The sequence below is a fragment of the Heterodontus francisci genome, unplaced genomic scaffold, assembly GCF_036365525.1.
Source record: "Heterodontus francisci isolate sHetFra1 unplaced genomic scaffold, sHetFra1.hap1 HAP1_SCAFFOLD_526, whole genome shotgun sequence".
In the NCBI taxonomy this organism is placed as follows: domain Eukaryota; kingdom Metazoa; phylum Chordata; class Chondrichthyes; order Heterodontiformes; family Heterodontidae; genus Heterodontus; species Heterodontus francisci.
Genome location: NW_027141143.1, coordinates 887,501 through 1,009,757, shown reverse-complemented (window position 1 = coordinate 1,009,757; position 122,257 = coordinate 887,501). Strand labels below are relative to the sequence as shown.

At 46.8% G+C, this 122,257-nt stretch overlaps 3 protein-coding genes, 1 non-coding gene and 2 pseudogenes across 4 annotated transcripts in view; 3 read left to right on the top strand and 3 right to left on the bottom strand.

Annotated features, from left to right (window-relative positions):
- The first annotated feature begins 8,073 nt into the window (after positions 1–8,073).
- LOC137362232 (zinc finger protein 850-like) lies at positions 8,074–54,872 on the top strand (annotated as a pseudogene).
- On the bottom strand, positions 18,769–20,046 carry LOC137362231 (zinc finger protein 436-like). The gene has a single exon (XM_068026668.1). The coding sequence runs from the start codon at positions 19,763–19,765 to the stop codon at positions 18,983–18,985; it is 783 nt and encodes a 260-aa protein (XP_067882769.1). The 5' UTR covers positions 19,766–20,046; the 3' UTR covers positions 18,769–18,982.
- Positions 54,873–79,060: 24,188 nt separating the features above from the next.
- Positions 79,061–79,169, top strand: LOC137362246 (U2 spliceosomal RNA; annotated as a pseudogene).
- Positions 79,170–85,226: 6,057 nt separating this feature from the next.
- On the bottom strand, positions 85,227–85,309 carry trnas-uga (transfer RNA serine (anticodon UGA)). Its single transcript has one exon. It is a non-coding gene; the product is annotated as a tRNA-Ser (tRNA).
- A 3,170-nt stretch (positions 85,310–88,479) lies between these two features.
- Positions 88,480–90,224, top strand: LOC137362236 (gastrula zinc finger protein XlCGF8.2DB-like). Its single transcript, XM_068026673.1, has 2 exons — positions 88,480–88,591; positions 89,710–90,224. Exons 1-2 carry the CDS (start codon positions 88,480–88,482, stop codon positions 90,222–90,224), a joined length of 627 nt encoding a protein of 208 aa, XP_067882774.1.
- Positions 90,225–121,691: 31,467 nt separating this feature from the next.
- Positions 121,692–122,257, bottom strand: part of LOC137362235 (zinc finger protein 239-like) — a 2,929-nt gene continuing 2,363 nt past the window's right edge. Inside the window, exons 3-4 of the mRNA XM_068026672.1 lie at positions 122,087–122,219; positions 121,692–122,038 (exon numbers count right to left, since the gene is read on the bottom strand). Of these exons, the coding sequence (XP_067882773.1) occupies positions 121,692–122,038; positions 122,087–122,219 (480 nt within the window). The remainder of the gene's footprint in view (positions 122,039–122,086; positions 122,220–122,257) is intronic.

Below are 122,257 nucleotides of genomic sequence, written 5' to 3'. Positions count from 1 at the left end.
TCCCCCGCGCTCTCTCTCTCTCCCCGCGCTCTCTCTCTCTCTCCCCCGCGCTCTCTCTCTCTCCCCCGCGCTCTCTCTCTCTCCCCCGCGCTCTCTCTCTCTCCCCCGCGCTCTCTCTCTCTCCCCCGCGCTCTCTCTCTCTCCCCCGCGCTCTCTCTCTCTCCCCCGCGCTCTCTCTCTCTCCCCCGCGCTCTCTCTCTCTCCCCCGCGCTCTCTCTCTCTCCCCCGCGCTCTCTCTCTCTCCCCCGCGCTCTCTCTCTCTCCCCCGCGCTCTCTCTCTCTCCCCCGCGCTCTCTCTCTCTCCCCCGCGCTCTCTCTCTCTCCCCCGCGCTCTCTCTCTCTCCCCCGCGCTCTCTCTCTCTCCCCCGCGCTCTCTCTCTCTCCCCCGCGCTCTCTCTCTCTCCCCCGCGCTCTCTCTCTCTCCCCCGCGCTCTCTCTCTCTCCCCCGCGCTCTCTCTCTCTCCCCCGCGCTCTCTCTCTCTCCCCCGCGCTCTCTCTCTCTCCCCCGCTCTCTCTCTCTCCCCGCGCTCTCTCTCTCTCCCCCGCGCTCTCTCTCTCTCCCCCGCGCTCTCTCTCTCTCCCCCGCGCTCTCTCTCTCTCCCCCGCGCTCTCTCTCTCTCCCCGCGCTCTCTCTCTCTCCCCCGCGCTCTCTCTCTCTCCCCCGCCTCTCTCTCGCTCTCTCTCTCCCCGCGCTCTCTCTCTCTCCCCCGCGCTCTCTCTCTCTCCCCCGCGCTCTCTCTCTCTCCCCGCGCTCTCTCTCTCTCCCCCGCGCTCTCTCTCTCTCCCCCGCGCTCTCTCTCTCTCCCCCGCGCTCTCTCTCTCTCCCCCGCGCTCTCTCTCTCTCCCCCGCGCTCTCTCTCTCTCCCCCGCGCTCTCTCTCTCTCCCCCGCGCTCTCTCTCTCTCCCCCGCGCTCTCTCTCTCTCCCCCGCGCTCTCTCTCTCTCCCCCGCGCTCTCTCTCTCTCCCCCGCGCTCTCTCTCTCTCCCCCGCGCTCTCTCTCTCTCCCCCGCGCTCTCTCTCTCTCCCCGCGCTCTCTCTCTCTCCCCCGCGCTCTCTCTCTCTCCCCCGCGCTCTCTCTCTCTCCCCCGCGCTCTCTCTCTCTCCCCCGCGCTCTCTCTCTCTCCCCCGCGCTCTCTCTCTCTCCCCGCGCTCTCTCTCTCTCCCCGCGCTCTCTCTCTCTCCCCCGCGCTCTCTCTCTCTCCCCCGCGCTCTCTCTCTCTCCCCGCGCTCTCTCTCTCTCCCCCGCGCTCTCTCTCTCTCCCCCGCGCTCTCTCTCTCTCCCCCGCGCTCTCTCTCTCTCCCCCGCGCTCTCTCTCTCTCCCCCGCGCTCTCTCTCTCTCCCCCGCGCTCTCTCTCTCTCCCCCGCGCTCTCTCTCTCTCCCCCGCGCTCTCTCTCTCTCCCCCCGCTCTCTCTCTCTCCCCCCGCTCTCTCTCTCTCCCCCGCTCTCTCTCTCTCCCCCGCTCTCTCTCTCTCCCCCGCTCTCTCTCTCTCCCCCGCTCTCTCTCTCTCCCCCGCTCTCTCTCTCTCCCCCGCTCTCTCTCTCTCCCCCGCTCTCTCTCTCTCCCCCGCTCTCTCTCTCTCCCCCGCTCTCTCTCTCTCCCCCGCTCTCTCTCTCTCCCCCGCTCTCTCTCTCTCCACCGCTCTCTCTCTCTCCCCGCTCTCTCTCTCTCCCCCGCTCTCTCTCTCTCCCCCGCTCTCTCTCTCTCCCCCGCTCTCTCTCTCTCCCCCGCTCTCTCTCTCTCCCCCGCTCTCTCTCTCTCCCCCGCTCTCTCTCTCTCCCCGCTCTCTCTCTCCCCGCTCTCTCTCTCTCCCCCGCTCTCTCTCTCTCCCCCGCTCTCTCTCTCTCCCCCGCTCTCTCTCTCTCCCCCGCTCTCTCTCTCTCCCCGCTCTCTCTCTCTCTCTCCCGCGCTCTCTCTCTCTCTCTCCCGCGCTCTCTCTCTCTCTCTCCCGCGCTCTCTCTCTCTCTCTCCCGCGCTCTCTCTCTCTCTCTCCCGCGCTCTCTCTCTCTCTCCCGCTCGCTCTCTCTCTCTCTCCCGCTCGCTCTCTCTCTCTCTCCCGCTCGCTCTCTCTCTCTCTCTCCCGCTCGCTCTCTCTCTCTCTCTCCCGCTCGCTCTCTCTCTCTCTCTCCCGCTCGCTCTCTCTCTCTCTCCCGCTCGCTCTCTCTCTCTCTCCCTCTCTCTCTCTCCCTCTCTCTCTCTCCCGCTCTCTCTCCCGCTCTCTCTCCCGCTCTCTCTCCCGCTCTCTCTCCCGCTCTCTCTCCCGCTCTCGTGCTCTCTCTCCCCGCTCTCGTGCTCTCTCTCCCCGCTCTCGTGCTCTCTCTCCCCGCTCTCGTGCTCTCTCTCCCCGCTCTCGTGCTCTCTCTCCCCGCTCTCGTGCTCTCTCTCCCCGCTCTCTTGCTCTCTCTCCCCCGCTCTCTTACTCTCTCTCCCCCGCTCTCTTACTCTCTCTCCCCCGCTCTCTTACTCTCTCTCCCCCGCTCTCTTACTCTCTCTCTCACCCGCTCTCTCTCTCACTCTCTCTCACCCGCTCTCTCTCTCACTCTCTCTCCCCCGCTCTCTCTCTCTCCCCCGCTCTCTCTCTCTCCCCCGCTCTCTCTCTCTCCCCCGCTCACTCTCTCTCTCTTTCCCTGCTCACTCTCCCCATCTCTCTCTCTTCCCCCCCCCCCCAGCGTTTTCTCTCTCTCACCCTTGCCGCACTCCCTCTGTTCCGCTCTCGCTCTCTCTCCCCCGCTCTCTCTCTCCCCCGCTCTCTCTCTCCCCCGCTCTCTCTCTCCCCCGCTCTCTCTCTCCCCCGCTCTCTCTCTCTCCCCGCTCTCTCTCTCTCCCCCGCTCTCTCTCTCTCCCCCGCTCTCTCTCTCTCCCCCGCTCTCTCTCTCTCCCCGCTCTCTCTCTCTCCCCCGCTCTCTCTCTCTCCCCCGCTCTCTCTCTTTCCCCGCTCACTCTCTCTCCCTCTCTCTCTCTCTTTCCCCCCCCCCAGCGTTTTCTCTCTCTCACCCTCGCCGCACTTCCTCTGTTCCGCTCTCTCTCTCTCTCCCCCGCTCCCCTGCTCTCGCTCTCTCTCCCGTGTGCTCTCGCTCTCTCTCCCGTGTGCTCTCGTTCTCTCTCTCACTCCCCCGCTCTCTCTCTCTTTCCCCGCTCTCTCTCTCTTTCCCCGCTCTCTCTCTCTTTCCCCGCTCTCTCTCTCTTTCCCCGCTCTCTCTCTCTTTCCCGCTCTCTCTCTCTTTCCCCGCTCTCTCTCCCTCCCCCCGCTCTCTCTCCCTCCCCCCCGCTCTCTCTCCCTCCCCCCGCTCTCTCTCCCTCCCCCCGCTCTCTCTCCCTCCCCCCGCTCTCTCTCCCTCCCCCCGCTCTCTCTCCCTCCCCCGCTCTCTCTCCCTCCCCCCGCTCTCTCTCCCTCCCCCCGCTCTCTCTCCCTCCCCCCGCTCTCTCTCCCTCCCCCCGCTCTCTCTCCCTCCCCCCGCTCTCTCTCCCTCCCCCCGCTCTCTCTCCCTCCCCCCGCTCTCTCTCCCTCCCCCCGCTCTCTCTCCCTCCCCCCGCTCTCTCTCCCTCCCCCGCTCTCTCTCCCTCCCCCCGCTCTCTCTCCCTCCCCCCGCTCTCTCTCCCTCCCCCCGCTCTCTCTCCCTCCCCCCGCTCTCTCTCCCTCCCCCCGCTCTCTCTCCCTCCCCCCGCTCTCTCTCCCTCCCCCCGCTCTCTCTCCCTCCCCCGCTCTCTCTCCCTCCCCCCGCTCTCTCTCCCTCCCCCCGCTCTCTCTCCCTCCCCCCGCTCTCTCTCCCTCCCCCCGCTCTCTCTCCCTCCCCCCGCTCTCTCTCCCTCCCCCCGCTCTCTCTCCCTCCCCCCGCTCTCTCTCCCTCCCCCGCTCTCTCTCCTCCCCCGCTCTCTCTCCCTCCCCCGCTCTCTCTCCCTCCCCCGCTCTCTCTCCCTCCCCCCGCTCTCTCTCCCTCCCCCCGCTCTCTCTCCCTCCCCCGCTCTCTCTCCCTCCCCCCGCTCTCTCTCCCTCCCCCCGCTCTCTCTCCCTCCCCCCGCTCTCTCTCCCTCCCCCCGCTCTCTCTCCCTCCCCCCGCTCTCTCTCCTCCCCCGCTCTCTCTCCCTCCCCCCGCTCTCTCTCCTCCCCCGCTCTCTCTCCCTCCCCCGCTCTCTCTCCCTCCCCCCGCTCTCTCTCCCTCCCCCCGCTCTCTCTCCCTCCCCCTCTCTCTCTCTCCCTCCCCCTCTCTCTCTCTCCCTCCTTCCCCCTCTCTCTCTCCCTCCTTCCCCCTCTCTCTCTCTCTCCCTCCTTCCCCCTCTCTCTCTCTCCCTCCTTCCCCCTCTCTCTCTCTCTCCCTCCTTCCCCCTCTCTCTCTCTCTCCCTCCTTCCCCCTCTCTCTCTCTCTCCCTCCTTCCCCCTCTCTCTCTCTCTCCCTCCTTCCCCCTCTCTCTCTCTCTCCCTCCTTCCCCCTCTCTCTCTCTCTCTCCCTCCTTCCCCCTCTCTCTCTCTCTCCTCCTTCCCCCTCTCTCTCTCTCTCCCTCCTTCCCCCTCTCTCTCTCTCTCCCTCCTTCCCCCTCTCTCTCTCTCTCCCTCCTTCCCCCTCTCTCTCTCTCTCCCTCCTTCCCCTCTCTCTCTCTCTCCCTCCTTCCCCCTCTCTCTCTCTCTCCCTCCTTCCCCCTCTCTCTCTCTCTCCCTCCTTCCCCCCTCTCTCTCTCTCCCTCCTTCCCCCCCTCTCTCTCTCTCCCTCCTTCCCCCTCTCTCTCTCTCTCCCTCCTTCCCCCTCTCTCTCTCTCTCCCTCCTTCCCCCTCTCTCTCTCTCTCCCTCCTTCCCCCTCTCTCTCTCTCTCCCTCCTTCCCCCTCTCTCTCTCTCTCTCCCTCTTTCCTCCTCTCTCTCTCTCTCTCCCTCCTTCCCCCTCTCTCTCTCTCTCCCTCCTTCCCCCCTCTCTCTCTCTCCCTCCTTCCCCCTCTCTCTCTCTCTCCTCCTTCCCCCTCTCTCTCTCTCTCCCTCCTTCCCCCTCTCTCTCTCTCTCCCTCCTTCCCCCTCTCTCTCTCTCTCTCTCCCTCCTTCCCCCTCTCTCTCTCTCTCTCTCCCTCCTTCCCCCTCTCTCTCTCTCTCTCTCTCTCCCTCCTTCCCCCTCTCTCTCTCTCTCTCTCCCTCCTTCCCCCTCTCTCTCTCTCTCTCTCTCCCTCCTTCCCCCTCTCTCTCTCTCTCTCTCTCTCCCTCCTTCCCCCTCTCTCTCTCTCTCTCTCTCTCCCTCCTTCCCCCTCTCTCTCTCTCTCCCTCCTTCCCCCTCTCTCTCTCTCTCTCTCTCTCCCTCCTTCCCCCTCTCTCTCTCTCTCTCTCTCTCCCTCCTTCCCCCTCTCTCTCTCTCTCTCTCTCTCTCCCTCCTTCCCCCTCTCTCTCTCTCTCTCTCTCTCCCTCCTTCCCCCTCTCTCTCTCTCTCTCTCTCTCCCTCCTTCCCCCCCTCTCTCTCTCTCTCTCTCTCTCCCTCCTTCCCCCCTCTCTCTCTCTCTCTCTCTCTCCCTCCTTCCCCCTCTCTCTCTCTCTCTCTCTCTCCCTCCTTCCCCCCTCTCTCTCTCTCTCTCTCTCTCTCTCCTTCCCCCTCTCTCTCTCTCTCTCTCCCTCCTTCCCCCTCTCTCTCTCTCTCTCTCTCTCCCTCCTTCCCCCTCTCTCTCTCTCTCTCTCTCTCCCTCCTTCCCCCTCTCTCTCTCTCTCTCTCTCTCTCCCTCCTTCCCCCTCTCTCTCTCTCTCTCTCTCTCCCTCCTTCCCCCTCTCTCTCTCTCTCTCTCTCTCCCTCCTTCCCCCTCTCTCTCTCTCTCTCTCTCTCCCTCCTTCCCCCTCTCTCTCTCTCTCTCTCTCTCCCTCCTTCCCCCTCTCTCTCTCTCTCTCTCTCTCCCTCCTTCCCCCTCTCTCTCTCTCTCTCTCTCTCCCTCCTTCTCTCTCTCTCTCTCTCTCTCTCTCTCCCTCCTTCCCCCTCTCTCTCTCTCTCTCTCTCTCTCTCCCTCCTTCCCCCTCTCTCTCTCTCTCTCTCTCTCTCTCCCTCCTTCCCCCTCTCTCTCTCTCTCTCTCTCTCTCTCCCTCCTTCCCCCTCTCTCTCTCTCTCTCTCTCTCCCTCCTTCCCCCTCTCTCTCTCTCTCTCTCTCTCTCTCCCTCCTTCCCCCTCTCTCTCTCTCTCTCTCTCTCTCTCCCTCCTTCCCCCTCTCTCTCTCTCTCTCTCTCTCTCCCTCCTTCCCCCTCTCTCTCTCTCTCTCTCTCTCTCTCCCTCCTTCCCCCTCTCTCTCTCTCTCTCTCTCTCTCTCTCTCCCTCCTTCCCCCTCTCTCTCTGCTCCGCTCCCAGGACCCTGGCACCCTGCTCCCAGGGCCCGGTCACCCCGGCAGCCTGCTCCCAGGGCCTGGTTACCACTGCAGCCTGCTCCCAGGGCCTGGTTACCACTGCACCTTGCTGCTGGGCCTGCACCTCCTCAGACGGTGATGAAGAGTCTGAGGCCCAGGCTGAGTACATACGCAGGCAGAGCCAGTGCTTGGCCTGGGTCCTGAGCTCACGGCCGGGAAGGCTGCATTGGATATGGAGTTTGGGCGGGAAGCGCCAGCAGAGAAGCAGCTCAGCCCGGGCACCGCCATCTTACTAAAGGAGCCAAAATATCAGGTGCGGAAGCTCGTCTGTCATCTTGGTAAAGGAGGACATGTGCAGTGACGTGTCTCCGCCATGTTGGTAAAGGAGCTGTAACCATTGTCAGTCACTGAATGTTTTGGCAGGTCCGATGGAAACCATTTGCAGGCTGGATTCTGGCCCATGGGCTGGATGTTCTGGAGTGTCGAACTAGGAGGTGTAGAGTAAAAGTGAGAGCCAGACCTTTCAGGAGTGAAGTTCGGAAACATTTCTACACACAAAAGGTGGTAGAAATTTTAAACTCTCTTCCACAAACAGCAGTTGATGCGAGATCAATGTTAATGTTAAATCTGACATTGATAGATCTTTGTTAACCAAAGGTATTAATGGAAATGGGACAAAGTCGAGTATATAGGGTTAGATCACAGATCAACCATGATCTCATTTCCTGATGGAACAGGCTCGAGGGGCTAAATGGCCAACTCCTAGAATCATAGAAATTTACAGCACAGAAGGAGGCCATTCAACCCTTTGTGCATGTGCTGGCCCTTTGAAAGAGCAGTTGTGCTTAGTCCCACACACCCACTTGTTGTTTGTAAGCCTGTAAGTTCCTCATTCTCAAATACCTGTCAACTCCCTTTTAAAATGACTGATAGAATCAGGTTCAACCACCTTTTTCAGGTGGAGCGTTCCAGATCCTGACAACTGTCTGTTGTTACAGAAACTGCTGAACTCAATGTTGAGTCCGGAAGGTTGCAAAGTCCTCGAGCTCCCATTGAGCTTCATTGGAACAGGGCTTGAGGCAGAGGACAGAGAGGTCAGAGTGGGAGTGGGACGGAGAATTATAATGGGAAGTGACTGGAAACCCAGGAACATGCTTTCAGACTGAATGGAGATGGTTCTCAAAGTGATCACCCTATCTGTGTTTGGTCTTCCCAATGTAGAACAGATCTCATTATGAGCAGTGAATATAATATACAAAATTGCCAAAAGTACAAGTAAATCACTGTTTGGTTTCATCCCACAAAACCCTGAGAATAGCCCAAAGGGAGCTACTTTATTTGAAGAGTAAAAGTTACAAAGTAAAGCAAACCAATTGCTGGAATATTAAACTCCACCCCAGCTAGAAAGAATATTAACACAGCAGATATAAACCCCACTGTCAGAATGAATATGGTTCAGTCCTGGATGTGATTAACAGCAGCAATAATTACAGAATGCAACAGCTGCAGTCACTTGTGAACTCACTGGTGTCTCAGCATTTTGGATATCGATTAAATTCCTTCCCACAGATGGAGCAGGTGAACGGTCTCTCGTTATATTATTATAATATAATACTATCTTTAATATCATCTAATAAGATATTCTTTCTTACAGTTCAGTGGGATGTAAACAGTGACCCCAGCACCTTCAGGAGAGATGGTGCGAAAGCCCCTGTGTGCAGAGTGAGCATCAAATCAATGTGTGGAAATCCTCTCCTAATCCCCTGTAAAAGGAGGTAATAAAAGTCATCACTGTCAGTACAGGATAGAAATTCAGAACAGACAATTCGAGATCCTATGGAACATTTTATTCCTCTTGTTTCCCCAAAGCTGTAAATCGCAGTCCCACACACTCTCCCTCCTCCCTGTGCTGAAATCCAAACCCATGACACCATCTGCACCATTTCTTTCCTCCTCTGCCAGTTTTCTCCCTCCATCTACTGTGGCTGGGTTCAGTTCTCCAGCCCCTGTGTGCAGAGTGAGAATAAAATTCATGAGTCAATGATTTTCTCTCCTGCTCACTGGGACCCTGAAGCCCCGCCCATTCTCTGTTCTGGTCCCACAAATTACCGGATTCATTCAGCTCAATTTCACAACTTGTCTTTGTGTTTTTGTGGGTTCTCTCTCACTCCCTTTTTCCTGTTGTAACTTCATGTTACAGGGTATTAGAAAGGGAGGATTTGCGGAAGGAAACTCAAACATCACCTCAAGATGTGACAGTCACTCGATTCATTAGGATCTGAATATCATCGGCTTTTGATCATGGAAGCAAAAAGTGTGGAGAAACCGTACACGTGTTCTGTGTGTGGACGGGGCTTCAGCCGATCAGCTGGCCTGTCGATACACAAGTGTAGTCAGACTGGGGAGAAGCTGTGGAAATGTGGGGACCGTGAGAAAGAATTAAATTACACGTCTGAGCTGGAAACTCATCAACACAGTCAAACTGAGGAGAGGCCATTCATCTGCACTGAGTGTGGGAAGGGATTCACTCAGTCATCCTCCCTACTCGCACACCAGCGTTTTCATACTGGGGAGAGGCCATTCACCTGCACTGAGTGTGGGAAGGGATTCACTCAGTTCTCAAACCTGCTGACACACCAGCGAATCCACACTGAGGAGAGGCCGTTCACCTGCTCTGATTGTGGGGAGGGTTTCACTTATTCATCCACCCTGCTGATGCACCAGCGAGTTCACACTGGGGAGAGGCCGTTCACCTGCTCTGAGTGTGGGAAGGGATTTACTCAGTCATCAAAGCTGCTGACACACCAGCGAGTTCACACTGGGGAGAGGCCGTTCACCTGTACTGAGTGTGGGAAGGGATTCATTCATCCGCCCTACTGACGCACCAGCGAGTTCATAATGGGGAGAGGCCGTTCACCTGCACTGAGTGTGGGAAGGCATTCATTCATCCGCCCTACTGACGCACCAGCGAGTTCACACTGGGGAGAGGCCATTCACCTGCACTGAGTGTGGGAAGAGATTTACTCAGTCATCCCACCTGGTGACACACCAGTTCAGTCACACTGGGGAGAGGTCATACATCTGCTCTGAGTGTGGGAAGGGATTCACTCAGCCATCCTATCTGCTGAGACACCAGCGAGTTCACAGATAATTACAGGGGTTGGATTCTGCTGTTGCTGCTGTTAATCATATCCAGACTGAACCATGTTCATTCTGACAGTTGGGGTTTATTTCTGATGTCAGTTGCTCCTCTTGGACTGAGCGTCTGCCCCACAGCGTCTCTCATTCATGTGTGAATAGACCATCATGTCTTCAAACCTCATTTTCAATTTAAATCCACTCAGTAAATGTACTGAACAAAAGATGAACAATAAACAGATCTCAGGCCAATCCTGTAACTCTATATTGACAGGAGAAAGTCTGTTCTTTAGCTCAGGAATGAGGCTGTTTAAGCTCTGTGTGTTTCTTAGCACTCGTGGACTGGAGCTGTTGGACAGACAGGCTGTTCACAACTGTTAACATGTCAGATAGTGAAGGAATTACTCTTCAAGTAAACTCACCAATTTATAAGCTCAGACTCCGGTCCCTGCTGTAATTAATACTCAGCATCCATTAGTGTTGATTTACAGTCAATCACTGAATCGTCTGGTTCATCTTTGTTACTTGTTTTGTGAAATACTCTCCCTATTAGTGCTGAACTGCTGGATAACTCTGATTACATTTAAATGTGTTTATACATGTTTATAAAGTGTCTGTGTGTCCAGATTTAACTAAGTTGTGATTTGTAACCAATAAATGATGTTTCGGGTATGACTTGTCATCTGGTATCTTGGTGATTTGTCGAGAAAGATTTAATTCTCTCACTCGGCAGCTCGAGAGGAACCAGACTGAGGTTTAATGAACATAAGAAATAGGAGCTGGAGGAGGCCATTCGGCCCTTTGAGCCTGCTCTGCCATTCACCCAGATCATGGCTGATCATCTACCTCAACTCCACCTTCCCACACTATCCCATATCCCTTAATTACCGTAATACCCAAAAAATCTATCAATCTCTGTCTTAAATATACTCAATGACTGAGCATCCACTGCTCCCTGGGGAAGAGAATTCCAAAGATTAACAACCTTTACCGTAAAGAAATTTCTCCTCATTTCAGTCCTAAATGGCTGATCCCTTATCCTGAGACTGTATCGATTCCCCAGCCAGGTGAAACATTTTCTCAGCATCGACCCGGTCAAGTCCCTTAACAATTGATGTTTCAGTCAGATCACATCTCCTTCTTCTAAACCTCAGGGAATATAGGCCTCGTCTACTCAACCTCTCCTCATAGGAGGAGATGGAGCAGAGTGGGGGTGCTGGACAATAGTGGTTATGTTATTGAACTAGTAATCCAGAGGCCTGGACTAATGATGCTGAGACATGAATTCAAATCCCACCACTGCAATTAAAAAGCGAGGATCAATATTGGTGACCATGAAACTACGGATTGTCCTAAAAACCCACCTGGTTCACTAATTTCCTCCAGTGCATCTTGTAGATGGTACACACTGCTGCCACTGTGTGTCAGTGGTGGAGGGAGTGAATGTTTGTAGATAGGATGCCAATCAAGTGGGTTGCTTTGTCCTGGATGGTGTCGAGCTTCTTGAGTGTTGTTGGAGCTGTACCATCCAGGCAAGTATTCCATCACACTCCTGACTTGTGCCTTATAGATGGTGGACAGGCTTTGGGGAGTCAGGAGATGAGTTACTCACCGCAGGATTCCTAGCCTCTGACCGGCTCTTGTAGCGACAGTATTTATATGGCTACTCCCAGTTCAGTTTCTGGTCAATGGTAGCCCCCAGGATGTTGATAGTGGGGGATTCAGTGATGGTACTGCAATTGAATGTCATGGGGAGATGGTTGGAGTCTTTCTTGTTGGAGATGGTCATTGCCTGGCACTTGTGTGACTTGAATGTTACTTGCCACTTATCAGCCCAAGCCTGGATATTGTCCAGGTCTTGCTGCATTTCTGCAGGGACTGCTTCAGTATCTGAGGAGTCGCAAATGGTGCGGAACATTGTGCAATCATCAGCGAACATCCCCACTTCTGAACTTATGATTGAAGAAAGAATTGTGTGTAATAACCTCTGGTGTGGCACCTTATCAAATGCTTCTTGCTTCTTGAAAATCCAAATAAACTACTGTTTCCTCCTTATTCACCTGACTAGTTACATCCTCAAGAAACTCTTAACAGATTTGTTAAACATGATTTCTTCTTCACAAGTCCATGTTGACTCTGCTGAATCATATTATGATTTTCTAAGTGCCCTGTTACCATTTCCCCAGATAATACATTCCAGCATTTTGCCTACAACTAATGAGGCTAATTGGACAATAGCTCCCCATTTTCTCTCTTTCTACAAGGTTATTACTGAACCCTTTCTCAACTGATTATTTCATAAAAGTGCTGTACTTGAGTCTTAATTTGGCCTTGTGCCATCTCCCAGTGGGCTTGTCCTGTCCTGTCAGTGCTGGGTCAGGCCATTGTCCAGCTCAAACAGCCCAGATAACAGGAGCCAACGAACCTTATTTCAGTCCTCAGGGTGGTTTGTTTCTTGAGGTTCAGATTATCATTAAAATAACAACACACACTGTGTCCACCCATCGTTCTCCCAGACGCACCGTCACCTCACAGTCAGGATCATGTGTCTATGAAGGGGAGATTGTTGTCCTGTCTAGACCACCCTGAATACCCTTGCTTCATATTGGTCAGGAGTAGACGGTCTCGGTATTGTGAGAGGAGCCTCAGGGAATCAGTCCCAGTGATCTTGTAAAACAGAGGAACACATGAGTGGGAGGAGGCCATTCAACTCCTCGAGCCTGTTCCTCTATTCAGTTATATCATGACTGATCCATATCACAACTACCTTTACCAGAGTTGGTTACATATCCCTGTAACCTTACCCAATAGGTAACTCTCAAGTTTTGACATTTTCCTTTTCTCCCCATCCATAGCAGCTTTTTGGGGGGACAGTGTTCCAGATTTCACTATCCTATGTGTGAAGAAGTGCTTCCTGACAGCACCCCTGAATGGCCCAGCTCTAATTTTAATGTTGTGCCATCTTATTCTGCATTCCACCAACAGAGGAAATCATTTTTCTTTATCGACCCCCTTAAAACCTTTAATCTTCTTTAATACCTGAATTACATCACCCCTTAATCTTCATACTCTATGAAATACAAGCCCAGTCTATATGACCTGTCCTCACAATTTAACCCTTTTAGCCCTGATATCATTCTGGTGAATGTGCAGTGTACCTCCTGCACAGCTGATATATCCTTCCTGAGATGTGCTGCCCAGAATTAAACACCTCACTTCAGATGATGTGTAACCAGAGTTGCATATAACTGCAGCATTACTTTCACCCTTCAGATAAAGGCAAACATTCCATTTGACATTTTAATTCCCTTTTCTCCCAGTCCAGTAGTTTTTAGTGATTTCTGTGCATGAAACCCGAAATCTCTCTGTCCCTTCACAGTTCCTAACTTTTAATAATTTAGAAAATATTCTGATTCATCTTCCTTAGATCTAAGTTACCAGAATGGTTCCAGGGATGGGAAATTTTAGTTACAAGGTGAGGTTGTAAAAGCTGGGGTTGTTCTCCTTTGCACAAAGGAGATTGAAGGGAGATTTAATCGAAGTGTAAAAGATTATGACAGGCATGGATAAGTTAGACAAGGAAAACTGTTCCCATTAACTAATGGTACAAGGATTCTTTCATTTGGGCCTCCTTATCTCGAGAGACAATGGATACGCGCCTGGAGGTGGTCAGTGGTTTGTGAAGCAGCGCCTGGAGTGGCTATAAAGGCCAATTCTGGAGTGACAGGCTCTTCCACAGGTGCTGCAGAGAAATTTGTTTGTTGGGGCTGTTGCACAGTTGGCTCTCCCCTTGCGCCTCTGTCTTTTTTCCTGCCAACTACTAAGTCTCTTCGACTCGCCACAATTTAGCCCTGTCTTTATGGCTGCCCGCCACCTCTGGCGAATGCTGGCAACTGACTCCCACGACTTGTGATCAATGTCACACGATTTCATGTCGCGTTTGCAGACGTCTTTATAACGGAGACATGGACGGCCGGTGGGTCTGATACCAGTGGCGAGCTCGCTGTACAATGTGTCTTTGGGGATCCTGCCATCTTCCATGCGGCTCACATGGCCAAGCCATCTCAAGCGCCGCTGACTCAGTAGTGTGTATAAGCTGGGGGTGTTGGCCGCTTCAAGGACTTCTGTGTTGGAGATATAGTCCTGCCACCTGATGCCAAGTATTCTCCGAAGGCAGCGAAGATGGAATGAATTGAGACGTCGCTCTTGGCTGGCATACGTTGTCCAGGCCTCGCTGCCGTAGAGCAAGGTACTGAGGACACAGGCCTGATACACTCGGACTTTTGTGTTCCGTGTCAGTGCGCCATTTTCCCACACTCTCTTGGCCAGTCTGGACATAGCAGTGGAAGCCTTACCCATGCGCTTGTTGATTTCTGCATCTAGAGACAGGTTACTGGTGATAGTTGAGCCTAGGTAGGTGAACTCTTGAACCACTTCCAGAGCGTGGTCGCCAATATTGATGGATGGAGCATTTCTGACATCCTGCCCCATGATGTTCGTTTTCTTGAGGCTGATGGTTAGGCCAAATTCATTGCAGGCAGACGCAAACCTGTCGATGAGACTCTGCAGGCATTCTTCAGTGTGAGATGTTAAAGCAGCATCGTCAGCAAAGAGGAGTTCTCTGATGAGGACTTTCCGTACTTTGGACTTCGCTCTTAGACGGGCAAGGTTGAACAACCTGCCCCCTGATCTTGTGTGGAGGAAAATTCCTTCTTCAGAGGATTTGAACGCATGTGAAAGCAGCAGGGAGAAGAAAATCCCAAAAAGTGTGAGGATTAGTGGACACAGATTGAAAGTTTTGGGCCAGAGATGCAGAGGGAATATAAGGAAGCACTTTTTTACACAGTGGGTAGTAAATGATCTGGAACTCGCTGCCCATGAGGGTGGTGGAAGCAGAGACAATCACTGATTTCAAGAGGAAATTGGATGGTCACTTGAAGGAAATAAACTTGCAGGACTACAGGGGTCAAGCAGGGGAGTAGGACTGAGTGGATTACTGTGTGGAGAACTGTCATGGACTTGATGGGCTGAATGGTCTCCTCTGTTCCATACATGACTCTAATGTTAATGACCTCACACTTCCCCACATTGACCTCCTGCTGTCTCTGTTATCTCCACTCGCTAAATCTATCAATGACACAATGCAATTTTTTGCTCCCTTCCAGAATACTCAATATGTCACCTAACTCAGTATGTGGGTTTGTTCAGGGAAAATCGTGTTCAACTAACTTGCTGGAGTTTTTGAAGACATAACAGAGAGGGTTGGTGGGGGCAATGTTGTTGATGTGGGGTACATGGACTTTCAAAAGGCATTTGATACAGTGCCACACAATTTATATGTATTTATTTATGAGTATTTCCAGCACTTTCTGGTTTTATTTCATCTTCCAGAAGATCTGATTTGCAAAAGTAAATCCTGGGACAGTGAGGTTTAAAAGATCTCCCGAAGGAATCATCAGCTTCTTCACACTGTGACACTGAGTGTACAAAACACCAATCCTGGGCTGAGTGGGTATGGGGACAGTGAACAGAAGAGGGATGGGGAATCAGCAGTGTTTGTGTTTTTACAATGAGGCATAAACAGATGGTGAGACAAAGAGAGAAATAGAGGGTGAGAAAGAGATTGAAATGACAGGTTAAACACAGAGGGAGAGAGACAGGCTCTGGGGCTCTCCAGTGTTTAGTGACTGCCCAGCTCCCAGCCTGTGTCGAAAACCACTCTCCCCACCCCCTTGCCAAAGGCCTGATGTGTAAAGATAAATCCTGGGACAATGATAAGGAATTAACACCTTAATGGCAGTTTTAAAGAGAGTTTCTCAGCTTCTGGACAGACTGGGGCCTGGTCATGTCACTGTCCGCCTGTAGATTAGCTGAAAGATGCAGCAAATGTTCTCAACAATAACCTTGTAGGAATAAGTTCACAGATCATCAAAAAGCAGCTCCCTGGAATGTCTCTGTTCAAAGCAGCCCTGGTACCTGGATTAACATGACAATGGACAAGATCTCAGCACCTAATCGTCCCTCTCACATTTTAAATCTGTTCCCACTTTACAGTCTCTGGGTTTATAGTGGGGGATGTGTAAATGATGCAGAGATCGTCAATGTTAGTGAGTGACAGAGAAAAGGAGCTCTGGGCTATTGATGTGTCTTTTATTTTAAGAAGTCTTTGCTTCGTTCTCATCAATGTTTCATTTCTCTCTCCAGGAGATTTTTAGCAGCTGTAACATGTCAATGCATGGGATAACATCATGCTGACCATTAGGACCAAGCTAATGGTTTATAAGACCTGTGTTCTCAACACCTTGCTGTATGGCTATAAAACATGGGTGATTGACAGCTACCAGGAAAAGTAGCTCAATAATTTCCATCTTTGCTGTCTGTGGCCCATTATGGGTATATCCTGGCAGGACAAAATCACAAATGTGGCAGTCCTCTCAAAGGCAGAGCTCCCAAGTGTGTTGGCACTAATCAAACAGAGGTGGCTTTGGTGGATCAGACAAGTCCACAAGATGGAAGATGGTTTCTTACCCAAGAACCCAGGTAGCAGGGGCCAGGCGACCAGTGGGCGCCCAAAGCTCCGCTTCAAGGAATTTGCAAGTGTGACCAGAAATCCCTAAATGTCGACTATCGCAGTTGGGAGTCACTAGCTGACGAAAGAGGGAAATGGCAACACATCCTGTGGACTGGTGTGCAATACCACGATGACCAGTTGCTGCAGCAGCTTGGCAACAGACGCCAATGTCAAACACAACAACTCACAGCATCACTTGGCAGCTTCATGTGCAGCACTTGTGGCAGAGCCTGTGTCTCAACGGTTGGCTTTTACAGCCATCAGCAAAGGTGAACCAAGAGAAGATAAATCACCTAAATAGATTGTTTGCTGCATGTCCATCATCTTTTACAGGTGAAAGGATGACAGTCCACTGTTTCCCTCACTCTCTCCTTTCTCTATTTCTCTCTCTCTCCCACTTCTCTCATTCAGAGAGAAAGATAGGGAGAAAGAGAGAGACACACAGAGAGAAATCCACAATCAGAAACTAAACAAATGACCTCCTTCTATGCTGTAAATGACTCCATGACTCTAAAATGAGTTAAAATGGCTGCTGTACATTGCATTTAAACATCAAAATACATCTCACTGCCTAAAACACAAACATTATTCAGGAATTATAACAAACAAACGGACAAAGAAGGACCAGAAATAAAGGTACTGAATTGGGGGAAGGCCGATTTCAATATGATAAAACAGGATCTGGCCAAAGTGGACTGGGAGCAGCTCCTTGTGGGAAAGTCTAAATCAGACCAGTGTGAGTCAATAAAAAAGGAAATAGTGAAAGATCAGTGCCAACATGTTCCCAAAAGGTGAAGGGTAGGACCAACAAGTCCAGGGAACCCTAGATGTCAAGGGATATAGAGGATTGGATAATGGGGGAAAAAAGGAGGCTTATGGCAGATTCAGAGGGCTGAAAACAGTGCAGGTGCTTGTGGAGTATAGAAAGTGTAGGGGGTGGGGTACTTAAAAAAGTAATTCGAAGAGTGAAGAGGGGGCATGAAAAATCACTGGTGGCCAAGCTAAAGGAACATCCCATGGCGTTTTATAAGTATATTAAGGTCAAGAGGATAACCAGGGAAAGAGTAGGGCCCATTCGGGACCAAAGTGACAATCTGTGTGTGGAGCCGGAGGATGTAGGTGAGGTTTGAAATGATTACTTTTCATCTGTGTTCACTATGGAGAAGGATGATGTCAGTGTAGAACACAGGGAGGGGGATTAGTGTAGGATTAGTATAAATGGGTGGTTGATGGTCAGCACAGACTCGGTGGACCGAATGGCCTGTTTCAGTGCTGTATCTCTAAACTAAACTAAACATTCTGTTAGGAGCATGTGATACTCCTGATCCAATTTTCTTTTAGACAATTATATACCTTCAAGCACAAAAGAGGCAAATAACCTTATTAACTTTAGCAAATGTGGTGCCTCTATAGATAGAATTGCTTGTTTTTAAATATCATGACTCATGGTAGATTTTATAACATAATTAGTCACATTATAATGATTCGAAACTAAAATAATCTTGTTTGCCATGCAGATCTGATTATAATAATGAAAACGAATGAAAAATGTGATTTTCCTTTTCAAATGGTCCAGATATTATGCAATGTAAAAAGTGTCCCAGATCTTGCTGGTGACAGTGGAGAAGTAATGAGACTAGTGTTGTACCTCCAGGAAGCAATCCCTGCACTCCAGGTCCCAATACCTGGTGGGACATCCTGCCCCATGTGCCCAAAGATCTGCAGGTCATGAATCGGCCTATTCAGTGACCTGAAGACCCATGGCAGAAACTTTGAGTGGATGTCATCCTCAAATCGAGGGACAGCCGACAACAACCTCAACAGTAACAAGTTTGAGGTTCTGTTGCATCATCCCCAAAACAAGCTCAAATGTTTGGTAAAGGCCCTGTGACAATGCAGCAGGTCCAATAGACAGCTGTATATCCCAACAGTGATGAACACTTCTGGCTCCTGTTCTACTGCATCAATTGGTTCAGTGACAGCTGCATTTAACAGCAAGGTGAGCTGAAAATCATAACTATTGTGTTGGCTTGGAGAAAGACAGCATGTACAGAGTACTGTGCCATCAGCCTGAGAAACCCAGTGACCATTTATAGTGACTGCAGAGAGCTCACAGGATAGTTTCACTGTAACCAATGCACAGCACTAGTGGTGCAAGACACTCTTTTCCAGATAATCTTAAGCAATGCCAAAACACACATTGAAGAAAGATGGCCAGAGTTATATTCCTTGTGTTCCATCACTATGGTGTAAAAGACAGCTTCACACTGACTCAAGGTTTACAGTGTGACTGGGTCAGTAGACAGTGAAAATGGAGGTGAACAATGAATGGAATTCAGCCATACACCTGAGCAAACCGATAAGTGGAAATTCCAGATCACTTCAGTTGCTGCAAAGCACAGGACATATTAAGTTTATACAGTTCATGTTCACTGCAGGATATTCACATTCAGTAACCAGTATGTGCAGAGTTTTCAGAAATTATTTCAGACACACACTGCTGTGTAAATGGAAGCAAGTTTCAAATTCCTATTGACAGACCAATGTTTTTGCTGCAGACCAGCGACTTGCCAGCTACTGATCCTGCACCATTAATTTTAAACCATGTCAAATGAGCTGTGTCAGTTCTCAGGTGGTCTCTGCTAAGATATCCCATGAAGGCAAAAATAAACATTGGGAATTGGTCTGTGTATACACACATCTCCTTTTTGTCTATTTACAGAAGACTGACACACTGAAGTTGTGAAGGAGTTTGCAGTTCCACCCACTTGCTTTCCTGTTTGAAATTCATTTCCACCAAGGTGGAAGACTATAAAAAATAAAGGTGACATAAAAAGGTAAAAATAAAATCGCCGAGCAGCTGCAATTTCTTTCAAAGCCGGTCTTTTAGTTCAGGTCAGAAGGGGAGAAGCCAATGGTGGATTTCCGAAACATCAATGTCGGAAATCTGATATTTGATGAAAATTTCTCATCCCCGAGTTACTTGTGAACTCGCTGGTGTCTCAACAGATAGGATGAAGTAGTAAATCCCTTCACACAGTCAGAACAAGTGAATGACCGATCCCTTGTGTGAACTCCCTGGCGTTTCTGAAGGTTGGAGGACTGAGTGAATCCCTTCCCACACTCTGTGCAGGTGAATGGCCGCTCCCCAGTGTGAACTCCCTGGTGTTTCTGAAGGTTGGAGGACTGAGTGAATCCCTTCCAACACTCTGAGCAGGTGAACAGCTTCTTCCCAGTGTGAACTCGCTGGTGTGTCAGAAGGTCAGAGTTAGTAGTGAATCCTTTGCCACATTCTGTGCAGTTGAATGGTTTCTCCGCTGTGTGAATTCGCTGGTGTTTCAGCAGATCAGAAGAAGTAGCGAATCCCTTCCCACACTCTGTGCAGGTGAATGGCCTCTCCCCAGTGTGAACTCGCTGGTGTGCCAGTAGCTGGGATGACTGAGTGAATCCCTTCCCACACTCAAAGCAAGTGAATGGCCTCTCCCCAGTGTGAACTCGCTGGTTTCTCAGAATGCTGGATGAAGTACTGAATCCCATCCCACACTCTATGCAGGTGAATGGCCTCTCCCCAGTGCGAACGCGCTGGTGTGTCAACAGCATGGGTAACTGAGTGAATCCCTTCCCACATTCCGTGCAGGTGAACGGCCTCTCCCCAGTGTGAATGCGCTGGTGTACAGTGAGAGTGTGGAATCGTCTGAACCCAGTCCCGCAGTGAGAGCACCTGAACGGTTTCCTGTCAGTGTGAACACATTGATGGGACATCAGTTCAGTAGAACATTTATAGCAATTCCCACAGAATGGACATTTAAAAGTCTCTCCCCAGTGTGAACTCGCTGATGTGTCAGCAGGTAGGATGCTTGAGTGAATCCCTGCTCACACTCGGTGCAGGTGAACAGCCTCTCCAGAGTGTGACTGCGTGGATGAGCTTCCAGCTCAACTAAATAATTGAATCCCTTTCCACAATCCCCATATTTACATGGTTTCTTCCCAGTGTGACTGCACTTGTGTTTCAACAGGTCCGATAATCGGCTGAAACCTCGTCCACACACAGAACATGTGTACAGTTTCTTCCCAGTGTGACTGCACTTGTGTTTCAACAGGTCCGATAATCGGCTGAAACCTCGTCCACACACAGAACATGTGTACAGTTTCTTCCCAGTGTGACTGCACTTGTGTTTCAACAGGTCCGATAATCAGCTAAAACCTCGTCCACACACAGAACATGTGTACAGTTTCTTCCCAGTGTGACTGCACTTGTGTTTCAACAGGTCCGATAATCAGCTAAAACCTCGTCCACACACAGAACATGTGTACAGTTTCTTCCCAGTGTGACTGCACTTGTGTTTCAGCAGGTCCGATAATCGGCTGAAATCTCGTCCACACACAGAACATGTGTTCAGTTTCTTCCCAGTGTGACTGCACTTGTGCTTCAACAGGTCCGATAATCAGCTGAAACCTCGTCCACACACAGAACATGTGTTCAGTTTCTCTCCACTCTGATCGCTGCTTTTTCTTTCCACGTTCAAAATCTGGTGATATTCAGGTTACGATAAATTGGGTGACTCCTCCAGATCCTGATCTGATGTTTTTTTGCATTTCACGACTGCAATTCCTCTCCTTCCAAAACCCTGTGAAATGGATTTTAAAAAGAAAAAAAAAAGTGTGAGAGAACCCACAAAAACACAAAGGCAGGTTGGGAAATGGAGCTGAATGAATCTGGAACATTTTGGGGACGGTACGAGGAAAAAGTGACCATGAAAGCTGCTGTTTTGACGTACAACCCCAACTGGTTCACTAATGTCCTTCAGGGAAAGGAACCCCTGCCACCCAGTCTGGACCTACACAAGACTCGGCTCTCTATGGGAGGAGAGAGAGAGAGAGAGGTGGGAGGGAGAGGGAGAGGAGAGGGATTTTATATATCTACAACTCAACCAGAACTTTGACAGAACCTCCCAAACCCTCAACTTCCATTATCTAGACGGACCAGCAGAGCAGGTGTATGTGAACACCAAGTTCCCCTCCAAGTCACACACCATCCTGACTTGTCTGACATCCAGTACTGGAAGAACAGAAATTTCATCCAATTAAATATTGGGAAGTCTGAAGCTATTGTCTTCAGTTTCTGCTACAAACTCCACTCCCTAGCCACCAACTCAATCCCTTTCCCTGGCAACTGTCAGAGGCTAAACCAGACCATTCATAATTTTGGTGTCATATTTGACTCCGAGATGAGCCTCCGACTGCATATCAGCACCATCACTCAGACCACCTATTTCCACCTCAGTAACATCACCAGACTTCACCACTGTCTCAGCTCATCTGCCTCTGAAACTTACATCCATGGATTTGTTACCTCTCACCTTGACTATTCTAACACACTCCTGGCCGGCCTCCCACATTCTACCCTCTGTAAACTTGAGATCATCCAAAACTCTGCTGCCTGTGTCCTACCTCGAACCCAGTCCTGTTCACCCATCACCACTGTGCTCACTGACCTACACAGACTCCCAGTTAAGCAGCACCTCAATTTTAAAATCCTCATCCTTGCTTTCAAATCCCTCCATATCCTCACCCCTCACCATCTCTATAATCTCCTCCAGCCCCACAACGCTCAGAGCTCACCTAATTCTGGCATCTTGAGCATCCCCGATTTTCATTGCTCCATCACTGGTGGCCATGCCTTCAGCTGCCAAGGCCATAAGCTTTGGAAATCCCTCCCTGATCCTCTCCGCCTCTTTACCTCACCTTCCATGCTCCAGACACTTCTTAAAACTTTTGGTCATCTGCCCTAATATATCCTCATGTGGCTCAGTGTCAAATGTTATTTATTTTATTTAGAGATACAGCACTGAAACAGGCCCTTCGGCCCACGGAGTCTGTGCTGACCAACAACCACCCATTTATACTAACACTACAGTAATCCCATATTCCCTGTCACCTACCTACATGAGGGGCAATTTACAATGGCCAATTTACCTATCACTTGCAAGTCTTTGGCTGTGGGAGGAAACGGGAGTACCCAGCGAAAACCCACGCAGTCACAGGGAGAACTTGCAAACTCCGCACAGGCAGTACCCATAATTGAACCCAGATCCCTTGAGCTGTGAGATCTGCGGTGCTAACCACTGCGCCACCCTGTTACTTTATAAGCACTCCTGTGAAACACCTTGAAACATTTTATTGCATTAAAGGCGTGACATAAATACAAAGTTGATGTTAACTTGGACATTTATCACCATTCCTTCATCATCACTGGGTGAAAATCCTGTAACTCCTTCCCTAACACCATTGTGGAAGCACCTTCACCACACAGACTACAGTGGTTCAAGATGAAGGCCCACCATCACCTTCTCAATGGGCAACTGGAGATTGGTAATATACGCATTCTGGCTACTGATGCCCATATCCCAGGAATGAAGTAACAACATGTGTATATGTAAACTGGATTAAAAACCTCTACAGAAATACTTGTTACCGAAATAATACTCTTTTACAATGAGTGGTTGGTGTCTGTTCAGCAACCTCATCTCCCCTGGAATCGATTTCCCTTGACAACCTCACTATGAAAATTGTTGGACTCCACTGGGCTCAAAAGTACTCAGGTGTAAAGCCAGCAGTTGCTCCTCCATCCCCACTCCAGCTCAAACTAATGGAACAAAAAAGACCAATAGAGACATTCGGAACTAACTTCCACATCCAACACCCACAGCGATACAAACAGGATCTTAATTGGTCCGTCTGTGTTTCTTGACTCAGTTCTGTGAGCAATGCTTGCAGTAAAACAAAAGCAAAATACTGTGGATGCTGGAAATCTGAAATAAAAGGAGAAAATACTGGAAATATTCAGCAGGTCAGGCAGCATCTGTGAAGAGAGAAACAGAGTTAACATTTCAGGCGCATCGAGCCACTGCTGCCTGCAGCCTGGAACTCGGAGTGGGAGAAGGAGGAAGAATGAGGAGAGACAATATAGTCCAACACTCACAGCAACCTACAATCCACCGACATTACCGGGATAGGGAGACAGAGTTTAGAAACACTCAGCAACACGACTCCAGTAAAAGATCCCAGGAGGAAAAGGGTGTGTGTACCTGCCCTGATATCCCCCTCCCCAGGCCTGTCAGTCAAACCCCCCACTCCTCCCAGTCCACAGCTCAGCCTAGCAGCTTACTGCACCTTGAGCCAGCCCTGCCCAGGTGTGGCCCAGTCCAAGGGGAGTCTTTGTGGAACCAGGGAGGGGGGACCTCCTGCCCTGTGCTGTGTCCCAAATGGTTCCTCCCTCCCTCCCCCAGGCCCCTTTATAACTGAGCTCAGTTTCCTTTAAAGTTTTCTCCTTTGATGTTACACTTTATTAATCTTTAATTCATCCAAAAGAGATGGAAATCTGGCGGCCGTTAACCCCGGGTCTGTCACCGGGAGAAGCCTCGCAGCTGCCGCCCCACTCGGTACAGACGCGGCACTGGGAGCTCCTTATTGGGGGTGTTGCGGCCGACACCGGGGGTTTCTGAAATCCGCCGCCGTTTACCGGCAACAGAGGAGCTTCACACGGCAAATGCTACAAACAAACTAAACCAGAATGCGCCTGCGCGCTCGATTCATGACCTCTGACCGAAGAAGCCACCGTGATTGACGGCTGCTCGGGGCCAATAGTAGGAGAGGGCGGGACAGAAGTGTAACGCAGCCCCGCCCCCTTTGAGCAAGCCCCGCCCTCACGCGCGTGGATTGTTGGAGGACCCGCAGCCCGTACATTCCTCCAGGCCGCTCCCGCTCTCCTTATTGGCCCGCAGCTGATGTCCATCAGCCGGGCGGGCGGTGTGAGATGAGCATGCGCGGCCAGCGCGAGCAGAGGCAGAGCGTGCGGTTCACACAATCTCAGAATTGTTGCAGTGAAGGAGACCATTCGGCCCATCGTGTCCGCACCGGCTCTTTGAAAGAGCAATTCAGTCAATTCCATTCCCTCGCCTTCTCCCCATAACCTTGCACATTCTTCTTTTCATCTTCCTGTCTAATTCTCTTTTGAATGCTTCAATTGAACCTGCCTCCACCACACTGTCAGGCAGCACATTCCAGACCTTAACCATTTACCAAGTGAAGTTTTTCCTCATGTCACTTTTGCTTCTCTGACCAAATACTTTAAAACTGTGCACTCTGGTTCTTGATTCTTTCACTAGTGGGAACAGTTTCTCCCTATCTACTCTGTCCAGACTCCTCTTGTTTTTGAGCTCTAACAAATTACCTCTCAGCCTTCCCTTCAATGTATCTTCACAACTGAAGTTCCTCATCCTTGCAACCATTTTTGTGATATTTTTCCCTACTCTCTCCAATGCCCGCACATCTTTCCGAAAGTGCCGCACCCAGAACTGGACACAATACACCAGCTGAGGGCAAACTAGTATCTTAAACAAGTTCAACATAAGCAAAATACTGCAGATGCTGGAAATCTGAAATAAAATCAAGAAATGCTGGAAATACTCAGCAGGACTGGCAGCATCTGTGGCGACAGAAGCAGAGTTCATGTTTCAGGTCAGTGACCCTTCATCAGAACTCAGAACAGGGTTCTGATGAAGGGTCACTGACCTGAAACGTTAACTCTGCTTCTCTCTCCACAGATGTTGCCAGACCTGCTGAGTATTTCCAGCATTTCATGTTTCTTTTTGAACATAACCTCCTTGCACTTGTACTCTATGCCTCTATTAATAAAGCCCAGGATACTGTATGCATTATTAACTGCTCTCTCAACCTGTCCTTCCACCTTCAATGACTTACGCACATATACACCCAGGTCCCTCTGCTCCTGCAGCCCTTTAGAATTGTAACCTTTATTCTATATTCTCTCTCTGTGTTCTTCCTACCTAAATGAAGCACTTCGCACTTCTCTGCATTGAGCTTCATCTGCCACCTGTCTGCCCATTCCACCAACTTGTCTATGTCCTTTTCGAGTTCTACACTATCCTCCTCACAGTTCACAATGCTTCCAAGTTTCATGTCATCTGCAAACTTTGAAATTGTGCCCTGTACACCAAGGTCTAGGTCATTAATATATATCTGGAAAGCAAGGGTTCCAACACTGATCCCTGGGGAACTCCACTACAAACCTTCCTCCAGCCTGAAAAACCCTTCAAACACTACTCTTTATTTCCTGACATGCAGCCAATTATCCATGTTGCTACTTTCCCTTTTATTCCATGAGCTAGAAGATTGCTCACAAGTCTGTTGTGTGGCACTGGTATCAAAGGCATTTTGAAAGTCCATGTACACCACATCAACACTTTGTTATCTCCTCAATAACTCCAGCATTAAACAAACATGATTTTCCCAAAAGAAATCTGTGTTGGCTTTCTTTAATTAACCCACATTTGCCCATGTGACTGTTAATTTTCTCCCAAATTATTCTTTCTAGAAGTTTCCCCACCACTGAAGTTAAACTGACTGGGCTGTACTTGCTGGGCTTACCTTTACACCCTTTTTTGAACAAGGGTGTAACATTTGCAATTGTCCAGTCCTCTGGCACCACCCCCAAGTCTAAGAGAGACTGAAAGATGATGGCCAGTGTCTCTGCAATTTCCAGCCTCACTTCCCTCAGTATCCTTGGTTGCATCTCATCTGGTCCTGATGCTTTATCCACTTTGAAGTACAGACAGCGATCTAATACGTCCTTTTTTAAATGAATTTTAAACCCTTCTGGTGTTTGAATTACCTCCTCTTTCATTATTGCCTGGATTGCATCTTCTTCCTTGCTGAAGACAGATGCAAAGTATTCATTTAATACCTCAGCTATGTCCCCTGCCTCCACGTGTAAGTTCCCTTATTGCTTCCCGAATCAGTCCCACACTTCTTTACCCACCCTTTTACTGTTTATATGTTTGTCAAAAACTTTGGGATTCCCTTTAATGCCAGCTGTTGATCTCTTTATATGCTCTCTCTTTGATTCTCTGATTTGTTTTTTCACTTCCCCTCTGGACATTATATTCAGCCTGTTTCTCAATAATATTTTCTACCTGGCTTCTGTCAAAAGCACACTTTTTCTTCTGTATCATTATCTCTGCCTCTTTTGTCATGCAGGGAGCTCTGGATTTATTTACCCTACTTTTCCCCTTTGAGGGAACATATGTTGACTGTGCCCAAAATATCTGTTCTTTGAAGGTAGCCCACTGTTTTGCTACCAGTTTTCCTGCCAACGTTTGAATCCAGTTGATTCACCCCAGCTCCATTCTTACCCCATTGAAGTTGTCTTTCCCCCAGTGAATTATTCTTACTCTGGATTGTTCTTTGTCCTTTTCCATAGTCAGCCGAAATATTATGATACAATGATCACTCTCCCCTACATGCTGTCCTATTGATACTTGATCCACTTGGCCCTTCTCATTCCTCAGAACCAGGTCTAGCAGTGCCTCCTTTCTCATTTGATGAGCAACATACTGCTGTAAAAAAGTTTCCTGAACACACTCTCGGAACTCTTGCCCCTCAATTCCCTTTACACTACTACTATCCCAGCCATGTTTGGATAATTAAAGTCCCCCATTATAACTAACCTATAATTTTTGCACCTCTCTGTAATGTCCTTGCAAATTTGTTCCTCCACGTCCTTCCCACTTGCTGGTGGCCTAAAGACAACACCGAGCAATGTAAATGCACCTTTTTTGTTCCTTAGCTCGAGCCAAATTGAATCTGTCCTCGACCCCTACGGGACATCTTTTTCCTCCAACACTGCAATGCTCTCCTTAATCGATACTGCCATCCCTCCCGCCTTTTCCCTTTCTTATCTTTCCTAAGCATCTTGTATCCAGGAATATTTAACACCCAGTCCTGCCCTTCTTTGAGCCAGGTCTCTGTTATAGATACAGCATAATATTTCCACATGGCAATCTGTGCCTGTACCTCATCAATCTTATTAACCACACTCTGTGCATTCACATACATGCACATTAACCCTGATTTAGACTTTATTACTTTCTCCCTGACTCTGACCCCACCTAATAACTTACTATTCCCTACTCGAGTGCTATCTATCTCTCCCAGTATTCTGTGCACCTTGGTGTCCCTCTCTGATATTTCCTCCTGGTTCCCACACCCCTGACAAGTTACCAGTTTTGCTATCCTCCAATCTGAGATCCCTCTAAGGCTCCCATCCCCCTGCCAATCTAGTTTAAACCCTTCCCAACAGCACTAGCAAATCTTCTGCGAGGATATTAGTCCCAGTCCTGTTAAGATGCAACCCGTCCACCTTGTACAGGTTCCACCTGCCCCCGAACTGGTCTCAGTGCCTCAGAAATCTGATGTCCTCCCTCCTGCACCAGTTCTCCAGCCACATGTTCAATCACTCAATTCTCCTATTCCTATGTTTACTTGCACATGGGACTGGGAGTAATCCTATGTATTCCCCCTTCCTACCTATTTTATTGGTGCCAATGTGGACCACGACCTCTGGCTGTTCACCTTCCCCCAGGAAGGCAACACACGATCCTGGAGTCTAATCTACGGTCACAGAAACACCTGTCTGTTCCCCTGACTAATGAATCCCCTATCATTACTGCTCTTACACTCTTCCTCCTCTCCTCCTGTGCAGCTGAGCCACCTGTGGTGCCACAATCATGGCTCTGTCTGCACTCCTCTGAGGAACCATCACCCTCACCAGTATCCAAAATCGAAAACCGATTAGCGAGTGAGATCAACTCAGGGGACTCCTGCACTACCTACCTTAGACTGTCTGGCGGTCACCCATTCCCTCTCGACCTGCATGCTCCTAACCTGTGGTGTGACCACCTCGCTAAACCTGCTATCCATGTAGTTCTCTGCATTGTGGATGCACCACAGTGACTCCAGCCACTGCTCGAGATCCAAAACCTAGAGCTCAAGCTTGTGCAGCCAGTGACACTGCCTGCAGACGTGTTTGTCCAGGACACATGGTGCGTCCACGACATCCCACATGTCACAAGCTGTGCTTTGCTCTCGGCCAAGCTGCACTGCCAAACCTTAACTTAACAGACTATTTATAATGAGTAGAATATCTGACCAGTTACTCACCAACCAGCTCTTTCCACTGCACAGAAGCAAGAACCAAATACTGGAGGAGGGATGAAGTAGAAAAAAGGAGTACATCCTATCCCCTTCACTGAACTCACCACTCAGCAAACACATACCACCATACTCTGTTTGAAATCTGCACTCCTTATCAATCTTTCAGTTACTCTTTCCTGTTTTTTATATTCTGTCAAACATTCTGACCTGTGCAATTATTTGCTTTTCCGTTAATTTTCAGACTATCTTTAACTTTCTCAGGAAACCATGGATAGTGGGTCCTCCCCTCTCCGAACCCTGTACATTCTGAGAATCCCAGAGTGGAGAGCTGGGACATCCTGTCTCAAAACACATCCCACCCTGTTTATACTGAGAATCCCAGGGTGGAGAGCTGGGACATCCTGTCTCAAAACACATCCTACCCTGTTCATACTGAGAATCCCAGAGTGGAGAGCTGGGACATCCTGTCTCAAAACACATCCTACTCTGTTCATACTGAGAATCCCAGGGTGGAGAGCTGGGACATCCTGTCTCAAAACACATCCTACTCTGTTCATACTGAGAATCCCAGAGTGGAGAGCCAGGACATCCTGTCTCAAAACACATCCCATCCAGTTCACACTGAGAATCCCAGAGTGGAGAGCTGAGAGACATCCCGACTCAAAACACATCCCTGCCTGTTCATACTGAGAATCCCAGGATGGAGAGCTGGAAAATCCTGTCTCAAAACACATCCCACCCTGTTCATACTGAGAATCACAGGATGGAGAGCTGGGACTACCCTTCTCAAAACACATCCCACCCTGTTTATACTGAGAATCCCAGGCTGGAGAGCTGGGATATCCTGTCTCAAAACACATCCCAGCCTGTTCATACTGAGAATCCCAGGGTGGAGAGCTGGGACATCCTGTCTCAAAACACATCCCACCCTGTTCATACCGAGAATCCCAGGGTGGAGAGCTGGGACATCCTGTCTCAAAACACATCCCACATTGTTCAGACTGAGAATCCCAGGGTGGAGAGCTGGGAGATCCTGTCTCAAAACACATACCACCTAGTTCATAAAGAGAATCCCAGGGTGGACAGCTGTGTCATCCCGTCTGAAAACACATCCCACCCAGTTCACACTGAGAATCGCAGAGTGGAGAGCTGAGAGACATCACGTCTCAAACCACATCCCAGCCTGTTCATACTGAGAATCCCAGGGTGGAGAGCTGGAAAATCCTGTCTCAAAACACATCCCACCCTGTTCATACTGAGAGTCCCAGGGTGGAGAGCTGGGACATCCTGTCTCAAAACACATCCTGCCCTGTTCACACTGAGAATCCCAGGGTGGAGAGCTGGGACATCCTGTCTCAAAACACATCCCACCCTGTTCACACTGAGAATCCCAGGCTGGAGAGCTGGGACATCCTGTCTCAAAACACATCCCACACTGTTCATACTGAGAATCCCAGAGTGGAGAGCTGAGAGACATCCTGACTCAAAACACATCCCTGCCTGTTCATACTGAGAATCCCAGGGTGGAGAGCTGGGACATCATGTCTCAAAACACATCCCACCCTGTTCATACTGAGAATCCCAGAGTGGAGAGCTGGGACATCCTGTCTCAAAACACATCCCACCTTGTTCATACTGAGAATCCCAGAGTCGAGAGCTGTGACATCCTGTCTCAAAACACATCCCACCCTGTTCATACTGAGAATCCCAGGCTGGAGAGCTGGGACATCCTGTCTCAAAACACATCCCACCCTGATCATACTGAGAATCCCAGGGTGGAGAGCTGGGACTACCCTTCTCAAAACACATCCCACCCTGTTTATACTGAGAATCCCAGGCTGGAGAGCTGGGACATCCTGTCTCAAAACACATCCCAGCCTGTTCATACTGAGAATCCCAGGGTGGAGAGCTGGAAAATCCTGTCTCAAAACACATCCCACCCTGTTCATACTGAGAATCCCAGGGTGGAGAGCTGGGACATCCTGTCTCAAAACACATCCAGCCCTGTTCACACTGAGAATCCCAGGGTGGAGAGCTGGGACATCCTGTCTCAAAACACATCCCACCCTGTTCACACTGAGAATCCCAGGGTGGAGAGCTGGGAGATCCTGTCTCAAAACACATCCCACCCTGTTCATACTGAGAATCCCAGGGTGGACAGCTGGGACATCCTGTCTCAAAACACATCCTCCCCTGTTCAGACTGAGAATCCCAGGGTGGAGAGCTGGGACATCCTGTCTCAAAACACATCCTCCCCTGTTCAGACTGAGAATCCCAGGGTGGAGAGCTGGGACATCCTGTCTCAAAACACATCCCACCCTGTTCATACTGAGAATCCCAGGGTGGAGAGCTGGGACATCCTGTCTCAAAACACATCCCACCCTGTTCATACTGAGAATCCCAGGATGGAGAGCTGGGACATCCTGTCTCAAAACACATCCCACCCTGTTCAAACTGAGAATCCCAGGCTGGAGAGCTGGGACATCCTGTCTCAAAACACATCCCATCCTGTTCATACTGAGAATCCCAGAGTGGAGAGCTGAGAGACATCCCAACTCAAAACACATCCCTGCCTGTTCATACTGAGAATCCCAGGGTGGAGAGCTGGAAAATCCTGTCTCAAAACACATCCTGCCCTGTTCACACTGAGAATCCCAGGGTGGAGAGCTGAGAGACATCCCAACTCAAAACACATCCCTGCCTGTTCAGACTGAGAATCCCAGGGCGGAGAGCTGGGACATCCTGTCTCAAAACACATTCCACTCTGTTCATACTGGGAATCCCAGGGTGGAGAGCTGGGACATCCTGTCTCAAAAAACATCCCACTCTGCTCATACTGGGAATCCCAGAGTGGAGGGCTGGGACATCCTGTCTCAAAACACATCCCACCCTGTTCATACTGAGAATCCCAGGGTGGAAAGCTGGGACATCCTGTCTCAAAACACATCCCAGCCTGTTCATACTGAGAATCCCAGGGTGGAGAGCTGGGACATCCTGTCTCAAAACACATTCCACATTGTTCAGACTGAGAATCCCAGGGTGGAGAGCTGGGACATCCTGTCTCAAAACACATACCACTCCATTCATACTGAGAATCTCAGGTTGGAGAGCTGGGAGATCCTGTCTCAAAACACATACCACCTAGTTCATACTGAGAATCCCAGGGTGGAGAGCTGTGTCATCCCGTCTGAAAACACATCCCACCCTGTTCATACTGAGAATCCCAGGATGGAGAGCTGGGACATCCTGTCTCAAAACACATCCCACCCTGTTCATACTGAGAATCCAAGGCTGGAGATCTGGGACATCCTGTCTCAAAACACATCCCACCCTGTTCATACTGAGAATCCCAGGCTGGAGAGCTGGGACATCCTGTCTCAAAACACATCCCACCCTGTTCAAACTGAGAATCCAAGGCTGGCGAGCTGGGACATCCTGTCTCAAAACACATCCCACTCTGTTCATCCTGAGAATCCCAGGGTGGAGAGCTGTAACATCCTGTCTCAAAACACATCCCACCCTGTTCATACTGAGAATCCCAGGGTGGAGAGCTGGGACATCCTGTCTCAAAACGCATCCTACTCTGTTCATACTGAGAATCCCAGAGTGGAGAGCCAGGACATCCTGTCTCAAAACACATCCCATCCAGTTCACACTGAGAATCCCAGAGTGGAGAGCTGAGAGACATCCCGACTCAAAACACATCCCTGCCTGTTCATACTGAGAATCCCAGGATGGAGAGCTGGAAAATCCTGTCTCAAAACACATCCCACCCTGTTCATACTGAGAATCACAGGATGGAGAGCTGGGACTACCCTTCTCAAAACACATCCCACCCTGTTTATACTGAGAATCCCAGGCTGGAGAGCTGGGATATCCTGTCTCAAAACACATCCCAGCCTGTTCATACTGAGAATCCCAGGGTGGAGAGCTGGGACATCCTGTCTCAAAACACATCCCACCCTGTTCATACCGAGAATCCCAGGGTGGAGAGCTGGGACATCCTGTCTCAAAACACATCCCACATTGTTCAGACTGAGAATCCCAGGGTGGAGAGCTGGGAGATCCTGTCTCGAAACACATACCACCTAGTTCATAAAGAGAATCCCAGGGTGGACAGCTGTGTCATCCCGTCTGAAAACACATCCCACCCAGTTCACACTGAGAATCCCAGAGTGGAGAGCTGAGAGACATCACATCTCAAACCACATCCCAGTCTGTTCATACTGAGAATCCCAGGGTGGAGAGCTGGAAAATCCTGTCTCAAAACACATCCCACCCTGTTCATACTGAGAGTCCCAGGGTGGAGAGCTGGGACATCCTGTCTCAAAACACATCCTGCCCTGTTCACACTGAGAATCCCAGGGTGGAGAGCTGGGACATCCTGTCTCAAAACACATCCCACCCTGTTCACACTGAGAATCCCAGGCTGGAGAGCTGGGACATCCTGTCTCAAAACACATCCCACACTGTTCATACTGAGAATCCCAGAGTGGAGAGCTGAGAGACATCCTGACTCAAAACACATCCCTGCCTGTTCATACTGAGAATCCCAGGGTGGAGAGCTGGGACATCATGTCTCAAAACACATCCCACCCTGTTCATACTGAGAATCCCAGAGTGGAGAGCTGGGACATCCTGTCTCAAAACACATCCCACCTTGTTCATACTGAGAATCCCAGAGTCGAGAGCTGTGACATCCTGTCTCAAAACACATCCCACCCTGTTCATACTGAGAATCCCAGGCTGGAGAGCTGGGACATCCTGTCTCAAAACACATCCCACCCTGATCATACTGAGAATCCCAGGGTGGAGAGCTGGGACTACCCTTCTCAAAACACATCCCACCCTGTTTATACTGAGAATCCCAGGCTGGAGAGCTGGGACATCCTGTCTCAAAACACATCCCAGCCTGTTCATACTGAGAATCCCAGGGTGGAGAGCTGGAAAATCCTGTCTCAAAACACATCCCACCCTGTTCATACTGAGAATCCCAGGGTGGAGAGCTGGGACATCCTGTCTCAAAACACATCCAGCCCTGTTCACACTGAGAATCCCAGGGTGGAGAGCTGGGACATCCTGTCTCAAAACACATCCCACCCTGTTCACACTGAGAATCCCAGGGTGGAGAGCTGGGAGATCCTGTCTCAAAACACATCCCACCCTGTTCATACTGAGAATCCCAGGGTGGACAGCTGGGACATCCTGTCTCAAAACACATCCTCCCCTGTTCAGACTGAGAATCCCAGGGTGGAGAGCTGGGACATCCTGTCTCAAAACACATCCTCCCCTGTTCAGACTGAGAATCCCAGGGTGGAGAGCTGGGACATCCTGTCTCAAAACACATCCCACCCTGTTCATACTGAGAATCCCAGGGTGGAGAGCTGGGACATCCTGTCTCAAAACACATCCCACCCTGTTCATACTGAGAATCCCAGGATGGAGAGCTGGGACATCCTGTCTCAAAACACATCCCACCCTGTTCAAACTGAGAATCCCAGGCTGGAGAGCTGGGACATCCTGTCTCAAAACACATCCCATCCTGTTCATACTGAGAATCCCAGAGTGGAGAGCTGAGAGACATCCCAACTCAAAACACATCCCTGCCTGTTCATACTGAGAATCCCAGGGTGGAGAGCTGGAAAATCCTGTCTCAAAACACATCCTGCCCTGTTCACACTGAGAATCCCAGGGTGGAGAGCTGAGAGACATCCCAACTCAAAACACATCCCTGCCTGTTCAGACTGAGAATCCCAGGGCGGAGAGCTGGGACATCCTGTCTCAAAACACATTCCACTCTGTTCATACTGGGAATCCCAGGGTGGAGAGCTGGGACATCCTGTCTCAAAAAACATCCCACTCTGCTCATACTGGGAATCCCAGAGTGGAGAGCTGGGACATCCTGTCTCAAAACACATCCCACCCTGTTCATACTGAGAATCCCAGGGTGGAAAGCTGGAACATCCTGTCTCAAAACACATCCCAGCCTGTTCATACTGAGAATCCCAGGGTGGAGAGCTGGGACATCCTGTCTCAAAACACATTCCACATTGTTCAGACTGAGAATCCCAGGGTGGAGAGCTGGGACATCCTGTCTCAAAACACATACCACTCCATTCATACTGAGAATCTCAGGTTGGAGAGCTGGGAGATCCTGTCTCAAAACACATACCACCTAGTTCATACTGAGAATCCCAGGGTGGAGAGCTGTGTCATCCCGTCTGAAAACACATCCCACCCTGTTCATACTGAGAATCCCAGGATGGAGAGCTGGGACATTCTGTCTCAAAACACATCCCACCCTGTTCATACTGAGAATCCAAGGCTGGAGATCTGGGACATCCTGTCTCAAAACACATCCCACCCTGTTCATACTGAGAATCCCAGGCTGGAGAGCTGGGACATCCTGTCTCAAAACACATCCCACCCTGTTCAAACTGAGAATCCAAGGCTGGCGAGCTGGGACATCCTGTCTCAAAACACATCCCACTCTGTTCATCCTGAGAATCCCAGGGTGGAGAGCTGTAACATCCTGTCTCAAAACACATCCCACCCTGTTCATACTGAGAATCCCAGGGTGGAGAGCTGGGACATCCTGTCTCAAAACGCATCCTACTCTGTTCATACTGAGAATCCCAGAGTGGAGAGCCAGGACATCCTGTCTCAAAACACATCCCATCCAGTTCACACTGAGAATCCCAGAGTGGAGAGCTGAGAGACATCCCGACTCAAAACACATCCCTGCCTGTTCATACTGAGAATCCCAGGATGGAGAGCTGGAAAATCCTGTCTCAAAACACATCCCACCCTGTTCATACTGAGAATCACAGGATGGAGAGCTGGGACTACCCTTCTCAAAACACATCCCACCCTGTTTATACTGAGAATCCCAGGCTGGAGAGCTGGGATATCCTGTCTCAAAACACATCCCAGCCTGTTCATACTGAGAATCCCAGGGTGGAGAGCTGGGACATCCTGTCTCAAAACACATCCCACCCTGTTCATACCGAGAATCCCAGGGTGGAGAGCTGGGACATCCTGTCTCAAAACACATCCCACATTGTTCAGACTGAGAATCCCAGGGTGGAGAGCTGGGAGATCCTGTCTCAAAACACATACCACCTAGTTCATAAAGAGAATCCCAGGGTGGACAGCTGTGTCATCCCGTCTGAAAACACATCCCACCCAGTTCACACTGAGAATCCCAGAGTGGAGAGCTGAGAGACATCACATCTCAAACCACATCCCAGTCTGTTCATACTGAGAATCCCAGGGTGGAGAGCTGGAAAATCCTGTCTCAAAACACATCCCACCCTGTTCATACTGAGAGTCCCAGGGTGGAGAGCTGGGACATCCTGTCTCAAAACACATCCTGCCCTGTTCACACTGAGAATCCCAGGGTGGAGAGCTGGGACATCCTGTCTCAAAACACATCCCACCCTGTTCACACTGAGAATCCCAGGCTGGAGAGCTGGGACATCCTGTCTCAAAACACATCCCACACTGTTCATACTGAGAATCCCAGAGTGGAGAGCTGAGAGACATCCTGACTCAAAACACATCCCTGCCTGTTCATACTGAGAATCCCAGGGTGGAGAGCTGGGACATCATGTCTCAAAACACATCCCACCCTGTTCATACTGAGAATCCCAGAGTGGAGAGCTGGGACATCCTGTCTCAAAACACATCCTGCCCTGTTCACACTGAGAATCCCAGGGTGGAGAGCTGGGACATCCTGTCTCAAAACACATCCCACCCTGTTCACACTGAGAATCCCAGGCTGGAGAGCTGGGACATCCTGTCTCAAAACACATCCCACACTGTTCATACTGAGAATCCCAGAGTGGAGAGCTGAGAGACATCCTGACTCAAAACACATCCCTGCCTGTTCATACTGAGAATCCCAGGGTGGAGAGCTGGGACATCATGTCTCAAAACACATCCCACCCTGTTCATACTGAGAATCCCAGGGTGGAGAGCTGTGTCATCCCGTCTGAAAACACATCCCACCCTGTTCATACTGAGAATCCCAGGCTGGAGAGCTGGGACATCCTGTCTCAAAACACATCCCATCCTGTTCAAACTGAGAATCCAGGGCTGGCGAGCTGGGACATCCTGTCTCAAAACACATCCCACTCTGTTCATCCTGAGAATCCCAGGGTGGAGAGCTGGGACATCCTGTCTCAAAACACATCCCACCCTGATCATACTGAGAATCCCAGGCTGGAGAGCTGGGATATCCTGCCTCAAAACACATCCCACCATGTTCATACTGAGAATCCCAGGGTGGAGAGCTGGGACATCCTGTCTCAAAACACATCCCACCCTGTTCAAACTGAGAAAACAAGGCTGGCGAGCTGGGATATCCTGTCTCAAAACACATCCCACTCTGTTCATCCTGAGAATCCCAGGGTGGAGAGCTGGGACATCCAGTCTCAAAACACATCCCACCCTGATCATACTGAGAATCCCAGGCTGGAGAGCTGGGATATCCTGTCTCAAAACACATCCCACCATGTTCATACTGAGAATCCCAGAGTGGAGAGCTGGGACATCCTGTCTCAAAACACATCCCACTCTGTTCATACTGGGAATCCCAGGGTGGAGAGCTGGGACATCCTGTCTCAAAACACATCCCACCCTGTTCATACTGAGAATCCCAGGGTGGAGAGCTGTAACATCCTGTCTCAAAACACATCCCACCCTGTTCATACTGAGAATCCCAGAGTCGAGAGCTGTAACATCCTGTCTCAAAACACATCCCACCCTGTTCATACTGAGAATCCCAGGGTGGAAAGCTGGGACATCCTGTCTCAAAACACATCCCACCTTGTTCATACTGAGAATCCCAGGCTGGAGAGCTGGGACATCCTGTCTCAAAACACATCCCACCCTGATCATACTGAGAATCCCAGGGTGGAGAGCTGGGACATCCTGTCTCAAAACACATCCCACTCTGTTCATACTGAGAATCCCAGGGTGGAGAGCTGGGACTACCCGTCTCAAAACACATCCCACCCTGTTTATACTGAGAATCCCAGGCTGGAGAGCTGGGACATCCTGTCTCAAAACACATCCCACCCTGTTCATTCCGAGAATCCCAGGGTGGAGAGCTGGGACATCCCGCCTCAAAACACATCCCACACTGTTCATACTGAGAATCCCAGGGTGGAGAGCTGGGAGATCCTGTCTCAAAACACATCCCACCTAGTTCACACTGAGAATCCCAGGGTGGAGAGCTGTGTCATCCCGTCTGAAAACACATCCCACCCAGTTCACACTGAGATTCCCAGAGTGGAGAGCTGAGAGACATCCCGTCTCAAAACACATCCCAGCCTGTTCACACTGAGAATCCCAGGATGGAGAGCTGGGACATCCTGTCTCAAAACACATCCCACTCTGTTCACACTGAGAATCCCAGGGTGGAGAGCTGGGACATCATGTCTCAAAACACATCCCACACTGTTCAGACTGAGAATCCCAGGGTGGAGAGCTGGGACATCCTGTCTCAAAACACATCCTACCCTGTTCATACTGAGAATCCCAGGCTGGAGAGCTGGGACTTCCTGTCTCAAAACACATCCCACCCTGTTCATACTGAGAATCTCAGGGTGGAGAGCTGGGACATCCTGTCTCAAAGCACATCCCACCCTGTTCAAACTGAGAATCTAAGGCTGGCGAGCTGCGACATCCTGTCTCAAAACACATCCCACTCTGTTCATCCTGAGAATCCCAGAGTGGAGAGCTGGGACATCTTGTCTCAAAACACATGCCACTCTGTTCATACTGAGAATCCCAGAGTGGAGAGCTGGGACATCCTGTCTCAAAACACATCCCACCCTGTTCAAACTGAGAATCCCAGGGTGGAGAGCTGGGACATCCTGTCTCAAAACACATCCCACTCTGTTCATACTGGGAATCCCAGGGTGGAGAGCTGGGACATCCTGTCTCAAAACACATCCCACTCTGTTCATACTGGGAATCCCAGGGTGGAGAGCTGGGACATCCTGTCTGAAAACACATCCCACTCAGTTCATACTGAGAATCCCAGGGTGGAGAGCTGGGACATCTTGTCTCAAAACACATCCCACTCTGTTCATCCTGAGAATCCCAGAGTGGAGAGCTGGGACATCTTGTCTCAAAACACATCCCACTCTGTTCATACTGAGAATCCCACAGTGGAGAGCTGGGACATCCCGTCTCAAAACACATCCTGCCCTGTTCATACTGAGAATCCCAGGCTGGAGAGCTGGGACTTCCTGTCTCAAAACACATCCCACCCTGTTCATACTGAGAATCTCAGGGTGGAGAGCTGGGACATCCTGTCTCAAAGCACATCCCACCCTGTTCAAACTGAGAATCTAAGGCTGGCGAGCTGCGACATCCTGTCTCAAAACACATCCCACTCTGTTCATCCTGAGAATCCCAGAGTGGAGAGCTGGGACATCTTGTCTCAAAACACATGCCACTCTGTTCATACTGGGAATCCCAGGGTGGAGAGCTGGGACATCCTGTCTCAAAACACATCCCACCCTGTTCAAACTGAGAATCCCAGGGTGGAGAGCTGGGACATCTTGTCTCAAAACACATCCCACTCTGTTCATCCTGAGAATCCCAGAGTGGAGAGCTGGGACATCTTGTCTCAAAACACATCCCACTCTGTTCATACTGAGAATCCCAGGGCGGAGAGCTGGGACATCCTGTCTCAAAACACATCCCACACTGTTCATACTGAGAATCCCAGAGTGGAGAGCTGGGACATACTGTCACAAAACACATCCCACCCTGATCACACTGAGAATCCCAGGGTGGAGAGCTGGGACATCCTGTCTCAAAACACATCCCACCCTGTTCATACCGAGAATCCCAGGGTGGAGAGCTGGGACATCCTGTCTCAAAACACATCCCACCCTGTTCATACTGAGAATCCCAGGGTAGAGAGCTGGGACATCCTGTCTCAAAACACATCCCACCCTGTTCATACTGAGAATCCCAGGCTGGAGAGCTGGGACATCCTGTCTCAAAACACATCCCACCCTGTTCATACTGAGAATCCCAGGCTGGAGAGCTGGGACATCTTGTCTCAAAACACATCCCACTCTGTTCATACTGGGAATCCCAGGGTGGAGAGCTGGGACATCCTGTCTCAAAACACATCCCACCCTGTTCATACCGAGAATCCCAGGGTGGAGAGCTGGGACATCCTGTCTCAAAACACATCCCTCATTGTTCAGACTGAGAATCCCAGGGTGGAGAGCTGGGACATCCTGTCTCAAAACACATCCCACACTGTTCATACTGAGAATCCCAGGGTAGAGAGCTGGGACATCCTGTCTCAAAACACATCCCACCTAGTTCATACTGAGAATCCCAGGGTGGAGAGCTGTGTCACCCCGTCTGAAAACACATCCCACCCAGTTCACACTGAGAATCCCAGAGTGGAGAGCTGAGAGACATCCCGTCTCAAAACACATCCCAGCCTGTTCATACTGAGAATCCGAGGGTGGAGAGCTGGAAAATCCTGTCTCAAAACACATCCCACCCTGTTCATACTGAGAATCCCAGGGTGGAGAGCTGGGACATCCTGTCTCAAAACACATCCCACCCTTTTCATACTGAGAATCCCAGAGTGGAGAGCTGGGACATCGTGTCTCAAAACACATCCTGCCCTGTTCACACTGAGAATCCCAGGGTGGAGAGCTGGAAAATCCTGTCTCAAAACACATCCCACCCTGTTCACACTGAGAATCCCAGGGCGGAGAGCTGGGACATCCTGTCTCAAAACACATCCCACACTGTTCATACTGAGAATCCCAGGGTGGAGAGCTGGAAAATCCTGTCTCAAAACACATCCCACCCTGTTCACACTGAGAATCCCAGGGCGGAGAGCTGGGACACCCTGTCTCAAAACACATCCCACACTGTTCATACTGAGAATCACAGGGTGGAGAGCTGGAAAATCCTGTCTCAAAACACATCCCACCCTGTTCACACTGAGAATCCCAGGGCGGAGAGCTGGGACATCCTGTCTCAAAACACATCACACCCTGTTCATACTGAGAATCCCAGAGTGGAGAGCTGGGACATCCTGTCTCAAAACACATCCCACCCTGTTCATACTGAGAATCCCAGGCTGGAGAGCTGGGACATCCTGTTTCAAAACACATCCCACCGTGTTCATACTGAGAATCCCAGGGTGGAGAGCTGGGACATCCTGTCTCAAAGCACATCCCACCCTGTTCAAACTGAGAATCTAAGGCTGGCGAGCTGCGACATCCTGTCTCAAAACACATCCCACTCTGTTCATACTGAGAATCCCAGAGTGGAGAGCTGGGACATCTTGTCTCAAAACACATCCCACTCTGTTCATACTGAGAATCCCAGGGTGGAGAGCTGGGACATCCTGTCTCAAAACACATCCCACCCTGTTCATACTGAGAATCCCAGAGTGGAGAGCTGGGACATCCTGTCTCAAAACACATCACACCCTGTTCATACTGAGAATCCCAGAGTGGAGAGCTGGGACATCCTGTCTCAAAACACATCACACCCTGTTCATACTGAGAATCCCAGAGTTGAGAGCAGGGACATTCTGTCTCAAAACACATCCCACTCTGTTCATGCTGAGAATTCCATGGTGGAGAGTTGGGACATCCTGTCTCAAAACATAGAATCATTTATCGCACAGAACAAGGCCATTCGGCCCATCAATTCCATGTCAGCTCTCCAGGGAGCAATCCACTCAGTCCCACTGCCTCACATCAGCCCATGGCCCTGCAAGTTTATTTCCTTCAAGTGACCATCCAGTTTCCTTTGAAAATCATTGATTATTTCCACTTCCACCACACACATTGGCAGTGAGTTCCAGGTCAGAACCACTTGCTGCATAAGAAGTTCTTCCTCACATTCCTGCTGCAACTCTTCCTCAAAACCTTCAATCTGTGTTCCCTAGTTCTTGTACCATTAGTTCATGGGAACAGTTTTTCTTTGTCTAATTTATCAAAGTCTGTCAGAATCTTGTACATTTCGATGAAATTTCCCCTCAATCTCCTTTGCTCCAATGAGAACAACCCCAACTTCTCCAACCTACCCTTGTAACTAAAATCCCCCATCACTGGAACCATTCTGGGAAATCTCCTCTGCAGCCTCCCCTGGACCCTCACATTCTTCCTGAAGTGTGGTGACCAGAACTGGACACAATCCTCTAGTTGGGGTCTAACCAAAACTTTATCAAGGTTCAGCATCCTCCTGTCATCGGCCTTACTGTTTTCACCCGATCCTGTGTCCCACCCTCCCAGCCCTTCAATACCTGAACATGACACTGGACCTGCCCTCCTATCGAATTGAACTGCCCCATGACTATGACCGTTCCCTCCACCAGCCAGTAGCCTGACTTCAACCCACAGGACCCCAATGTGGACAATAATGACCTGAACATAGGCCCCTCATTCACCTCCCCTTCACTGACTCTAACTCCCACCACCACACCCAGGATGTTAGGCCTTTCCCTCCGTCCTCCCTTACATCCCTCCTCCTCTGTCCCTCCATGAAGCTGAACCCCACCCTTTGAACGTTCCCTCCCCTCCCCCCTTTTCACTCCCGATTCACCCTTGCTGGTCCTGAGCCTTTAGCCAACCATCCATTCCACTGTTGCCCTTCCTTGTGCAGCAGAGTTCCAGTGGCACGGTGGCACAGTGGTTAGCACCGCAGCCTCACAGCTCCAGCGACCCGGGTTCAATTCTGGGTACTGCCTGTGTGGAGTTTGCAACTTCTCCCTGTGCCTGCGTGGGTTTATTCCGGGTGCTCCGGTTTCCTCCCACATGCCAAAGACTTGCAGGTTGATAGGTTAATTGGCCATTATAAATTGCCCCTAGTACAGGCAGGTGGTAGGGAAACATAGGGACAGGTAGAGATGTGGTAGGAATATGGAATTAGTGTAGGATTAGTATAAAATGGTGGTTGATGGTCGGCACAGACTCGGTGGACCAAAGGGCCTGTTTCAGTGCTGTATCTCTAATCTAAAAAAAAATCTAAAGTAAACCGCTAATGTCAGACACAAGGGCACAAAGCCGACTGGACTTGTGAAAATGAGGAACTGAAAGAAATTAGTATTAATAAAGAGGTAGCACCAGAAAAATTAACTGGAATGAAGGTTGAACAACCCTTGGCCTAGATGAGCTACATCCAAGAGTTTTGAAGGAGGTGGTTATAGAGATAGTGGATGATTGGTGGTTATCTTTCACAATTCTATAGATTCTGGAAAGGTTCCTGCAGACTGGAAAGTAGAAAATTTAAGCCCACTATTTAAGAAAGGAGGGAAAGAACAAATGGCGAACTACAGACCTGTTAGTTTGATGTCACTAGTAGGGAAAAGGTTAGAATTTATTATAAAGGATGTGATAAGTAGACACTTAGAAAATAATGACGTAATCAGGCAGAGCCAACATGGATTTATGAAAGGGTAATCATGTTTGACAAACCTGCTTGGTTTTTTTGAGGCTGTTACTTGTCGCACAGGTAAAGGAGAACCAGTGGATGTGATATATTTGGATTTTCAGAAGGCTTTTGCTCAGGTCTCACACAGGAGCTTAGTAACCAAAATTAGAACTCACGAGATCCGGGGTAATATACTGCTATGGATTGAGAATTGGTTAACAGATAGAAAACAGAGAGTAGGAATAAATGGGTCATTCTCAGTATAGCAGGCTGTTACCAGTGGGGTACCATAGGATTAGTGCTGGGGTTGCAGCTGTTCACAATCTATAGAAATGATTTGGATGTGGGGACTGAATGTAATAATTCCAAATTTGCTGATGACATAAACCTAGGTGGGAATGTGAGTTGTCAGGAGGATGCAAGGAGGGTTCAAGGGGACTTGGACAGGCTAAGCGAATGGGCAAGAACATGAGATGGAATATAATGTGATTAAGTGTGAAGCTATCAACTTTGATTGAAAAAAGACAGAAAGACAGAGTATTTCTTAAATGGTGAGTGGTTGGGAAGTGTTGATGTCCAAAGGGACCTGGGTGTCCTTGTTCATGAGTCACTAAAAGATGGCATGCAGATGCAGCAAGCAATTAGGAAGGCAAATGGTATGTTGACCTTCATCACAAGGGGTTTTGAATACAGGAGTAAAGAAGTGCAACTGTATAGAGCTTTTGTGAGACTGTACCTAGAGTATTGTGTACAGTTCTGGTCTCCTTATTTAACGAAGGATATCGTTGTCATAGATGGAGAGCAATGGAGGATCACCAGACTAATCCCAGGAATGGTGGATTGTTTTATGAGGAGAGATTGAGGAAACGGAGCCTGTATCCTCTAGAGTTTTGAAGAATGAGAGGTGATCTCATTGAAACTTACAAAATTCTTACAGCATATGACAGGGTGGATGTAGATAGCTCACCCTGGCTGGTGAGTCTCGATCCAGGAGACATAGTCTCAGAATAAGGGGTAAGGCATTTAAGACTGAGATAAGAAGGAATTTGTTCACTCAGAGGATGGTGAATCTTTACCCCAGAGGGCTGTGGAAGCTCAATAATCGAGCATGTTCAAGACAGAAATTGATAGATATCTGGATACTAATAACATCAAGGGATGTGGGGATAGTGCGAGGAAGTGGCTTTGAGGTAGATGCTCAGCCATGATCTAATTGAATGGTGGAACAGGCGCGATGGGCTGAATGGCCTATTGCTGCTCCAATGTTCCTCACTCCACAGATACTGCCAGAGGTGCTGTGCGTTTTCTGCTTTCATTCAGCAAATAAGGCATGTTGACTGTGAATGTCTGCATAAAAACAGGAATTTTTCATTCCCTGACCAGGAATCCAACCCAAGCTGCAGCAGTGAAAGTGCCAAATTCTAACCACTAGACCACCAGGAAAGCTCTGCAATGTCCCTTCAGGTTAGCTGCTTTTCCCATTTCACTTTCAGCAGGAAATTTCCAGGATTCCCTGAAGATTCGAGTTCTGCCACAGTCATTTTACACAGAGAAATCTGGTTCAAATTCATCAAACCAAATGGCATTCCCATTCATTTGCTGATGGTGCAATTTTCCTTTGAAAAACTGCAAGGATCTTTATTAAAATACATTTTCTTACTTTTTTTAGTGTTTATTACTCACTCATTTTTACATTTTGTTTAGTTTCTAACAAACCCACAGCATCTAATTCATACCATCAAAGTTTAATGTTTCCAATTAGAAAGAGGAGCTGAGCGTCAAGCGGTTTAAAAGGACACAGCAGATGTGACTGTGATCAGTTTCCAAGTCAGTGATCTCCCCCAGACAGACAAGTAAAGAAAGCAAAATGCAATTCACTGCGAGCAGGATTTAAAACGGTTCAGGACAAACTCAGCAAACTTCAAAATCCAACACTTTAAACACTCGGCCATCACAACCCAACAAACACCGTGTATTCTCACTGTTTAGATTGTTTGCAGCCTGCGAGCCCCGGACTTTATTAACCCGCCTCCCTCTCACCTGCTGGAACCGCGCTCTCTGTCTCAGAGCCTGCCGGCCGCGCATGCTCAGTTTATACCGCCCACCTGAGTGATTGACGGACCAATAAGTGCAAAGGGGGCGGGTCTGGAGGACCGAGCGGTCGTTGGGTCCTCCAATCAGTCGGAGCAGGTGAGGGGCGGGGCTTGTGGCACGCAGAGACTCTCCGCTCCTCTCACTGTTGATGACGCGTTTCCATCAATCACCCGCACATTGTGAGCTGTCAGGTCAGAGGTCACTGGCGAGAGCTTCAAGTCACAGTATTTAGTGTGGATACAATGTGAGTAATGGCGGGAGAGTCTCGCTGTTGTAATGGTGAGTGGCGGAGGGAGCGGTGGAGAGGCTTCAGAAACACCCGGCAGTTACGAGGCTTCTCCTGGTGACAGGCCTGGGGTTAACGACCGCCAGATTTCCAGCTCTTTTGGAGGAATTAAAGATTAATAAAGTGGAACATCAAAGGAGAAAACTTTAAAGGAAACTGAGTTCAGTTATAAAGGGGCCTGGGGGAGGGAGGGAGGAACCATTTGGGACACAGCACAGGGCAGGAGGTTCCCCCTCCCCCACTCCCTGGTTCCACTAAGACTCCCCTTGGACTGGGCCACACCTGGGCAGGGCTGGCTCAAGGTGCAGGAAGCTGCTAGGCTGAGCTGTGGACTGGGAGGAGTGGGGGGTTTGACTGACAGGCCTGGGGAGGGGGAATATCAGGGCAGGCGCAGTGGTTAGCACCGCAGCCTCACAGCTCCAGCTCCGGTTTCCTCCCACAAGCCAAAAGACTTGCAGGTTGATAGGTAAATTGGCCATTATAAATTGTCGCTAGTGTAGGTGGTAGGGAAATATAGGGACAGGTGGGGATGTTTGGTAGGAATATGGGATTAGTGTAGGATTAGTATAAATGGGTGGTTGATGTTCGGCACAGACTCGGTGGGCCGAGGGGCCTGTTTCAGTGCTGTATCTCTAATCTAATCTAATCTACACACACTGATCCCCCTTTTCCTCCTGGGATCTTTTACTGGAGTCGTGTTGCTGAGTGTTTCTAAACTCTGTCTCCCTATCCCGGTAATGTCGGTGGATTGTAGGTTGCTGTGAGTGTTGGACTATATTGTCTCTCCTCATTCTTCCTCCCTCTCCCACTCCGAGTTCCAGGCTGCAGGCACCGGCTGTTTGATGTGCCTGAAACATTAAATATGTTTCTCTCTTCACAGAGACCTGCTGAGTATTTCCAGCATTTTCTCCTTTTATTTCAGATTTCCAGCATCTGCAGGACTTTGCTTTTGTTTTATTGCACGAGTTGCTCACAGAATCAAAGGCAGTGAAGGTGCTCGAGCTGGACGGAAGCAGTCGTGTCAGATCCTCAGTGGGTGAGAAATCGCCGAGTGCAGGGGAGGAATGAAGCTGGCGGATGTGCAGGGAGGCTTCAGAAATATCCGGTGTAGGCCTCAACACCCCCAATAAGAAGCTCCCAGTCTCGCGTTCCAAGGAGAACAATCCCAGCTTCTCCAACCTAACCTTGTAGCTAAATTCCCTCATCCCTGGAAGCATTCTGGTAAATCTCCTCTGCACCCTGTCAAGGACCTTCTCATCCTTCCTAAAGTGTGGTGATCAGAACTGGATGTAATACTCTAGTTGTGGCTGAAGCAGAGTTTTATAAAAGTTCCCTTTAACTTCCCTGCTTTTGCACTCAATACCTCTATTTATCAAGCCCAAGATCCCATATTCTTTGCTAACTGTTCTCAATATGTCCTGCCACCTTCAATGATCTATACATATAAACCCCCAGGTCCCTCTGTCCTGCACATTCTTTAGATCTGTGCCATTAAGCATATATTGTCTCTCTCTATCCCTTCTGACAACCTGGAAATTTTCAGGATGTTAGAACTGATAGTATAGATCAGGAGTGTCCAGTCTTTTTCCATGAGGGGCTACTTTCAAAATTTTGTACTACATAGGGGGCCGGAGGTGAGCAACTTTCGGAAAGGTAAAGGTATTAGAAATTTATTTGACTGTTCATCAGAATCACAAAAATGTGCATTTTTGTGAATAAGCTTTAAAGGAGGAAACTAATGTAGTAACTTACTTTCCCAACACTATGTTGAACACTGATTGAGTGAGTTACCTGGCATGGTTTTTGCTTGCAGTCGTAGACGTTGTCTGCCTGCACACTTGATGTAGCGATGCAGAGAATTCCAGATAGATTCCATTTGTGAGGAGAGATCTTGATCTCACACTCTCCCTGTCTCCTGCTCTCTCTATTTATTTTATTTAGAGATACAGCACTGAAACAGGCCCTTGGGCCCACCGAGTCTGTGCCAACCAACAACCACCCATTTATACTAACCCTGTAGTAACCCCATATTCCCTACCACCTACCTACACTCGGGGCAATTTCCAATGGCCAATTTACTTATCAACCTGCAAGTTTTTGGCTGTGGGAGGAAACCGGAGCACCCAGCGAAAACCCACGCGGTCACAGGGAGAACTTGCAAACTGCGCACAGGCAGTACCCAGAATCGAAGCCGGGACCTGGAGCTGTGAGGCTGCGATGCCCACCACTGCGTCTCTCTCTCTCTCCTCTTCCCCCCCGCCCCTCCCCCCGCTCTCTCTCCCCCACTCTCTCTCTCGCTCCCCCCTGCTCTCTCTTTCTCGCTCCCCCCGCTCTCTCTTTCTCGCTCCCCCCTGCTCTCTCTTTCTCGCTCCCCCCTGCTCTCTCTTTCTCGCTCCCCCCTGCTCTCTCTTTCTCGCTCCCCCCTGCTCTCTCTTTCTCGCTCCCCCCTGCTCTCTCTTTCTCGCTCCCCCCTGCTCTCTCTTTCTCGCTCCCCCCTGCTCTCTCTCTCGCTCCCCCCTGCTCTCTCTCTCTCGCTCCCCCCTGCTCTCTCTCTCTCGCTCCCCCCTGCTCTCTCTCTCTCGCTCCCCCCTGCTCTCTCTCTCTCGCTCCCCCCTGCTCTCTCTCTCTCGCTCCCCCCTGCTCTCTCTCTCTCGCTCCCCCCTGCGCTCTCTCTCTCGCGCACCCCCCTGCTCTCTCTCTCTCGCGCACCCCCCTGCTCTCTCTCTCTCGCGCACCCCCCTGCTCTCTCGCTCCCCCCTGCTCACGCTCTCTCTCGCTCCCCCCGGCTCTCTCTCTCTCTCGCTCCCCCCTGCTCTCTCTCTCTCTCTCGCTCCCCCCTGCTTTCTCTCTCTCTCTCTCTCTCGCTCCCCCCTGCTCTCTCTCTCTCTCTTGCTCCCCCCTGCTCTCTCTCTCTCTCTTGCTCCCCCCTGCTCTTTCTCTCTCTCTCTCTCGCTCCCCCCTGCTCTCTCTCTCGCTCCCCCCTGCTCTCTCTCTCGCTCCCCCCTGCTCTCTCTCTCTCTCTCTCTCTCTCTCGCTCCCCCCTGCTCTCTCTCTCTCTCGCTCCCTCTGCTCTCTCTCTCGCTCCCCCCTGCTCTCTCTCTCTCTCGCTCCCCCCTGCTCTCTTTCTCTCTCTCTCGCTCCCCCCTGCTCTCTCTCTCTCGCTCCCCCCTGCTCTCTCTCTCTCTCTCTCGCTCCCCCCTGCTCTCGCTCTCTCTCTCGCTCCCCCCTGCTCCCCCCTGCTCTCGCTCTCTCTCTCGCTCCCCCCTGCTCTCGCTCTCTCTCTCGCTCCCCCCTGCTCTCGCTCTCTCTCTCGCTCCCCCCTGCTCTCTCTCTCGCTCCCCCCTGTTCTCTCTCTCGCTCCCCCGTGCTCTCTCTCTTTCTCGCTCTCCCGCCCCTTCCCTCCCTCTCTCTCTCTCTCTCTCTCTCTCTCTGCCGGCCTCTGTCTCTCTGTTCAGCTCCCAGGGCCCGATCTCCACGGCAGCCTGCTCCCAGGGCCCGGTTACCACTGCACCTTGCTGCTGGGCCTGCACCTCATCAGACGGTGATGAAGAGCATGAGGCCCAGGCCGAGTCTGTACGCAGGCAGAGCCAGTGCTTGACCTTGGTCCTGAGCTCACGGCTGCGAAGGCTGTTTGGGCGGGAAGTGCCGGCAGAGAAGCAGCTCCGCCCGGGCACCGCCATCTTAGTACAGGAGCCAAAATATCGGGTACTGAAGCTTGCCCACCATCTTGGTACAGGAGGACATGTGCAATGAGGCGTATCCTTCTTTCTTCTTTCTTTCTTCTTTTGGGCCTCCTTATCTCGAGAGACAATGGATACGCGCCTGGAGGTGGTCAGTGGTTTGTGAAGCAGCGCCTGGAGTGGCTATAAAGGCCAATTCTGGAGTGACAGGCTCTTCCACAGGTGCTGCAGAGAAATTTGTTTGTTGGGGCTGTTGCACAGTTGGCTCTCCCCTTGCGCCTCTGTCTTTTTTCCTGCCAACTACTAAGTCTCTTCGACTCGCCACAATTTAGCCCTGTCTTTATGGCTGCCCGCCAGCTCTAGAGAATGCTGGCAACTGACTCCCACGACTTGTGATCAATGTCACGCGATTTCATGTCGCGTTTGCAGACGTCTTTATAACGGAGACATGGACGGCCGGTGGGTCTGATACCAGTGGCGAGCTCGCTGTACAATGTGTCTTTGGGGATCCTGCCATCTTCCATGCGGCTCACATGGCCAAGCCATCTCAAGCGCCGCTGACTCAGTAGTGTGTATAAGCTGGGGATGTTGGCCGCTTCAAGGACTTCTGTGTTGGAGATATAGTCCTGCCACCTGATGCCAAGTATTCTCCGAAGGCAGCGAAGATGGAATGAATTGAGACGTCGCTCTTGGCTGGCATACGTTGTCCAGGCCTCGCTGCCGTAGAGCAAGGTACTGAGGACACAGGCCTGATACACTCGGACTTTTGTGTTCCGTGTCAGTGCGCCATTTTCCCACACTCTCTTGGCCAGTCTGAACATAGCAGTGGAAGCCTTACCCATGCGCTTGTTGATTTCTGCATCTAGAGACAGGTTACTGGTGATAGTTGAGCCTAGGTAGGTGAACTCTTGAACCACTTCCAGAGCGTGGTCGCCAATATTGATGGATGGAGCATTTCTGACATCCTGCCCCATGATGTTCGTTTTCTTGAGGCTGATGGTTAGGCCAAATTCATTGCAGGCAGACGCAAACCTGTCGATGAGACTCTGCAGGCATTCTTCAGTGTGAGATGTTAAAGCAGCATCGTCAGCAAAGAGGAGTTCTCTGATGAGGACTTTCCGTACTTTGGACTTCGCTCTTAGACGGGCAAGGTTGAACAACCTGCCCCCTGATCTTGTGTGGAGGAAAATTCTTTCTTCAGAGGATTTGAACGCATGTGAAAGCAGCAGGGAGAAGAAAATCCCAAAAAGTGTGGGTGCGAGAACACAGCCCTGTTTCACACCACTCAGGATAGGAAAGGGCTCTGATGAGGAGCCACCATGTTGAATTGTGCCTTTCATATTGTCATGGAATGAGGTGATGATACTTAGTAGCTTTGGTGGACATCCGATCTTTTCTAGTAGTCTGAAGAGACCACGTCTGCTGACGAGGTCAAAGGCTTTGGTGAGATCAATGAAAGCAATGTAGAGGGGCATCTGTTGTTCACGGCATTTCTCCTGTATCTGACGAAGGGAGAACAGCATGTCAATAGTCGATCTCTCTGCACGAAAGCCACACTGTGCCTCAGGGTAGACGCGCTCGGCCAGCTTCTGGAGCCTGTTCAGAGCGACTCGAGCAAAGACTTTCCCCACTATGCTGAGCAGGGAGATTCCACGGTAGTTGTTGCAGTCACCGCGGTCACCTTTGTTTTTATAGAGGGTGATGATGTTGGCATCGCGCATGTCCTGGGGTACTGCTCCCTCGTCCCAGCACAGGCATAGCAGTTCATGTAGTGCTGAGAGTATAGCAGGCTTGGCACTCTTGATTATTTCAGGGGTAATGCTGTCCTTCCCAGGGGCTTTTCCGCTGGCTAGGGAATCAATGGCATCACTGAGTTCCGATTTGGTTGGCTGTATGTCCAGCTCATCCATGACTGGTAGAGGCTGGGCTGCATTGAGGGCAGTCTCAGTGACAGCATTCTCCCTGGAGTACAGTTCTAGGTAGTGCTCAACCCAGCGGTCCATCTGTTTGCGTTGGTCAGTGATTATGTCCCCCGATTTAGATTTGAGGGGGGTGATCTTCTTGATGGTTGGCCCAAGAGCTCTCTTCATGCCATCATACATTCCTCTGATGTTTCCGGTGTCTGAGGCCAGCTGAATATGACTGCATAGGTGTTGCCAGTAGTCGTTTGCGCAACGCCTAGCTGTTCTTTGTGCAGTACTTCTGGCTGCTTTAAGTGCTGCGGATGTTAAATCGCTGGGGGCTTTCTTGTAGTTCAAAAGTGCAATGCGCTTAGCGGCTATGACAGGTTCCAGCTCTTCAATATGAGATTGAAACCAGTCTGCATTTCTCTTCGCACTTTTGCCGTAGGTGGTCAAAGCTGACTCATAGATGGCGTCTCTGATGTGGGCCCACTTGGTCTCAGCATCCCCTGTGGGAGTGTTTTGAAGGGCTTGGATCCACCATCTTGGTAAAGGAGCTGTAACCATTGTCATTCACTGAATGTTTTGGCAGGTCCGATGGATACCATTGACAGGCTGGATTCTGGCCCATGGGCTGGATGTTCTGGAGTGTCGAACTAGGAGGCGTAGAGTAAAAGTGAGAGCCAGACCTTTCAGGAGTGAAGTTAGGAAACATTTCTGCACACAAAAGATGGTGGAAGTTTGAAACTCTCTTCCACAAACAGCAGTTGATGCGAGATCAATCTTCATGTTAAATCTGACGTTGATAGATCTTTGTTAACCAAAGGTATTAATGGACATGGGACAAAGTCAGGTATATAGAGTTAGATCACAGATCAACCATGATCTCATTTCCTGGTGGAACAGGCTCGAGGGGCTAAATGGCCAACTCCTAGAATCATAGAAACTTACAGCACAGGAGGAGGCCATTCCACCCTTTGTGCTTGTGCTGGCCCTTTGAAAGAGCAGTTGTGTTTAGTCCCACACACCCACTTGTTGTTTGTAAGCCTGTAAGTTCCTCATTCTCAAATACCTGTCAACTCCCTTTTAAAATGACTGAATCAGGTTCAACCACCTTTTTCAGGTGCAGCGTTCCAGATCCTGACAAGTCTCTGTTGTTACAGCAACTGCTGAACTCAATGTTGAGTCCGGAAGGTTGTTAAGTCCTCCAGCTCCCATTGAGCTTCGTTGGAACAGGGCAGGAGGCCGAGGACAGAGAGGTCAGAGTGGGAGTGGGACGGAGAATTAAAATGGGAAGTGACTGGGACTCAGGAACACGCTTGCAGACTGAATGGAGATGGTTCTCAAAGTGATCACCCTATCTGTGTTTGCTCTTCCCAATGTAGAACAGATCTCATTGTGAGCAGTGAATATAATATACAAAATTGTAAAAAGTACAAGTAAATCACTGTTTGGTTTCATCCCACAAAACCCTGAGAATAGCCCAAAGGGAGCTACTTTATTTGAAGAGTAAAAGTTACAAAGTAAAGCAAACCAATTGCTGGAATATTAAACTCCACCCCAGCTATAAAGAATATTAACACAGCAGATATAAACCCCACTGTCAGAATGAATATGGTTCAGTCCTGGATGTGATTAACAGCAGCAATAATTACAGAATGTAACAGCTACAGTCACTTGTGAACTCACTGGTGTCTCAGCATTTTGGATATCGATTAAATTCCTTCCCACAGACGGAGCAGGTGAACGGCCCCTCGTTATATTAGAATATAATACTATCTTTAATATCATCTAATAAGATATTCTTTCTTACAGTTCAGTGGGATGTAAACAGTGACCCCAGCACCTTCAGGAGAGATGGTGTGAAAGCCCCTGTGTGCAGAGTGAGCATAAAATCAATGTGTGTAAATCCTCTCCTAATACCCTGTAAAAGGAGGTAATAAAAGTCATCACTGTCAGTACAGGATAGAAATTCAGAACAGACAATTCGAGATGCTATGGAACATTTTATTCCTCTCTTGTTTCCCCAAAGCTGTAAATCGCAGTCCCACACACTCTTCCTCCTCCCTGTGCTGAAATCCAAACCCATGGCACCATCTGCACCATTTCTTTCCTCCTCTGCCAGTTTTCTCCCTCCCTCTACTGTGGCTGGGTTCAGTTCTCCAGCCCCTGTGTGCAGAGTGAGAATAAAATTAATGAGTCAATGATTTTCTCTCCTGGTCACTGGGACCCTGAAGCCCCGCCCACTCTCTGTTCTGGTCCCACAAATTACCAGATTCATTCAGCTCAATTTCACAACTTGTCTTTGTGTTTTTGTGGGTTCTCTCTCACTCCCTTTTTCCTGTTGTAACTTCATGTTCCAGGGTATTAGAAAGGGAGGAATTGCGGATGGGAAAATCAAACCACCTCAAGATGTGACAGTCACTCGATTCATCAGGATCTGAATATCATCGGCCTTTGATCATGGAAGCAAAAAGTATGGAGAAACCATACAAGTGTTCTGTGTGTGGACGAGGCTTCAGCCAATCAGCTGGCCTGTCGACACACAAGTGTAGTCAGACTGGGGAGAAGCTGTGGAAATGTGGGGACCGTGAGAAAGAATTAAATTACACGTCTGAGCTGGAAACTCATCGACACAGTCAAACTGAGGAGAGGCCGTTCATCTGCACTGAGTGTGGGAAGGGATTCACTCAGTCATCCTCCCTACTCACACACCAGCGAGTTCACACTGGGGAGAGGCCATTTACCTGCACTGAGTGTGGGAAGGGATTCACTCAGTTATCAAACCTGCAGACACACCAGCGACTTCACACTGGGGAGAAGCCGTTCACCTGCTCCGAGTGTGGGAAGGGATACGTTCATTTATGTGCCTTACTGACACACCAACGAGTTCACACTGGGGAGAGGCCGTTCACCTGCTCTGATTGTGGGAAGGGATTCATTCATTCATCCGCCCTACTACAACACCAGCAAGTTCACACTGGGGAGAGGCTGTTCACCTGCTCTGAGTGTGGGAAGGGATTCATTCATTCATCCGCCCGACTAAAACACCAGCGAGTTCACACTGGGGAGAGGCCGTTCACCTGCTCAGAGTGTGGGAAGGGATTTACTCGGTCATCCAACCTTCTGAGACACCAACAAGTTCACACTGGGGAGAGGCCGTTCACCTGCTCTGATTGTGGGAAGGGATTCATTCATTCATCTGCCCTACTAAAACACCAGCGAGTTCACACTGGGGAGAGGCCGTTCACCTGCTCTGAGTGTGGGAAGGGATTCATTCGTTCATCCGCCCTACTGATGCACCAGCGAGTTCACACTGGGGAGAGGCCGTTCACCTGCTCTGAGTGTGGGAAGAGATTCTCTCTGTCATGGAACCTGCTGGCACATCAACGAATTCACACTGGGGAGAGGCCATTCACCTGCTCTGATTGTGGGGAGGGTTTTACTCATTCATCCACCCTGCTGATACACCAGCGAGTTCACACTGGGGAGAGGCCGTTCACCTGCTCTGATTGTGGGAAGGGATTCACTACTTCACCCAAGCTGGTGAACCACAAGCGAGTTCACACTGGTGAAAGGCCATTCACTTGCTCTGAGTGTGGGAAGGGATTTGCTGATTCAACCGCTCTTCTGAGGCACCAGCGGGTTCACACTGGGGAGAGGCCATTCACCTGCTCTGTATGTGGGAAGAGATTTACTCAGTCATCCCACCTGGTGTCACACCAGTTCATTCACACTGGGGAGAGGTCATTCATCTGCTCCGTGTGTAGGAAGGGATTCACTCAGCCATCCTGTCTGCTGAGACACCAGCGGGTTCACAGATAACTACAGGGGTTGGATTCTGCTGTTGCTGCTGTTAATCATATCCAGACTGAACCATGTTCATTCTGACAGTTGGGGTTTATTTCTGATGTCAGTTGCTCCTCTTGGACTGAGCGTCTGCCCCACAGCATCTCTCATTCATGTGTGAATAGACCATCGTGTCTTCAAACCTCATTTTCAATTTAAATCCACTCAGTCAATGTACTGAACAAAAGATGAACAATAAACAGATCACAGGCCAATCCTGTAACTCTATATTGACAGGAGAAAGTCTGTTCTTTAGCTCAGGAATGAGGCTGTTTCAGCTCTGTGTGTTTCTAAGCACTCGGAGACTGGAGCTGTTGGACAGACAGGCTGTTCACAACTGTTAACATGTCAGATAGTGAAGATAGTGATAGTGAAGTAAACTCACCAATTTATAAGCTCAGCCTCCGGTTCCTGCTGTAATTAATACTCAGCATCCATTAGTGTTGATTTACAGTCAATCACTGAGTCGTCTGGTTAATCTTTGTTACTTGTTTTGTGAAATACTCTCCCTATTAGTGCTGAACTGCTGGATAACTCTGATTACATTTAAATGTGTTTATACATGTTTATAAAGTGTCTGTGTGTCCAGATTTAACTAAGTTGTGATTTGTAACCAATAAATGATGTTTCGGTCATGACTTGTCATCTGGTATCTTGGTGATTTGTCAAGAAAGATTTAATTCACTCACTCAGCAGCTCGAGAGGAACCAGACTGAGGTTTAATGAACATAAGAAATAGAAGCTGGAGGAGGCCATTTGGCCCTTCGAGCCTGCTCTGCCATTCACCCAGATCATGGCTGATCTTCTCAACTCCACCTTCCCGCACTATCCCCATATCCCTTAATTACCGTAATACCCAAAAATCTGTCAATCTCTGTCTTAAATATACTCAATGACTGAGCATCCACTGCTCCCTGGGGAAGAGAATTCCAAAGATTCACAACCCTTTCAGTGAAGAAATTTCTCCTCATTTCAGTCCTAAATGTCTGATCCCTTATCCTGAGACTGTGACCCGGTGTTCTAGATTGCCCAGACAGGGGAAACATTTTCTCAGCATCGACCCGGTCAAGTCTCTTAACAATTTATGTTTCAGTCAGATCACGTCTCATTCTTCTAATCCTCAGGGAATATAGACCTAGTTTACTCAATCTCTCCTCATAGGAGGAGATGGAGCAGAGTGGGGATGCTGTGCAATAGTGGTTCTGTTACTGAACTAGTAATCCAGAGGCCTGGACTAATGATGCCAAGACATGAATTCAAATCCCACCACTGCAATTAAAAAGCGAGGATCAATATTGGTGACCATGAAACTACGGATTGTCCTAAAAATCCACCTGGTTCACTAATTTCCTTCAGGGAAGGAAATTTGCCGTCCTTACCCGATCTGGCCTATATGTGACTCCAGATGCACAGAAATATAGTTGACTCTTAACTACCCTATGAAATGGCCTAGCAAGACACTCAGTTATATTCAAGGAGGTAGCTCACCACCACTTTCTCAGGGGCAATTAGGGATGGGCAATAAATGCTGGCCATTTCAGGAACACCCACAGTCCATGAATAAATAGAACAATCCCAGGAACCAGACGAGTGAACCTTCATTGCATTCCCTCAATGGTGTTATGTCCTTCCTTAGGTAAGGAGACCAAAACTGCACACACTACTCCAGGTGGGGCCTCACCAATGTCCTGTATAATTGTAGTAAGACTTCTTTACCCTTATACCCCAATCCCTTTGTAACAAAAGCTAACATACCATTTGCCTTCCGAATTGCTTGCTGTACGTCCATGTTAACTTTCTGTGATTCACGTACAAGGACACTGTTACATGTGCCTTGCTTTTAAAAAAGAAAAAAACTTGGAGTTCTGTGTTTTGCAAGACTGAGAAAATTGAATGCTGAACTGGATGGGGAACCGTCTCCGAGGCAACTTATTTCCAAGCAACAGCAGTGAAAATGATAGGTCACATGACATTGTTAAGAGTTCAGTTTCACTTTGCTTTGTGAAAGACCAGTGCTGGGCAGGCAGGAGGCAGAACAAACTGGCTGGGACTTGTGTTTTTTGGCAGACTAGAAAAAGACCTCTCCCTGAAAAGAAGGCATCTCTTGCAGAACGAAATTCCACATTTGAGTTGTGTCTGAGTTCTGCCAGGAGTGGGAAAGACCCAGAGAAAGCGGAGTTGCTGCTCTCTGTGGAGGAAGCCCTGCATTGTTAAAGTTGGAAATTCCTATTGCCTCCAGTCTCTGAAAAATCTCTGCCTCAAGAGTGATTCCTGTTAGTCCTGTTCTTTTGCGGGGGGAGATCCTGAAATCTCAAAAAGGCTTCCATTGCTGGACTGCTACTTTAAAATTTAAGTAGACCTGTTGCTACATCTTTTGCTGAAAGATCTGTGTGATGCCTGCTGCAGACAAATTGCCTTGATAGTCTACCCATCACAGACTGTTCATCAAACTTGTCTGGAGAGACTTTGAGTGGCATCTGACGATTTGTCTCTGGGACACCTCACCGATTCATAAATAACCGAACAGACCATGACCACCAATGATTTTATTATTCCGAAGAAACAGTTGAACACCAAAAACCCTTTTTCCCCAGTTAATCAGTTTTTCAATGTATGTGCGTGTTCAGGAAGCTTAGGAAGAATAAGAAGTTATAAAATCTTTTTATATATACAGATTCATCCCATTATTGTTTAAGATTTAGTTTATTAATAAATAGTTAATTTTGTTGTTGTTGTTCGAAGAAATCTGGTTTTGTGTGCTTCATAAAAATTCTCGGGGATAAATAAAATGTTTAATTTGGCTAATTTCCAGTAGGTGGGAAACTTTACTAATACGCAGTGGGACTGAATTAACAGTGCATTACTGCCACCTTGGTCGTAACAACACCCAGGTCCCTCTGAATGCAAACATTTCTCAGTTTCTCAACATTCATAATTAAAAAGTTTTTAATAAATTTTTCTGATCAAAGTGGATAACTTCACACTTAACCATATTGTATTCCATCTGCCATGTTCTTACCCACTCACCCACCCAACCTGTCTGTATCCCTCTGAAGCCTCTTTCTGTCTTTCTCATTTCTTGCTTTCCCACCTAACTTTGTATCATCAGCAAACCTGGATAGATTATCGCAATCCCCTCATCTGAGTCATTTCTATAGATTGTAAATAGCTGAGGCCCAAGTACTGATCCTTGCTACACCCTGCTAGTTACAGCGTGCCAACCTGAAAATAGCCCATTTATTCCGACTCTCTGCTTTCTGTCCATTAACCAAACCTCAATCCATGCTCATATATTACCGCAATCCCATGAGTCCTAATTTTTTTGAAAATTCATTCATGGAGTATGGGCGCCGCTGGCGAGGCCAGCATTTATTACCCATCCCTACTTGCCCTTGAGAAGGTGGTGGTGAGCTGCCTTCTTGAACCGCTGCAGTCCATGTGAGGTAGGTACACCCACAGTGCTGTTAGGAATGGGAATTCCAAGGTTTTGACCCAGCAACAGTGAAGGAATGGTGATATAGTTCCAAGTCAGGATGGTGTGTGACTTGGAGGGGAACTTGCAGGTGGCGGTGTGCCCATGCATTTTCTGCCCTTGTCCTTCTAGTTGGTAGAGGTCGTGGGTTTGGAAGGTGCTGTCCAAGGGGCCTTGGTGTGTTGCTGCAGTGCATCTTGTAGATGGGACACACTGCTGCCACTGTGGAGGGAGTGAATGTTTGTAGATAGGATGCCAATCAAGTGGGTTGCTTTGTCCTGGATGGTGTCGAGCTTCTTGAGTGTTGTTGGAGCTGCACCATCCAGGAAGTATTCCATCACACTCCTGACTTGTGCCTTATAGATGGTGGACAGGCTTTGGGGAGTCAGGAGATGAGTTACTCGCCGCAGGATTCCTAGCCTCTGACCGGCTCTTGCAGCCACGGTATTTATATGGCTACTCCCAGTTCAGTTTCTGGTCAATGGTAGCCCCAAGGATGTTGATAGTGGGGGATTCAGCGATGGTACTGCAATTGAATGTCAAGGGGAGATGGTTAGATTCTTTCTTGTTGGAGATGGTCACTGCCTGGCACTTGTGTGGCATGAATGTTACTTGCCACTTATCAGCCCAAGCCTGGAGATTGTCCAGGTCTTGCTGCATTTCTACACGGACTGCTTCAGTATCTGAGGAGTTGCGAATGGTGCGGAACATTGTGCAATCAGCAGCAAACATCCCCACTTCTGACCTTATGATTGAAGGAAGAATTGTGTGTAATAACCTCTGGTGTGGCACCTTATCAAATGCTTCTTGCTTCTTGAAAATCCAATTAAACTACTGCTTCCCCCTTATTCACCTGACTAGTTACATCCTCAAGAAACTCTAACAGATTTGTTAAACATGATTTCTTCTTCACAAGTCCATGTTGACTCTACTTAATTATATTATGATTTTGTAACTGCCCTGTTACCATTTCCCCGAATAATACATTCTAGCATTTTGCCTACAACTAATGTGAGGCTAATTGGACAACAGCTCCCCATTTTCTCTCTTTACTACAAGGTTATTAATGAACCCTTTCTCAACTAATTATTTCAGGAAAGTGAAGCATTTGAGTCTTAATTTGGCCTTGTGCCATCTCCCAGTGGGCTTGTCCTGTCCTGTCAGTGCTGGGTCAGGCCATTGTCCACCTCAAACAGCCCAGATAACAGGAGCCAACGAACCTTATTACACTCCTCAGGGTAGTTTGTTTCTTGAGGTTCAGATTATCATTAAAATAACAACACACACTGTGTCCACCCATCGTTCTCCCAGACGCACTGTCACCTCACAGTCAGGATCATGTGTCTATGAAGGGGAGATTGTTGTCCTTTCTCGACCACCCTGAAAACCCTTGCTCCATATTGGTCATGAGTAGAAGGTCCCGGTATTGTGAGAGGAGCCTCAGGGAATCAGTCTCAGTGATCCTGTAAAACAGAGGAACACATGAGTGGGAGGAGGCCATTCAACCCCTCGAGCCTGTTCCTCAATTCAGTTATATCATGACTGATCCATATTGCAACTACCTTTACCAGTGTTGATTACATATCCCTGTCACCTTACCCAATAGGTAACTCTCAAGTTTTGACATTTTCCTTTTCTCCCCATCCATAGCAGCTTTTTGGGGGGACAGTGTTCCAGATTTCACTATCCCTGACAGCACCCCTGAATGGCCCAGCTCTAATTTTAATGTTGTGCCATCTTATTCTGCATTCCACTAACAGAGGAAATAATTTTTCTTTATCGACCCCCTTAAAACCTTTAATCTTCTTTATTACATGAATTACATCACCCCTTAATCTTCATAGTCAATGAAATACAAGCCCAGTCTATATGACCTGCCCTCACAATTTAACCCTTTTAGTCCTGATATCATTCTGGTGAATGTGCAGTGTACCTCCTGCACAGCTGATATATCCTTCCTGAGATGTGCTGCCCAGAATTAAACACCTCACTTCAGATGATGTGTGTCCAGAGTTGCATATAACTGCAGCATTACTTTCACCCTTCAGATAAAGGCAAATATTCCATTAGACATTTTAATTCCCTTTTCTCCCAGTCCAGTAGTTTTTAGTGATTTCTGTGCACGAAACCCTAAATCTCTCTGTCCCTTCACAGTTCCTAACTTTTAATAATTTAGAAAATATTCTGATTCATCTTCCTTAGATCTGAGTTACCAGAATGGTTCCAGGGAGGGAGATTTTAGTTACAAGGTGAGGTTGTAAAAGCTGGGGTTGTTCTCCTTTGCACAAAGGAGATTGAGGGGAGATTTAATGGAAGTGTAAAAGATTATGACAGGCATGGATAAGTTAGACAAGGAAAACTGTTCCCATTAACTAATGGTACAAGGATTAGGAGACGCAGATTGAAAGTTTTGGGCAAGAGATGCAGAGGGAATATAAGGAAGCACTTTTTAACACAGTGGGTAGTAAATGATCTGGAATTCGCTGCCCATGAGGGTGGTGGAAGCAGAGACAATCAGTGATTTCAAGAGGAAATTGGATGGTCACTTGAAGGAAATAAACTTGCAGGGCTACAGGGGTCAAGCAGGGGAGTAGGACTGACTGGATTACTGTGTGGAGAACTGTCATGGACTTGATGGGCTGAATGGTCTCCTCTGTTCCATACATGACTCTAATGTTAATGACCTCACACTTCCCCACATTGACCTCCTGCTGTCACTGTTTTCTCTGCTTGCTAAATCTATCAATGACCCTTTGCAATTTTTTGCTCCCTTCCACAATACTCAATTTGTCACCTAACTCAGCATGTGGATTGATTAAGGAAAGCCAGCATGGATTTGTTCAGGGAAAATCGTGTTCAACTAACTTGCTGGAGTTTTTGAAGACCTAACAAAGAGGCTTGGTGAGGGTAATGCTGTTGATGTGGGGTACATGGACTTTCAATTTATATGTATTTATTTATGAGTATTTCCAGCACTTTCTGTTTTTATTTCACCTTCCAGAAGATCTGATTTGCAAAAAAGTAAATCCTGGGACAGTGAGGTTTAAAAGATCTCCCGAAGGAATCATCAGCTTCTTCACACTGTGACACTGAGTGTACAAAACACCAATCCTGGGCTGAGTGGGTATGGGGACAGTGAACAGGAGAGGGATGGGGAATCAGCAGTGTTTGTGTTTTTACAATGAGGCATAAACAGATGGTGAGACACAGAGAGAAATAGAGGGAGAGAAAGAGATTGAAATGACAGGTTAAACACAGAGGGAGAGAGACAGGCTCTGGGGCTCTCCAGTGTTTAGTGACTGCCCAGCTCCCAGCCTGTATAGAAAACCACCCTCCCAACCCCTTTCTCACACCCTTCCCAAAGGCCTGATGTGAAGATAAATCCTGGGACAATGATCAGGAATGAGCACCTTAATGGCAATTTTAAAGAGAGTTTCTCAGCTTCTGGACAGACTGGGGCCTGGTCATGTCACTGTCCCTCTGTTGATTAGCTGAAAGATGCAGCAAATGTTGTCAACAATGACCTTGTAGGAATAAGTTCACAGATCATCAAAAAGCAGCTCCCAGGAATGTCTCTGTTCAAAACAGCCCTGGGACCTGGATTAACATAACAATGGACAAGATCTCAGCACCTAATAGTCCCTCTCACATTTTACATCTGTTCCCACTTTACAGTCTCTGGGTTTATTGTGAGGGATGGGTAAATGATGCAGAGATTGTCAATGTTAGTGAGTGACAGAGAAAAGGAGCTCTGGGCTATTGATGTGTCTTTTATTTTAAAAAGTCTTTGCTTTGTTCTCATCAATGTTTCATTTCTCTCTCCAGGAGATTTTTCAGCAGCTGTAACATGTCAATGCATGGGATAACATCATGCTGACCATTAGGACCAAGCTAATGGTTTATAAGGCCTGTGATCTCAACACCTTGCTGTATGGCAATGAAACATGACAGCTACCAGGGAAAGTAGCTCAATAATTTCCATCTTTGCTGTCTGTGGCCCATTATGGGTATATCCTGGCAGCACAAAATCACAAATGTGGCAGTCCTCTCAAAGGCAGAGCTCCCAAGTGTGTTGGCATTAATCAAACAGAGGTGGCTTTGGTGGATCAGACAAGTCCACAAGATAGAGGATGGCTGCAAACCCAAGGACCAAGGTAGCAGGGGCCAGGCGACCAGTGGGCGCCCAAAGCTCCGCTTCAAGGTTGCTTGCAAGCGTGACCTGAAGGCCCTAAATGTCGACTATCGCACTTGGGAGTCACTAACTGATGAAAGAGGGAAATGGCAACACATCCTGTGGACTGGTGTGCAATACCACGATGACCAGTTGCTGCAGCAGCTTGGCAACAGACGCCAATGTCAAACACAACAACTCACAGCATCACTTGGCAGCTTCATGTGCAGCACTTGTGGCAGAGCCTGCGTCTCAACGATTGGCTTTTACAGCCATCAGCAAAGGTGAACCAAGAGAAGATACGCCCCCCTCCACCCCCCAAATGGCTTGTTTGCTTCATGTCGATCATCCTTCGTAGATGAAAGGATGACAACCCACTGTTTCCCTCGCTCTCTCCTTTCTCTCTCTCCCACTTCTCTCATTCAGAGAGAAAGATAGGGAGAAAGAGAGAGACACACAGAGAGAAATCCACAATGAGAAACTCAACGAATGACCTCCTCCTATGCTGTAAATGACTCTGTGACTTGAAAATGAATTAAAATGGCTGCTGCACATTGGATTTCAAAATCAAAATGCATCTCACTGCCGAAAACACAAGCATTATTCAGGAATTATAACAAACAAAAGGACAAAGAAGGACCAGAAATAAAGGTACTGAATTGGGGGAACGCCGATTTCAATATGATAAAACAGGATTTGGCCAAAGTGGACTGGGAGCAGCTACTTGTGAGAATGTACATCAGACCAGTGGGAGTCATCCAAAAAGGAAATAGTGAGAGTTCAGGGCCAACATGTTACCGAAAGGTGAAGGGTAGGACCAACAAATCCAGGGAACCCTTGATGTCAAGGGATATAGAGGATTGGATCTTGGGGAAAAAAGGAGGCTTATGGCAGATTCAGAGGGCTGAAAACAGTGCAGGTGCTCATGGAGTATAGAAAGTGTAGGGTGGGGGGGTACTTGGAAAAGTAATCAGAAGAGTGAAGAGGGGGCATGAAAAATCACTGGTGGCCAAGCTAAAGGAACATCCCACGGCATTTTATAAGTATATTAAGGTCAAGAGGATAACCAGGGAACGAGTAGGGCCCATTAGGGACCAAAGTGGCAATCTGTGTGTGGAGCTGGAGGACGTAGGTGAGGTTTGAAATCATTACTTTTCATCTGTGTTCACTATGGAGAAGGATGATGTCAGTGTAGAGCTCAGGGAGGGGGATTGTGATATAATTAAACAAATTAGTATTGAAAGGGAGGAGGTATTAGCGGTTTTAACGGGCTTAAAAGTGAATAAATCCCCAGACCCAGATGAGCTGTATCCCAGACTGTTCTGTGAGGCAAAGGAGGAGATAGCAGGGGCTCTGACACAAATTTTCAAATCCTCTCTGGCCACAGGAGAGGTGCCAGAGGACTGGAGGACAGCAAATGTGGAACCATTATTTAAGAAGAGTAGCAGGGATAGACCAGGTAATTACAGGCCGGTGAGTCTAACATCAGTGATAGAGAAACTATTGGAAAAAATTCTGAGGGACAGGATTAATCTCCACTTGGAGAGGCAGGGATTAGTCAAGGATAGTCAGCATGGCTTTGTCAGGGGGAGATCACGTTTAACAAACTTGATTGAATTTTTTGAGGAGGTGGCTAGATGTGTAGATGACGGTAAAGCAGTTGATGTAGTCTCCATGGACTTCAGTAAGGCTTTTGATAAGGTCCCGCATAGGAGATTGGTCAAGAAGGTAAGAGCCCATGGGATCCAGGGCAATTTGGCAAATTGGATCTAAAGTTGGCTTAGTGGCAGGAGGCAGAGGGTGATGGTCGAGGGTTGTTTTTGTGATTGGAAGCCTGTGACCAGTGGTGTACCGCAGGGATCGGTGCTGGGACCCTTGCTGTTTGTAGTGTACATTAATGATTTAGACGTGAATATAGGAGGTATGATCAGTAAGTTCGCAGATGACACAAAAATGGGTGGTTTTGTAAATAGTGAGAAAGAAATCCTTAGATTACAGGATGATATTTTTTTTAAATATTCCTTCATGGGATGTGGGCGTCACTGGCCAGGCCAGCATTTATTGCCCATCCCTAATTGCCCTTGAACTGAGTGGCTTGCTAGGCCATTTCGAGGGCATGCAAGAGTCAACCACATTGCTGTGGATCTGGAGTCACATGTAGGCCAGACCAGGTAAGGACAGCAGATTTCCTTCCCTGAAGCACATTAGTGAATCAGATGGGTTTTTACAATGGCTTCATTGGCCTTCATTAGACTAGCTTTAAATTCCAGATTTATTCATTGAATTCAAATTCCACCTTCTGCTTTGGTGGGATTCGAACCCATGTCCCCAGAGCAATACCTGGGTCTCTGGGTTACTAGTCCAGTGACAATACCAGTATGCCACCGCCTCCCCGACAGCACATAGATGGGCTGGTAAAATGGGCAGAGCAGTGGCAAATGGAATTTAATCCTGAGAAGTGTGAGGTGTTGCATTTTGGGAGGACTAACAAGGCAAGGGAATATATAATGGATGGTCAGACCCTAGGAAATACATAGGGACCTTGGTGTACTTGTCCAAAGATCACTGAAGGAAGCATCGCAGGGAGATCAGGTGGTTAGGAAGATATTTGGGATAGTTGCATTCATTAGCTGAGGCATGGAATATAAGAGCAGGGAGGTTATGATGGAGCTGTACAAAATGCTAGTTAGGCCACAGCTGGAGTACTGTGTACAGTTCTGGGCACCACACTATAGGAAGGATGTGATTACACTGGAGAGGGTGCAGAGGAGATTCACCAGGATGTTGCCTGGGCTGGAGCATTTCAGGTATGAAGAGAGACTGGATAGGCTATGGTCATTTTCCTTCGAGCAGAGAAGGCTGAGGGGGGACCTGATTGAGGTGTACAAAATTATGAGGGGCATAGATAAGGCAGATAGGAAGAAACTTTTTCCCTTAGCGGAGGTGTCAATAACTAGGGGGCATAGATTTAAGGTAAATGAGTAGGAGGTTTAGAGGGGATTTGAGGAAAATAAAATTCTCCCAGAGGGTGGTTGCAATCTGGAACTCAGTGCCTGAAGAGTTGGTGGAGGCAGGAACCCTCACTATTTTTAAGTCGTATTTAGGTGAGCACTTGAAATGCCACAGCAGACAAGGCTATGGATCAAGTGCTGGAAAATGGGATCGGTAGGTATTCGAATTAGAATTAGAACATTACAGCGCAGTACAGGCCCTTCGGCCCTCGATGTTGCGCCGACCTGTGAAACCATCTGACCTACACTATTCAATTTTCATCCATATGTCTATCCAATGACCACTTAAATGCCCTTAAAGTTGGTGAGTCTACTACTGTTGCAGGCAGGGCGTTCCACGCCCCTACTACTCTCTGAGTAAAGAAACTACCTCTGACATCTGTCCTATATCTATCACCCCTCAACTTAAAGCTATGTCCCCTCGTGTTTGCCATCACCATCCGAGGAAAAAGACTCTCACTATCCACCCTGTCCAGCCCTCTGATTATCTTATATGTCTCTATTAAGTCACCTCTCCTCCTCCTTCTCTCCAACAAAAACAACCTCAAGTCCCTCAGCCTTTCCTCGTAAGACCTTCCCTCCATACCAGGCAACATCCTAGTAAATCTCCTCTGCACCCTTTCCATAGCTTCCACATCCTTCCTATAATGCGGTGACCAGAACTGCACGCAATACTCCAGGTGCGGTCTCACCAGAGTTTTGTACAGCTGCAGCATGACATCGTGGCTCCTAAACTCGATCCCCCTACTAATAAAAGCTAACACACCATATGCCTTCTTAACAGCCCTATTAACCTGGGTAGCAACCTTCAGGGATTTATGCACCTGGACACCAAGATCTCTCTGTTCATCTACACTACCAAGAATCTTCCCATTAGCCCAGTACTCTGCATTCCTGTTACTCCTTCCAAAGTGAATCACCTCGCACTTTTCCGCATTAAACTCCATTTGCCATCTCTCAGCCCAGCTCTGCAGCGTATCTATGTCCCTCTGTACCCTACAACATCCTTCGGCACTATCCACAACTCTACCGACCTGAGTGTCATCCGCAAATTTACTAACCCACCCTTCTACACCCTCATCCAGGTCATTTATAAAAATGACAAACAGCAGTGGCCCAAAAACAGATCCCTGCGGTACACCACGAGTAACTAAACTCCAGGATGAACATTTGCCATCAACCACCACCCTCTGTCTTCTTTCAGCTAGCCAGTTTCTGATCCAAAGCTCTAAATCACCTTCAACCCCATACTTCCGTATTTTCTGCAATAGCCAACCATGGGGAACCTTATCAAACGCCTTACTGAAATCCATATACACCACATCCACTGCTTTACCCTCATCCACCTGTTTGGTCACCTTCTCGAAAAACTCAATAAGGTTTGTGAGGCACGACCTACCCGTCACAAAACCGTGCTGACTATCGCTAATGAACTTATTCTTCTCAAGATGATTATACATCATATCTCTTATAACCTTTTCCAACATTTTACCCACAACCGAAGTAAGGCTCACAGGTCTATAATTACCAGGGCTGTCTCTACTCCCCTTCTTGAACAAGGGGACAACATTTGCTATCCTCCAGTCTTCCGGCACTATTCCTGTCGACAATGACGACATAAAGATCAAGGACAAAGGCTCTGCAATCTCCTCCCTAGCTTCCCAGAGAATCCTAGGATAAATCCCATCTGACCCAGGGGACTTATCTATTTTCACACTTTCCAAAATTGCTAACACCTCCTCCTTGTGAACCTCAATCCCATCTAGCCTAGTAGCCTGAATCTCAGTATTCTCCTCGACAACATTTTCTTTCTCTACTGTAAATACTGACGCAAAATATTCATTTAACACTTCCCCTATCTCCTCTGATTCCACACACAACTTCCCACTACTATCCTTGATTGGCCCAAATCTAACTCTAGTCATTCTTTTATTCCTGATATACCTATGGAAAGCATTAGGGTTTCCCCTGATCCTATCCGCCAATGACTTCTCGTGTCCTCTCCTTGCTCTTCTTAGCCCTCCCTCTAGATCCTTCCTGGCTAGCTTGTAACTCTCAAGCGCCCTAACTGAACCTTCACGTCTCATCCTAACATAAGCCTTCTTCTTCCTCTTGACAAGTGCTTCAACTTCTTTAGTAAACCACAGCTCCCTCGCTCGACAACTTCCTCCCTGCCTCACAGGTACATACTTATCAAGGACACGCAGTAGCTGCTCTTTGAATAAGCTCCACATTTCGATTGTTCCCATCCCCTGCAGTTTCCTACGCATCCTAAATCTTGCCTAATCGCATCATAATTTCCTTTCACCCAGCTATAATTCTTGCCCTGTGGTATATACCTGTCCCTGCCCATCGCTAAGGTAAACCTAACCGAATTGTGATCACTATCACCAAAGTGCTCACCTACATCTAAATCTAACACCTGGCCGGGTTCATTACCCAGTACCAAATCCAATGTGGCATCGCCCCTGGTTGGCCTGTCTACATACTGTGTCAGAAAACCCTCCTGCACACACTGGACAAAAACTGACCCATCTAAAGTACTCGAACTATAGTATTTCCATTCGATATTTGGAAAGTTAAAGTCCCCCATAACAACTACCCTGTTACTCTCGCCCCTGTCGAGAATCATCTTCGCTATCCTTTCCTCTACATCTCTGGAACTATTTGGAGGTCTATAAAAGACTCCCAACAGGGTGACCTCACCTCTCCTGTTTCTAACCTCGGCCCATACTACCTCAGTAGACGAGTCCTCAAACGTCCTTTCTGTCGCTGTAATACTCTCCTTGATTAACAATGCCTCACCCCCCCCCCTCTTTTACCATCTTCTCTGTTCTTACTGAAACATCTAAATCCCGGAACCTGCAACATCCATTCCTGCCCCTGCTCTACCCATGTCTCCGAAATGGCCACTACATCGAGATCCCAGGTACCAACCCATGCTGTAAGCTCACCCACCTTATTCCGGATGCTCCTGGTGTTGAAGTAGACAGGTAGGTGCTTGATGGTCGGCACGGACACGATGGGCTGAGGGTCTGTATCTCTGCTGTGTAACTGTATGACTCTAAGACAAAAGCAGAGATGTATGCTGGAACTGTTTAGGCCACAGTTGGAGTACTGCGGACACGTCTGGTCACCATATTACAGAAAGGACATTATTGCTGGGGAGAGAGTACGGAGGAGATTTACAAGAATGTTGCCAGGGTTTGAAAGTTACAGCAAAGCAGAAATATTGGATCGGCTAGGGTTGTTTTCCTCAGAACAGAGGAGTCTGAGGGGTGAATTAATTGAGGTGTACAAAATTATGAGGGGCCGAGATAGAATAAACAGGAAGGACCTGTCTCCCCTAGTGGAGAGGTCAATTACCAGGGGACACTGATTTAAGGTGATTGGTAGAAGGATTAAAGGGGATATGAGAAAAACCGTTTTCACCCAGAGGGTGGTGGGTGTCTGGAATTCACTGCCAGGAACAGTGGTGGAGGCAAAAACTCTCAAAAAACTCTTTCAAAATGTACCGGGAAGTGCACCTGAACTGATATAACCAGCAAGGCTGCAGACCAGGTGCTGGAAGAGGGGATTAGATCGAGCAGGTAGTTTTTCCAGCAAGCACGGACACAACAGGCTGAATGACCTCCTTCAGTGCCATAATTTTTCTATAGTTTTAAATAACATTGGAGAACGCTAAGGATTTATCCAGTAATCAATGATAATTTCTGCCACCTTCAGTGAGCTGAGTTGAAAAAAAGACCAGATTTGCCTGAGATAATGAAGTCCAGAATACAGCACGGGCTGTCATGGTGGGATTGAACTCTCAGCCTCTGACAACAACCCATGGCCTGTGGATGATAAGTGCAATGACAACACAACAGCATCGTGTATCCAAACAAGGCACTGACAGCACCCTGGGCTAAAGCCTTGGCCTGTATGGGAATTAAACCCATGATCATTGTGTTATTACCGCAGTGCTCTACCCACCTGAGCTACCAGGCCTTGCTGTATAATTGTGATGTTAATGTTAATGTTTCAGGTCTGTGACCTTTCATCAGAACTCTGTTTCTCTCTCAGCAGATGCTGAGTATTTCCAGCAGTTACTGTTTTGATTTCCAACATGTACAGAATGTTGCTTTTATTTCTATTTTCAAATGTCTTTGAGAAAGTCGATCTATCCAGAAACCCTGGATTACCAACTCAACAATGCAACCACTCGGCCTGCAATTTGAATGAATTGTGCTTGGAAATTCGTCTCACTTCCATCTTCCAAAGCAAAGACTTCGATTCACAGGATAATCCTGAAGAAAATAAATGTCAAATAAATCATCTTTGTTTTAAACACATTGTTGTAGATTTTTCTCTTTCCCACCTGAGTGTTTAACATCACCAGGCTGGAGCTCAGAAAGGACAATCTGGGGGAGGATCGGACAGAAGGAACAGAACTTCAGCCTGAACACAGTCCTTCAGGATCACACTGAGAGGGACAAACGGCACTTTGGTCTTTCTCATCTCTCTTCACTGACAGCAAAGTCCCCGTGTGGGTTCATCCTGAGGCCTGTAAGAAATGTGTCCCAGCCGCTCTCTTCCATGTTCAGAGCTCCTGGGCACGGAACAGAAGGCTCCTTTACAACTGTGTTTAGAGTCAGGAAGAACAACAGTGAATGCTGGAAACGTGCTGTCAAATCAGGGATTGGTGTAAAACTGGGATTTGTTCCTGACTGAAAGTGAAACGGCAGGTTTAAGTTTCCAGTCTGAAAATTAATATTGTATTACTCTGTGGAGATTTAATATGTTTGTGTGACAGTCCTGAGTTTACAATTTTAAAACAGGTGTTACTTCATTTCAAACAAAACTTTTGAAATGAAATAAATTCAAGTCTGCATTAAAGTAGCAGAAGGAGGAGTTCACTTCTGGTACAATTATGCAACAGATATCTAATCTCCAGATAAAGAAGGAACTGCAGTGTGTTGCCAGGAATTCCATGTTTTAAAAATCCACAGAACATCCACAGGAGTGCTATCACGTCAGTTACTCTGGGATCACTCCCACTGTGAAACTCCACCACTGCCTCTGCTGAAGGTTGTAGGCTGAGGGAGTGGAGCCTCCAGGAGTGGACTGTGAGAAAGCTGGGTTTCAGTATCCTTTCAAATATAAGGTGAGGTACCAGAGAAATCCTTACTAAGGATCTGTCTGGGGTTTTACCTGTAGTGTAGGTCTAGGGTGTCCGGCCGTCCATGTCTCCGTTATAAAGACGTCTGCAAACGTGACATGAAATCGTGTGACATTGATCACAAGTCGTGGGAGTCAGTTGCCAGCATTCGCCAGAGCTGGCGGGCAGCCATAAAGACAGGGCTAAATTGTGGCGAGTCGAAGAGACTTAGTAGTTGGCAGGAAAAAAGACAGAGGCGCAAGGGGAGAGCCAACTGTGCAACAGCCCCAACAAACAAATTTCTCTGCAGCACCTGTGGAAGAGCCTGTCACTCCAGAATTGGCCTTTATAGCCACTCCAGGCGCTGCTTCACAAACCACTGACCACCTCCAGGCGCGTATCCATTGTCTCTCGAGATAAGGAGGCCCAAAAGTAGGTCTAGGGTGAATGATGCCTGACTCCCCGAACTGTCTGACATTGAACCCAGTTTGGAACAAGTTGAATTCTGTTTCCAGGAGAATAGGGACAAATTTCACCCACAATTGAGGGAGACAAAAACAGCCATTAGAGAAGCTGAGAGATCTTTGGAAAAGAATATGGTGCACAATGATGGTAATAGTGGCAAAAGCTTTTCCAGCTACATCAGGAGTGAGAAGATGGATACAGATGGTTTTGAGCCACTGAGAGACAGTTCAGGACAGATTGAAACAGATTACCAGGCTATGACAGAACTGTTAAATGACTATTTCACATCAGTCTGCACTCCTGTGGATGATGCTCAGATTCCAGCTGTGGGATGTGCTGTCAACAATAACATCATAAATATTAAATTAGAAAGGGATTGTCATCCTGGATAAAATAGGAAATCTCCAACCTGATGGTTTTCCAAGTCCAGATGATATCTACCCAAGGGTGTTTAAAGAGATGGGATGGGTGATCTGTGAGCCCCTTGTCTGTATCTTCAACAGCTTAGTAGAGTCAGGGATTGTTCCCTGAGATTGGAAGGTAGCTCACATAGTTCCCATTTTCCAAATCAGAGACAAATCAGAGCCAGGGAACTACAGACCCATCAGTGTGAGCTCGATCACAGGGAAGATGTTTGTATGGATCCTAAGAGATGCTATTTCTGATCACTGGGGAAGAGAAGTCATTACAGATACTCAACACAGCTTCAGAAAAGAAGATCATGTCTTAAAAACGTGTTTGTGTTTTGTGAAGAAGTTGCTGTGTTGGTGGGTGAGGGGAATCTGTTTACATTGTCTATCTCAGAGTGTAATCCAACAACATAGAGGTTGTGGGGCTGAAGGAGGTGAGCTGTGGTCTAACTAGTGTTTTGTTCCAACATAACCACTCTCCCATTTTCCATTGACTTCAATGTGATGGAAACTGGCAGTTTGAACCTGTCAGCATTTGAACGATATTTGCAAATGATACGAGGATCTCTCGCAGTTGGGATCTTTCTTTATTCTGTCCCCTCGAGGTGTTAGAGAACAGACATTCTCCTGGACACAAGGAGCTGCAGTGTTATGGTGATGGTGGAATAGTGGTAATGTAATGGGATTTCAGTCTGGGGGCATGGGTTTAAACCATGGCAGCTGGTGGAATTTAATTTGAATTAATTAAAACTTCAATTAACTGAAAAATCTGGAATCAAAAGCAACTCTTAGTTATGATGTTATAAAACTGTCATTGATTATTATAAAAACCCATCTGCTTCACCAATGTTCCTTAGGAATGAAATAATGCTGTCCTTACTTGACCTGGTCTACATGTGACTCCAGACTCACAGCACTGCTTGGTGTCGCGTCTTGAAGAGTTTAAGCTTAATAAGCAGTGATTATTTGTAATAATTCTTTCCAGATATCATTAAAGTAACTATACTATGTGCAAGCTGAGATAAACATGGTCTGAGGCTGAGAAGCAAAGCCTGATGCTGAGCCACGGCTGTGTTAAAAACTGGCAGGACAGCAAGAAAGAAACCTTGAGTTAAATGTGAAAAGAATGTCCTGGTATGTTTGAAACTAACAGATAGTGAAAGACAGAATATTCATTAAATTACAATAAAAACAGAAGATTAAAGCTTCTAAGATCTGTTATCACTCGATTAAAAGACATTGCTGGACCTCATGTAACAACTGTATGAATTTCGAGATAAGGAATAACAAAGGTGCAAGAAAATGGAACCAAGAGATACCAGAAAATTAAGCATAAATGTAATCTTAAAGTTTTTTAAAAATGATGATTAAACAGAATGAATGAGATAGTCCAGGATCTGGTCAGCTGCCACAGAGGCTCAAAGGCAAAAAAGGGTATAAAAGAACAGCTATTGAATATGAGAAGCAGAACGAGAAACCCAGAGGAAGAAAGAAGAGAATCTTCAGAGAACAGAACCCAGCAAGAGAAAGAGAGACCAGACCACAGTTACTTGGAGGGCTACCGCCGAGGTTCTGAGTATCAGCCTGTGATTATTGTCTTTGTTAAGTGTTACTTCTCTGCACTGACTGTAAACTGCTGAATAAATCTACAACACTGATAACCATTATATATCTGTACCCATAGTGATTTGTTGTAGTCACGAACAAGTCGCCCTTGTTGGCTTAAATTGAATCCTGAAAGTAGCAGGAAAGCCACAATTGGCACCCCAGAAATGGGACTCTGACTGACAACTGAAACCAGTTTTTGTTGAGTATAAGGCAGCAGACACCAGGGTTTTCATCTTCACATTTTTTTAAAACAGCGAGACACGATCTGTTCAGTACACCAAGATGCCTGAAGGGGATCTTTGGACAAAGAAGCTGAATGCATCGCATTTGCAATTTATGGATCAGAACCTCAGATTCTTGGTGGACACAAAAGATCAATGAACGACAATGACTCATATAAAACATATGAGGGGGATCTCCCGGTTTGGACAAGAAATAGTAAAAGAGATAGTGTAACCACATAATAGTTTGTGGTCTTCTCCCAGGAAGAGTTTCCATGTGAGAAATAAAAGAGGGATATGGAGTGGGTTTTTGGTGCAAGGTAAAGGAGGCCCGAGCGTGTGGAAATTTCTGGGAAAGAATAAAGGGACTTGGGAGCAGATAAAAGAATCAAACCAAGGCCCAGTGGTTTCAGAGAGTGAAGGATACATCCAATGTGTTGGCCATGATGGTGGAAGAGACACAAAGGGCAGTGCTCTTGTATTGGGTCTAATGTATGGTCCAATAACAGAAATTGGACAACAAACCTTTTTAGTAACTTTGAAGCAATGGGGAGAATATAACTACCCTAACATTGATGGGGTGGGGGGTGGGGGGGGGGGCGGGGGTAGGGGAGGTGGAATAGCTAGAGTCAGGATAAGATTCAAGGATACAATAACTGCATGCACAAGACCAACGGGTAGCTCTACAGTGTAATGCTCACACTGTATGAGAAGGAGGATAGTTCAGATGTTTGGGGTCAGGGCCAAGAGAGGAAATGTCCTCAATTAGAAGCAGGACCTGGAAATGGACTTGTAGTTATCCCCACCCACAAAGCAGTATATCACTAGGTAATACCAGAAGTGGTCCCTGTCATTTTAAACTTAACTGATTTAGTATTGCCCAAATGGTGTCCCAATAAAACAATACAGTTAACTCAAGGGATGATACAGCGGTTTTTGACGGGGATTGGGAAAAGACTACCTTGTCCCAAGTGTAGAGGATGTACAGAATGCATTCCTCCATGAGAACAATACTAGAAATGAAATGAATCAAACAAGAAGTAGGCGAAAGAGAGGCTTGATAAATGCTGGATTTACTGGTTTAATACAGTCACCTCAATGATTAACTCTCTGGATTTGGCAGTTTCACAGATACAGTTATGGACGGTACAGGAGAAATTGATAAATATACTCAGTGAAGAAAATAGCATAGAACATGAAGAGCTGGGAGAGGATCAGACAATGGGCGTGCACTTACGAGACATTATACACGAGACAGAAAATCATGTGAGAAAGATTAATAACATTACCCGAGAGGACAGAAAGGCCGCTGACCAAGCAACTCATAATGATGTATGTGTCATATATGGGAATTGGTTGGTAGAACGGTTCAGAGACAACCGAGAAGTTATCAATGAAGGACATCTTCCCACTTGGGTAACAAATAGACATTTATCAGGATGATCCTGTTATCAGGACGATGCAGAATGCTGTAAAATTAGGAGTCTGATTGAGGTTCGCCCGGTCAAGCACAAATGTTACAAGGTGGGGAACCAGAAGCTATTGGGACTAGTAGTACACATGCCCAGTCTTATGAATGGAACCATGCCTAATCCTCTGTTTAGAACAGAAAACATAGGGGTTATGAGGGAAAGTGTCATTAATCGATTCCTGACATCACTCCAATAGTTGATCAGGTTAGAAGAACTAACTTGGATAGAATGAAACCTACAGGGATACAGAACAAGCATGGATATCCTCATTTGCCCATATGATTTATATGATCATTGAAGAGCCACATGTGCTTTTAATTGGAATGGGAAGGGGATGAACTGCACTGTGGAAGTTCCAGGTTCATCAGATGTGAGAACTAGAACGGCCTATGTACGAGAAGGGAAGTCCTGTTTTATCACCTGAGAAGACTATTACCATCACAGGAACTTAAATGTTCAAATTGGGACCGACTGTATTACACCGATCAAGACCACAGTCCGAGGGGGAAAACCTTCCTCACCATTGAGATGCCTGACCAACAGGTCTCACAAGTAAAAGATGGCTTGAACATAAACCCAGGGGTTTATGTCACGAAATTTGGGTACCACATCCCTGAACTACCAATAACCTCAACAACATTAATAAGTCAAGTGAACACCTCCCAATGCCGTTATTACACAGTACAGCAAGGAAATAAAACTATAGCTAAGGATATTCCAGGGGTAGGGGATTCATCACATTGGTGGGAAACAGGGTTAAACATGGAAATTCCCCTCTGGATTAGAATAATTTCACATGAATTGATTAGATTTAGATTTTTAGATTTAGATATACAGCACTGAAACAGGCCCTTCAGCCCACCAAGTCTGTGCTGACCATTAACCACCCATTTATACTAATCCTACACTAATCCCATATTCCTACCACATCCTCACCTGTCCCTATATTCCCCTACCTACACTAGGGGCAATTTATAATGGCCAATTTACCTATCAACCTGCAAGTCTTTTTGGCTGTGGAAGGAAACCAGAGCACCCGAAGGAAACCCACGCAGACACAGGGAGAACATGCAAACTCCACACAGGCAGTACTCAGAATTGAACCCTGGTCACTGGAGCTGAGGCTGCGGTGCTAACCACTGCACCATTGTGCCGCCCCTGGAATATAACCCAGTTATTGGTCCTTATATGCTTACTGCTCCACACTTGCTACTTGAAGCACCTGGTGTGCCAAACAAGATCACAATTAAACATGATCACAGAACAAATATGTAAGTTCAGAGTATACAAGAATTTAATTTGAGGGGTCGGCATAAATGCCTTGCCCTCGAGGTGGGGATATTGTAAGATAATTCACTGCTTGGTGTATTGTTTCTAACCCACTAAGATCACCCAGATAGGGAATGATATCATGTTCCCTGTACCTACTTAAAACATCACTGAAATCAGAGTCGACTTTGGAATGCAGGAGGAAGCATTAAAGACAATAATTCAGTGGAGATACCCCATACCCCCTCTATCCTTAGATTTATAATCCATAATTAGAATATTGCAACATCCCAAATGCACTGGTTTAAGATGTGACAAGAACATGAACATTGAGAGAGAGGAATTGGAAATTTGGGAAATAGATATAGGTGGGAAACAGTTGTGAATACAAGTCAACATCCCTGGCTCAGAACTATTTCTATTCTGTTCACTTTGATACAAACGATGGTCACAATTGTAATAATAGCCGTCCTCTGTTACTTGAGAAATCTTACCTCAAGACAGCTGAAGAACACTGAATTGAGCTGGAACCCATCTCTTATGTCTAAAAGAAAGTAACAGTCAATGAAAAGTAGTGAGGGGTCAGTATATTGTCATATATTTCACCCTCAAACTGGGGAGTTGTAAGTAGGTTGGGTAGCTAGATTTTTAGCTTAACTTGACTATTTTCACACTGTATCCTCTGTAATAACTAACAATATCAAGGAAATCATCTTAATACTAACATATGAACAAAGAAGTTAATTTTGTGTCTTGTATCAGCAACTACATGTATATATTAAGCAGCAACCCATCAAGAAACAATGATTACAAAGCAATGGACCTTGACTGAGTTATAATTAATGAATTAAGAATCATGTTAGAAAGAATGGGCTTTAATTTAAAAGTATTAAGTTTAAAAACTAAGTCTGAAGCTTGTAAGAAATTCAGTATCAGTAGGACTTTGTAACTCACTGTAACACAGTCAGCAGAAAAAGTTTTGTGACCCAATAACATTCATTCACTTTGCTAAAAAAGAACCAATTTCTGTACAAATTCATACCATCCAAGGAGATAACAACCGTAATGAATAGAACTCTTCATAGGTTTTTATCGCAATTATTGTCAACATGTTTTATCGATTAAGCCTCAATTAGAGTAGGGTAGTCACTGACTTCGCAGGACCTGGACCAACCATCGGGCAAACGAGAAAGGTGGTCTGATGGCCAAAAAGGGTATAAAAGAACAGCTATTGAACATGAGAAGCAACACAGAAAGTCCAGGGCAAGGAAGAAGAGTATCTTCAGTCAACAGAACACAGCAAGAGAGAGACTGCGTCACAGTCACTCAGAGGGCAACCACCGAGGATCTGAGGAACAGAAAGCCACTATTGTCGTTGTTAAGTATTACTTCTTTACACTGAATATAAATTACTTAAGAAATCTGCTACACTTAAACCCAACATATACCAGCACCCATAGTAGTTTGTTGTGGTCAGGGACAAGTCACCCTTGTTGGATTAAATGGAATCCTGAAAGAAGCAGGAAAGTACACTTTCTTGACAAATCACCAAGATACCAGACTACAAGTCATGGCCAAAACATCATTTATTGGTTACAAATCACAACTTAGTTAAATCTGGGCACACAGACACTTTATAGACATGTATAAATACATATAAATGTAATCAGCAGTTGAGCACTAATAGGGAGAGTATTTCACAAAAATAAGTGACAAATACCGGGGTGAGAGTGGCAAAAGATCAAAAGGTCTGAAAATTAGTGGCTGAAGACTAAAAATGACTGATTTTTTTTTTTACAATGAATCATGTAATTATGTAATTATGTAAAAACATGTAATTCAAGCAAACTAGTTGTGTAATGGTAATTTTGTACAATTTTGCATATGCAATGAATAAAATTGCACTGTACTCAGAATACAATTTCATGAGACTTCCCTGACAGCTGATAATTGGTTTTACAGAGCTTCATGTTCTCAATGTCCTGCTTCTGCCTATTTATAGCTTGTTCATGTAAAAGGTGTTCTGTGAAGATGTGTCAATTTTAATGGAAAGCCTTTCCTTGGGCCTTGCCGCCTGAGCCTAACTGAGGCAGGTTTTGTCGAGGTGGCCTGCCCCACCACACATGAAAGTCAAGTCAAGAAGGCTGAGAAGTCCAGTTCTCCATGAAACTACATTTTCACAAGATCAGTTTGAGTCAGCAGACCACCTGTATGATTCAGAGACTGAAGAACATCATCGTCAATGTGTGTGTAAATATTTTTAAAAGTCATTTCACTCCATTATTTACATAGTTGTCTTTTATGTGTCTCCATTTTAGGAAAGGGGATGTTGTGATATGGATTTTACAGTTTAAATGCTATACACCATCAGAGGAAGTGATGTCACAACAACACGTGATCAGTTCACTGGAGTTGAACGTGACACCTGGTCACATGAGTGAGACAAGCTCTCCTGTAAATGTGTTACTATACCAATAAAGAACTCACAGTTTATGACAACTCAACTGAAGATTGTTTGGTTCCTTATTGCTATATAAAAGCAATAAACACAGCAAGACCACCAGGGAATTGACTGCGCTACCCGGCAAGTTAACTGACATGCGCTGCTATTCCTGTTCCTTCACTTCAGTCTACTTTCACCACAGAGATGTTTCTCATACAAAATGGAGTGTTTAGTTTGAACAGAAATGATTTATCCAGGTAATGACAGCACTGAGTGATGAAGGCATAAGCATTAAATGGACAGTAACATGAAACAGAAGCACAAGCTGCGGATGTACAAGTTTCAATTTCCAAAACGCAACAACAGAATCAATGCGGCTCCTGTGAAATGTGCAAGGAAACACATGGGCTGTCATATATCAGCAGAAACAACTGACACACATCAAATCCTGTTAGTTTCATGTGGCATCTCCTTCTGCTTCTATCACTGCTTTTCCTCCAGCTCCCTCTGCTCCTCCAGCTTGCAGGTGAATGAGCTGCTTGATGCAAACAGACCAAATTCGTGAAAGCCAGCCTGACCTGGAAAGCAGGGAGTGGGAATGAAAGATGCAGGACATTGAGAAACGATGGGTTTCACAGATAACAGGATAAATAAGCACCAGGATCTCATCTTCCTGCTTCTTCCAGATACTTAACGCATGAATATACAAGAGTTGTTCCCATTCGTAATTAGACACTGTCACCCTCCTCCAATCTTTTACAAGTTGCTTAGCTTTGAAACTGCATATTTCTGACAGGTTTTCAATGTGAAGAAAGTGGAGCTACAAGAAAGTAATGTTGTTCAGCAGATGTAGTGCAAGAAGATACCGAATAGGCCAATGATAACAGTGAATGTTTGATGAGCTGAGCTGCAGTAAAGGGTTGGCACCATTTAAAATGTCATTCAACAGGTTCCAAATCTGGTGATAGAAATGACAAGAAAACTTCTCACTGAATTTCCTCATTGTCATGAGATCAAAAGGAAAGGGCACAAGGCAAGAAAGTATATTTGGCTGTAATGGGTTGTGAGATGGCAGAACTTGTGCAATTGGAGTTTACCAAGATCAAAACCATTTTAAGCTTCTCGGCCTTTTGGCTAAGATCAAGTGTAGTATCTGTTCTTATCAGTGCTTATTTGATTGAGAAGAGACCATGATCATTGCCTTTTGATCCTGGGGAAGCTTTGAGTAAAATGGCTGCAACCAATTTTCGAGCTTCGGGCCAGGGAGTGCGCAACACCGTTCGGGTGGTCGTGAAGGATAAGGAAGGAGATGCACCGGTCGATCGCACCTTCTTCATCAAGAAAATTCTCTTCGATTGCTGCGGATTTCAAGCGACGGACGTCTTCTGCCTGCAGGATTTCCCCAGCAGTGGATACTTCGACGTGACTTTCCGGAATGTGGCGGGATGCATCAAGTTCCTGAAGGCGTTCAAGGAGAAAGGGGACCGGGCGCCACTGTCGATCCTCACAGCGGAGCCGCTCTTCACGCTTCCGTCACAACGGGACCGGGTGGTGACGATTCACCTCTACAACCCCCATGTTCCGGTGGTGGATGTACTCACCTTTCTCGCCAGGTACGTCGAGGTGGCCGGCAGCAGCACTGATGTCAAGGACCCCTTTGGGATCTGGACCAGCAAGCGGCAGGTCAAGGTGACCTTGAAGGTAGATCCCAGTGGAGCCATCATCCACCCTCCCTCCAGCTTCGCTATCGGGGGAAGTCGAGGCTTCTTGGTCTACGCTGGGCAGCCCAGAGTTTGCCACATCTGTGGCAAATCTGGTCACATGGCAGCCAACTGCAGCACGGTTGTTTGCAAGAACTGCAAGGAGGAAGGCCATCAGACCAAGGACTGTAAGCAGACTAAGTGTTGCAACTTGTGCGGTGCGGCAGGCCATCTCTACAAGACCTGCCCAAAACGTTGCCTCAGCTATGCTCAGGCGGCAAGGTCCAAGGAAAGGCCGGGAGAAGGTTCGATGAAGGCGTCCGCTGTTCGAAAGGAAACCAGCAACCTTCTCCGCAGTGAGGAACTTCAACCTGAGAAGGAAGGGGAGGCAGCTGAAACCAACGACCCAGCACCTACCCAGCGCCCGGAAACCCCTCCTCCACAGACAGAATCAATGGAGGAGGAGGCAGCAGATGGACAAACAGGTCAGTGGCAAGTGGTCCAGAGGAAAACCACAAAGAAAAAACATCCCAAAGCCACCACCCAAACCAGTGGCAAGAGAAGGCTCTCTTCTGAATCAGACTGCAACAATTCCTCTTCAGTGGACGGGGAAATGCTGGAACGACAGCCCCTTCAAAATAGGCAGCAGAACTCCGAGATGGATGATAAGGCATCCCAGCCCCCGGGCACTGGAAGCTGTGATGGGCCCGGCGTGCCCCAACCCCAATGCCCCACACATAACGACGTGGCCAACGCATCTCAGCTCCGGGACACCGGGAGCAAAGACACGCCTGGCGCACCTGAGCTCCGGGAGACCGGGAGCTGTGACGTTTTTGAGGAGGAACAGATGGAAGCAGCTGAGGACAACCCAATGCTCTCTGCCTACAAGACCCCCCCGATGTCACCCGAGCGGCACAAACCCTGCATGAAAAATCAGGAGGGGTTTCTGAGCCCAACCAACGTGAAACTGCTTGCACACACGATGGGTATGCAGGAATATCCCGAAGGACTGGGACTAGCGAGGACAAATGGTATGGGAAGCAACAACTAATTTTTAGTAAAAAATGGGTGTAAGAATTGCTTCCATTAATGTGCGTAGCATTAAATCTACTACGCGATGTGTTTCAACCTTGGATTACCTTGCCAAGGTCAAAGCTGACCTACTGTTTCTGCAGGAGTGTGGAATACCACACCTCAGCACCTTCAGGCAGTGGTCGCGATGGTGGTCCCACGGGCCATCGATCTGGTCGGGGGGTAATGACTGCCATTCCTCCGGCCTGGGTATTCTGCTGCGGGGAGGTAACTTCACCATCTCCGAAGTTAAGGAGGTGGTGGGCGGCCGCCTCCTCGTAGCAGACGTGATGTACAACAACGCTCCACTCCGGTTGATCAACGTGTACGCCCCGGTACAACGCAGCGAGCGGCTGACCGTCTTCCAGCAGCTCCCACTGCTGCTGGCGACGTCCAGGCCGGTCATCCTAGGCGATGACTTCAACTGCATCATCGATGCGGCTGGACGATCCGGCAGTGACGATAGCAAACTGGACGCTACGTCCAGATTCCTAATAGAAATAGTTAAAGATGCCAAACTGCACGACATCTTCAGCAAACCTGCAGACGGAGCGCAGCGCAGATACACATGGTCAAGATCGGACGGGTCTGCCCGTTCCAGGATTGACTTCCTGTTTGTGTCCCGTGCTGTCACGGTCGGATCCACCGACGTCAAGCCGGTGTTCTTCACCGACCACTGCCTCTTCCTGGCCGACTGTCACTTACAGGACGACCAGCGGGTTGGCAGAGGGACGTGGAAGCTCAATGCGACACTGCTGACCCCAGAGAACGTTGAGGAACTCAAAAGGGATTACAAAGGTTGGAGGACCGTGAAACCCCTCTTTGAGTCTCCAGTTCACTGGTGGGAAGCGATTAAGGAGAACATCAAGAGGTTCTTCATCCACAAAGGTGTTCAGAAGGCGAGAGAGAGACAGAGGGAACGGTCCCGACTCCAGAAAATTATGCAAAATCTACTCCGGTTGCAGTCAATGGGGGTCGAGGTCAAGGAGTACCTCCAAGAGGTGAAGAGCCAGCAGGCCTCGCTCTTTGCCAAGGAGGCCTCCAAGAACATCTTCCGGTCCAGAGTCCGCTCCATCGAGCAGGATGAGACGTGCTCGCGTTACTTCTTCCAAAAGGTACACAGAGAGAGCTCTGTTATCAGCAGCCTGAAGGAAGAAGATGGCTCGGTAACGTCTTCGCAGCCCGACATACTCAGGATCAGCAAATCCTTTTATGCTGGGCTGTATGACGCGAAGCCCACAGACAGCAGAGCCTCCCAGTCCTTCCTGTCATCTATCACAGAGGTCTTAGATGACAGCAGGAGGGAGGGACTGGACAAGCCGCTAACTCTGGACGAGCTGACAAAGGCCGTCGAGTCTTTCGAGACGAGTAAAACTCCCGGGAGCGACGGCTTACCGGTCGAGTTGTACTCGGCCCTGTGGGACTGGGTCGGCCTGGACCTGCTGGAAGTATACGAGAGTGTGCTCCTGGCCGGCAGCATGTCAGAATCCATGAGAAAAGGCATCATCACCCTCATTTAAAAGCAGAAGGGGGAGAGGGCAGAAATCAGAAATTGGCGGCCCATCTCACTGCTTAATGTTGATTACAAGATTCTGTCCAAAGTCATAGCCAGTCGAGTCAAGTCTGCTCTGGAGTTGGTGATTCACCCCGATCAGACCTGTACTGTACCCGGCAGGAAGATCTCTGATAGTCTCGCGCTACTCAGGGATACGATCGCCTACGTACGGGACAGGAGGGTGGACACCTGCCTCATCAGCCTGGACCAGGAGAAGGCTTTTGACAGGATATCGCACACCTACATGATGGACGTGCTTTCCAAAATGGGGTTTGGGGAGGGAATCTGCAATTGGATCCAACTGCTCTACACAAACATCAGTAGCGCAGTCTCAATCAACGGGTGGGAATCGGAAAGTTTCCCGATCAAATCTGGAGTCAGACAGGGCTGTCCTCTGTCCCCGGTCTTGTTTGTTTGCTGTATTGAACCCTTTGCTGAGTCTATTAGGAAGGATGCGAGCATAAGAGGGGTGACAATCCCAGGCAGCGGAGGCACTCAGGTCAAAACCTCCCTGTACATGGATGACGTCGCCATCTTCTGCTCGGATCCGCTGTCCGTGCGCAGACTGATGAGCATCTGCGACCAGTTCGAACTGGCCTCGGGAGCCAAAGTTAACCACGGCAAGAGCGAGGCCATGTTCTTTGGCAACTGGGCTGACCGATCCTTTGTCCCCTTCACCGTCAGGTCAGATTACCTGAAGGTGCTGGGGATATGGTTCGGAAGGGCCGGGGCGTGCACCAAAACATGGGAGGAGCGAGTAGCCAAGGTACGACAAAAGTTGGGCATGTGGGGGCAGCGTTCTCTCTCCATTGTGGGTAAGAACCTGGTCATCAGGTGCGAGGCGCTCACGTTGTTGCTCTACGTGGCGCAGGTCTGGCCCATACCCCACTCCTGCGCCGTGGCAGTCACCCGAGCCATTTTCCGCTTCGTCTGGGGATCTAAAATGGACCGGGTCCGGAGGGACACGATGTTCAAATCTCTGGACAAGGGCGGGAAAAATGTACCCAACGTGGCCCTCATCCTGATGACCACCTTCGTGTGCGGCTGCATCAAGCTGTGTGTAGATCCCCAGTACGCAAATTCCAAGTGTCACTACGTGCTGAGGTTCTATCTGTCCCCGGTGTTGCGAAGGATGGGCCTGGTCACATTGCCGCGGAACGCTCCGTGCAGTTGGGCGGTGCCGTACCACCTATCCTTCGTGGAGCAGTTTCTGCGGGAAAACACCTTTGACCACCGGTCCATCAGGCAGTGGTCTGCACGGAATGTCCTCAAGGCCCTACGGGAAAAGGAAATGGTGGATCCTGTCGGATGGTTCCCCGAGCAGACCGTCGAAGTCATTTGGCGGAATGCCTCATCACCAGAACTTTCAAACAAGCACCGAGACGTAGCTTGGCTGGTGGTGAGAAGGGCCCTCCCCGTCAGATCCTTCATGCACACCCGAAGTCTCGCCCCCTCCGCACAGTGCCCCCACGTTGGCTGTGGTGGGGAAGAGATGGTCACACTCCTCCACCTGGAATGTGCCTTTGCAAAGCAGGTGTGGAAAGAGATGCAGTGGGTTTTGTCAAGGTTCATCCCAAGCAGCTCTGTAACACAGGAGTCTGTGCTCTACGGGCTGTTCCCAGGGACGCACACCGAGACAAACATCAACTGCTGCTGGAGGACTATCAATTCGGTGAAAGACGCCCTTTGGTCTGCCCGAAACTTGCTGGTCTTCCAGCGCAAAGAGTTGTCCACCACCGAATGTTGCAGACTGGCACATTCCAAGGTCCAGGACTACGTGCTGAGGGACGCACTAAAGCTTGGGGCAGCCGCAGCAAAGGCTCAATGGGGAAAGAGCACAGTGTAAGGTTCCCCCACCAAGCTTGACTGAGGGGCTGGATCCATGGGAAACCCCTCGAACTGTATCGTTAATATTCTGAATTGCTGTAAATGTAAAACTGTAATTGACATGACAATTGTGAAACGGAAGGGTTGGGAAGAAACTCATGACAGTATTGAAGGAAACTGATCTCCCTTGCAATGTTTGTATTTTTTGGTGCTGTTTGGAAACTGTTTGGCAATGTAATTTTTACAGATTTTTATGAGTAAAGTATATTTTGGAAAAAAAAAAAATTCAGCCCAGCATGCTTTTTGACAGAGCAGTTGTGTTTGGTTGCTCAGGAGTGATATTTGTGCCAGTTTGTATAGCAAGCAGAAAAAGCTATCCCGTTACCAGCAACATTTTGCCTTGCACTATCATCCCTTGAGTCAGTGTATCACTCCATGTTGCAACTTTTCCACAGCCCTTAACTTGCTTTTTTTCACTCACCAACTGTATCTGTAATTGTTCTTGTCAAGTTACATCACTGATTCTCCAGCTCTGGTCAACAATCACCAACCGTGAGCTTTAAGAGCGTTCTTAACTCCGCTGTTTTCATGCAACAAGTAATTGAAAGTTGCCACAGCAGCAAGAAGTTCTGATTTACCTAATCAAGAATGGAAACCAGAGGATGGTATTAAGAGGATTGAATCTAAACCACTGGACGACTTGGGAAGCTCTGCAATGCTCCTCAGGTTAGCTGCTTTTCCTATTTCACTTTCAGCCGGAAACATCTATGATTTGAAGAAGATTTGAGTTCTGCCACTATCATTTTACACAAAGAAATCTGGTTCAACTTATTGAAACCAAACAGTATTCCCACTCATTCGCTGAAGGTGCTATTTTTCCTCTAAATTTTGCAAGGATGTTTAGGAAAACACTTTTTTCTGGTTGTTTTCAGTGTTTATTTCTCACCCAATTTTACATTTGTCATCTAACAAAACTACAATATGTAATTAATACATTTCAATGTTTAAAATTGGAAAAATGAGCTTTGCATCAATTGATTTGATAGATTATAGCAGATGCAGATTTGATTGGGAAACAAGTCTGTGACCTCACCAGGCAGGTAACTCAAGAGAACAGATGCAAAGTTTGCTGTGAACAGGTCTTGAACCTTCACAAGGAAAACCCCATTAAATTTCAAATCCAATGCCTTAACCACTCGGCCATCACAGCTTAAAATGCTGCCTGCTCTGTAATTAAATTATCCATACAAAGCATTAGAGAACTGCCCTTTTTTGTGTGTTCGTTCATGAGATGGGGTGTCGCTGGCTAGGCCAGCATTTGTTGCCCATCCCTAAACATATTCTGGGCATCATTGTCTGTGAGCCTTGAGTTGTGTTGTATCTCCCAGTTGATGTGATAATGAACATGATGGAGTCAGTGAATTTTAGAGCACAGAAGGAAGCCTGTTGACCCACCGAGCCTGTGCTGGCTCTCTGAAAGAGAAGCGACGTCCCCATAACTGCTGCCTTCCGTGTTGTTTTGGTCGCTGTGAGGTGACTATGGAGTGACCTGCCCATGGCGCATTCCTGGACAGAATGTATGGAGGTTGTGAGTTGCTCAAGCATCAAAACACCCCTCTCAGCCTCCCTAGAGGGATCCAAAGGAGTGCAGAGCTCAACGTTTGGCAGCAGTTTGGCTGCAGGAACTGCTGGAAACATGACAAAGGTGACACATGACCGCATTAGGGGTTCCTCTCATGATTTTCTGTGAGGGTTTACTCTCCTGGCCTGAGTCTCTCCTGAGACAACCACAGGGCAGTGGGGTTGTTCGCTCGTATTCCTCAGCAGGGGCCCTAAAGAACAGGCAGTTTAATCCCATAATCCATCTTTTCTCCATCACCCTGGAAATTTGTCCTCTTCAAGAATGTTGCTGTGCAATCTGATTGCAACATCCATTCAGACGGTACATTCTAGATCTTAACAACCCTCAGTCTGGAGAAATTTCCCTCAATATTCTTCTACTTCTGGGTCAAAATCCTGGAACTCCCTTCCTAACAGCACTGTTGGTGTACCTAGCCCACATGGACTGCAGCGGTTCAAGAAGGCAGCTCCCCACCACCTTCTCAAGGGCAATATGGGATGAGCAATAAATGCTGGCCTGCCCAGCGACGCCCACATCCGATGAATCAATGTTTTTAAAAAGCTTCTTTTGGGAACGATTTTAATTTTCGGACTCCTTTGCTGCAGGTGCGCAAATGCACCATCATCGTCCAAAACGCTGTTGTCTGCGACGTCACAGGCAGCTGCAAAAAGATGGCGCTGCTGAACTGGACACAAAAAGCAAATTAAACCCAACATCACCTCCACAATAGCGCAATCGCCGCATCAGTTACCGCATGCAGGTCCCTCCTCCCTCCATCCCGCGATCGCCGCGTCGATTCCTCGCTTCTCCCTTCCGGTTTGCTCCGCCGCTCGAATTGGACCGTTCAATGGCGCGGTTTCTACCCAAGATTCTCCGCGGTTAAGAATATTCCCTACTGAGAACGCAGGAGAGCAGTACGCAGGCGCAATACAGCGTTTCGCGCAAACGCGGTACCGAACAGTGCTTGAGGATGCGCAATGCCGAACAGTGTTTGAGCAGGCGCAGTCCCAGTGATGGTTTCAGAGACAGCTGTTGCAGCCTCAATACCCCCAATAAGAAGCTCCCGGTCCCGCGTTTGCACACGACCGGCGGCGCGGTGGGGCAGGGCAGCTGCCGGGCTTCTCTTGGTGACGGTAATGGCCGCCAGATTTCCTGCTCTTTTGCAGGAACTAAGGATTACTAAACTTTAACATCACAGCCCAAAACTTTGAAGGAAACTTATCTCGGTTATAAAGGGGCCTGGGGGACACAACACAGGGACACAGCACAGGGTAGGAGGTCCCCCCTCCCTGCTTCCACAAAGACTCCCCTTGGACTGGGCCACACCTGGACACGGCTAGTTCAAGGTGCAGGAAGCTGCAAGCTGCTCGGCTGAGCAGTGGAGTGGGGGGTTAGACTGACAGGCCGAGGGAGGGGGATATCAGGGCAGGTACACACACTGCTCTCCCTTTTGCTCCTGGGATGTTTTACTGGAGTCGTGTTGCTGACCATTTCTAAACTTTGTCTCCCTATCCCGGTGATGGAGGTGGACTGTCGGTTGCTGAGTGTTGGAATATATTGCCTCTCCTTATTTTTCCTCCTTCTCCCATTCTGAGTTCCGGGCTGTAGGCACCGGCGGTGGTTTGATGTGCCTGAAGCGTTAACTCTGTTTCTCTCTGCACAGATGCAGCCCGACCTGCTGAATATTTCCAGTATTTTCTCCTTTTATTTCAGATTTCCAGCATCTGCAGTATATTGCTTTTGTTTTATTGCAGGCATTTCTCACAGAACTGAGTCGAGAAACACAGACGGACGAATTAAGAGCCAGTTTGTATCAGTGTGGGTGTTGGATGTGGAAGTCAGTCCCTGATGTCCTGTGTTGGTCTTTTTTGTTCCATCAGTTTGAGCTGGAGTGGGGATGGGGGAGCAACCGCTGGCTTTAATTCCGAGTACTTTTGAGCCCAGTCGGGTGCAACAATTTTCATAGTGAGGCTGTCAAGAGAGGTAGAATCCAGGGGAGATGAGGTTGCTAAACAGACACCAACCACTCGATGTAAAAGAGTATTGTTTCAGTAACAAGTATTTCTGTGGATGCTTTCAATCCAGTTTACATATACACACGTTATTACTTCATTCCTGTGATATGGGCGTCACTAGCCAGACCAGCGTATATTGCCAATTCGCAGTTGCCCATTGAGAAGCTGATGGTGGGCCTTCATCTTGAACCACTGCAGTCCTTGTGTTGAAGGTGCTCCCACAATGGTGTTAGGGAAGGAGTTACAGGATTTTCACCCAGTGATGATGAAGGAACGGTGATAAATGTCCAACTTAACATCAACTTGTATTTATACGGCATCTTTAATGTAATAAAATGTTCCAAGGCATTTCACAGGAGTGTTATAAAGCAACATTTGACACTGAGCCACATAAGGAGATATTAGGGCAGATGACCAAAAGATGGATTAAAAAGCTGGGTTTTAAGAAGTGTCTGAAGCACGGAAGGCAATGTTGCGAGGCGGAGAGGATTAGGGAGGGATTTCCAAAGCTTAATGCCTTGGCAGCTGAAGGCACGGCGACCAGCGATGGAGGAATGAAAATCGGGGATGCTCAAGATTCCAGAATTAGATGAGCTCTGATTTCTCAGAGTGTTGTAGGGCTGGAGAAGATTATAGAGATAGTGAGGTGTGAGGGTATGGAGAGATTTGAAAGCAAGGATGAGGATTTTAAAATTGAGGTGATGCTTAACTGGGAGTCTGTGTAGACCAGTGAGCTCAGTGGTGATGGGTGAACAGGACTTGGTTAGAGTAAGGACGCAGGCAGCAGAGTTTTGGATGATCTCAAGTTTACAGAGGGTGGAATGTGGGAGGCCATCCAGGATAGTCAAGTGGAGAGGTAACAATTACATGGATGTAAGTTTCAGAGGCAGATGAGCTGAGACAGTGGTGAAGTCTGGTGCTGTTACTGAGGTGGAAATAGGTGGTCTGAGTGATGGTGTTGATATGCAGTCGGAAGATCATCTCAGGGTCAAATATGACATCCAGGTTATGAATTGTCTGGTTTAGCCTCAGACAATTGCCAGGGAGAGGGATTGAGCTGGTGGCTAGGGAGTGGAGATTGTAGCAGGGACTGAAGACAATGGCTTCAGACTTCCCAATATTTAAGTGGATGAAATTTCTGTTCATCGAGTACTGGATGTCAGTCAGACAAGTCAGGATGGTGCGTGGCTTGGAGGGGAACTTAGAGATGATGGTGTTCATATACCCGGGCTACCCTGGTCCTTCCAGATGATGGAAGTTGAGGTTTTTGGAGGTTCTGTCAAAGTTCTGGTCGAGTTGTCGATATATAAACTCCCTCTCCTCTCCCTGCCCCTCTCCCTCTCTCTCTCTCTTTTTCCTCCCATAGAGGGCAGAGTCTTGTGTAGGTCCAGACTGGGTGGCAGGTTCCCTTCACTGAAGGACATTAATGAACCAGTTGCGGTTGTACATTAATCCAGTAGCTTTCATGGTCACTTTTTCCTCGTGATGGCACCATAAATTACCAGATTCATTCAGCTCCGTTTCACAACCTGCCTTTGTGTTTTTGTGGGTTCTCTCACACACTCTTTTTTTCAGTTTTAAATCAATTTCACAGGGTTTTAGAAGGGGAGGAATTGCAGCTGTGAAATGCAAAGCAAATGTCAGATCAGGATCTGAAGGAGTCGCCCAACTTATCGTAACCCGAATATCACCGGATTTTGAACGTGGAAGGAAAAAGTACCGATCACAGTGTGGAGAAACTGTACACATGTTCTGTGTGTGGATGAGGTTTCAACCAATCATCTGCTCTGTCGAAACACAACTGCAGTCACATTGGGAAGAAACCATGTAAATATGGGGACTGTGGAAAGAGATTGAATTATCCAGTTGAGCTGGAAACTCATCCATGCAGTCACACCCTGGAGAGGCCGTTCACCTGCTGTGAATGTGGGAAGGGATTCACTAACTCATCCTACCTGCTGACACATCAGTGAGTTCACACTGGGGAGAGACCTTTTAAATGTCCATTCTGTGGGAATTGCTATAAACGTTCTGCTGAAGTGATGTCCCATCAACGTATTCACACTGACAAGAGACTGTTCAGGTGCTCTCACTGCGGGACTGGGTTCAGGCGATTAGGCAACCTCACTACACAACAGCACATTCACACTGGGGAGAGGCCATTCACCTGCAAAGTAGATGGGAAGGGATTCACTCAGTTATCCGCCCTGCTGACACACCAGCACACTCACACTGGGGAGAGGCCATTCACCTGCACAGAATGTGAGAAGGGATTCAATCATTTATCCGTCCTGCTGACACACCAGCGAGTTCACACTGGAGAGAGGCCAGTCACCTGCTTCGAGTGTGGGAAGGAATTCACTACTTCACCCCACCTGCTGAAACACCAGCAAGTTCACACAAGGAAGAGGCCATTCACTTGCTCTGACCAGGGGAAGAAACTTCCTGCTTCATCCCATGTGCTGACACACCAGCGAGTTCACAAGTAACTCAGGGATGAGAAATTTCCACCAAATGGCAGATTTCCGACATTGGGGTTTCGGAAATCCACCATTGGCTTCTCCCATTCCCACCTTAACCACAAGACCGGCTTTGAGAGAAATTGCAACTGTCAGTTATGATTTTTTAAAAGTCGGCCAACCACAAAGCTGCTCGGCGATCTGTTTTACCTTTTTTAAGTCATCTTTATTTTTTATAGTCTTCCACCTTGGTGGAAATGAATTTCAAACAGGAAAGCAAGTGGGTGGAACTGCACACTCCTTCACAACTTCAGTGTGTCTGTCTTCTGTAAATTTCCAAAAAGAAGGCGTGTTTATACACAGACCAATTCCCAATGTTTGTTTTTGCCTTCATGGGATATCTTAGCAGAGACCACCTGAGACCTGACACAGCTCATTTGACATGGTTTAAAATTAATGGTGCAGGATCAGTAGCTGGCAAGTCCCTGGTCTGCAGCAAAAACATTGGTCTGTCAATAGGAATTTGAAACTTGCTTCCATTTACACAGCAGTGTGTGTCTGAAATAATTTCTGAAAACTCTGCACAAACTGGTTACTGAATGTGAATATCCTGCAGTGAGCATGAACTGTATAAACTGAATATGTCCTGTGCTTTGGAGCAACTGAAGTGATCTGGAATTTCCACTTATCGGTTTTTTCAGGTGTTTGGCTGAATTCCATTCATTGTTCACCTCCATTTTCACTGTCTACTGACCCAGTCACACTGTAAACCTGGAGTCAGTGTGAAGCTGTCTTTTACACCACAGTGATGCAGGGCAAGGAGTATAACTCTGGCCATCTTTCTTCAATGTGTGTTTTGGCATTGCTGAAGATTATCTGGAAAAGACTGTCCTGCACCACAAGTGCTGTGTATTGGTTACAGTGAAACTGTGAGCTCTCTGCAGTCACTATAAATGGTCACTGGGTTTCTCAGGCTGATGGCACAATACTCTGTACATGTATGAACATGTATATACAAGAACACAAGAAATATGAGCAGAAGTAGACCATATGGCCCATTGAGCCTGCTCCACTATTCAATATGATCATGGCTGATCTTGGGTTTCAATTCCACTTTCCTGCCCGCAGCCCATATCACTTAATTCTCTGAGAGACCAAAAATCTATCAATCCCAGCCTTAAATATATTCAACAATGGAGCATCCACAACTGTCTTGGGTAGAGAATTCCAAAGATTCACGATGCTTTGACTGCAGTAATTTCTCCTCATCTGAGTCCTGAATGATTGGCCCCTTATCCTGAGATTGTGCCCCCGCGTTCTCGATTCCCTGACCAGTGGAAACAATCTCTCAGCTTCTACCTTATCAAGCCCTTTCAGAATCTAGTGTGTCTCAATTAGTTCGTCTCTCATTCTTCTAAACTCCAGAGAATATAGGCCCAATTTACTCAGCCCGTCATCATAGGACAACCCCCTCATCCCAGAGACCAATGTAGTAAATCTTCAGTATATACAGAATGCTGCCTTTCTCCAAGCCAACACAATAGTTATGATTTTCAGCTCACCTTGCAGTTAAATGCAGCTGTCACCAGACCAATTGGTGCTGGAGAACAGGAGCCAGAAGTATTGATCACTGTTGGGATATACAGCTGTCTATTAGACCTGCTGCATTGTCACAGGGCCTTTACCAAACTTTTGAGCCTGATTTGGGGATGATGCAACAGAACCTCAAACTTGTTACTGTAGAGGTTGTCGTCGGCTATCCCTCAATTCGAGGATGACGTCTACTCAAGGTTGCGAGTTTCTTCCATGGGTCTTCAGGTCACTGAACAGGCTGATTCTCGACCTGCAGATCTTTAGACACATGGGGCAGGACGTCCCACAAAGTACTGGGACCCGGAGTGCAGGATTTGCTTCCTCGAGGTACAACACTAGTCTCATTACTTTTCCACTGTCACTCGCAAGATCTGGGAAAATTTTTATGTTGCATAATATTTGGACCCTTTGAAGAGGAAAACCACATTTTTCATTAGTTTTCATTAAGATTATAATGAGATCTGCACTGCAAACAAGATTATTTAAATTTACAATCATTATAATATGACTAATTATTTTAAATGATAAAATCTACCATAAGTGATGATATTTAAAAACAAGCAATTCTATCTATAGAGGCATTGCATTTGCAAAAGTTAATAAGGTTATTTTCCTCTTTTGTGCTTGGAGGTAAATAATTGTCGTAAAGAAAATTGGATCAGGAGTATCACATGCTCCTAACAGAATGTATGTGATATTCCTGTCCATTTAAGTTAATGGACAGTAAATTGGACAGGCTGTATAACTGGTATACAATCCTCCCTACCTGGTTTTACTTTCTGCATCGTTCAGGTGATTATGTCACAGTACAAAATAACAAAATTACCCTGCTTATGTTCATGTTTCTGGATTGTAAATGTCTCATAAATGTTTGCTTTTTTATTAATTTATATACCTACTGATTTGTCCACATCACTTACCAAGGTACCAGAACGTGCCATCTGGTATGCTTATATATATTGCTTTCCATTAAAGCTGACACATTTTCACAGAACACCTTTTACGTGAGAAAGCTATAAATAAGCAGAAGCAGGACATTGAGAACATTCTTCTTCTTTGGCCTCCTTATCTCGAGAGACAATGGGTAAGCGCCTGGAGGTGGTCAGTGGTGTGTGGAGCAGCACCTGGAGGGACTATTAAGGCCAATTCTAGAGTGACAGGCTCTTCCACAGGTGCTGCAGAAAAATTTGTTTGTCGGGGCTGTTACACAGTTGGCTCTCCCCTTGCGCTTCTGTCTTTTTTCCTGCCAACTACTAAGTCTCTTCGACTCACCACACATTAGCTCCGCCTTTATGGCTGCCCGCCAGCACTGGCAAACGCTGGCAACTGACTCCCACGACTTGTGATCAATGTCACAGGACTTCATGTCGCGTTTGCGGATGTCTTTAAAATGGAGACATGGACGGCCGGTGGGTCTGATACCAGTGGTGAACTCGCTGTACAATGTGTCTTTGGGGATCCTGCCATCTTCCATACGGCTCACATGGCCAAGCCATCTCAAGCGCCGCTGACTCAGTAGTGTGTATAAGCTGGGGATGTTGGCCGCCTCGAGGACTTCTGTGTTGGAGATACGGTCCTGCCACCTGATGAGAACATGGAGCTCTGTAAACCAATTATCAACTGTCAGGTAAGTTTCATGAAATTGTATTCTGAGTGCAGTGCAAGTTTATTCATTACATATGCAAAATTGTACAAAATTACCATTACGCAACTAGTTTACTTGAATAACAGTGTTATAATTACATGATTCATTGTCAAAAAAATCAGTATTTTTTCGTGTTCAGCCACTAATTTTCAGACCTTTTGACCTTTTGCCACTCTCACAAGTATTTGTTACTTGTTTTGTGAAATACGATTCCTATCCAGCTCAACTGCTGGATAACTGATTACATTTATATGTATTTATACATGTCAATAAAGTGTCTGTGTGCCCAGATTTAATTAAGTTGTGATTTGTAACTAATGAATGATGTTTTGACCATGACTTGTAGTCTGCTATCTTGGTGATTTGTCAAAAAAGTGTAGCTTTCCTGCTACTTTCAGGATTCCATTTAATCCAACAAGGGTGACTTATCCCTGACCACAACCACCCTCTATGGGTGCAGGTATATGTAGGTATGAAGTGTAGACGATTTATTAAGTAATTTATATTTAGTGTAATGAAGTAATACTTAACAACAACAATAGTCACAGTCTGAACCTCAGATCCTTGGCGTTTGCCCTCCGAGTGACTGTGGCACAGTCTTTCTTTCTCTTGCTGTGTTATGTTGACTGAAGGTTTTCTTCTTTCTTCCTCTGGATTTTTTACATGTTGCTTCTCATGTTCAATAGCTGTTCTTTTATCCCCTGTTTGGCCATCAGACCACCTTTCTAGTTTGCCCGAGGGTTGGTCCAGGTCCTGTAATGTCAGTTCCTACCCAACTCTAATTGAGGCTTAATTGATAAAGCATTTTGCCAGTAATTGAGATAAAAACCTATGAAGAGTTCTATTCATTATGGTTGTTATCTCCTTGGACAGTATGAATTTGTACAGCTCCTGCCCCACTGAACTCATTTCTTCCTGTCTAGACTCTATCTTTTCTCCGCTGATCCAGTCTCTTCCCACCTACATCCGTGACTCTTCTGACGCCCTACTTCATTTTGACAATTTCCAGTTTCCTGGTCCCAACCGCCTCCTCTTCACGATGAACGTCCAATCGCTCTGCACCTCCATCCCCCACCAGGATGGTTTGAGGGCTCTCCACTTCTTCCTGGAACAGAGGCCCAACCAGTCCCCATCCACCACCACCCTCCTCCGCCTGGCTGAACTTGTTCTCACATTGAACAACTTCTCCTTCAACTCCACGCACTTCCTTCAAGTAAAAGGTGTTGCTATGGGTACCCGCATGGGACCTAGTTATGCCTGTCTTTTTGTGGGATATGTCGAGCATTCTTTGTTCCAGTCCTACTCAGGCCCCCTCCCCCAACTCTTTTTCTGGTACATTGATGACTGTATCGGTGCCGTTTCCTGCTCCCACCCCGGACTGGAAATCTTTATCAACTTTGCTTCCAATTTCCACCCTTCTCTCACCTTTACATGGTCCATCTCTGACACTTCCCTTCCCTTCCTCCACTTCTCTGTCGCCATCTCAGGGGATAGGTTGTCTACTAATATCCATTATAAGCTCACCGACTCCCACAGCTACCTCGACTACACTTCTTCACACCATACCTCCTGTAAGGACTCCATTCCATTCTCCCAGTTTCTCCATCTCTGACGCATCTGCTCTGATGATGCTACCTTCCATGACGGTGCTTCTGATATGACCTCCTTTTTCCTCAACCAAGGATTTCCCCCCACTGTGGTTGACAGGGCCCTCAACCGTGTCCAGCCCATTCCCCGAACCTCTACCCTCACCCCTTCCCCTCCCTCCCAGAACTGTGACAGGGTTCCCCTTGTCCTCACTTTTCACCCCATCAGCCTCCATTTCCAAAGGATCATCCTCCGCCATTTCTGCCACCTCCAGCGTGATGCCACTACCAGTCGCATCTTCCCCTCCCTTCCCCTGTCAGCATTCTGAAGGGATCATTCCCTCTGCGACACCCTGCTCCACTCCTCCATTACCCCCACCACCTCGTCCCCGTCCCATGGCACCTTCCCCTGCAATCGCAGGATGTGTAATACCTGCCCATTTACCTCCTCTCTCCTGACTATCCCAGGTCCCAAACACTCCTTCCAGGTGAAGCGGCGATTTATTTGTACTTCTTTCAATGTAGTATACTGTATTTGCTGCTCACAGTGTGGTCTCCTCTACATTGGGGAGACCAAGGGCAGACAGGGTGAACGCTTGGCGGAACATCTCCGCTCAGTCCGCAAGCAGGACCCTGAGCTTCCGTTTACTTGCCATTTCAACACTCCCCCCTGCTCTCATGCTCACATCTCTGTCCTGGGATTGCTGCAGTGTTCCAGTGAACATCAACGTAAGCGCGAGAAACAGCATCTCATCTACCGATTAGGCACACTACAGCCTACCGGACTGAACATTGAGTTCAATAATTTCAGAGCATGACAGCCCCCCATTTTACGTTCATTTTTAGTTATTTTTTCTTCCTTTTTTTTTATATTCTTTTTTACTATTTTTAGAATTTTATTTTGCATTTATTTCATTTCATCTTAGTTTGTTCAGTTTGCTTACCCACTGTTTTTTTTTCAGGTTTGCACTTGCTGCTGTTCTATAGTCAGTGTATTAACACCTAATCTATACTAATGCTTTGTCTTTCAACACACGATTAACATATTGTTTGCCTTTGCTCCGTGACCTTTTGGTCAGCTATGTGGCCTGGTCCAATCTAGACCTCCTTTGTTATCTCTTGCCCCACCCCCACCTCACTTGCTTATAACCTGTGACTTTTCTAATATTTGTCAGTTCCGAAGAAGGGTCACTGACCCGAAATGTTAACTCTGCTTCCATTTTCACAGATGCTGCCAGACCTGCTGAGTGGTTCCAGCATTTCTTGTTTTTATTTTTGAATTTGTACAGAAATTGATTCTTTTTAGCAAAGTTAATGAATGTGATCAGGGTCACAAAACTTGTTCTGCTGAATTTGTGTCACAGTGACTTACGAAGTCCTACTGCTACTGAATTTCTTACAAGCTTAAGACTTAGTTTTTAAAGTTAATACTTTTAAATTGGGCGGCACATTGGCGTGCAGTGGTTAGCACCGCAGCCTCACAGCTCCAGGGACCCGGGTTCGATTCCGGGTACTACCTGTGTGGAGTTTGCAAGTTCTCCATGTGTCTGCGTGGGTTTTCTCCGGGTGCTCCGGTTTCCTCCCACAAGCCAAGGGACTTGCAGGTTGATAGGTAAATTGGCCATTATAAATTGTCACTAGTATAGGTGGGTGGTAGGGAAATATAGGGACAGGTGGGGATGTTTGGTAGGAATATGGGATTGGTGTCGGATTAGTATAAATGGGTGGTTGATGTTCGGCACAGACTCGGTGGGCCGAAGGGCCTGTTTCAGTGCTGTATCTCTAATCTAATCTCATCTAAATTAAAGCCCATTCGTTCCAGCATGATTCTTAATTCATTAATTACAAACCAACCAAGGTCCATTGCTTTGTAATCATTGTTTCTTGATGGGTTACTGCTTAATACATTCATTTGATTAATGCAGCTGCTGATACAAGACACAAAAATAACTTTTTTACTCATGTGTTAGTATTACAATGGCTTACTTAACCTTGTTAGTTGTTACAGAGGATACAGTGTGAAAATGGTCAAGTTAAGCTAAAGTCTAGCTACCCAACCTACTTACAACTCCCAAGTGTGAGGGTGAAATATATGACAACATATTTACCCCTCACTACTCTTCATTGACTGTTACTTTCTTTTAGACACAAGAGCTGGGTTCCAGCTCAATTCAGTGTGCTTCAGCTGTCATGAGGTAAGATTTTTCAAGTAACAGAGGACGACTATTATTCCAATTGTGACCATCATTTGTATCAACATGAACAGAAGAGAAATAGTTCTGAGTCAGGGATGTTGACTTGTATTCACAACTGTTTCCCACCTATGTCTATTTCCCCCAGATTTCCAATTCCTTCCTCTCTTTGTTCATGTTCTTGTCACATCATAAACCAGTGCTTTTGGGATGTTACAATATTTTAATTATGGATAATAAATCGAAGGATAGAGGGGGTATGGGGTGTCTCCACTGAATCATTGTCTTCAATACTTCCTCATGCATTCCAAAGTCGACTCTGATTTCAGTGATGTTATGAGTAGGTACAGGGAACATGATATCATTCCCTATCTGGGTGATCTTAGTGGGTTTGAAACAATACACCAAGCAGTGAATTATCTTACAATATCCCCACCTCAAGGGCAATTCTTGTATATTTTGAACTTACATATTTACTCATTTCCAAGACATTTTGTGCAGTGATTATGTTTAATTGTGATCTTGTCTGGCACACCAGGTGCTTCAAGTAGCAAGTATGGATCAGTAAGTATATTAGTGCCAATAACTGGGTTATAATCAATACATGTGAAATTATTCTAATCCAGAGGGGAATTTCCATGTTTAACCCTGTTTCCCACCAATGTGATGAATCCCCTACCCCTGGAATATCTTTAGCTATAGTTTTATTTCCTTGCTGTAGTGTGTAATAACGGTGTTGGGAGGTGTTCACTTGACTTATTAATGTTGTTAAGGTGATAGGTAGTTCAGGGATGTGGTACCCAAGTTTAGTGACATAAACCTCTAGGTTTATGTTCAAGCCATCTTTTACTAGTAAGACCTATTGGTCAGGCATCTCAATGGTGAGGTGGGTTTTCCCCCATCACTGTGGTTTTGGCTGGTGTAATACAGTCGGTCCCAGGTTTGAACATTTAAGTCCCCGTGATGGTAATAGTCTTCTCAGGTGATAAAACAAGACTTCCCTTCTCGTACATAGGCCGTTCTAGTTCTCACATCTGATGAACCTGTAACTTCCACAGTACAGTTCAGCCCCTTCCCATTCCAATTAAAAACACATGTGTCTCTTTAATGATCATATAAATTATATGGGCAAATGAGGATATCCATGCTTGTTCTGTATCCTTGTAGGTTTCGTTCTATCCAAGTTAGTTCTTCCAACTGGATCAACCATTGAAGTGATGTCAGGAATCGATTAATGACACTTTCCCTCATAACCCCTATGTTTTCTGTTCTAAACAGAGGATTAGACATGGTTCCATTCATAAGACTGGGCATGTGTACTACTAGTCCCAATAGCTTCTGGTTCCCCACCTTGTGACATTTGTGCTTGACCAGGTGAACCTCAATCAGACTCCTAATTTTACAGAATTCTGCATCGTCCTGATAACAGGATCATCCTGATAAATGTCTATTTGTTACCCAAGTGGGAAGACGTCCTTCATTGATATCTGGGGTGCCAGTTGTAGCTTTCCTAGATTCAGGGTTCAATTTAATCCAACAAGGGTGACTTGTTCGTGACTACAACAAATCACTATGGGTACAGGTATATATTGGTTATAAGTGTTGTCGATTTATTCAGCAGTTTACATTCAGTGCAAAGAAGTAATACTTAACAAAGACAATAATCACAGGCTGATACTCAGAACCTCGGCGGTAGCCCTCCGAGTGACTGTGGTCCGGTCTCTCTTTCTCTTGCTGGGTTCTGTTCTCTGAAGATTCTCTTCTTTCTTCCTCTGGGTTTCTAGTTCTGCTTCTCATGTTCAATAGCTATTCTTTTATACCCTTTTTTGCCTTTGAGCCTCTGTCGCAGCTGACACACGCCTGGACTATCTCACTCATTCTGTTCCATCATCATTTTTCAAATCTTTAAAATGAAATTTATGCTTAGTTTTCTGGTATCTCTTTGTTCCATTTTCTTGCACCTTTGTTATTTCCTATCTAGAAATTCATACAGTTGTTACATGAGGTACAGCAATGTCTTTTACTCGAGTGATAACAGATCTTCGAAGCTTTAAATCTTCTGTTTTTATTGTAACTTAATTAATATTCTGTCTTTCACTATCTGTTAGTTTCAAACATATCAGGACATTCTTTTCACATTTAACTCAAGGTTTCTTTTTCGCTGCTCTGCCAGTTTTCTTTTAACATAACCTTGGTTCAGCATCAGGCTTTGCTTCTCAGCCTCAGACCATGTTTAACTGAGCTTACACATATTATGGTTACTATAACAATATTTGAAAGCATTATTACTTATAATCACTTGTAATTAAGCTGAAACTTTGCAAGACACTGCACCAAACAGTGAACTCTGTTACAATATTGCTGTGGGTCTGGAATCACATATGCACCACATTAAATAAGGACAGCATTATTTCAATCCATAAGGAATATTGGTGAATCAGATGGACTTTTACAACAATCACTGATAGTTTTATAACATCATTACTAAGACTAGCTTTCAAGTGCAGAATTTTTAAAAATTCATTGAAATTAAATTCCACCAGCTGCCATGGTGTGGTTTGTACCCATACCAACAGGACAGCATCCAATGACATTACCACTATGTCACCATTGCCCCAGCACACTAGATTGCTAGATGCAGGAGAATGTCTGTTCTCTAACACCTCGAGGGGACAGAATAAAGAATGATCCCAACTGTAAGAAACCCTCGAGTCATTTGAAAATATCGTTAAAATGCTGGCAGGTTCAAACTGCCAGTTTTCATTACATTGAAGTTAATGGAAAATGGGAGAGTGGTTATGTTGGAACAAAACACTAGTTAGACTACAGCTCACCTCCTTCAGCCCCACAACCTCTATGTTGTTGGATTACACCCTGAGATAGACAATGTAAACGGATTCCCCTCACCCACCAACACAGCAACTTCTAAACAAAACACAAACAAGTTTAGAAGACATGATCATCTTTTCTGAAGCCGTGTTGAGTATCTCTAATGACTCCTTCTCTTCCCCAGTGATCAGAAACAGCATCTCTTAGGATCCCTGCAAACATCTTCCCTGTCATCGAGCTCACACTGATGGGTCTGTAGTTTCCTGGCTCTGATTTGGAAAATGGGAACTACGTGAGCAACCTTCCAATCTCAGGGAACAATCCCTGCCTCTACTGAGCTGTTGAAGATACAGACAAGGGGCTCACAGATCACCTGTCCCATCTCTTTAAACACCCTTGGGTAGATATCGTCTGGACCTGGAACACCATCAGGTTTGAGATTCTCTATTTTATCCAGGATGACAATCCCTTTCTAATTTAATATTTATGATGTTATTGTCAGCAGCACATCCCACAGCTGGAATCTGAGCATCATCCACAGCAGTGCAGACTGATGTGAAATAGTCATTTAACAGTTCTGTCATAGCCTGGTAATCTGTTTCAATCTGTCCTGAACTGTCTCTCAGTGTCTCGAAACCATCTGTATCCATCTTCTCACTCCTGATGTAGCTGGAAAAGCTTTTGCCACTATTACCATCATTGTGCATCATATTCTTTTCCAAAGATCTCTCAGTTTCTCTAATGGCTGATTCCATCTCACTCAATTTCATTTTATTATGATTTAGAGATACAGCACTGAAACAGCGAGTCTGTGCCAAGCAACAACCACCCATTTATACTAACCCTACAGCAATCCCATATTCCCTACCACCTATCTACACGAGGGGCAATTTACAACAGACAACCTACCGATCACCTGCACGTTTCTGGCAGTGGGAGGAAACCGGAGCACCCAGAGAAAACCCACACGGTCACAGGCTGTACCCAGAATCGAACCCAGGTCCCTGGAGCTGTGAGGTTGCAGTGCTAACTACTGTACCACTGTGCCGTGATCTCACTGCAGGTGATATTTGTCCATATTCTTCTAGAAACTGAATTCAACTTGTTCCAAACTGCGTTAAATTTAAGACAGTTGAGGGAGTCAGGCATCATTTACCCATAGACCAACATTGGCAGGTAAAACCCCAGATGGTTCCTTAGTAAGGATTCCTCTGGTTCCTCACCATGTATCTGTCAGGATACTGAAACCCAGCTTTCTCACACCACAGCCCACTCCTGGAGGCTCCACTCCCTCAGCCTACAACCTTCAGCAGGGTCAGTGGTGGAGTTTCACTGTGGGAGTGATCCCAGAGTAACTGACGTGATAGCACTCCTGTGGATGTTCTGTGTATTTTTAGTTATCCTGGTGTCTAACACTCACACATCAATAAAACATGTAATTCCTGGAAACACGCTGCAGGTCCTTCTTTATCTGGAGATTAAATATCTGTTGTATAATTGTACCAGAAGTGACTTCCTGCTTCTGCTATTTTAATGCAGACTGAGATTTATTTCATTTCAAAAGGTTTATTTTAAATGAGTTAACACCTGTGTTAAAATTGGAGACTCAGGACTTGTCACACAAACACATTAAATCTCCACAGAGTAATACGATATTAATTTTCAGACTGGAAACTTATACCTGCCGTTTCACTTTCAGTCAGGAACAGGTCACAGTTTTACACCAATCTCTGATTTGACAGCACATTTCCAGCATTCACTGTTGTTCTTCCTGACTCTAAACACAGTTGTAAAGGAGCCTTCTGTTCCGTGCCCAAGAGTTCTGAACATGGAAAGAGAGCGGCTGGGACACATTTCTTACAGGCTCAGGATTAACCCACATGGGGACTTTGCTGTCAGTGAAGAGACATGAGAAAGACCAAAGTGCCATGATCCTGAAGGACTGTGTTCAGGCTGAAGTTCTGTTCCTGCTGTACGATCCTCCCCCAGATTGTCCTTTCTGAACTCCAGCCAGGTGATGCTAAACACTCAGGTGGGAAAGACAACAAATCTACAACAATGTGTTCAAACAAAAGCTGATTTATTTGACCTTTATTTTCTGCAGGACTATCCTGTGAATCGAGGTCTTTGTTTTGGAAGATGGAAATGAGATGAATTTCCAAACACAATTCATTCAAATTGCACGTTGAGTGGTTGCATTGTTGAATTGGTAATCCAGGGTTTCTGGATAGATCGACTTTGCCAAAAACATTTGAAAATAGAAATAAGAATAAAATTCTGTGCATGTTGGAAATCTGAAATCAAAACAGTAACTGCTGGAAATACTCAGCATCTGCTGAGAGAGGAACAGAGTTCTGATGAAAGGTGACAGACCAGAAACATTAATATTAACATCCAGGCCTTGCATAGGGGGCTGTTAGTTCACTTGGCGAGCGTGTGCTGCTAATACTGTGAAGGTCATGGATTCAATCCCTATACAGACCAATCCTTCGACCAGCAGTGATTTATGTGCTTCCTTTGGGTACATGGTGTTGTTATGGCACTGATAATCCACAGCCCATAGCTCACACCCATGGCCTATGAGCTCAAATCCAACCGCAGCAGCAGTGGATACGTTCCAGTTATCATGAACTCATGCAAATCTGGCCCTTTTCAACTCTGCTCAGTGAAGGCGGCTCAAAACTGTCATCCATTGCTGAAACAACCTCTCTGGTTCACTGATACTATTTCAAGAAGGAAATCTGCCGCTCTGGCCTCTATGTGACTCCAGACCCACAGCAAGGTGGTTCACTTTTAACTGTCCTCTGAAATGACCGAGCAAACCACTGACTTTTCAAGGGCAATTAGGGATGGACAATAAATGCTGGCTTCATTTGGAAATTGCTTTGGATGTTTTTGTTGCCTTTCCTTTGCTCAAATTACCAAATAACTGATTGTCACCCAGGAGAATTGATGTTCTTAGATGTTCCCTTTTCTGTTGGTTCCTGGATGTTAGCATCGCTGGCCCATCAATAATTGCTCTTGAGAAGTTGATGGTGAGACACCTTCTTGAACTCTGCAGTCCATGTGGTGTAGGTACACCCACAGTGCTGTCAGGGAGGGAGTTCTAGGATTGTGCCATAGTGACAGTGAAAGAACGGTGATATTGTTCCATGTCAGGATGGGGTGTGGTTTGGAGGGGAACTTGTCGGTGGTGGTCTTCCCATGCATCTGTTGCCCTTGTGTGAGGTGATGTATTTGGCAAAGGCTAACAAGGCAAGAGAATACAAATAAATGGAAGACATATAGAGAAACAGAGGGACCTTGGAGTACATGTCCACAGATCGCTGATGGTGGCTGTTGTTGTTGTGTGTCTTTGAGTGGGTTTGTCCATAATTTGTATACATCATCAGGGAGGGTAGGATGTTGTCTGACATGTGACACAATAGTTGAAATGTGTTTTATTGACCAAGCAAGACACACTAGGAAGAGCTCTCCAGCAATATTTGTATACTGCTGCAATCTTTTTTTTTTATTTCCAAAACATACTTTATTCATAAAAATCTGCAAAAATTACATTGCCAAACAATTTCAAACAGCACCAAAAAATACAAACATTGCAAGGGAGATCAGTTTCCTTCTATACTATCATGAATTTCTTCACAACCCTTCCCTTTCACTATTGTCATGCCAATTACAGTTTTACATTTACAGCAAATGAAAATATCAACGATACAGTTTGAGGGGTTTCCCATGGATCCAGCCCCTCAGTTCAGCTTGGTGGGGGTCCTTACACTGTGGTCTTTCCCCATTGAGCCTTTGCTGCGGCTGCCCCAAGCTTTAATGCATGCCTCAGCACGTAGTCCTGGACCTTGGAATGTGCCAGTCTGCAACATTCGGTGGTGGACAACTCTTTGCGTTGGAAGACCAGCAAGTTTCGGGTAGACCAAAGGGTGTCTTTCACCGAATTGATAGTCCTCCAGCAGCAGTTGATGTTTGTCTCGGTGTGCGTCCCTAGGAACAGCCCGTAGAGCACAGACTCCTGTGTTACAGAGCTGCTTGGGATGAACCTCGACAAAAACCACTGCGTCTCTTTCCACACCTACTGCTGCAATCTTTAAATAAAGAACTCACAATATAGTTTAACAGTCCAATCTGTCTGATTGGTGTGGTTGCGATTGAAGGATAGAGGAAACACAATATGGTCACAGTGAATGATTTGTCAAAGATTTTGAGTTTTGAAGGCACATTGGGAGAGTATCAGATTGAGTTTGGGACTACAGCAGCATTCTGCAAGGGGAGCAGAAGCTGTCAACAGAGCTCTAAGAGGTGAAACACTATCAGCAGGCAGTACTCCATTGGGAACAGTGAGTAACTGTACTGAGGGGACACCGGTTCAGTGTCAAAGGGGGTGTGATGAGCTGACTTCGTTCAGGCCAGTGTAAGTTAATTCAAAAGCAGGCTAAGGCCAGTGCTGATCGATTCAAAGGCAGGCTTAAAATAAAATGCTGAAAAAAACCATCAGAGCCATTACAGCTATTTGAGACATCATGGTGCTGTTCACGCCAAAACACCACTTTGTGGACAGTGCCTGAAAAACTGTGTGAAGGGGAGCAACAGGGCCACAGACCCTCAGTGCCATAGAGTTCAGAAACAGGTGATGGTAAGTAAAAGTACTGCAGGCAGCTAGATCTGTAACACATTGAAACCTTCCAGTGAATGAAAATTGGAAAGTTTCTTCCTACCTAGGAAATCATGGAAAATCCCAGAAATGTCAGCAAGATGTCAGTTAAATTCCCACGTATGAATTGGAAAGCCACAATCCTCTTCCCAAATTTAAACTTTTCAAACATATGATAAAGCTATGGTTCCTTGATTTGGCTGCACCAGAACCAGATAAACTCGCAGTTCAAATTCAGATAGCTATTGGAATCGAAGGTCTTCATAAACTACATACCTCAGGCTTATCAGAAGATGATCAGAAAGAGCCTAAGAAAATATATAGCACGCTAGAAGAACAAATCCATGTGAAAATCAATTTCAAGAGACATCAGTTGGAATTTATGTCACATTGACAGCAGTGTAGAGAGACAATCGACTAATTTGTCACTCGCTGTGGGGACAATGGCGGGGATTGAGACTTTTCTAAAGTTGAGTTATCTGAAAGAATTGCAGAGCTGCTAATAGCATTGACAGCAATAGAGGCTTTTTAAAATGTTCTCGTAGAAGGTCTTAACATTGAAGCTTTATTAAAAGACAAGTGTAAATATAAAACTGCACTTGCAGGCCCACAGAGTTTGTGAGCACTAGTCATGCTTTGAAATATCAGCTCAGGAACCAAGATAATGAAACTGGACACATGGATGATTTGGATTCATTCACTAAGAACCATCAGAACACTGTCCAAACAAAGCCTGAACACAGACTGTGGCAGCAGTGGAATCCAAACCCACACAAAGACTGGAACCTTAAATCCAGCACCTTAGACTGCTCGGCCACACGACCACTTGACAGTGGCTTTGGCTGTTAAATAATTGATGGCTGATTAAAAGGTGCTTTTCTTCAGGATTATCCTATGAATCGAGGTCTTCACTTTGGAAGATGGAAGTGAGATGAATTTCCAAACACAATTCATTCAAACTGCAGGCCGAGTTGGGTTGTTGAATTGGTAATCCAGGGTTTGTGGATGAATAGACTTTGTCAAAGCCATTTGAACATAGAAATAACAGCAATGTTCTGTACATGTTGGAAATCTCAAATCAAAACATCAGCATCTGTTGAGAGAGCAAGAGTTCGAATGAAAGGTCACAGACCTGAAATATTAACATTAACACGGACTATCCACATTGGAGCCTGTTAGTTCAGCTGCTTGGCGTGTGGTGCTCATCACACCAAGGTTGTGGGTTTAATCCCCATGCAGGCCAATGCTTTGACCAGCGATACTTTTTGTGGTTCCTTTGGGTACATGATGCTGTTGTGTTGTCATTGCATTTATAATCCACAGGCCATGGCTTGTACTCAGGGGCTGAGATTTCAATCCCACCAAGGCAGCCACTGCTGCATTTTGGATTTCATTAACTAATGCAAATCCAGCTTATTTTAACTCTGCTCAGTGAAGGTGGCTTGAAATTATCATCGATTGCTGGAAAAACCCTTATGGTTCGTTAATGTGATTTAAAACCGTAGAAGAATTATGGCACAGAGGAGGCCATTCAGCCTGTCATGTCCATGGTGGCTGAAAAAACTAGCTGCGCAATCTAATCCCCCTTCCAGCACCTGGCCTGTAGCCTTGCAGGTTACAGCATTTCAGGTGCATGTCCAGGTGTATTTCAAAAGAATTGAGTGTTTCTGCCTCCAGCACCCATCCTGGCAGTGAATTCCAGACTCCCACCACCCTCTGGGTGAAAAAACCTTTCCTCATGTCCCCTCTAATCCTTCTACCAATCACTTTAACTCTGTGCCCCCTGGTAATTGACCTCTCCACTCAGGGAGACAGGTCCTTCCTGTTTACTCTATCTAGGCCCCTCATAATTTTGTACACCTCAATTAAGTCACCCCTCAGCCTCCTCTGTTTTAAGGAAAACAATGCTAGCCTATTCAATATTTCCTCATTGCTGCAACTTTCGAGCCCTGGCAGCATTCTTGTAAATCTCCTCTGTATTCTCTCCAGAACAAAAATGTCCTTTCTGTAATGTGATGACCAGAAATGTGTGCAACACGCCAACAGTGGCCTAAACAGCATTTTATACAGTTCCAGCATTACATCCCTGCTTTTGCCTTAGAGTCATAGAGTTATCGAGTTATACAGCACAGACACAGGCCCTTTGGCCCATCTTGTCCATGCTGGCCATCAAGGACCTAACTATTCTATTCCCATTTTCCAGCACTTGGCCCGTAGACTTGTATGCTATGGTGTTTCAAGTGCTCATCTAAATACTTCTGAAATGTTGTGAGGGTTCCTGCCTCTACCACCCCTTCAGGCTGTGTGTTCCAGATTCCAACCACCCTTTGATTGAGAATTATTTTCCTCAAATCCCCTCTAAACCTCCTGCCCCTTACCTTAAATCTATGCCACCTAGTTATTGAGACCTCAACGAAGGGAAAAAAAGTTTCTTCCTGCCTACCCGATCTATGCTCCTCATAATTTTATATACCTCAATCTTGTCCCCACTCAGACTTCGCTGCTCTAAGGAAAACAACCCTAGCCTATCCAGTCTCTCTTCAGAGCTGAAATGCTCCAGCCCAGGCAACATCCTGGCGAATCTCCTCTGCACCCTCTCCAGTGCAGTCACATCTTTCCTGTAGTGTGGTGCCCAGAACTGTACACAGTACTCCAGCTGTGTCCTAACTAGCATTTTATACAGTTCCATCATAACCTCCCTGAACTTATATTCTATGCCTCGGCTAATTGATACAAGTATCCCATATGCCTTCCTAACCACCTTATCTACCTGTGCTGCTGCCTTCAGTGATCTATGGACAAGTACACCAATGTCGCTCTGACTCTCTGTACTTCCAAGGGTCCTACCATCCATTGTATAATAACCTGCTTTGCTAGACTTCCCAAAATGCATCACCTCACATTTCTCAGGATTAAATTCCATTTGCCACTGCTCTGTCCATTTTACCAGCCCAGCTATATCATCCTGTAATCTAAAGCTTTCATCCTCACTATTTATGACATCACCAATTTTCGTGTCATCTGTGAATGTACTGATCGTACCTCCTATATTCACATCTAAATCATGAATATACACTGTAAACAGCAAGGGTCCCAACAGATCCTTGCAGTACAGCACTGGTCACAGGCTTCCAATCGCAAAAACAACTGTCAAGCCTTATACTCTGCCTCCTGCCACTAAGCCAATTGTGGATCCAATTTACCAAATTGCCCTTATTCAAGAAGGGTAGCAGAGATAAACCAGGTAATTACAGGCCAGTGAGTCTAACATCAGTGGTAGGGAAACGATTGGAAAAAATTCTGAGTGATAGGATTAATCTCCACTTGGAGAGACATGGATTAATCAAGAAGTGTCAGCATGGCTTTGTCAGGTGGAGATCATGTCTAACAAAGTTGATTGAATGTTTTGAGGAGGTGACTTGGTGTGTAGATGAGGGTAAAGCAATTGATGTAGTCTACACGCTCTTCAGTAAGGTTTTTGACAAGGTCCTGCACGGGAGATTGGTCAAGAAGGTAAGAGCCCATGGGATCCCAAGCAATTTGGCAAATTGGATCCAAAATTGGCTTCGTGGCTGAAGGCAGAGGGTGATGGTCGACAGTTGCTTTTGCAATTGGATCCTGTGTGCAGTGGTGTACCACAGGGATCGTTGCTGAGACCCTTGCTGTTTTTAGTGTACATTAATGATTTAGATGTGAATAAAGGAGGTATGATCAGTACATTTGCAGATGACACAAAAATTGGTGATGTCGTAAATAGTGAGAAGGAAAGATTTAGATTACAGGATGATATAGATGGGCTGGTAAGATGAGCACAGCTGTGGCAAATGGAATTTAATCCTGAGAAGTGTGAGGTGATGCATTTTGGGAGGACTAACATTGCAAGGGAATATACAATGGATGGTAGGACCCTAGGAAGTACCTAGGGTGTACTTGTCCATAGATCACTGAAGGCAGCAGCACAGGTAGATAAGATGGTTAGGAAGGCAGATGGGGTCGTTGCCTTTATTAGCTGATGTATAGAATATTAGAGCACGGAGGTTATGATGGAGCTGTACAAAACGCTAGTTAGGACACAGCTGGAGTACTGTGTACAGTTCTGGTCGCCACAGTATCGGAAGGATATGATTGCACTGGAGGGGACGTAGAGGAGATTCACCAGGATGTTGCCTGGGCTGGAGCATTTCAGCTGTGATGAGAGACTGTATAGGCGAGGGTTGTTTTCCTTAGAGCAAAGAAGACTGAGGGCGGACATGATTGAGGTATATAAAATTATGAGGAGCATTGATTGGGTAGATAGGAAGAAACTTTTTCCCTTAGCGGAGGTGTCAATAACCAGGGGACATAGATTTAAGGTAAGGGGCAGGAGGTTTAGTGGGGTATTGAGGGAAAAGAAAATCACCCAGAGGGTGGTTGGAATCTGGAACACACTGTCTGAAGGATTGGTAGAGGTCAGAACCCTCACAACATTTCAGATGTATTTAGATGAGCACTTGAAATGCCATAGCATACAAGGCCACGGGCCAAGTACTGGAAAATGGGATTAGAATATCTAGGTCCTTGATGACTGGCACAAACACGATGGACCAAACGGCCTGTTTCTGTGCTGTATAACTCTGACTCGATGACTCTAAATGCTAAGAGAAATATTTTGTAGCATATTTCAATTATGATTTCATTCAGGATAGAGAGAAGGAGGCAGAGCTATGGAAAGAGAGAGAGTGATAGAGCATGAAAAGGAGAGACAGGGATGTAATCTGGATAGTAATTTAGGAGAACAGAGTTAGGGAGAGACAGGAACAGAAAAAGGTAAGAGACACAGAGATAAAGAGACAGAGAGAGAGATGGACACAAAAGGTCAGAAGGAGTGACTGTATCAATCTTTTAAGCATCTGATTTATCATCGTGATTTGGATGTTGCTGAGAGATTGTCTGTGAAACTGAGAGAGGGAACCCTGGACTCCTGTCTAACAATGTTCTTGCCTTGTATATTAATAAACTCCTACCTAAAACAGATTTATCTGGCTATGATCACATTGCTGTTTGTGGGATCTTGCTGTGCACACATTTTGCAGTGTTTTCTGCATTGCAATGGTGTACAGACCTATTTCTGTCTCTCTCCAGCCCACTCTCTCTATTTCTCCCCAGCCTTCTCTCCTTTTTTCTGTTTAAACTTTTGATAAATAATAAAAATGCGACAGACAGCGATGTGATTTGTTGTTATTATAAGTGGGAGAGAATGGGGAAGGAGTGGCTCCCAATTATCTAACTATCATCACATTTCTGCTTGTGGGATCTTGCTGTGCACACAATGCCTTCAGCGTTTTGGACTTTTCAACAATGGCCACACTTTACACAGTAATTATTTGATTAATTTCACAGCATCAGGACTGCTTTCACAATGTTTTTTTTAGAATATTACAGCGCAGTACAGGCCCTTCGGCCCTCGATGTTGCGCCGATCATCTGACCTACACTATTCCATTTACATCCATATGTCTATCCAATGACCACTTAAATGCCCTTAAAGTTGGCGAGTCTACTACTGTTGCAGGCAGGGCGTTCCACGCCCCTACTACTCTCTGCGTAAAGAAACTACCTCTGACATCTGTCCTATATCTTTCACCCCTCAACTTAAAGCTATGTCCCCTCGTGTTTGCCATCCTCATCCGAGGAAAAAGACTCTCACTATCCACCCTATCTAACCCTCTGATTATCTTGTATGTCTCTATTAAGTCACCTCTCCTCCTCCTTCTCTCTAACGAAAACAACCCCAAGTCCCTCAGCCTTTCCTCGTAAGACCTTCCTTCCATACCAGGCAACATCCTAGTAAATCTCCTCTGCACCCTTTCCAAAGCTTCGACATCCTTCCTATAATGCGGTGACCAGAACTGCACGCAATACTCCAGGTGCGGCCTCACCAGAGTTTTGTACAGCTGCATCATGACCCCGTGGCTCTGAAACTCGATCCCCCTACTAATAAAGGCTAACACACCATATGCCTTCTTAACAGCCCTATTAACCTGGGTAGCAACTTTCAGGGATTTATGTACCTGGATACCAAGATCTCTCTGCTCATCTACACTACCAAGAATCTTCCCATTAGCCCAGTACTCTGCATTGCTGTTACTCCTTCCAAAGTGAATCACCTCACACTTCTCCGCATTAAACTCCATTTGCCATCTCTCAGCCCAGCTCTGCAGCCTATCTATGTCCCTCTGTACCCTACAACACCCTTCGACACTATCCACAACTCCACCGACCTTCGTGTCATCCGCAAATTTACTAACCCACCCTTCTACACCCTCATCCAGGTCGTTTATAAAAATGACAAACAGCAGTGGCCCCAAAACAGAACCTTGCGGTACACCACTAGTAACTAAACTCCAGGATGAACATTTGCCATCAACCACCACCCTCTGTCTTCTTTCAGCTAGCCAATTTCTGATCCAAAGCTCTAAATCACCTTCAACCCCATACTTGCGTATTTTCTGCAATAGCCTACCGTGGGGAACCTTATCAAACGCCTTACTGAAATCCATATACACCACATCCACGGCTTTACCCTCATCCACCTGTTTGGTCACCTTCTCGAAAAACTCAATAAGGTTTGTGAGGCACGACCTACCTTTCACAAAACCGTGCTGACTATCGCAAATGAACTTATTCTTTTCAGGATGATTATAAATCCTGTCTCTTATAACCTTTTCCAACATTTTACCCACAACCGAAGTAAGGCTCACAGGTCTATAATTACCAGGGCTGTCTCTACTCCCCTTCTTGAACAAGGGGACAACATTTGCTATCCTCCAGTCCTCCGGCACTACTCCTGTCGACAATGACGACTTGAAGATCAACAACAACGGCTCTGCAATCTCCTCCCTGGCTTCCCAGAGAATCCTAGGATAAATCCCATCTGGCCCAGGGGACTTATCTATTTTCACTCTTTCCAAAATTGCTAACACCTCCTCCTTGTGAATCTCAATCCCATCTAGCCTAGTAGGCTGTATCTCAGTAATCTCCTCGGCAACATTTTCTTTCTCTACTGTAAATACTGACGAAAAATATTCATTTAACGCTTCCCCTATCTCCTCTGATTCCGCACACAACTTCCCACTGCTATCCTTGATTGGCCCTGTTCTAACTCTTATCATTCGTTTATTCCTGATATACCTATAGAAAGCCTTAGGGTTTTCTTTGATCCTATCCGCCAATGACTTCTCGTGTCCTCTCCTTGCTCTTCTTAGCCCTCCCTTTAGATCCTTCCTGGCTAGCTTGTAACTCTCAAGCGCCCTAACTGAGCCTTCACGTCTCATCCTAACATAAGCCGCCCTCTTCCTCTTGACAAGCGCTTCAACTTCTTGAGTAAACCACGGCTCCCTTGCTCGACAACTTCCTCCCTGCCTGACAGGTACATACTTATCAAGGACACGCATTAGCTGCTCCTTGAATAAGCTCCACATTTCGTTTGTGCCCATCCCCTGCAGTTTCCTTCCCCATCCTACACATCCTAAATCTTGCCTAATCGCGTCATAATTTCCTTTCCCCCAGCTATAATTCTTGCCCTGCGGTATATACCTGTCCCTGCCCATCGCTAAGGTAAACCTAACCGAATTGTGATCACTATCGCCAAAGTGCTCACCTACATCTAAATCGAACACCTGGCCGGGTTCATTACCCAGTACCAAATCCAATGTGGCATCGCCCCTGGTTGGCCTGTCCACATACTGTGTCAGAAAACCCTCCTGCACACACTGGACAAAAACAGACCCATCTAAAGTACTCGAACTATAGTATTTCCAGTCAATATTTGGAAAGTTAAAGTCCCCCATAACCACTACCCTGTTACTCTCGCTCCTGTCGAGAATCATCTTCGCTATCCTTTCCTCTACATCTCTGGAACTATTCGGAGGTCTATAGAAAACTCCCAACAGGGTGACCTCTCCTCTCCTGTTTCTAACCTCGGCCCATACTACCTCAGTAGACGAGTCCTCAAACGTCCTTTCTGCCGCTGTAATACTTTCCTTGATTAACAATGCCACACCCCCCCCCTCTTTTACCCTCTTCTCTGTTCTTTCTGAAACATCTAAATCCCGGAACCTGCAACATCCATTCCTGCCCCTGCTCTACCCATGTCTCCGAAATGGCCACAACATCAGGATCCCAGGTACCAACCCATGCTGCAAGCTCACCCACCTTATTCCGGATGTTCCTGGCGTTGAAGTAGACACACTTTAAACCAAGTTCTTGCTTGCCAGTGCCCTCTTGCGTCCCTGTAACCTTATCCCCTACCTCACTACTCTCAACAGCCTGTACACTGGCACTGCAATTTAGGTTCCCATTCCCCTGCTGATTTAGTTTAAACCCCCCCGAAGAGCACTAACAAATCTCCCCCCCAGGATATTGGTACCCCTCTGGTTCAGGTGAAGACCATCCTGTTTGTAGAGGTCCCACCTACCCCGGAAAGAGCCCCAATTATCCAGGAAACCAAAACCCTCCCTCCTACATATGCTTGTGTTTTAGGCAGTGAGATGTATTTTGATGTTTAAATACAATGTGCAGCAGCCATTTTAACTCATTTTAGAGTCATGGAGTCATTTACAGCATAGAAGGAGGTCATTCGTTGAGTTTCTGGTTGTGGATTTCTCTCTGTGTGTCTCTCTCTTTCTCCCTATCTTTCTCTCTGAATGAGAGAAGTGGGAGAGAGAGGAAGGAGAGAGCGAGGGAAACAGTGGGTTGTCATCCTTTCATCTACGAAAGATGATTGACATGAAGCAAACAAGCCATTTGGGGGGAGGGGGGATCTTCTCTTGGTTCACCTTTGCTGATGGCTGTAAAAGCCAATCGTTGAGACGCGGGCTCTGCCACAAGTGCTGCACATGAAGCTGTCAAGTGATGCTGTGAGTTGTTGCTATTTCCCTCCTTCGTCAGCTAGTGACTCCCAAGTGCGATAGTCGACATTTCGGGCCTTCAGGTCAAGCTTGCAAGCAACCTTGAAGCGGAGCCTTGGGTGCCCACTGGTTGTCTGGCCCCAGCTACCTTGGTCCTTGGGTTTGCAACCATCCTCTATCTTGTGGACTTGTCTGATCCACCAAAGCCACCTCTGTTTGATTAGTGCCAACACACTTGGGAGCTCTGCCTTTGAGAGGACTGCCACATTTGTGATTTTGTGCTGCCAGGATATACCCATAATGGGCCACAGACAGCAAAGATGGAAATTATTGAGCTACTTTTCCTGGTAGCTGTCAATCACACATGTTTCATAGCCATACAGCAAGGTGTTGAGATCACAGACCTTATAAACTATTAGCTTGGTCCTAATGGTCAGCATGATGTTATCCCATGCACCTTTCACAAGTTGGCCAAAAGTGGTAGCTTCTTTCCCTCTGTGTGTGTCGAGCTCTGCAATCACGAGACAATTTATTTCTCACTGTGGAACCAAGGTAGCAGAATTTGCTCATCACTTCCAGTTAGGTGTTATTTGTGAGATCAAGGCTGGGGTTTCAACAGCTTGTATCATGACCATGGTTTTCTTCATGCTTATAGTCAAGGAGAACAAATTACAGGCATGAGAAAGACAGTCCATGAGCTTTGTAGCTCAGGTTCTGTGTGAGAGACTCGTATAGCATCATCAGCATAGAGGAGTTCTCTGAGCGGGACGTGAGGTGTTTTTGTCTTTGTTTCAAGCCTTGAAAGATGTGGAGAGGCTGAGAGCCAGGGAGGTGCAGTGATAAAGTTGGAGGAAGAGATAGAGAGCGTGAAATATACAGGTTACATCGGGTGCTCTGGAACAGCGGTTCTCAACCTTTGTGTTTCTGAGACCCCTTCCGCCTCCACCTTGTTGTAAAAATATCTCAAACCCCCCAAAAACACAAGACTTTTTTATTTAGGTAAGAATGAGTGACACAGAGAAACCTATTTATTTATTATTATTATTATTCCACTCTGGAGGAAGCTCTTGTCCAAGAATTCCTCGTGTCAAAACACACACACTCTCTGCATTGACATGTTACAGCTGCTAGCGTCTCCTGGAGAGAGAAATGAAATATTGTTGAGAACAAAGCAAAGACTTTTTATAATAAAAGACACATCAATAGCCTTTTCTCTGTCACTCACTAACATTGACAATCTCTGCATCATTTACACATCCCCACAATAAACCCAGAGACTGTAAAGTGGGAACAGATGTAAAATGTGAGAGGGACTATTAGGTGCTGAGATCTTGCCCATTGTCATGTTAATTTAGGTACCAGGGGCTGTTTTGAACAGAGACATTCCATGACAGTTCTCAACACGGTAATCCAGTCAGTCCTACTCCCCTGCTTGACCCCTGTAGTCCTGCAAGTTTATTTCCTTCAAGTGACCATCCAATTTCCTCTTGAAATCACTGATTGTCTCTGCTTCCACCACCCTCATGGGCAGCGAATTCCAGATCATTACTACCCACTGTGTAAAAAAGTGCTTCCTTCTATTCCCTCTGCATCTCTGGCCCAAAACTTTCAATCTGTGTCCCCTAATCCTTGTACCATTAGTTAATGGGAACAGTTTTCCTTGTCTAACTTATCCATGCCTGTCATAATCTTTTACACTTTGATTAAATCTCCCCGCAATCTCCTTTGTGCGAAAGAGAACAACCCCAGCTTTTACAACCTCACCTTGTAACTAAAATCTCCCATCCCTGGAACCATTCTGGTAACTTAGATCTAAGGAAGATGAATCAGAATATTTTCTAAAAAAAAGTTAGGAACTGTGAAGGGATAGAGAGATTTAGGGTTTCATGCACAGAAATCACTAAAAACTACTGGACTGAGAGAAAAGGGAATTAAAATGTCTAATGGATTGTCCGCCTTTATCTGAAGGGTGAAAGTAATGCTGCAGTTATATGCAACTCTGGTTACACATCATCTGAAGTGAGGTAAATAAAAGCAAAATACTGCAGATGCTGGAAATCTGAAATAAAAACAAGAAATGCTGGAAATACTCAGCAGGTCTGGCAGCTTCTGTGGAGAGAGAAGCAGAGTTAATGTTTCAGGTCACTGACCTTTCATCAGAACTGACAAATGTTAGAAATGTAAAAGGTTTTAAGCTAGTAAAACGGGGATGGTGCAAGAGATAACAAAAGATGTGTTTTTCTGGACAAGGTCACAGAGAATACCTGACCAGAAGGTCATGGAACAAAGGCAAACGGTATGTTAATGGTGTGATGAAAGACAAAACGTGTGAGGTGTTCAGTTCTGGGCAGCACATCTCAGGAAGGATATATCAGCTGTGCAGGAGGTACACTGCACATTCACCAGAATGATATCAGGACTAAAAGGGTTAAATTGTGAGGACAGGTCATATAGACTGGGCTTGTATTTCATTGTGTATGAAGATTAAGGGGTGATGTAATTCATGTAATAAAGAAGATTAAAGGTTTTAAGAGGGTCGATAAAGAAAAATGATTTCCTCTGTTGGTGGAATGCAGAATAAGATGACACAACATTAAAATTAGAGCTGGGCCATTCAGGGGTGCTGTCAGGGAGCACTTCTTCACACAAAGGATAGTGAAATCTGGAACACTGTTCCCCCAAAAAGCTGCTATGGATGGGGAGAAAAGGAAAATGTCAAAACTTGAGAGTGACATATTTTTATTGGGTAAGTTTACAGGGATATGTAATCAACATGGGTAAAGGCAGTTGTGATATGGATCAGTCATGATATAACTGAATAGAGGAACAGGCTCGAGGGGCTGAATGGCCTCCTCCCACTCATGTGTTCCTCTGTTTTACAGGATCACTGGGACTGATTCCCTGAGGCTCCTCTCATAATACCGAGACCGTCTACTCCTGACCATTATGGAGCAAGGGTTTTCAGGGTGGTCTAGACAGGACAACAATCTCCCCTTCATAGACACATGATCCTGACTGTGAGGTGACGGTGCGTCTGGGAGAACGATGGGTGGACACAGTGTGTGTTGTTATTTTAATGATAATCTGAACCTCAAGAAACAAACCACCCGAAGGAGTGAAATAAGGCTCGTTGGCTCCTGTTATCTGGGCTGTTTGAGCTGGACAAGGCCTGACCCAGCACTAACAGGACAGTATAAGTCCACTGGGAGATGACATAAGGCTGAATTCAGACTCAAATACATCACTTTCATGAAATAATGAGTTGAGAAAGGGTTCATTAATAACCTTGTAGTAAAGAGGCCTCGAGGGAAGTGTAACCATTATATGGTCGAATTTTCTATTGAGTTTTAAAGTAATTTAGTTTGGGACAATACTGGGATCTTCCGTCGAAACAAAGCAAACTTCGCAGGATGAGGGGCAAGTTGGCTAAAGTAGATTGGGACACTACATCAAAAGATATGATGGTAGATAAGCAATGGCTTGCATTTTAAGAATTAATACATAATTTGTAACAAATGTACAATCCGTTAAGTCACAGAAATCCCATAGAAAAAGTGGTCCAACCATGGCGAACAAGAGGAGTTAGAGGTAGTATTAGATTGAAGGAAGAGACTTATAATGATCCCCAAAAAAGTGGTATGCCTGAGGATTGGATGGATTTTAGAATTCAGCAAAGCAGGATCAAGAAATTAATAAGGAAAAAAAAATCTGAGTGCAGATTAACAAGAGACATAAAAACAGATTGTAAATGTTTCTATACCTATAGAAATAGGAAGAGATTAGAGAAAGGAAATGAGGGCCCATTGGAGAGAGACAGTTGAAATTAAAATGGGGAATAGGGAAATGGCAGAGACATTAAACAAATGATTTGTATCTGTCTTCATGGTAGAAAACACAAAAACATTCCAGAAATAGGAAACCAAGTGTCTAGTGAGAATGAGGAACTGAAAGAAATCAGTATAAGTAAAGAAATAGGAATGGAAAAATTAAAGGGACTAAGTGGCAACAAATCCCCTGGACCAGACAACTTTCATCCTCAGGTTTTAAAAGAGGTAGCTGCAGAAATAGTGGATGCATTGGTTTTGCTCTTCCAGAATTCCATAGATTCAAGAGCAGTTCCCAAGGATTGAAAGGTAGCAAACATAACCTTGCTATTCAAGAAAGCAGAAAGAGAGAAAATGGGGAACTATCAACCAATTAGCCTCACATCAGTTGTAGGCAAAATGTTAGAATGTATTATTCGGGGAAATGGTAACAGGACACTCAGAAAATCATAATATGATTAAAAAGAGACAACATGGACTTGTGAAAGAGAAATCACGTTTAACAAATCTGTTGTAGTTTCTTGAGGATGTAACTAGTAAGGTGAATAAGGGGGAAGCAGTAGTTTATTTGGATTTTTAAGAAGCAAGAAGCATTTGATAAGGTGCCACACCAGAGGTTATTACGCAGTTAGGACTCATGGGATTGAGTTAATCTATTAGCATGGATTGAGATTGGTTAATGGACAGAAAGCAGACAGCAGGAATAAATGGGTCATTTTCAAGTTGGCAAGCTGTAACTAGTAGGGGAAAGTAGCTTGGGCTTCAGCTATTTACAATTGATAGAAATGACTCAGATGAAGGGATTGAGTGTAATGTATGCAGGTTTGCTGATGATACAAAGTTAGGTGGGAAAGCAAGAAATGAGGAAGACAGAAAGAGGCTTCAGAGGGATACAGACAGGTTGGGTGGGTGAGTGGGTAAAAACATGGTAAATGGATTCCAATACAGTGAAATGTGAAGTTATCCACTTTGATAAGAAAAATTTTTAAAAAACAATTTTTAAAATGTATGTTGAGAAACTGAGAAATGTTTGCATTCAGAGGGACCTAGGTGTTGTTACGACCAAGGTGGGAGTAATGCACTGTTAGTTCAGTCCCACTGCTTCACAGGTCACAGCGTATTAGTAAAGTTTCCCATCTACTAGAAATTAGCCAAATTAAACACTTTATTTATCCCCCAGAATAAAGCACACAAAACCAGATTTCTTCAAACAACAAAATTAACTATTTATTAATAAACTAAATCTTAGACAATAATGGGATGAATCAATGCATATATATATTTAAAAAAACTTCTTATTCTTCCCAAGCCTCATGCACACACACATATATTCAAAAAACAGTTAACTGGGGAGAAAGAGTTTTTGGTGTTCAACTGTTTCTTCAGAATAATAAAATTGTTGGTGGTCTGGTAGGATATTTTGAAATTGGTGAGGTGGCCCAGAGTTGAAAAGTCAGAAGCCACTCAAAGTCTCTCCAGGCACGTTTGTTGAGCAGTCTGTGATGAGGAGACGGTCAAGGCAATTTGTCTCCAGCAGGCGTCACACAGATCTTTCAGCAAAAGGTCTACTTAAATTTTAAAGTTGCAGTCCAGCAATAGTAGCTTTCTTGAGATTTCAGGATCTCCCAAAAAGCACATGAGTAACAGGAATCACTCTTGAGACAGAGATTTTTCAGAAGCAATAGGAATTTGCTACCTTTAACAATGCAGGGCTTCCTCTCAGCAAATGAGCCTTTCTCCACAGACAGCAGCAACTCTGCTTTCTCTGGGTCTTTTCCTCTCCAGGCAGAACACAGACATAACTCAAATGTGGAATTTTGTTCTACAAGAGATGCCTTCTTTTCAGGGAGAGGTCTTTTTCGAGTCTGCCAAAAAACACAAGTCCCAGCCAGTTTGTTCTGCCTCCTGCCTGCCCAGCACTGATCTTTCACAAAGCAAAGTGAAATTGAACTCTTAACAATGTCACGTGACCGATCATTTTCCTTGCTGTTGTTGCTTGGAAACAAGTTGCCTTGGAGACTGTGCCCCACCCAGTTCAGCATTCAATTTTCTCAGTCTTGCAAAACACAGAACTCCAAGTTTTTTCCTTTGTTAAAAGCAAAGCACATGTCACAGTGTCCTTGTACATGAATCACAGGAAGCTAACATCGAGGGAAAGCGAGTAGATTAGATTAGATTAGAGATACAGCACTGAAACAGGCCCTTCGGCCCACCGTGTCTGTGCCGAACATCAACCACACATTTATACTAATCCTACACTAATCCCATATTCCTACCAAACATCCCCACCTGTCCCTATATTTCCCTACCACCTACCTATACTAGTGACAATTTATAATGGCCAATTTACCTATCAACCTGCAAGTCTTCTGGCTTGTGGGAGGAAACCCACGCAGACACAGGGAGAACTTGCAAACTCCACACAGACAGTCCCCGGAATCGAACCCGGGTCCCTGAAGCTGTGAGGCTGCTGTGCTAACCACTGCGCCACCCTCAGGATTAGGAAATTAGGAAAGCAAATAGTATGTTAGCTTTCGTTACAAAGGGATTGGGGTAGAAGTGAAAGAAGTCTTACTACAATTATGCAGGACATTGGTGAGGCCCCACCTGGAGCAGTGTGTGCAGTTTTGGTCTCCTTGCTAAGGAATGATATACCACCATTGTGGGAATGCAATGAAGGTTCACTAGTCTGGTTCCTGGGATTGTTCTATTTATTCATGGTCTGTGGGTGTTCCTGAAATGGCCAGCATTTATTGCCTATCCCCAATTGCCCCTGAGAAGGTGGTGGTGAGCTACTTCCTTGAATATAACTGAGTGACTAGCTCAGCCATTTCATCGTGTAGTTCAGAGTCAACCACATTTCTGTGGGTCTGGAGACAGAGCAGATCGGGTAAGGACGGCAGATTTCCTTCCCTGAAGAAAATTACTGAACCAGGTGGATTTTTAGGACAATCCGTAGTTTCATGGTCACCAATATTGATCCTAGTGTTTTAATTGCAGTGGTGGGATTTGAATTCATGTCTCAGCATCATTAGTCCAGGCCTCTGGATTACTAGTTCAGTAACAGAACCACTATTGTACAGCACCCCCACTCTGCTCCATCTCCTCCTATGAGGAGAGATTGAGTAGATTAGGCCCATATTCCCTGGGGTTTAGAAGGAGATGTGATCTGACTGAAACATCAATCCTTAAGGGACTTGGCAGGGTCGATGCTGAGAAAATGTTTCCCCTGTCTGGGCAATCTAGAACACCGGGTCACTGTCTCAGGATAAGGGATCAGACATTTAAGACTGAAATGAGGAGAAATTTCTTCATTGAAAGGGTTTGGAATTGTCTTCCCCAGGGAGCAGTGGATGCTCAGTCATTGAGTATATTTAAGACAGAGATTGATAGATTTTTGGGTACTGAGGGAATTAAGGGATATGGAGATAGTGCAGGAAGGTGGAGTTGAGAAGATCAGCCATGATCTGGGTGAATGTCAGAACAGGTTCGAAGGGCCAAATGGCCTCCTCCAGCTTCTATTTCTTATGTTCATTAAACCTCAGTCTGGTTCCTCTCGAGCTACTGAGTGAGTGAATTAAATCTTTCTTGACAAATCACCAAGATACCAGATGACAAGTCATACCCGAAACATCATTTATTGGTTACAAATCACAACTTAGTTAAATCTGGACACACAGACACTTTATAAACATGTATAAACACATTTAAATGTAATCAGAGTTATCCAGCAGTTCAGCACTAATAGGGAGAGTATTTCACAAAACAAGTAACAAAGATTAACCAGACGATTCAGTGATTGACTGTAAATCAACACTAATGGATGCTGAGTATTAATTACAGCAGGGACCGGAGTCTGAGCTTATAAATTGGTGAGTTTACTTGAAGAGTAATTCCTTCACTATCTGACACGTTAACAGTTGTGAACAGCCTGTCTGTCCAACAGCTCCAGTCCACGAGTGCTTAGAAACACACACAGCTTAAACAGCCTCATTCTTGAGGTAAAGAACAGACTTTCTCCTGTCAATATAGAGTTACAGGATTGGCCTGTGATCTGTTTATTGTTCATCTTTTGTTCAGTACATTCACTGAGTGGATTTCAATTGAAAATGAGGTTTGAAGACATGATGGTCTATTCACACATGAACGAGAGATGCTGTGGGGCAGACGCTCAGTCCAAGAGGAGCAACTGACATCAGAAATAAACCCCAACTGTCAGAATGAACATGGTTCAGTCTGGATATGATTAACAGCAGCAACAGCAGAATCCAACCCCTGTAATTATCTGTGAACTCGCTGGTGTCTCAGCAGATAGGATGGCTGAGTGAATCCCTTCCTACACACGGAGCAGATGAATGACCTCTCCCCAATGTGAATGAACTGATGTGACACCAGGTGGGATGACTGAGTAAATCTCTTCCCACATACGGAGCAGGTGAATGGCCGCTCTCCAGTGTGAACTCGCTGGTGCGTCAGCCGAGCAGTTGAATCAGCAAATCCCTTCCCACACTCAGAGCAGGTGAATGGCCTCTCACCAGTGTGAACTCGCTTGTGTTTCACCAGCTTGCATGAAGTAGTGAATCCCTTCCCACACTCGGAGCAGGTGAATGGCCTCTCCCCAGTGTGAACTCGCTGGTGTATCTGCAGGGTGGATGAAGCAGTGAATCCCTTCCCACAATCAGAGCAGGTGAATGGCCTCTCCCCAGTGTGAACTCGTTGGTGTGTTAGTAGGGCGCATAAATGAATGTATCCCTTTCCACACTCAGTGCAGGTGAATGGCCTCTCCCCAGTGTGAATTCGCTGGTGTGTCTGCAGGTTTGATAACTGAGTGAATCCCTTCCCACACT

What these genes read in the sequence shown, in the direction of transcription:
- LOC137362236 (XM_068026673.1), top strand. Translation starts at nt 88,480, where the DNA reads ATGGGTGAACAGGACTTGGTTAGAGTAAGGACGCAGGCAGCAGAGTTT. An exon ending in CAGGATAGTCAAGTGGAGAG is followed by an intron (nt 88,592 to 89,709) that starts GTAACAATTACA and finishes CACATCAGTGAG; the next exon opens with TTCACACTGGGGAGAGACCT.
- LOC137362231 (XM_068026668.1), bottom strand. Translation starts at nt 19,765, where the DNA reads ATGTCCCATCAATGTGTTCACACTGACAGGAAACCGTTCAGGTGCTCT.